The sequence below is a fragment of the Metopolophium dirhodum genome, chromosome 9, assembly GCF_019925205.1.
Source record: "Metopolophium dirhodum isolate CAU chromosome 9, ASM1992520v1, whole genome shotgun sequence".
NCBI lineage: Eukaryota > Metazoa > Arthropoda > Insecta > Hemiptera > Aphididae > Metopolophium > Metopolophium dirhodum.
The window spans coordinates 4,866,202-4,974,427 of NC_083568.1; the positions used below are offsets into that span (position 1 = coordinate 4,866,202).

The 108,226-nt window shown below is 29.3% G+C and overlaps 7 protein-coding genes, 1 long non-coding RNA gene and 1 other non-coding gene across 19 annotated transcripts; 6 read left to right on the plus strand and 3 right to left on the minus strand.

Moving 5' to 3' along the window:
* Positions 1-4,786: 4,786 nt before the first annotated feature.
* On the plus strand, positions 4,787-25,781 carry LOC132952186 (ero1-like protein). The gene is made up of 11 exons (XM_061024379.1): positions 4,787-5,275; positions 12,690-12,809; positions 12,874-12,957; positions 13,038-13,103; positions 13,419-13,495; positions 22,683-22,874; positions 22,938-22,984; positions 23,049-23,141; positions 23,282-23,543; positions 23,609-23,908; positions 24,491-25,781. Exons 1-11 carry the CDS (start codon positions 5,144-5,146, stop codon positions 24,540-24,542), a joined length of 1,425 nt encoding a protein of 474 aa, XP_060880362.1. The 5' UTR covers positions 4,787-5,143; the 3' UTR covers positions 24,543-25,781.
* A 3,754-nt stretch (positions 25,782-29,535) lies between these two features.
* Trnal-uag (transfer RNA leucine (anticodon UAG)) lies at positions 29,536-29,616 on the plus strand. Its single transcript has one exon. It is a non-coding gene; the product is annotated as a tRNA-Leu (tRNA).
* Positions 29,617-31,730: 2,114 nt separating this feature from the next.
* Positions 31,731-34,410, plus strand: LOC132952106 (uncharacterized). Its single transcript, XR_009665445.1, has 4 exons — positions 31,731-32,024; positions 32,093-32,245; positions 33,849-34,004; positions 34,174-34,410. It is a non-coding gene; the product is annotated as an uncharacterized LOC132952106 (long non-coding RNA).
* A 4,903-nt stretch (positions 34,411-39,313) lies between these two features.
* Positions 39,314-41,517, plus strand: LOC132951979 (rab GDP dissociation inhibitor alpha). The gene has a single exon (XM_061024070.1). It carries the CDS (start codon positions 39,704-39,706, stop codon positions 41,027-41,029), a length of 1,326 nt encoding a protein of 441 aa, XP_060880053.1. The 5' UTR covers positions 39,314-39,703; the 3' UTR covers positions 41,030-41,517.
* Positions 41,518-42,776: 1,259 nt separating this feature from the next.
* On the minus strand, positions 42,777-47,697 carry LOC132951978 (E3 UFM1-protein ligase 1 homolog). 2 transcript variants are annotated; one of them, XM_061024069.1, is made up of 14 exons: positions 47,579-47,680; positions 47,384-47,504; positions 47,139-47,284; positions 46,503-46,747; positions 46,240-46,432; positions 45,521-45,667; positions 45,098-45,273; positions 44,862-45,041; positions 44,623-44,763; positions 44,036-44,265; positions 43,691-43,964; positions 43,466-43,623; positions 43,130-43,344; positions 42,777-43,060 (listed from the first exon to the last, which is right to left on the minus strand). In XM_061024069.1, the coding sequence occupies exons 2-14, from the start codon at positions 47,461-47,463 to the stop codon at positions 42,942-42,944; spliced, it is 2,304 nt and encodes a 767-aa protein (XP_060880052.1). In that variant the 5' UTR covers positions 47,464-47,504; positions 47,579-47,680; the 3' UTR covers positions 42,777-42,941. The 2 variants fall into 2 exon arrangements, with proteins under 2 accessions (XP_060880052.1, XP_060880051.1); XM_061024068.1 differs by having other exon boundaries at positions 47,384-47,697.
* A 207-nt stretch (positions 47,698-47,904) lies between these two features.
* On the plus strand, positions 47,905-52,752 carry LOC132952273 (protein lifeguard 4-like). 9 transcript variants are annotated; one of them, XM_061024516.1, is made up of 9 exons: positions 47,905-48,124; positions 48,907-49,054; positions 49,122-49,216; positions 50,283-50,396; positions 50,465-50,573; positions 50,663-50,768; positions 51,576-51,730; positions 52,411-52,543; positions 52,614-52,752. In XM_061024516.1, the coding sequence occupies exons 3-9, from the start codon at positions 49,195-49,197 to the stop codon at positions 52,728-52,730; spliced, it is 756 nt and encodes a 251-aa protein (XP_060880499.1). In that variant the 5' UTR covers positions 47,905-48,124; positions 48,907-49,054; positions 49,122-49,194; the 3' UTR covers positions 52,731-52,752. The 9 variants fall into 9 exon arrangements, with proteins under 9 accessions (XP_060880499.1, XP_060880507.1, XP_060880501.1 ...); XM_061024524.1 differs by having other exon boundaries at positions 48,907-49,041; XM_061024518.1 differs by having other exon boundaries at positions 48,907-49,037.
* LOC132952272 (elongation factor G, mitochondrial) lies at positions 52,668-55,505 on the minus strand. Its single transcript, XM_061024515.1, has 2 exons — positions 55,306-55,505; positions 52,668-55,223 (listed from the first exon to the last, which is right to left on the minus strand). The coding sequence occupies exon 2, from the start codon at positions 55,200-55,202 to the stop codon at positions 52,965-52,967; it is 2,238 nt and encodes a 745-aa protein (XP_060880498.1). The 5' UTR covers positions 55,203-55,223; positions 55,306-55,505; the 3' UTR covers positions 52,668-52,964.
* Positions 55,506-61,085: 5,580 nt separating this feature from the next.
* On the plus strand, positions 61,086-65,454 carry LOC132952544 (ubiquitin-conjugating enzyme E2 G1). 2 transcript variants are annotated; one of them, XR_009665473.1, is made up of 5 exons: positions 61,086-61,390; positions 61,742-61,844; positions 62,407-62,504; positions 64,136-64,456; positions 65,241-65,454. XR_009665473.1 is itself a non-coding variant. In XM_061024868.1 (4 exons), exons 1-4 carry the CDS (start codon positions 61,345-61,347, stop codon positions 64,390-64,392), a joined length of 504 nt encoding a protein of 167 aa, XP_060880851.1. In that variant the 5' UTR covers positions 61,086-61,344; the 3' UTR covers positions 64,393-64,827. The 2 variants fall into 2 exon arrangements, 1 of the variants encoding a protein (XP_060880851.1); XM_061024868.1 differs by lacking the exon at positions 65,241-65,454 and having other exon boundaries at positions 64,136-64,827.
* Positions 65,455-69,685: 4,231 nt separating this feature from the next.
* Positions 69,686-90,388, minus strand: LOC132952237 (alpha-tocopherol transfer protein-like). The gene is made up of 7 exons (XM_061024465.1): positions 90,196-90,388; positions 89,368-89,511; positions 84,833-84,989; positions 80,622-80,874; positions 77,525-77,635; positions 74,744-74,852; positions 69,686-70,218 (listed from the first exon to the last, which is right to left on the minus strand). The coding sequence occupies exons 1-7, from the start codon at positions 90,233-90,235 to the stop codon at positions 70,082-70,084; spliced, it is 951 nt and encodes a 316-aa protein (XP_060880448.1). The 5' UTR covers positions 90,236-90,388; the 3' UTR covers positions 69,686-70,081.
* Positions 90,389-108,226: the final 17,838 nt, after the last annotated feature.

A 108,226-nucleotide genomic window follows, 5' to 3' on the forward strand; every position in this document is an offset into this window, starting at 1 on the left:
ACATGCAATACAAACTACTCCATTAAACATATCATCATCCACTGCCTAAATTTCAACGAAGCTAGAAAAGATTTCAACATCCCAGGCAACCTGTACGAAGCAATTGGTCCATTTTCAAACTTTCATAACATAATTTTATACTTAAAAAAAATTGAATTGTACAATAACATATAATTATTTAATGTAGAAATTAACACCTATAAGCTAATAACCTATGTAGTTTATGCTTTTGTAAATTAGCTACCATCAAAACCCATATACCAATTTTATTCACTGCATTGTTATCAATAGACAATATATTTTCATTTAAGTGCTAAATACTTGTGATATTAGTGTATTATCATTACAAAATAACCTTACAAAAATATTGAGTGAAAATAATTAATGCAACCACTACTAAAATGTGTCTCATAATTGGGCAGTTGGATACTTCGATCCATTATACCAAAATAGCAGTATAGAATTTCTTTAGAAAGATCAACCCATGACCTTGAATTGTCATTGACTTGTTTACAAAAATTACAATTAATTTAATTAGTACTTACGTTAACCCGTCCCTTGGTCGTAATAGTGTTGAAGTATTTGCTGACGCCGGTCAACTTTGCGATTTCAGCTGGGTCTCCTTCTTCATGTGCCATTCTGAAACACCCAAGTGCCCAATAATGAGTAATTAATACTAAAAGACATTGGAAGTTCATAGGTGGAAAATTAATCACGAGGGAGGATATAGTGGTCGTTTCCATGACGAGGCATGCAAATATGAAGAATTTGTTTTAATATTTGAGTGTACTTACTTTTCTTAGTGTAGTGAAAACCGTACAAACGAACAGGATTATAGAATTCGATTGACAAAAGTACAAACACGCACGAGAGCTGGGAGTACTTCTTGGGAGTTTAGCAGTCGATTTCCTTATCAATATAAAATATTGCGACGAGTAGAAAGACAGAGACACAGTGTGACAGAGTGCAAAGAGTAAAGTCGGCCGCTATAGTGATGGTGACTGTGGTGGGGACGACCGGGAACCGAAAAAAATGGTGGACCAACGAGATAACAGCAAATCATATGCGTACAGTGCTATCAACTTATTCTTTGTTTTTGTAGTGTTGTAAGTTGTTGTTCTGTTCAAATCATATACCAATAAAGATTTAGGTCTATGGTTATAATTTATATTTGAATTCAGATAATTCAATGAATCATTGCATACGAAAAACGATTTTTAGTGGAGACGTAGTTGTGTCATTATCCTACCATGCATCTTGTATAGACTATAGTTGTATAAATAATCCAATTTAATATTTAAAAAATAAATGCGGGTAAGTGGATGTCGCTCTGCTGTACAGTAGGTTACAAGTGGGTCATTGTATAATGGATTGTATTAAACTCGAATTCAATGATATAATATCATTGTATAAGAAATACGATTCTGAGCGGAGACGGTTTGTCAGTTTGGATATTTTATATTGTTATTATTTATTACCTATATCATGTAAGTTGAATTAATATTATAATATTATTATTTTTTATTCGTTGCTAATTGCTATGCAATTAATAAACAAAGCGTTAACCAAAAGCGAAGCAAAAATATTTACCCAAAGAAAATACATAAATCCGACCTTGATACAATTTAACAACCAGAAAATCCAATGGAACAACAAAGACGACTCAGTGAAATATCTGAGACTACCTACACCTTGAAGAAAAATTAAGCATATAAATAAAATTTAAACCAAGGGTACACGCTGTAATTTTGATAACTACCCTTCCGATTTACTTGAAATTCAACGTAGTTACTTAGCCGTATGTTTCCCATTAGATGCAAGATATTCTATATATTTTAATATTTTTTATATATTCTTAATAAATATCTTAATATCTCCCATAAAATACATGACATTTGATATTAGAATCAATATATCGCTCATTATGGGATTGATATTTCCTCAAAAATCTAATTTTCCTATACAATTCTAGACAATTTTCATAAATTCCGTGACATTTCAAATAGAATCCTTTACACATATTATCAAAAGTTTCATGACATTTTCCTTTGAAGAATCGATATATCCTAGAACAGAGTACATTTTATATTCTAGAAAAGTATAATCTCTAATATATGACTAGACAATTCTTAATAAATCTACGATATTTTCCATTATAAGATTAATATTTCACAAAAAAGCATAAAAATCCAATGAAATTCTGCGATGTCCACAACACATACCATTGGGCTAATCTTTGAATTGTAATGCATATGAATATAAGCAATGAATACACGAGACAAATCGGAATCAGATAGTCATTATCATAATTCATAAATAATAGTAGGATTATATAATGAAATGCTTGATTTTTTTTTTTTTAGATTTTTTTAGATCAGTGTTCTGTACGATTATTATTTACTATTTATGTATTATCTACTCGTATTTTTGCAGTGGCAGATTCAGGGGGAGGGCAAAGGGGGCATTTGCCCCCCCCCCAAGACCCTCCCAAATTAAGCCCGGGATCCGCCACTGTATTTCTGTCTTAAATCTTTTTACTAAAAGAATCTCCTTCAATATTGTTTTATTTTAACTGTTGATTTGTGTCATAGTTCAACCTTAAAACGCATATACAATTTCATTTCAAGACTTAATTTCTGTCTTATAACTTCAGCTGGGTCAACAAAATAATAATAGAATATATTATACTTAACAACTTCCAGTCAATAAATTAAACTATAAACTCCTATCCATAGGTAATTGAGTGATGACTCGGGCGAAGACCCGGGTAACTAACCTCAGCTAGTATATTAATATAATATAATTATAAAACAAATAATATTATAATATAAAATATTTTGTGCTATACTCGTTTAATGGAACCAGTTATAAAGATATTTTATTTTTATTGATAATATAATATATTACCTAATATAACATTTTAATGAGTCTTACCATGTTTTTTATCATGGTTCTTGGCATGATATCGCAGCGTTTTTGGTATTTTCTCAATGCACCCTGTTGTTAACATTTTTTGTTCTTTTGTCAAAAAGCTTGAGAATTCAATACGAATGTTCATAGTGAGATTTTTACACCGCGACCGGTTGAAAAAAAACCGAAAGTATATTATACCAGAACAATATACACATAATTTCTACAAGCTACATAAATTAATTTTATACAAACGTGTCGACACATTTATTAATAATATTATCAAATACAAATCAAATATATAACATGGGTGTTATAACAAAAACGTTTATTCATGTAAATTACAGCAGCATAGCATTATTTATTATTATTTATTGGTAGGTATATAATACAATTTATAGATATTTTTTCGTAAAATTATTAGGTAGGTACATTGTTATTACATATTTACATTATTAAATTATTAGCACAAAAAAATAGGCTAGATGGTAGGGGGAGGGGAGGGGACGTTTAAAACTCTATAATATACATTATTTCTGGTATATGTGGTCAATAGAACCACAACAACAAAATAATTGCCTGACGAATTTCTTCGTCCGGTTCCATAACGGACGTCTGTGTTTGACCGCGGTTACAGGCTGTCCGTCCGTGTCTTGCGTTGCATTCGAAACCGGCAACTCTGTCTTGCAGGACGTGACAGACGGCAATTCTAAATCGGGAGCATCACCAGCTAAACTTGGACGCACGGCGATATCCGACATTTCGACATAGATACACATGGCCTGCCCTCCAGCGAACCCTCGGAATCCCGATGTTCAGACGGTTCCGGTATCCTGATATCGCTGGAGACCTCTAGAAACTTTAAATTTGGCGTGGATCGCCATCCGATAACTACAGGTGTCTCGTCAGCTAAATTTGGTCGCACAGCGATATTCTAAATAGATACACATGGCCTGTCTTCCAGTGAACCCTTGGAATCTCGATGTCCTGCAGACGGTTCCGGTCTCTGGATATCGCTGGTGACCTGCAGTAACTTAAGATTTGGCGTGGATCGCCACCCTACAATCTCTGGAGCTGAAGAATTTGTACCCATCGCGGCCAAACTAACCAGCCTAACCAAAAAATATAAGTTAGTTCTGATTCCACCAAAAATGTATTTATGTTATTACTCATCAAATGAAAAAAAAAAAAATTTTGAGTTTCTAAAATATGCAAATGTTTGAAATATCTTTATAATTCAGTTTTATGTGGTTTATTAACAATAACATAAAAAGTAAGTACGATAGGCAAATTCTGATTCCATCAAAATGTTAAGAATATAAATACAAACATTTCTAAAAAAAAAAATTCTAAAAACTTAAATGTTTTGTATTTTAAATTCAAAATCACGATTTTTGAAAAAATTGAGCAGTTTGAAGTTTTTTGACCACAACTTCCAAAATAAGTTCGACCTGCTTTTTTAGAAAATACCACCAAATTAAGCATGCAAAAACACACATTTTGAAAAAAAAAATTCTAAAAAATCGCTTGGGAGCTAAACTGCATTAATGCCTTTTTTTGTTTTAAAATTCATTATACATAAATATTTTTATATGATTTAAAAAGAAGGTATGGGGGTGGGGGACATAGCCACTTAGCTCAATAATAACGTTTATATTGAACAAGTGATTTGGACTCTTTTTTTTTAAAGTATTAAAGTATTAATTAAACAATAAGAGTCCCCCTACTTTAATTTTGCAAATTCAAGCACTGTATCAGCTGCAGGCTCTGGTACAACAATATTTGATAATAATATACTGCCTGCGACCAACACTGGTTACTGGTAAGTCGTAATTCACTGACGTGTTTCCGTTGCCCGACAACGACTGTAAAGGTCCGTGTGCCCCATAGATTATAAACATAAATGATAACCGTTCTCAGTCCGCGTTGATAACGCCGATCGTGGCTGTCGTTGTTCTGTTTGAGTACGATCCCGGTGTTCGAAATTATCGACGACAAGACTTAACGACAACACGATTATCTGGTGCTGAGAAACTGAGAACAACAAACGATCGCTGAAAACAAAGACAAGACGCTCCGGACAATGATCGACGACGGACGTGCTACGACGTCTCGCCGGTTGCCGAACAATAAAAGCTCATCAATCACCGAAAGTTCGCTGACGCACCAGTGAGCAGTAGAGGTCAGCGGTGGTGTGTCTTTCTGACCAATAACCGACAGCTCAGAGGAGAAGATGTCGTTCCGCAGTGCCAACTGTTTATTCATGCTGGTGGTCAACGTTTGTCTGTACATGAGCGTCGTGTGTTTCTTCTCGTCTTCCAGTTCAATCGTCAATAGTCACATCGACAACAGTTGGCTAAACGAGGTGAGTTGTACCATGCACACTGGCCAAGTATTATTTAAACCAATCTACTCCCATCAGAGGGTACCTACATGTCGAAAATTAAACATTCTCAATAAGTTCCACTCTCCCTAACATGTTTTATACGACGTGTAAAACAATGAGGACTTAAGTTACTTAAGTAAATTGTATTTAAAGTTTTAATTATTAGCCATAAGTTAAAATGTTCACTTCTTAGATATCTATTACCTATTCTTGGTTCATTGGGCTTCGTTCTGTATTAATACAAAATAAAATAAGTAGGTCATGTTTTATATTCAGTTTTTGTTACATTGTATTCCGATATCACATTTCATTGAATTTGAACAGAGAACAATATCTGTGTTCTCTTTTCAAATGATAATTCAGTATTTGATAGTTTTGTGTCATCAAAAACTATGAACTCATTTAAATTTTAAAATGCTTGGAATGTGCCCTAGTTAAAACATGCATACATACTGGAGAAAGTTATTAATACCTATGTAAAGTCAAAATTAATCACATTTAATGACTCATTTATTAGCCATCATTACAATATTTATAGATACGTTTCATGAAATATATTCAAGCAATAGTTGGCATATTTGATAATTTATATATGTACGATAAGACATAATAATATTTATTTATATTATTGAAATACATTTTTGTGAGATATTTGTCCTATGTTTTAAATAGCACAAACAAAGTATGAAGTTACTACATTAAAATAAGCTAGCATGGTGTAATTACTGAAGCATACAATCATATTCTGCATATTAAAGTTAAAGTTGCTCATAAGTTGGGTTATTAAATATGAATTATTAATAAATTTGTTCTTGATATTCGTTTTTATAAATTGTTTGATATCTTGTTATTTTAGACTTAATAAATTGATTTTCCAAAGTGTCAACAATTCTAAAAAAAAAAAAATAGGAATTTTATAAGTTTTAAACGAGGTTTTGAAATATTACAGAAAATAAAATATCTTATTATATTTTTTATACTTAGCCACTTAGGTATTACTGGGTATTACATAGGCTAATAACCCTTCCAATAACCTTTAGCATTATTGAACTTTTCCATTAGCACATGTGTTTACTGTATAGCGTATGTAAGAACTATAAAAGATGAAGTTAAATTAGAAAAATAAATTGGTGCATAGGTACTTATGGGTACTTTAATGGTTTGCTCAAATTATTGATAACCAGAAGTGTGTATTTACTGATTTTTATATTTTTATTTGTCCATAATTATCATATTTATGTTATTTTTACAAAATATATGGTAGAGTTCTATAATATGCATACACATGCAAGTTTTGAAAGTTCATAATGATTGTGTTTTATATTTTTTTATTATTATATTAACCCACATTAATCGCACCATGGTCAAAACAACCCAACTTTTTTAGATCTTTAGTAAAACATGTACATTTGAAAAGTGGTTAACACCCATATTTGTTACCAAGTCCTTAGAGAGGTAACTCCCTAAAAAAATGTTGGCCATGAGACAGCTTCTCTCAAGAGACACTGATAACTGCACTGTCTGCACCATTAGTTAATAGTGACAGCAGAGAACTGTTATGTTTTTATGTGTAATAAATAATAATAAAATAAGTTAGTAGTAATGATGTTTAGCATAGTTTCAAAACTTATTTTATTATGACAAAAATGTATATTTACAATCTGTATTTACATGTAGTACAATAAGTAAATGGGATGTGGGTTGATTAGCGGGAGGGGGAAGTCGCCCAATGATGGCACCCCGTATGATTACAGTCTACAGATTACATATAACATTATTTTATACGCCACTGTATATTTAGCACTTGAAAATACTGTTTTTACATTTTAATCAAACCAACTTTCTAAAAATATGTAATAATATTATCAGTGTATGCATAAGTAATAGTCATTACTCATTAGTCATTAGATAAAAATAAATTGTCCTGGTGCATTTGAGCCGAAATGAACAATAATGAAGAAATTTACCATACAATGTTATAACTTGTAAGATAATTTTAAAAACATTAAATTTAATTACCAGCTATCTATAATATCTACAGTAATACACAGATAAGCAATAAAATGAAATTTTCGTTCTCATAAAATATGAATTCGCTACCTAGATCTTTCCACATATTATAAAAAATTTAATTAAAAGTACTGATAAGCAAATACAGTGTAATATTCGCATTGTTGTACAATTTTTTTTGTTCTGTCTTTTGTGTGACTGTGTCTGTGTCTGTGTCAACTGCCAGTAAAATAATTATACAATTTAATAGTTAATAAAATTGATTTGTAAATACTAAAGTATCATGTACCTATCTTGTATCTAGATACACTAAATGCAGGTGTCATGATACTTATTGTGTATATCTTCTTAAAGTGTATGCATAGCTGGGCCAATGTATATAGTATAATTATTATCCGAGTCGCTAACCTCTTTTTGAGTTAGTACCTGAAAAAATGACTCTACAATAGTAACATAATTTTAGCACCACCTATTTTAAAAATCTCTATATTTGAGCGGAATGTTACATTTTATAGCCAGTAACCTAAAAAAATAATATAATTTGTTAGATTGAATCACATATACGTTTATCTGTGAATTAAATTCCTTCAAATCTTTCATATTATTATTTACTTAACGTTTGTTTATCATGATATATATTATTATATATTATAGGTACATCTTGTAATTATATTATTATTATGCACTGACACAAATACAATATTTGGAAGTAACATTTTAACTTTCAAGAACAAATATTCAACTTTACGTAAAGCCACACAAACAACATTACTTTTAGTTTAAAGATGTTTAGAATTTTGAAGGGGGTACAGTGTACACCTTATATTAAAGATTATACCAAACTGAAAATGGAGTTTTAAATAAAAGTTAGGTTTGGTAAATATTGATTTTATATTTATATTTACATGTATAATGTAAAACAACAAATATCGTTGATAAATGATAATTATGATTTATGATGTTTAATTTGTTCTTTTCTAATTTTCAAACTCTGAATTCCACTACATTACTTGTAAACGTAGTTGGTATCATGTAACATATTTTTAGCTAGGTTATTAGTGTACATATTATATCGTATATACATAATTATGTTTAAACAAAAAAAAAATTATAATTATGTTTGTATTGTAATTTGTACAAAATGTCAATATTTCCCACTTAAATCGTGTATTTTAAATGATTGTACACATACAGCCATACAGGTACTACTAGTACTTGTTGTTTAATTAAAAACATAGCAATAATATAATTATTTACAATATTATTGTCTTTAAAAATACTATACGCATGTCAAATATCAATTAATAAAGAAAAAACCTAAGTAAAATGGGTTTAATATCATTCTTAATTGATATGAAATTGAACTTTTTTAGCAGTTGTATGTTTCTATATTATGATCTTTAAAACGATTATCTACGTATTCTGTAGGCCCTAAAAAGTAGGGAAAAAAATTTTCAAATAAACTTAGAGTCGTCAGGATGCACAACAATATAATATTTATAAGCACATGTGCTATTGCATAGCAATGCTATTTGCAAATTGCAATAAGGGCACTGCAGTTTTACTCGTAACATATTCAGTATAATATAATATTTTTATTGTACTCGACGCTTAATTTGTATGACCGTACAGTTAATTACAAATTACAACTATTGGTGTTTAATGTTTATGCATACGCGTCAGAGAAGTATGTTTCACGTTATTACCTATAGGTACATAATATTATAACAGAAGTATGCTATACCCGCATAGGAACAGGGGTCTCCAAACTTTCCACGCTGCTCACCTTACGAAGGTAAAAATATGAGAGTATGAGACTCGCGATTTTAAATGTTCATAGTTTATGAATTATGAAATGTAGGTACATTTTTTTAAATTTTGTTTTTATGATTCCAATTTGCAGTCTTTTATAGAAAAAAATAAAATACCTATTGCCGTATTGTCAATATACTTTTGCCACTGATTTTTTTTCGTTGAGATATTTGTTATATTATTATGTTATATGTTTAGTAGGTACCTATTAAATTTTAAATTTTTGATCACTTTATTAAACTAAGTCGTGGTCAATTTTTTGGAAACCCCTTTTAATACATAATAATATATATAGTACGACAAGTATCTATGTCGTCTATATACTAAATAGTGTAGAATTACGTGTATTTTATTTTCTAAATAATATAGGAATTTGGATGGATATTAGTTGATATACATATAGCTGGATAAGCACACAATATCTAATCAAGATTGATCTTTTTTTTCACATTTTTAATCGTCAACACATTAAAAATAATGTATATATGCTCTTAATATTAGAATGCCCATGTCACCCGATAGTGACATTCCAATATTAATCTATAGATCATTTTCGTCTTGTTACAAATTTACAAGCAAGTAAATGACAGGTGTCAATGTTAAATATTTTAAAATGTTCTCTGTATAATGTATATTATAAATACTGTATGGTAATATAAATTATAATATATATTATCTACTCATTACTCCTATAAAGATACTCTCGGGACGCGTATGCAGACATGCAGTAATTTAGGACCTATACATTGTAGGTACATCTATAATCACACGGCACTTCACCGACCAAGTACCAGGAACAGAGTTTACACGAACGGCTTCATCTAGTTTTTCTAACACTCATATCTATATAGTTCCTCTTAAGATGGACTTTTAAAATTATAGATTAAGCTTACATAGCTTAGGACATTGTACAAAATTGAGCTCTTAATATTAAGCCTTTTCAAAAGAGGAAAACTTCAAATTTTGAATTTTTGTTACTGCCTCACTGGTTGTCAAAATTATAAGGCTCTTCCCGTGAGGTAGAAATGTCAAATTTGGCACAAATGTAAACTTTACAGGCAAAAAGGAAAAATCTAAAAATTGCAACTTTTTCAAAATTAATGCTGCCTTAGCGACTGTAGTTCTAAATACATAAAGTTGCATGAAATTGACAACCGCGGTCCGTCGCGACGTATATCAAAATTTAGTTTTCGGCTAGGTACTGCATATTATTATGATTATTGTTTTTAAGTTCAAAGTTTCAAATGTTTAGATATAGTTCAATAGTTGTACAACTTGTACTTATATTGATTAACAATCGCGAAACGCCGCCAAAAGATCATATGTCCGTATTTGTATAATAATGTATAATAATTATACCATCTGAGCGCAGAGCGCACTGTGCGGTAGTGCGCCAGTTAATTTCCAGTATATTTTGTATTACAGCCTAACTATTCATAAGAAATTTGGTTAGAAACTCTAAATTTATTAATAAGAAATAATTACCTAAATGTACGTAATTCATAGAATAAGTGCCTAATATAAAAGTAATCCCTTAGTTCAACAAAGGTTCAAACGATCTAATAGAAGGAAATCTAAAACATGATTAATCCCTCCAGTGCCTTATAAAAACCCAAGAAGATGACTATTTTGCTAATTCCAGCAAAAAGGAATAATATCCAACAAAAACCTAACCTTGCCTACAAATACATTCATGTGCAACAAATCAATTTTAATTTTATTGCTTATCACTTGGCTAGTTTCAAAGAAAAATAACTAATGTGTGATTGATACTACAATTTCAGTCATCGACAACGCCAAAGAGCTGATCAAATTAGAAACTGGCCAAGTGATAATCAATAAAATTAAAATTAATTGTAATGTAATCACTACTTTGATAGGCAGAATTTTTTGGGGAAGGGGGAGTCTGGGACTTAGCACTTTTTTCGCGGCAAGTCTTTTGTTGGATATATTATATACAGTTTCCTCTTACAGTGGAAATATTATTCATTAAACGTTACTTTTATTTTTGTTCTAACTACTTGTTGATATTCATTGTTTGCATAATGTTTGTATAATATTTTATTAAATATTGACCACGGGGAGAAAAAAAACTTATTCTACGATTAAATATCAGATATAGATTAGTGGTTGACAATGATGTGTGTTATTTTTTATTTTTATTTTGTTTCTGTCATCTCCTTTTAGGACAGTAAAAATGCTTAGATTTTCTTCTAAAATAAAAAATTCCTAATAGTTTTCGAAAGCGCAGGAAAAAACAAAAGAAAAACGGGAATTTTTACGAAAAATCGGTTTTTAACAAAATCGATTTTGGTTTTTGGTGTAATTTTAAAACAAATTTTCACCGGTTGTTTATATTAGCATTTTTTCTACACTTTTTTCCACAATTTTAATTTGTTTTGAACTGTTTATGGACATTTTCAATTTCAAATTTTTTACTTTTTATTTCTATGAATGTCAATTAAATGACATTTTCATTTGTTGGGTAAAAAATCTTGAACATTTAATACAAGGCTCCTAACATATTGTTACGATAGTAGTTGAAAAATATTAAAATACATAGGCACCAAGAATAACGATTTTAGTTATTTTGTTGTAGGTAATTTTATAATATTAATTCAACTTACTGGCTACTGTATTAATAATATGTAATAACAATAAACATAATATAAAATATCCACACTGATAAATTGTCTCCTCTCAGAATCGTTTTTTGTTTACAATGATATTATATCATTGAATTCAAATTTAATTCCATCCATTATACAGTTACCCACTTGTAACCTACTGTACAGCTGAGAAATATCCACTTACCCCCCATTTTTTTTAAAATTAATATTTTACCTTTTTAATTATCGTAAAAATTCTTTGAATATGGTGGGCAACCTTTTTATTTATTGAATATCATGTGCAATGTGTATTGTGTATTGTATTTTTTATATTATGCGGTGCATAATAGTAGGCATGTTACTATGCACGGCGGAGTCACAAAAGTTGACAACTGTTTTCGCTGCAGTGACAATAGGGTAATGACACTTTCAACAATCGCCGCACACGCATATATTATATACGTGATTATTATGATTATTATTAATCCTTGTACCATTTTTTGAATGCGTATTGTATATAATATACTAAACAATATAGGAATATAATATTATAAATGTTTGTAAAATGTATTATACTACAATTTATTATATAACAATGCGCATAATATATTGTATAGATGTTTATTAATTTATTTAATGTACATCAAGATGGTCAAAATAATAATTAATTGGGGGGACGGAGTGGCCGACCCGAGTTCGATACCTTGGCCGCGGGCGGCATTTTTCTTCGGGCAAGTCACGGTGTCCGGAGAACAAGTGCCGCCATCCCCCCCCCCCACCCGGGGCACGGCAGAAGCCTACGGGTGTCCCATTAGAAATTCTGCCAAAAACACACACGTGTACCAACTTACCCAATTTAAAAATCTACAGTGCCCTCCCCCACACCCAATGGCCTATGTTGCCGCGGGTTACCCAATAAAAAAAAAAAAAATAATAATTAATTGTATTTGTTTGTTTTACAGTTAAAAGGGAATATCGACGAGACAAACAGCACAGTAGAAATCGTTGATAAATTTAATAACTATCAAATATACCCTCGTATTATCAGTATTGTTTCAAAAGATTATTTTAAATTTTTTAAGGTAAGAATTTTTTTATTTTTATTTATGGCCTTGACTTATGATATATACCTATTTACGCGATTAGGTAAATCTACGTAGAACTTGTCCATTTTGGTCGGACGACAGCAAATGTGCTATGAGATATTGCCAAGTGGAATCCTGCCAGTTGGTAATAAATAATAATCATTTAAACTATATGTGTTAAAAGATCAAATTTATTTATTTTGTATTTTATGGTTTTGTATGTAGGACGATTTACCCATAGGTTTGAAAGGTAGTCGTCATAGTTTAGTAGATGAAGATATGTCGATTAAGGTAAGTGTTTTGTAACGATGATGAATTATTAAACTTAAGGGCGTTTCGCCTAATAATTGCCTATGATATTGTGCCTAATAAAACAAAAGGTTAAAACGTATACATTAATATTTTTAAACGTGCTATATTGCTATTTTCCTAGTGTGGTTGCTGTTTCTGTTCTTCAACTTGGTCTCAATTCCACGATCATAATAAACGAATATACCGCGTAATCCATTCCATGTATTCCTTCAATTTAAAACACTCGATCCATAATTTTGTGTTTTTTATTTTTGTATTTAAAATATAATAATACAACTATGTTTGTCCGCACAGTATATGGAAGGACCACAACAACAAGAGTGTGAAGAAGCAATGCAAGACGAATTGGGTTACATTAACACAACTATAAGGTCAGTTTCACACAATATGCGAATCAAAAAATAAGTATTTCGGTATCTATACTTATATTTACATTATATAGATAATTTTAAAGAAGTAATGGTGTGTCTTAACTGGTGAGGAATTTGTAGCATTCTGTGATAATCGTTAATGCACTAACGACTAACTGAGTTTCTGAAATATACCGGTTGGATACCAACTCGTAAATTAAGAAAAGTGCAGGAGAACCAATTATACTTAATTCGATTAATCTTATAGTGTAATATATACAGTACCGGATCTACAAATTATGTAACCCGGGGCACAACATAATATTAGCGCCTCTAAAAGTTACCATTAAAAAATGCATGTGTCCTAAATTGTGTCAAAATACGGATTATTATAGGCAATATAATTTTAAATATTCACATCACCATTAAAGATATTATACATATATATTATAGAAATTGTTATTTTCAATAAAAAACAAATAATAATATAGAACTTAAACCTATATCATAATATTTATAATGAAGCATTAGAACCTATAAGAGTAAACTAAACTATTATTTTTCTTAATTTTTTTTGACGCGAATTCGTTAATGATATCTTCATAATTTATGGATTTCGCAACTTCGTGCTCAATGAATATGATTAACAGGTCATTTAATCTTCTTTGTTTTGTAGTTGATATTAAATATGATTTAATTAGTTTCAATTTACTAAAACTGCTTCGATTTTCTTCAACAGAAGAAATGTGGCTGATTTTTTACCATTTTTTTAAATATATATTAATGTTACAAAATGTTCATATAAAATAATTTCAAAATGATTTATATTTTTTGAAATTATAATGTTTCTAACATAAACTAGATCGTATATTACTTAATAAGAACATTGATATTTAAAAAAATGGTAAAAAATCAGCCACTTGGCTTAAATAAATGTTTTTACGATATAAATTTTTCTGAAAATCAGATTTACAAATTGGCTATTTTGGATATTTTGGAAATTTTTTTTATCAGTTTTTAAGTTTTTATTTTCAGTATTAAAAAAAAAAAAAATGAAAATAAAAAATGTATACTAAAAATGTAGCGCAGTAGTCTATGAATTATATTTAAAAGAATTTTTTTAAAAATATTAATTAAAACAAAAGTTATTTCATTTGTCAGATCTCAGTGGGACACCCTGTATACACGTAATTTTCACTGGTTGTTTAAATTCGCGATTTCTATACACGACAAAATGTTCAAAACATTTCGACTCGTTTTGAGCTGTTTACGGACAATATCAATTTTCAATTTTTAGTTTTTTTTTCTATACATGTCAATAAAATTTTATTCGTTGGGTCAAAAAGCTTGAATATTTAATACAAGGCTCCTAATATATTGTTACAATGACATTCGAAAAATATTAAAAATACATGGACACAATTTTTTTTATAAGCAGTTCGAATTTTATCGAATGTTCAACTTTTATAGCTAAGAATTAAACATTTAAAACAAGGTTTCACGTAAATAGGTATTATACCTATATAAATTACTAAAAATAAAATCATAAAATCGAAAGCATAATATATTATGATATAATATGACGAATGTCTTTTCTTAATCATTACAAGTGTGTCTATGTTGAATTAAAACTATTTAATTTGAAATACTTGTGTAATAATAATGTAACTACAAAAGATTCAATTTTTTTAAAAAAAATTATGAGTTTAAAATTTGAAATTTGGGTTCTCTTTAAATTGGCGCTCGGGGCATGGGCTCTGGATTGCCCTCCCCTAGATCTGGTACTAAATATATATTTAATAATAGACTTAGACAACTGAGAATTGGTATAATTATTTAGATTTTGGATATCCATAACCCCCCAATCAACATCGCGTTATAGATTCCTCAGGGGTCGCATTTACGTGTCGAGAAGATGTAGATTGTCTTACATAGTTACATCCTATTCCTATAAAGTATAATATAAAATATTAGGTATACAGTATGCTACAAAATATTTAATATATATATTATGTTGCTATAATAATATTTTAAACATTATTTATAACTGCATGCATGTGTGAAATAATAAGTTTAATATTGATTTTTGTTTACTCAGAGTGGAACGATGAATGCATTGATTTCACAATTATAGTGAATGATGTGTGTTGGTTTTTTATTTTGTATGTATACACGACTCAACAATTATAATTGAAAAAATAATTTAACTTTGAAGGGGTTTTCTGGTAGAAAATTGGATCTAGTTGGTACTTAAGTAAAAATAAAATTAAAAATTCCAAATACTTTTCAAAATAATCGGGTAAAACAAAATAAATTAAGAAAACCAGGAATTTTTACACAAAACCAAGTTCAAAAAAATATCGACTTTCTTATTTTGTTGTAGGTACTTCAAAAGCGAGTAACCATTTATACTTGTCATTTTCACCAAAAGTGTATATTACCATTTTCTATACATAATGGAATAGTTTTCTAAGACATTTAAAATGGACGATTTTTTTAAATTTTTTAACAGATTGTTTTTAGATTTAGGGCGGAGCGTAAAAATGTATTGTATTTACAAGATGTATGTTTTTTTCTGTCTGTCATCAACATTTGGAGTAGTAAGGATGCTCCAATTATCGAGATCAGCATATTTCCTGATAGAAAAGTAAATCTAGTTGGTACTTTTAAGAGGTCAAAATAATTCTAATCAAAGTAGTTTTAGATTGAATTAAGCTAAACAAAAATAATAATGAAAAAATGTGCTAATTTTTACGCAAAATCAATTTCTGAAAAGATCAATTTTAATTTTTAGGTGTAACTCTCAAAAACTAACAACCGATCTTCACCAAATATTTATATTAACATTTTCAATAAATTGTAATATTTCCGAAATATTTTGACTCTTTGAGCTTGTAAACTTGTTAATTATTTAATTATTTTTGATAAAAACTTTTTCACTTAGTAAATAATCTTGAAAATTTAACTCAAGGTTCTTTATAAGTTTCATTAATGTAAGTACAAAAATATTAAAGATACATAGGCACAATTATATTTTATATGCAATTAAAGTTCAAAAAAAAGTTTACTGGAAAGTAACATTAATTAATAACTTTTATGAGGTTTTGAATTTAAAATTTTTACGATATTGGTTTTTCATCATTAAATTAACTAATTTTCATATAATATTAATTTTTAATAAATTTTCGTTGTAATTCAAAAACGAATAACCCCATAGACACTTGAAATTTTCGCCAAATGTTAAAATAACCATTTTCCATACTATGTAAAATTTTAAAATAATTTTGGCCCTTATTGAGCTATTTTCAATTTTTTTAAATTATTTTTTAGTTCGAAATTCACCTTGCATTTAGCAACACATCTTAATAAAATAAAGTTTTCTATACATTTTGTTAAAAAAAAATTCGTTCGGGTCAAGAACCTTGATAATGTATACAGGGTCCGCATAAATTTTCATCATAGCTGTTTAAAAATATTAAAGATACATAGTCACGACTTTTTTAAATAAGCATTTGAAGTTCAATATTTTTATCGAAATTCGTCAATTTTGAAAATGTTATTGTTTTGTAATTAAATATACTTACATATTATATATATAATATTTAATTTTGATAGCTAAGCTTTACAAGTATAATATGGGGTTCCTCAAAAGTAGGACCAGGATTTAAAAAACTATCAAAAATGCTTTAGAAAATAACCAAAAATACCTTTTTAACACAATAATGTCCTTAAAAATAAACTAAATGCGATCGCAACGTATATTCAACCGACCAATTAGTTGTTAGTTGTTTTGAGTAACCGGTAAGCATAGATAATATAAGAATGGATAGGACATAAGAACTTATCACATGAAACTTAAGTGATACTATTTTTAAGGTTATATGGGGCAAATATTGATATGATAATTGATAAATAATAATTAATATTTTTAATATTTTAAATATTTAACAAAGCTTAGAGTAATTTTCCAGGCACAAGTGGTACAACAATCAAAATACAAACTGACAAATATCTAAATATAACTGACTATCATGTTATTCATTATTATTTAATAAAATAGTTTTGCACATAACCTTAAAAAGCCCCATATCGTCTTTCTCTCTTTACGTTCTCTCTCCCCCAAAAAAGCACACGGCCCCATATGGAACTGGTATAGGCATGTCCTATCCATTCTTATATTATCTATGCCGGTAAGACTACATTCGGTAATGTTTGGGGATATATAAAGACGTTATTGCTTTCATATATAGTCATACAGAATGATTGACATTTGATACTTATTAGTAATTAAAAATACTTAAAAACTGTCATGTAAAACAAATATGAAAACAATAGTTATTGATATAATAATTTATGATATTATATCTGAATTTTTCTTAGTTTTGCCAATTGTTTTTAGTAAATACAATGTATTTAATAACTTATTGGCTATTACGTACTTACCATATAAACTTACATAAGTATTTAATGTTTACCACCTTTTCAAACAGATTCAACCATAAAACTAAAAGGAGCAATTCCACTCATAAGTATGAAATAATAATATAATACCTATGTAAACTTAAAACAGTTAAAATGTAATATTATGGAATTAAAAGAAATATTTAACTAATTAAGCCTATATTTTAATATTTAAAATATATTATACATTTATTGTTCATTCAAATTCTTTCTTTTCTGTATCCATTATTCGCCGTAATTTTTAAGAGTTAGGTATATTTTTGTCTTTGTTAGTTCCAATTTTGAAATACTTTTTTTAACTTGCAAGCTTGTATTAAATTTAATTTCATAGATATACAATTAGTATACCTCTGTTTCTCAGAAGTGTTTATAATTTGTTTACAAATGTCAATTTTGATATGTTTATATTTAATTAGAATATTATTATACAAGCATTAAGCACCGAAGACGTATATATACTTATTAGTTGAAAAATGAATTTCTATAAATTTTTCATTTTTTTCTCATTCTTAAATATTATTTTTCGCCAGCGTTGCAAAATTTAAGGAAATAAAAAATTCAAAAGATACAGAAGGTTTGCAAATTGATTTGAATAATATCCAATATTAGCTAGCTAAATAATTTGTCTTTAAACCTAAATAAATATAAAAATATTTCGTTTTCATTAAAAACAATCCTATCGTAAACTATTATTTAAATGACCTATAGCTGTGTGAAGATTAAATACGGTTAAGGATCTTGGTATTCGTTTTGATTCAATAATATCTTTTAGTAACTATACTACCGACACACAAAAAAGACTTTTCAGAAATTAGGCTTATTTAAACGGACTTGTAGAAATTTTCATTATTATATACATATTTAGTAGGTATTTACAATATTATTAAAGTTAAAGAATAAATTCCAAACGATGGATACATTTTTAATTTTTATATCCCAAATATTTATTTTTATAACAAATTATTAAAAATAAGATTATATTATTGAAAAACCAATTCAATGTTTATTTCAAACATATTCAACTATTTATTTCGAGGGTATGTAAATTAAATTACATTTTTTGTAAAAATAAATTGTATACAGCAATTTTTTCAAGTTTTGAATATTATTACACCGGGTATTAAGTGACGAATTTAACATAAAGTTTAAATTATATAAGTGGTGGAATTTTTTACGGGCTACGAAATACACAGGGGACAGCTATCTTCTATGTATATAAAATGTACACTTGCGTGCGCATTTCGCGGGGTCTGCAAAATATAATAATAATATAACCTGACGGCTGACAATATACTACAATCACAAAACTAGTCTCTCGGGCAATGCCGGCCGGTATGGTTATGATCATTTATAATCAATGCTTTAATATAATTATATAAAATAACGTGTCCTGACTGACACACTGACTGATCAACGTAGTGCCTAAACAATGATAGCTTGAGGCTTGTAATTTTCACGGCATCTTCGTACCACAATGTAAGTGTGTACTAAGAAAGCATTTCCAAAATTCGCATTTTAAAGTTGTGCTTGCACAAGTATTTTGAGATTCAAGATGATTGGTGAAAATGTTTAAGTTTTGAATACTTTTAAACTGAATATTAAATAATGGATTGAACAAAGTGTAAATCTTATAGAGTTGGCATTTTTAACGGGCAACCAGTGGCGTACGCTGAACGAGCTGTATTTGCATACCAATTTTCCTAAAATTATCAGTAATTTTTTGATAAATGTATGAAATACTTAAATGAAAGACCTTGTATTAAATTGTCAAGCCTTAGCTATACAAATTTTATAATTTATAAGTTTTGAACTACAAATTAACTGTGGTATACATCTTATATTATGTATTACATTTTTAAGCTTTTTAACCTGACAAATAATTTTTTATTGACATTTTTAAATAAAAAACTTAAATTAATTTAATACAATCCAAGTGAAGACGGTCTAACCAAGGTTACCAAACAATTTTAACAAATTTTTATTTTATTTTTTTCAATTATTTAAAAAGTACTGAGAATTTTCAATTTTGACCTCCTAAAAGTACTAACTAGATCCAATTTGTTTCCAAAAGCATTCATCGAAGTTTATAATCAGTGCATTTTTTTTACCAGAAAAGTTGAAAAGTGTAAGTTGTTTAAATATTTTAAAATACCCAAACAAACGTCTGAAATTATTAGACTGGGCAGAATAAAAATTAAATTTTAAGTCCCCCCATTGAAAAATCCTGTGTACGCCATTGCGGGCAACAATAAGTGCACGGAGTCAGCTAGTATTGAAAATTGAAATAAAATATGAATAATATATTAACATATATTTTCCTTTACCGATTACCTGGTAGCAACACTCGGAGCAAGCGATGAAACCAGACTATTTTGACATACCACATTCGGTATACGTATATCTGTAGTAGGCTGCCGAACGATTTGTATTGTTGGATGTTAGTTTGTTTGACATTTGTTTTCTCACTCTAGGCCACGCGCAACATAGACAAAACGCATTTGCGCAAAATCATTTTTTCTATGTTTTTAAGTAATCTTAGAGGAAAATCAACCATTACAACAGAGACAAAGAATAAACTATATTTGGTGGGACTCCGTGATATTACAGAATGAATGAAAGATGACACACTCGCCTGGGATATATGTATTAATATATTATATAATATACGTAAAATGTATAGTATAATAATAAATTATAAATACTGTAAGGGTGTAATTAACAATACTAATTTCATATCATGTATTTATAAATCGTATCATAATAATATCCGAACATATTATTTGATTACCTAACATACATTACTAATATTACTATTACATGTTCAATTATTGTTCTAGTGTTGTTTGAACTACAAAAATTCCAGTTATACATAATATAAGATACCCATTTGTTTTTTGTTGAAATTTTAGATTCTTAGTGAAATATGAATGTATTGATGTAATGATGTGTGTTTTTTAAAATTTTTTTTTTTATTTTGGTGTCTGTGTACACGATACGTAGTCGAAATAATAATGCTTCGATTCACAACTTCAGTATCTTAATTGATGGGAAAAAGAATATTTTTGGTGCATCGGGGAGGTCAAAATTTAAAATTCCCAATAGTTTTCAAAAGCGCCAGGAAAAACAACATACAAATTAAGAAAAAACGGGAATTTTTACGCAAAATAGGTTTTCCCAAAATCGATTTTGCTTTTTGGTGTAACTTTAAAACAAATGAACGTATATACATTTTCACTGGTCGTTTATATTTGCATTTTCTATACACGATAACATTTTCAAATTATTTTGATTTGTTTTGAACTGTTTAGGAACATTTTCTGTTTCCAATTTAATACAAGGCTCCTACTATATTGTTACAAGGACATTTTAAAAAAAAATACTAAAAATCTTTAGTCAAAACATAAAAGTTATTTTTTTAAGGCTTCGACGACTGAGGTCATTAGCCTGTAAGGTTGGTAGGGTTGTTGCAGTAGGGTTGGGACTGTTGGTACGGTCGGTTAGGAACACGTGTATGTGTGACAAGGTTTTTGCGCACAACGAACCCAGATGGTCACCCATCCGAGAACTAGTGGCAGCGGCCGTTGCTTACTCCTAATCACGTCGGGTGATTGATTTCAGCCACTGCGCCGCGCCGAGTCACAGTTTTTATTTATACGCATTTAAAGTTCAAATCTTGACAAAATTCGGAAAAGCACGAACATTTGCAAATTATTTTGAGTTGAGAATTCGTAAAATTTTTTATTTTGAAATCTAAGATTTGAAAATATAATACAAGATTCCTCATAAGTTTGTCTTTATCAAAAAAAAATTTCTACAAGTAAATCAAATTAAATTTTTATGATTGTTTGAAATTCATATTTTTACAATATTGGATATTCACTCGATTTCTCATATAGTGGTTTTGTTATTTTATTGTTATCGAAAAACAAATAATTGTGTATACATGAACATTTTACTGAATGTTCATATTAGCATTTTCTATACACCTTAAAATTTTGAAAATATTTCGACTCGATTTGAGCTATCAGAACAAACATTGTCAGTTTTAAATTTTAGATTCTGAGCGAAGCGATGAATGTATTTTTAGTTTTTTTTCCCATAAATATCAATAAAATTTTATTTGTTGGGTAAAAAAGCGTAGGTGTGTTTGGTAAAAAGACTTCCAATATGTTGTTACAATAGCAGTTGAAAAATATTAAAAATACATATGCACAACTTTTTTTTGTAAGCATTTAAAGTTCGAATTTTGACAAAATTTATCAAATTTAAAATGTAATAATTATTTTGTAGTTAAAAATGTACAACTGTGTACAACAAGTGTACAACTTTTATAGTTAAGGGTTTAAAATTTAAAACAAAGTTCGACGCAAATAGGTAAATATATAAATTACTTTATTCGCAATAATATCATCAAATATATACTTAATAATATCATAAAAACATCAAACCTAACCGTTTTCGCTCAGAATCGTTTTCCTTATACAATGATATTATATCATTGAATTCAAATTTAACATCATCCATTACAGTAACCCACTTGTAACCTACTGAACAGCAGACCGCCATCCACTTACCCACTTTTTTTAATTTGTTAACAATGGCTGTTTAAGTGCCTATGTTGTTATGTTATACTTAAAAACGTATTTAATAGACAATGATACCTATAATGACCAATAGGTATGAACTATGATTACTATTTAAATCTATTTACATATTAATTTTAATTTAATTTACTTTCTCTGTACAGTGCTGCAGCTATGGAGGATTTTGCTCTCTGGCAGGCCCATGACGATATACAAGACATGTACTGTACACTACCGGATGATGATGGGGAAGCCGAGTACGTTGACCTATCTCTAAATCCTGAACGATATACCGGATATAAAGGACCTTCAGCTAATCGCGTTTGGAATACAATTTACATGGAAAACTGTTTCAGGTGAGTGTTAATGAGTTATTGATTAATTTTGGTGCAATTAAAACTTGATATTAATTTTTTTAGGCCAAAAAATTTATTTGAAGTCTACATTATATCAGCAAAGTTGACTGGTAAATACTAAATTATTTATAATCTGTTTTAATTAAAATTGTATTTAAGGAGGATTGATTACAGGAATGTGTTTGGAGAAACGAGCATTTTATCGAGCAATTTCGGGTCTTCATACAAGTATTAATATCCATCTTAGTGCTCAATATCTATTATCAGGTATGTGCATAAATAGAAATATGTATTTAGTTCTAAACAAATATATATATATATATATATATATTTTAAATATTATTATTTTGTGTTTTTTAGTATTTTTATATAAAATATATTTAATATACATTTATTACTCTTAATAGATAAAGGATCGACATTTTTGAACCCATGTGGCACCGGTTTTTGGGGTCCAAATGCTGAGGAATTTGAACGTAAGTTTGGTCCTAAGTACACAAAAGGTGAGGGCACACAGTGGCTCAGAAATTTATATTTCTTGTATCTCGTTGAACTGAGAGCATTACAAAAAGCTGCACCTTTACTCAAACAAGTAGAGTATTATACAGGAAATGATAAAGAGGATGAAGCCACTCGACTGGCTGTCCACAATTTCTTAGGAATTATTAAGTAAGATTTTTTCATTAGTTATTTTGGTTTTGTTTATTTTTATTTACGGTTGGTGTTTTTTCCAGAAAATTCCCACAACAATTTAATGAGCATACAATGTTTTTGGGTGGACAACAGGCTCAAAAGTTAAAAGAAGAGTTTCGTCTTCATTTCCGTAATGTATCAACCATTATGGATTGTGTGGGATGTGATAAATGCAGACTGTGGGGAAAACTTCAAGTACAAGGATTGGGAACAGCTCTGAAAATATTATTCTCAAACAAAGCACGGACGAATGGATATAATGAATTGTCTACCACTGTCAACAAGCACACATTACAATTGGAACGTAGTGAAATTGTTGCTCTATTTAATGCGTTTGGAAGGTGAGAAAAATTGTCTTAAATATTTGTAAATTTGTTATAATATTATATATTTATTTTAAGGTATAATGTTTAGGTCTAAAAGTTATATTTAGCGTTTGGATGTTGTTAGCATATTTTTTTTAATGATTTTATTGGTGTTTTTTACTGTTCAATTGTTTTTTTTGGAGTTTTGTCTTATAATATCTACATATTTAGAATATTTGAAACATTAAAATTTATTTGTATACTGTATGTCTGCGGAATTTTATACTGTTTAAAGTTATAATGTTTAATTTATTGATTTTAATTTTTAAGAAATTACATATCGTAGACCTGTAGTAGATACATAAATACATGATCTAAAAGTATTCATTAGTTTTACATTAACTTTTCCGTCGCGTAATGTGTATTTTTCCATACTTTTTACTTGCAGTAATAAAATGTATAACTTAAGTTCTATTAGTGCATTTTTGTGCTCTATTTGAACTTTGAAGTCCTTATTAAGTTTTTATACAGCTACAACATCTGAACTCTAGTTATAACATTTATTATGTATTAAATATGAAAATATCTTAATATTATGTAAATCTAATATTATTTTAGGTTATCTACAAGTATATACGAAATAGAAAAATTTCGGAAGCTCCTGAGGTAAAGAAGTTGATATTGTGTAAGAAAAACATCACAACTCATTTTGATTTACTAAAGATGTACAATACATTGTTATCACTACATTCCTTCCTCACTTTTCTTTTATAAGTTTTATATTACTGTAAGTACATGATCTGTTAATAGTTTTTTATTAAACCATCAAGTAGTCATACATTTAACTGAATTGACCGATAAAAAACCTCTTGGTGGTATTTAATTTATTTTAATTTTTTTTTTCTGATTGAATGATTTGAAATACTGACAGTCATAAAAAAATCTGTTTAAAAGCTCTCTATGTAAGAACGATAAAATGTACTATTAATTTATTGAAGAATACCAATATTTGTTTTACAAACATTGTTTGGTTAAACTTTTCTATAGTCTAGTCCTTTTAGTGTATTTTTCCAAATGTCTTTGTTTTTTGTTTTATGTCTAAAGTGGTAAATTTATGTGTGTACAATTGTTGTTATTTATATTTTTTACTTGGTTTTTGTGTTGTATTATTTGTTATGTTTATTTAATCTCAAACTTTAATTTACAAGTTAAATCAACTATAGTATACCCAATACACATGCACAAATTATTTTTATATTTATAATAATGGTGTGAGGTCGTGTGTAATTTTTAACAATACAATATAATTGTCTTTCTAAAAATAATTGTTAAAACTATGAGAGCTCAAAATGAGGTTTTATTACATAATAGATATACATTTGATATAAAATAGAATATGGTTTATGTATAAATAGTGGCTACTGTGATAAGGTATGAAAGGTCTGAACAAATTAATCATAATAATGTATTATGTTTAGTCTAGATTCATATAGAATTTGTGTATTGTTAATGTATGTATGTGTTATGTATCTATGTATTTATTTATTTATTTTATTTTATATTTTATATAATTATTAAGTTGATAATTCATGTAAAAATATCTCAGATGACTAATTCATACCTAATGTTATTAATCCTGTTAATTACTAAAATATTACTTATGTTTTAATTAAATACTCAAGTCTATAAGCAAAAAAACAACTTAACACTAAACAAAGTGTGAAATTATCTAATTAATATTATATATCATCGTTTATTGTTAATTATTGTGTTGGTTTATAAATTACATTTGAAACTTTGGAGTAAATGCATGCATATTACCATTGATTACAAATACTATGTACAATTCTTCAAATGTATATCGTATTTCTTAAATAAATGATAACAGAGAATTATTATGGGCATTTACAGCAATTTGAAGAACTATTCCTGGCCTTGTAAGAGATGGTTTGTTAATTCAAACCTCACTAAAAATATTGTTCTAAAAAATTGAATAAAATGTCACTGTGGCATTGACACATAAATTCATAATGTTTTTAGATTCAAGATTAGGTCTTAACATGGAACAACCCGGTTTTTTTATTAAAATCGTTTTTAAATGTCTTGTAAAATTGGAGAGGAAAAAATAATTTAAAAAGGTTTTCTTGATCTTTGCTGTACTTACTTTCTAGGTGCACTATCTTCATTGGCAAACGACTATGCATACGGTGACGGGTGTATATTGTATATAATGTTTTTAGATTCGTGATTAGGTTTTATCAACTTATGTTTTGAAGATTATGATCGTCTTAAAATGTCTACTGGCTTCTTTTATATAATCAACCAAATACAACAGGTTTTGTTGCATCCGCATTACACGACCAAGGGGTTTGATCCAAATTCTTTAAAACGTAAGCATTTTTATTTTTGTATAATATGCAAGCTAATGTATTTGTTAACAGTACATAATGCACGGAACTTCAGAACATAATAAACCTAGATATTTTGATTCTTTGGCATTATAGATTGCATTTGTATGCATATTTAAAATGTTAATGGGACATATTAATATAATTCTCTGATTTAATAATAATAATAAAAAAGTAGTTACCATTGGTAGATACTACCATTTGTACATGTGTTTACTATCACACCTCCTAGGGTATTTACAATACCTATGATAAATATTTTACGGTGTATACTTTTTTGGTTATTATTATTATTATTATTTACAATGTAACTACTAACTAATGGCCTGAGTTGCGGATGTTTTTTTTTTATCCATAAAAAAAAATTCACGCTGATAGTTTTGAAATTTCCAACTTCAAATCAAATCATACCTACATACAAAATAAAATCCCATACTTTGTTTATATTATCATATGCGTGCACAGACTTATGTGGCAGGGGAGGGCAAGCTAATGATCATTAATATAGATACTTGAAACAAAAAACAATGACATCCTCTTAAGTGTTCCATACCTTATTTTACTCACTGCCCACTGGTCACCAACTACCTACTACATAAAATAAAAATAAATAATTTTTTGTTCAAAATCTTATAAGAAATATTATAATAGTCAACATATAGTTTTGAATCTTCAATACATATATTTTCGCAATCTGTAATGTCAATATATTAATTTGTAATTACATACATATTTAAAATGTAATATGACTTTAACAGTTAATAATTCCATTTGTATTAAAAGAAGAATAAATATTGTATTAGCTTTAAAATAGTAAAATATTGGAGATATGTACCTAATATTTATTATTTGTGTGTGAGTATGTAACCAACTAGCTTATAGGTCTATGATAATTTACTTTAATTTCAATAGTTTTAGTAACAACAACTTTTAGATTCTGAGTGATGCAATGAATGTATTGTTTAATGATTTTACAATGTGTGTTTTTTTTAAATTTTAAAATTTTTGCGTCTGTAATTAGGTACACGATAGTTATGAAATAATGTTTCGATTTTTAACTCCGGTATCTTTATTCTTTTCCGATGGGAAAGTGAATCTATAATTGGTGCATTCGGCAGGATATTCAAAGTAGTGTTAAAAAGCGACGGGAAAAACAAAAAAAATACTAAGGAAAAACAGTAATTTTTACACAAAATTGATTTTGGTTTTTGGTGTAACCATTGAGACCTTCTTCTTATAGACCGGCCAAAAGCATTGATAGTTGTGAGTCAACATAGCGCAGTGATGCAGCCCGTTTAGTACAAATATATATATAGACGTATCAGAGTAACTCAGCAACCGAAAAGTGCCACCTATCGTGCGTAGGTGGATACATGAGGTGGGCCGGTCTATTAGTAAAAGGTCTATGGGTGTAACTCTAAATACACCTTACCATAAATACATGAAATTTTCCCTGAATGTTTATACACCATTACATTTTCAAACATTTTTTAATCATGTTGAGTGATTTTTAAGCATACGAAATGTTTGATTATTATTAGTTGTATTTAAACTAAGGCCGATAAAAAAATGTTCGCTCTGTCAAAAAACTTGAAAATTTAATACAAGGTTCCTCGTAAGTTGGCGTTAGTGAAAATTAAAAAAAAAAAACAATTTAGCGATTTAGCCTAAATCCCCAATTATGTTTCCATGATAATTTCAAAGTTAAGTCAATTTATTAAAAATGTATACACGGTGAAAATTATATTGTAATAATATGCCAAGTGCTCTATAATAATATTGAATATATATACTATTATATCGATATGCAAAACAAAATGTTATTAGGTATATGAAATCAGTTTGGTTTGAAACGCCTGCATTTCAAACCGTCATGTATTAATATAGTCATACGTCTCGTGCTCGTACACTGTGTAGTACAGCGATACTCAGCCTTTTTATATCCGCGTACCACCACACAGTTTACAAATTTTCATGTACCACTTGACCAACTAGCCTTTTTTTTCGCTTATCAAAAATGTAGGTATATGTTATTTTACATGTATGAAATTTGATTTTATTATTATAAACTACAAAATTGAAAATAAGCACTTAGGGGGGCTGCAGCCGATGTAAAAAAAGTGACTTTTAGACCAATAAGCTAGACAAAACTGGAAGAATTTGGCTCGACAGATTTTAATTTTGAAAACGGATTATGATTGATCAACAAGTTAACAATGGAATGATCGAGGCGATTTTGTATATTTTTTTTTTCAGCTGTGATATCCAAAAATAAAAATATCGAAAATAAAATATGATATTTTTGTATTTATATTATTCATTATAATGACACTAACAATAATTGGAATATTCAAAATCGCCTCGATCATTCTCTAGTAAACTTGTTGTTCAATCATAATCCGTTTTCAAAATTAAAATCCGTCAAATCAAATTTTTCCAGTTTTGTCTAGCTTATTGGTCTAAAAGTCACTTTTTTTTCATTGACTGGAGCCCCCTCCAGCCCCCTTAAGGTTTATTTTATGATACAGAATTTAAATATATTGGAAAACATTATAACAAACAAAATTAATGTTTAGATTGGTCAAATATACATTAGTTTTGACTTTTGCCAAAACCTGCTGCAGCCCCCTTAATGCACAAAAATTAATTGAAATAATATGTATAGGTTCAATAATAATATTATTATTATGAATATCAAATAAACTTATAAAGTTATAAAAGTTTCGTACAGTTTCGATGTGTAGTTAATGATGTAGTTACCTACCTACTATCATTGATTATATAATACAGTATTATATAATCAATGCTACTATGTATAAATTATTAACTAGCAATGTATAATAATTACGATACAGCTATCCGGATTCTCCCGCTTCCCCCCCCCCCCCCCCAATGTGCTCGCCGCAATGTTTAAACTCGAAAAAAGCTAATACAAATGTACCACTTCATAAGTTCGACCCGGGGAGCAATGAAATTTCCCATTTTGGCCACCCCTCAATACGGGCCTGACTGAACCCTATTAATTCAAAACAGTTTGGCGCCATTGTGCGATTTGATGATTTTATCTCCACTTTCGTCACTATAAACGATGTCGTTGAAGCCATAAAATACTAATCATCACTACTTAATATAGTTAATAGTTAGTCGTACACTCGTATTATTTAATTAGGTAGATATTACTATATTAGGTATTTAAAGTTACAATTTTTTGTGCTATAACGAAAGTACCTCTGTTTTTGCAGAAATTTTCACTGAGGTAGCGTGGCCGAGCGGTCTAAGGCGCTGGTTTTAGGCACCAGTCTCTATGAGGCGTGGGTTCGAATCCCACCGCTGCCAAAAGTGTCGTTTTTTTTTGTTGCAAATTTTATATTTTGCATACTGCTATTGACTATTATAATAATTGCACTTGTTAGCCTACCTCAATATATAACTAAAAACACGCAAAAATATAGAAATGCAAATATCTATAAAATAATAAACAATGTTGCATATTGTTACGGAGTACTCCGTGGCAAAGGCACCCGCAGGGGGGAAAGGTCATTGCCCCCCTTGGGAATTTAACTGTATGTACTTACTATAAACTTCAAAGCTTTATGCATCGAAATTAAAAAAACTGTACAATTTTCCTTTAAAAATATTGTTCAAAATGTCCATGGAAAAGTTTTAAACATAGAGAATATTTTTTTAGTAAAATTGGAAAATATTGCGACAGAAAAGGAAAACTCTTCATTTTCCACAACTGTTTACGTAAACAGCAGCCGCCAACCATTATTTCTAAAATTAATTATAAAAAAAACTGGAGAACTCGCTTATATTGTTGATTCTAATTTCTACCGCAATAGTATGTTCGATTTCAAAGAAAAATCATTATACACAAAAAACGATTCTGAGCTTAGAAGACGGACAGTATATATGATTATCAAAGTATTAATACTATATAGTTTATGATATATTTTTAAATTTCAAATATAACACTGTGCACATGTTATTTGATATTTTTTAATTCTTGTGAGAACAATAGGTACTTACGAAAAACTGACCTGGGGACATTGTATCACATTTTCACGCCCTAATAGCAAGAAAAACTGATGATGTATTTTGAAGATTTCATTGAATGTATAGAAAATGATGATATTATATCTATTATTGTGAACATAAAATTTGCCATGTTGTACTTTGTAAGGCGTGGACAACGAATGCCCGGTGTGGCGTCCTCTTAATTATTTGTTTTGTTTTCTAGGAGGGCGAAGTCAGCAGTGACCCCCTCTCATACCTTGTTGCTTTTAAAAATCTTCCTAATTTTTATAGTTTATTTTTCAGTTACTGATCTTTTTTTGATTACCTACATCAATATCAATACCTACAATTGTATACGAATGATTAATGTAAAATAAACATACTAATTACTTACAATAAGTTAATTGGTTACATTTTAATAAATATACCTGTATTAATATATTATTATTATACTTTTTTGTCTTAATAATATGTGGTTAAAAATTGTCTATCCATAGACTATAACCTATTGAGTTATGAGGACTTCTATCGTAGCCGTTTGTGTTGTCTCTGTACCTACAACAAAAACAATACGCCAAATGCCAATATATATTCATAAAAGTTAATATCACGTTATACGTTCAGAATAATTATTTTTACTTGGTTGTATTTTTATAGGTATTAGAGTAATTTGATTTATTAGGTATAACATTTAAAAGAAAGAATATTTAACTTTATTTCAGGGTCTGCACGCCTAGGCTTTTTTTGATATTTTAATTTTAAAACATAAGTATTTTAAAATTGTACCTAATTTTTTCAAAACTCCTCTAGCTGCAGCCCCGTCACAATGTACACCCATTTATAAGTGCGTATAATTGTAATGTGTAACATAATATATTACAGAATAATGAAATAATAAAGTAGGTAAATACGTAGGTATTATTACGTACCTACTGCAGTATTATGAATTATAAAATATGTACCTAATTGAAAATCAGACGTTTTTAGTGAGATGCTATTTTGTATTTTTGTGGTTCTTATTTTTTATTATACAGCTAGGATTATTGTTATTATTTATTATATATAATCGTTATAATATGTTTAGATAAATATGAACTTTGTGCACTTGCATGACGCAACAACGACGTTCGAACTTCGATTGGATAAAGCTATCACCTATCGGCTATATATACACTAACAATACACTATATCATAGCTGTATAATAATTTTAGTGATGATATATATTTATAATACACATAATATCATAATTGAATGTATATTGTATACAGTAGTGTGATTTAATCAATAGCTGCGAACACAAACATCACATTATCTACTATATATAAGTAATAAGTATACCTAAATTGACGTAATGAGTATATACTATATACCATATAGGCATATAGCTACGCCGTATTATATAAACTCGTAGGCACGTGTTTAGTACAAATAAAAATTAATAAAGTCATAACAAATTACAATAACATCACCGAGCTCCGTTGATTAATGTCTATATTTTATTCTAACGCCGCAGCCATGCAGTGTTCAAAAACGGTTAGGTGGTGTTTCGTGTTTATAGCTGTTCTGTTTGTACTGACGTTTGTGATTTGCTTAAAATATTCCGACCATTTTGAATTCACCATTTAACCAGTCTTATAATTGTAATGAATCAAAAACAAGCGTACGAATTCGACGAAAAATCTATAACATTCATAAATATTTTTCTCGGCTGAACCTATTCATTTGTGTAGGTACCTACCTACTATGTAGATATTATAACCACGTAAACTTATAACTTATAACTTTTGATTGCAGTTTTATTATAGTGCATTATATATTATATTACATTATATTATCATATTATATTACTGCACCGTGTATATACCCACCATATAAATCACACGCAAACGGATCATCGATGATGGAAATTCCATTTTTAGCGTATTATATGCGTAATCACGGAGAACGGTAAATTATATTTTATTATTTATTACAAAGTTTCAAGTCAATGGGAAGTGTCATTACTGGGTGGCTTCTTCCAACAACTCATTCATGTCACTGTAATTCAGCCCATATTCTTATCGTGCCTCAGGGTACAGATTGTATATTTCTTATAAAAATAAAAAAAAATTATTACAAAGTGACTAATAAGAATAGGTATTATATGTATTATTGTAATGGTTGTTCAGTTCAGGAAATAATAAATACATTTTTTAAACAAATATGAGTCAAACATTTGTCGCTCATTGAGTTAATACCTATTCTGATTTTTTTTTTTGATTTTTTCCATAATTATATATATGTTCTATAAGTATAATTAATGTACTATTACTATAAGTATAAAAATAATAGCTAATTAATATGACGTATTATTTAGGTTAAAATATAGTCCAAACATATTCAGACTATATGGAAATTCAAAATAATAATACCTACCTACTTAACAAAATCGTTGTGTAATTTATTTGCTGTTGCCTACAACTCCTTCCTTTACTAAAATGTTACCTGTACTGAATAGAACTTATCGGTCAGTGCACATCATGTGACCTTTTTTAGATAAGCATATAGGTAGTACTTTTATCTTCGATTGAATCAATTGAAATTCAAAATGAAAAAAAAAAACATCAGATGTCCGGAAACATTTCGTTTAGTATACAATATTACAACATGTACTAACAACCCACCTATAGTTACAATATACGAGCTTTATTGGCTGTAAAATAAAATTGTACAAATCAATACTGTATATACTTCATACTTACATAGTTACATTGAGTTGCACGGAATTAAATGTTGAGGCGTGTCCACACTACTTATTTACTCACGAACACATCGACTTCAAATATGATGTACCTACATCTAATAAATTTTTACTTACCTCACCGACTGAATGACTTGTATAATAACACCTACCTAACGACGTCTAACGTTTAAATGTTATATGATATACGCATATTGAGATGCCCAAACGCGTCCGAAGGATAAAATCCCACCTAGGGCAAGATAAAAATTACTTAAAATCTAATATTAGTTATATAGTGACATTGATATTAAAGTACATGCAGTTAAAAATCCCCGGGGGGGGGGGGGAGCAATGGCTCGCTTGACCCTCCCCGCAAGCACCCTTGGAGCCTGGAGGTACCTATATATTATATGAATATGACTATATATGAGGTAGTCATAACTCACGGGGAAGTGCTTTACGGACACATTATTACATGCAGTCATGTAGATGATGATGAGAATAATAACCCTGAACAGGCGATATTTCTTTAAAAAACTAAATTAATTTTGAAAATCGAAAACGTTAAGAATCTAAACTCGTCACGGGAATTTAACAAATTTGGCCGTTTAAATTGTACCGTAAAAAAATAATATGCCTATCAAACATTAATACGTATTTTATACTAAAATTTAAGGGTATAGTCCACCAGCTGGCTAACCATCACGACACCACAGATCTTTTATAAGTTCTATTATTTGAAAATGTATTTTCACATGATGTATGCGTTATACTCTGTGGTTATAATATATACTTATATAATGTAAATAATCTTATTTTTTTATGTAGAAAAAAACTGTGCTGTGCACTGTGCAGTTGATGACATATTATAATATACCTACACGCATCATCATCGTGATGGTCACCTGCCACCAGCTGCGATGTAATTGAAAATACGAAGGAACCTGCACTGTGTTTATAATATATATTATTTACATGGCTATAGTGAGTAGTGACTACTGACTCTAGCAGTAGAGCACTTTAATATATCTGTGATATAAACCATGAACAAAGATATAACTATCCTTACTTCATGGTACAAACAATAAATATAGTGCTTTAGTATAATTGTATGACATGTTACATGACGGTGATGACTGATATATTATATTAGGTGTATACTTGCGACGCAACGTGAATCGGTTGTATAGCCGTATAGGTATTAGATCCGCAAGTATCCAACATTCATAGCCAAATTTGATCACGATGACCACCAGTGACGAACCACCATTGAATGATAGTTCATGATGATTGATGAACAATCATAATTATAATCAGGAACGGATCTATATAGGAGGCCGGATTTACTGCTGTCAGTCTCTATTATAAAAATACATAATTATATTATTCATTTATGTTTTTCTTATTTGTACACTAAAATACAACCTATACCTACATCTGATTATATATAGGTAGTACAAATTATATTACATTTTATTAAAATAATAAATCAAAATCGAAGTTATTAAATCGCCGTGTTAAATTTTTAATATATTATGTACCTATGTATAATAATATGTAAACCAAACAATTTTAGATATTATAAGTTTTTGCCCTCTGCAGGCCTCTATATAACATATAATATTTTATATTTCGATGTTTGTAAATATATGCATATTATCTGTTATTTTTTGTATCTCCTTCAAAATATGTAATCATGCATAGATTATATTGATTTTGGTTAATGATTTTAATAAGAGATACACAATCATAACGTGTATAGTTTTCACTTGTCTCCGTCTTTCAAACGTACCTACAACTATAGAACACTATATACAACGCAATGCATTTAACGTGACGTTTGTTGAGCGAAGAGTATACAAAGCATATAATAGTAGGTTAGCCTATACAATGTACAAATAATACAAAAATATAAAACAATATTACAATTTACAATCAAATAAAATGGTTATTAAATATAGAAAGATAATATTAAGAAATAATAAAACATTTAACATAGTATAATAATTGCATTCAGTTATAAAAAAGAGCGTTTTTTTTATCGTGGCAACCGATAAAATAAAAACTAACCTTAATGCTTATTTCAATACTTTCCATTATCGGTTGGGTGAAGTGGAGAAAAAAATGTTAAAAACTATATCATAATTTTATTTAATAGGCAAGCATAAAATAATGATTTGGAAAGTAAGTTAATAGAGGAAAAATTACAAAGGATAATTTCTAAAACTTCCTGACAATCAATTTTGGTATTAACATATATTCCGATATCCGAGTATCATCCTACACTGTCCAACAAATGCCAAAAACTTGGCATCACACATAACTACATAATTACATACGCAGTAAATAGTAAGTAGGTATGTACATAATATCACTATATCAGTTATAAGTTATAGTTATACGTATAACCCATTGTATAGTGTATATACCTACACTGTACACCGTAAGCTGAGCTTGGTGAGTTATCGTTAATATTATTATATTATTAAAATTTAATGTATATCGTAATAAGTGTATAACTTATATAATAAGCACAATTAAAAAATTGTTGGACTGTTTTAAAATCAAAGCTTCTTAGCTCATAATTTAATAATATTGATATTCACAGACTGAATAAAAATAATGAATTTATATATCAATATCAAACAATTTTTTTTTCTTTATTTAAATTACATAATACATTCATAATAATTTAGCCTATGTGGCTATACAGGATGATTTTTTAAACACGCTCAGTACAGTTTTATGTTTAAATTAGACTATCTAGTCTATTCCACGAGAGAATAATCAGTCCACCGACCAATGTTCCCATTTCCATAAGAACTTGGAAAGAAAGGGAATCGGTTCGTCACGGGTCAGAAATGTTCGGTATCGGGTGAAGTCTATCGTTTAGGATGATTGGAGAGGAAAATAATGGGGTCCAGCACTCACGTAGTCCCGTCGCCGAAACCATCATTCGTGATGCGCAAAAACTGATTATTCCCTCGTGGAATAAATTGTATATTAAAATTTTGATTTTGGAATTTTTAAGTGTAATCAAAGTGTAATTAAATTAATATTTTGAAATATTTAGATTTTTCAAAACATATTTTAAAGAACAAAGAGTGTCCACTATCATGTGGCGATACCAACATTGATTTTTAAAATAAGGACCTACATGTTGTAATAAAAATTGTAAATCAGATGATTTTTCTGAAAATTAGCTAATAGTCTGTTAAATACTTTGGAAATGGAATATGGATACGAGCTCAGTTATTATAATTAAAAAGGTACCTAGGTACCTATGCAATATAAAATATAAATTAGTTAATAATTATTACTTATTATTATTACTTATTAGTTATTATTACTAATTATTATTATACTCCGAAATTTTTTTCATATTAAAAAAATGTTTATGTTTAAACTATTAAATGATTGATATTATTGATCATTTTCAAAACAAAAGTAAATAACATCCTTTTAATAGACTATTATTTTTATAGTATTTAAAATAGAATATCTAAGAAACATTTTGTTTAAATTTCGATTTCAATTTTCAAACATTTAAATTACAATTTTTATAAAAATCATTTGATTCATAATTTGCATTAAAACATGTAGGTTCTCATTTTAAAAACCAATATAGCCACAAGAATTGAATGATTGCTTCGTTGCATGTGTACCCGATAGGTCGGAAAATACATTATTGCAAATAATTTGTGAACGTATACGAGTTGGATCGACCATTGTATCTGATTCCTATAGCGAGCCTATAATAATATATTCAACAAATCGGCCTTTATACTCACTCAACAGTTAACCACAAGTATAACTTTATGGATCCTATAAGTGGAGCTCACACGCAGAATGCTGAGAGGATGTGGGGAAGTGCTAAATAGGGCACTAAGAAACGAAGCGGGACTAAGAAAAACTTCCTAGATTCTTAATTGTCTGAGTTTTTTTTTGGATAACCCGCGGCAACATAGGCTATTGGGTGTGGGAAGGGAACTGTAGGTTTTTAGATTGGGTAGGTTGGTACACGTGTGTGTTGTGTTTTGGCAGAATTTCTAATGGGGCACCTGTAGGGGGGATGGCCGCACTTGTTCTCCGGACACCGTGACTTGCCCGAAGAAAAATGCCGCCCGCGGCCGAGGTATTGAACCAGCGCCGACGTCTTAGTCCGCTCGGCCACTCCGTCCTCCTTGTCTGAGTTTATGTGGCGTAGTAAATTAAACGGCCACGATCCATTTAACAACATTTTGAAGGACATAGCAGAATTTTGGCCACCTGCATCATTTTTTATTATTTTCTGCATTATTATTTATATGTGAATGATATATATTTTTTTACGATTTATTTATTCATATATAATATATATCATGTATCTATAAATACCGAATGAATGTATGATATATTATTTAAATAATTTTCTTACTTTTTTATGAATTATTAAATTATAATATTCTATAATTATATATTAAATTATTGATTATTGACTATAGAATATCAAAAACACGAGAGATTTAAGTGGTGGGCGTCAACTAAACCTGACTGGCGGGGGTCAACTAGACCAGTACCTTTATTTATTTATTTTAACATATTTTTTTTATTTGGCAATCTGTTACAAAAGTTGAACAATAATCTTAAGGGACCTCACGCCTCGTAGATTGGTCCGATTTCCGTAATTTTTTTTTGTTAGATAGAGGAATACTTCTCTCAGGGCGCATTGGACTTGAATTTTCAAAATTATTTTTCTAAATCTTATGTTACAATTAGAAGTTTAAATTTAATCAATTATTTTTTGTTTTTAGCAACGTAATGGAAGTCCAATGCGCCCTGTAAAAAATCTTCCTCTATCTAACATAAAAAAATTACGGAAATCGGACCAATCTATGAGGTTTTTCCTGTAAAGTGTGTTTTGATCGATATAATACCACCCTATCAACCCCCCGCCCCACCTAAATAGCTATCGGGTAGTAAATTAGTGGAAAAGTATTATAATTGAGGTGAAAATATAAAATAAAATATAAAATATAAAATTTAATTTTAAAATTTTATAGAATTGCGGAAAATTTGAAAAACTGGCACCAGGTTCCTTAATTGAAATTGAAATTTTTGATTTACAAATTTCTAATAATAAATTAATCATTCCATCATAAGTTAATAGGTTCATAGCATTCACTAGTAGAAATTAACATGAGCTAATAATTATTGAGCTTTGAAGATAACATATTATATTTAGGTATTAAAATATGTTAATTGTATATTATAATATTACATTTCCATTATTTTGATTTGTATTTGTTTAAATTCAATTAAGTACCTATCTTATTTCTTGTAAATTTAGATTTGTCTGATGAGAGACTGCAGTTGAATGAAGCTTATAAGTTTCCTCAAAGTCGATTATAATATATTAATATACTAATCTCATAGGCGGATATTTGGTCACATCCGTGGGGGGCTTAACATTTTCGTCTTATCCATTAGCGTAAACATACATTTTTAAACGCTTCAACCTCTTAACTAGTGTCTAATCAGTACTCCTACTTTATTCTAGCAGAGGCACCAAGTATATATAGGTATATTAAAATACACAATTTATTTCGACATCTATAGTGCGGTTTGTTACATTCAGGGGGCTTAAGCCCCCCCCCCCCCAATATCCGCTTATGACTAATCTACTAAATATTGAGCATTAAGCATACAAAACTATGTAAACATGAAATTCCTATTTATTTATTTTGTTTAATCGGACATTCTCTTTGCCCTATGGGACAGTGATTGTTTAAGCATTTTAGTAAAGATAAGCTAAATTAGCCTAAATTTAGTTTGTATTTTTTTATGAGTATAATAACGATGGAAATAACAAATATTAAATATCATACCTAATGCTTACTGGCTAATAACAGTAAGAGGTATATTATTCATAATATATTTTTATATTTATAATAATAATATTATGGTGGTAATCACTATAATCAGTACTATAAATAATGTACAGCAGCTGAACTGCAGCAGCCTGCTGCTTGTAGTTGTTGAACTTTCAATTCAACCCATAGAGTAATATTACTCTATGATTCAACCACAGATAATATTATGTAAATATAATTATATGCCTATGAATAGTGTGAAATGTGAATTCAACTAAGTAACTACCGTAGTTGTGATTACTTGTGAATTGTGATTGTAGTATTGTACTCTTGGTGGAGAATCTGTTGTCCATAATAATATGTGTTTTCTTTGTGTACACTGTACCAAACAGTGTGACCTTGACTGGCTTCCCAGCGTTTTATCAATTTTTTTATTGATATTTCCGATTGACGAATTTTCGTCGACGTCATTTATATAGTATAGCAATATATTGTGTACTATTACTATAGTAGTGTACAGACGTACACCTTATTGTGTCTAACTCTCTACCACAACAATTCGACGTTTTGCCAAACTCTTTTTGTTCGCGTCTGAAATATAAAAGGACACAGGTTCGTGACACGGGGAACGATAATAATAACAATCAATAACACACTTGCGACTCCGTCTAATAGCGCAGTCACAATTTATCGTCAATCGTTTCTGATTTCGTGTTCCCGTTGTTTTGTCCTGGGCCTATCCGATCGGAGCTTCAACCGGGCCACGGCGTCCAGTCAGGACACGCAGCGTGTCGTTGGCGCATCATAATAGATCGTAATTAATAAACAACGATGGACGAAGAGTACGACTGCATCGTGCTGGGCACCGGTCTCAAGGAATGCATCCTGTCCGGTATGCTGTCGGTTTCGGGAAAGAAAGTGTTGCACGTCGATCGCAATAAGTACTACGGCGGTGAGTCCGCATCGATCACGCCGCTGCAGGAGCTGTTCCAAAAGTTCGGCGTGAAAGAGCCCGACGAGAAGGAGCACGGGCGCGGCCGCGACTGGAATGTCGACCTGGTGCCCAAGTTCCTCATGGCCAACGGTCTACTGGTCAAGCTGCTCATACACACGGGCGTGACGCGCTACTTGGAGTTCAAGTCGGTCGAGGGCAGCTATGTGTACAAGGGCGGCAAAATCTACAAGGTGCCGGTCGACCAGAAGGAAGCGCTGTCGTCTGATCTGATGGGAATATTTGAGAAGAGGCGGTTCAGAAATTTCCTGATATTCGTGCAAGACTTCCAGGAGAACGACCCCAAGACATGGAAGGATGTCGACCCGCAGCGCATGTCCGCCTATCAGCTGTACACCAAGTTCGGTTTGGACAAGAACACTCAGGACTTCACCGGCCACGCTCTGGCTCTCTATCTTAATGATGACTACGTCAACGAACCCGCTGCCAATTTGATCAGACGCATCAAATTGTACAGTGATTCTCTAGCTCGTTATGGAAAAAGTCCGTATCTGTATCCTTTGTACGGGCTCGGAGAACTACCTCAAGGTTTTGCTCGTCTCAGTGCTATTTATGGTGGTACTTACATGTTGAATACTCCCGTTGATGAAATCGTTTTTGAAGGATCGAGCGTTGTTGGCATTAAAAGTGGTGGTGTTGTCGCTAAGTGTAAACAAGTTTTCTGTGACCCGTCCTACATAAAAGAAAGAGTAAAAAAAACAGGTCAAGTAATCCGTTGCATATGCTTATTAAATCATCCTATACCAAACACCCGTGACGCTCTTTCTACTCAGATCATTATTCCACAGAACCAGGTCAACCGTAAGTCTGACATTTATGTTTCGTTAGTAAGCAACACCCATCAAGTGTCTGCACAAGGATGGTTTATTGCTATGGTTTCTTCCAAAGTTGAAACTAGTAACCCAGAATTGGAGATCAAGCCTGGTTTGGATTTGTTGGGATCTATCAAACAGAAATTTGTATCCATTTCTGATTATTATGAACCTATTGACGATGGAAAGGACAGCAAGTTATTTATTTCAAAGTCGTACGATGCTACATCACATTTCGAGACAACATGCTTGGACGTTTTGGATATTTACAAACGAGCCACTGGAGAAGAATTTGATTTTTCTAAAATTAAACTAGAAAGTGAAGATGTTTAATAATTTACAAAAATGCATTTTTATTATATATTATTATTATTCTATCTCAATGAGAAATTGTTTCTATTTCATATTATCTCTTAATCAGTTTATTGCCAAATATTGATCTAAATCATTTTTGAGAATTGAAAATATCATTGCTGTCAAATTATGAAAATTTTTCCAATGGATGATGTAGGTGCCTAAAGTTAAGAATATTATTGTAGAAATATCTTATTAATTTAAAACAACGTTCATCAACAACCCTTTAGATAATCATAAAAATATTTAACATATATGAATATTATACAACTTTTTGTAATTATTATTTTATTTCTATTATTTTATTCTTTTTGTAAAAAAATGTTTATTATAAGTTGTACCTGTTTTTTTTTTAAAAGTCATTTTTATTGGCATTATCACGTAATTATGTTAATGGGCGATTTTCTTTATGTATGAAAAATTTCGTGGTGTCAATATAAAATTTTAATAAACCTACAAAAATTATAGTTTTTGTACGCTTTTGAGTCACATTGGCCATTGTGCATAATATGTTCAGCTTTAATTGATAGTTTTAAATAATTGTTCTATAGTAGTTAACAAAAAAGTACAGTTTTGTTCTTTTATAATTATCCCCAGATATTTAATCAAATCATTAATTTTATCATTAGTATTATAGAACTGATGTCTACATGATATAAAATGTCATATCTTAACAACTTTAATGACACTATATTTGAGATTGATTCAAATTGGTTTGTGCATTGATACTGGTTTTATATTAATGTAATTGGTATATTTTCTCTTTATTTATCTAGTGAGGTAATGCTATGAAGTATAATTATCCAGTAAAATGAAAACTAAATACAATTTCTACTGAACTTTGTATATTAAGATTGTTTACAGTATTCGTGTCTCGTGAATAAATATTTCCAGTGATAATGTCTCCAGAGAGTATCGAGTTGTGCTAGCTGATTGCAATCGTATTCTCTGAACACATGATTTAGAATAAATTACTATGTTATGGCATTTTATACATTTGTCCTAATATTAAATTCAATGTCTATTTTATCTTGTAGAATAATTTTCCTTTGGGGGACGGAGTTCAATCCTCGGTCATGGGCGGCATTTTTCTTCGGACAAGACAGTCTTGTCACGGTGTCCGGAGAACAAGTGCTGCCATCCCCCACCCGGGCATGGCAGATACCTACAGGTTCCCAAATCAAAAATTCTGCCAAAACTAACACACACGTGTTCCTCCCCTTACCGACATAAAAACCTACAAAACAAAAATAGCTAATAGCCTTATAAGCCGGCCTCAAGATCAATTAAAAAAAAAAAAATTATCTTTTTTTTTCAAGAGTAATGTCAAATCCTGAGAATCGTACACAAATTGTCTGAATTACCATGTTAATAGATTAACAATATTCAAACATGTCGAGTTCAGGAAAGGTCGCAGCAACCATTCTATATTATTTTAAATGTCATCATAGCTCAAAAACTTATAAGTAAGCCAATTATAATTTTATAGATTATGATTATGCTGTGTCATGTACTAATGACTGTGAATGTGAAATACAAAAACAATATAAAACTGCACAAACATTGTGGCATTCTATATCATTCAAATGGTGAACAACATTTTGACCTGTACAAATTACACAAAATTATTGTAAATATGTACTTCTAAATTCTAACCCTAAACCAACACACTTAATGATAATATATTATTCTTATCACTATTAAATTACATTTAATATGACATATTGACATAATTATAATACAATTTATTATATAATATAATCTTATCAATTTTCAATAATAATTTTATTTAATAACAAGGCAAGTGCAACTACTAGGCCATGAAGTAAATATAATGTAATATCTCAGGGCTGGCTGTTATAAATAACATTCAAAAAACAATTTTAAGATCTTAAGACTTTTTAAAATTTATCACGAGGTTTTTCACATTGCACGTAGTTTCTTCTAGTTTTGATTTAATATTATTTTTTTCTTCAGGATCTTCTGCTTTCAAGAGTTGTACAACAAGATCTTAAAAATACAGAATGATATTCTTGTTTAGTAAACACCGTACAATAAAAAACACTTTAAGAATCATACCATGGTAATTTTGTAGAACAGAAAAGTCCTGATCACTTATGTGTTTTTGTAAAAATCCCAAGAGGACAGATACAAATTTCCCCGAGACTTTAATCATTGTCTGTGTAATAGATTGGAAAAGTATTTGTGTAGCAATTAAAAGTACTTGTGCACTGTCATCCTCAATGTCCGATAGCGATTTCAAAAGAAGTTGACGATTATTTTGTAAATGTTCCCTAACAAACAACAAGTGGTTAAAAACTTAAAAATGTGTACACGTGTATGTAAGTAGATCATAATTTTAAGAAAAAGGGTAATATAAATAATGTATTATGTATATATTTACTTTATAAGTACCTTTCTTTTTTACGATCGTGTTTTTTTTGTACAATATCTACAGAAGACAATAACTCATCGACAGCTTCATGGAAATCATCAATCAGTTTAGATGTCAATGATTTTTGAAGTTTTTCAATGGCATCTTCGACTTGTTTATCATACTGGTTAGATTTTGACTGACAAATAATAAAATTGCTTATCATAGAAATTAATGTAACTATTAGAGTTATTCATATATACTACCTCTGAGTTATGTTCTTTATTCTGTGCTACATAGCATTTAACTATTTCTACAATCTCTCCACCAATAGATTTTAACAAGAATGACATGAGCTGTCCTTGAGTTTCAGTACTATCAAATTTTTGAATACCTTTAATATATTGATGTAAATCAAGCAAAAGTAATAAAAGTTTGTCTCGAAAGTCCTGATGTACTTTACGACGATCACCCATCCGGTTTGCCATTACTTGATCATACATTTCTTGTGATCTCCTCAGAGCTTCTTTATTCAAAATTCTAAAACGAAGAGTTATATTCAATTTTTTTTTATGTATTTTTATTTAATTATATTGACATATATGTATTACGGGTAGAGATATGAAACAATTTTTTCTATTAAAGAATTCTTATCTTCGTCAACATCTTTAAATGTTTCATCGTTTTCTAAATTTTCTCTAATTTCATCTGCGTTAACAATTTCCATCATAAATTGTTCACTAGCAACTACTTTATTTTCCTGTTCGTCAGAATCAGAATCATGTTGTTTTGATTTTTGTCCATATTTTTTTTTAACAGCCTTTATCTTAGTTTCTCGTCCCTAAAATAAGATAGATTTGTTATTTAATTCTATTGTAGTGAGAATCAAATATAAATAATAACAGCAAAATAATGTAAGCAAATTTAACTATTAATTAAAACTGCTTAAAAATTATATTTTTAGTCTTAACACGTTGACTGCGTATGTCTTTTTGCAGTTTTCTCCCAGTGCGTATGATAAAAGTAAAAACAAGTCTAATAAAAAAATACAATAAAAAAAACTGCTCTTAACGACGTATGAATACATATTTAAAAACATCCAGCCACGCGTAAGGAATAATAAACCATTAACTTTAAATATATATTGGACGCCAAATGGCTCAGTACACATTCAACTTGTTAAATCAAAATTAATTACCTGTGTTCCACCACCGTGTTTTCCGCCAGATTTTTTTTTACGTTCTTCTTTTCGGCTGAGTTCTGGATTTTTATCCTCTGCAAGCTTTTGTTGGATTTTCCAATTTATCAAAGCATTTGCATATTCTCCAGACTCAATAATCTAAAATTAACATTAACATAATTTTTACAGTTAAGTATGATGTTTATAATTGATTATTATAAAAATATTATATAGACCACAGTAAAAGTTAACAATACCTTTTTTACTTTTGTATCTAATGTATTGATTATACGTTCAGATTGCACTTCTATAAATTTATCAGTTACCAATGCAGTATCATCAAAAATTTGAAAACCCTTTGATATTTTATTTTTTTTTAACAAATATTCCAAAACCAATACTCCGTCTTTTGTGTCAAAAATTACTGGGACAAAATCCTAAACATCAATCATATACATTTATATTTAAAAAAAATAGAGGAGATAAAACAAACCATGATATCAATCCAAGTTCCCGCTGAAATACATTCCTCTATAGCAGCAGAAATATCATCTAATATTTTGGGACCAACAGAACATGTGGTCAATGCAATTAATTCTTTCCCAAGTTGCATACGTGAAACATAAGAAATAGGATCAGTTATACCAACGCTATTCATTGCTTCATAATCTGCAAATATTTTTAAGTAACATTAGTATTCGGTCAATTGCCATCAAGTGGAAGAATTTATTTAACACTTGAAGGGATTTTAAATAGACCTAAAAAGACATATTTTCATTCTGTACTGAATATAATATTTTTGTACTGAAATTTTAAATAAAACCATAATGGGTGGCAATTGTTTGCCATTCCTAAAGAATGGTTACAAATTACATAGATTTACAAACATCATTATAATACTTAGATAATTATATACCTAAATAGTTATTGTTGGTGTAGAAATTCATAACCCAATTATTTAGAGTTTTAGTATGTATGTTTGGAACATATGTACATGAATTTCCAATTCGGTCTGTTAACATCCCAGGTACTTGTTTTTCTGCTAACAAACTCTCAAATACAGCTGAAATATACAAATTAAAAAAAATTATTACATACATTTTTTTCTTCTAAAATTGTTTATCATATTAATTAGGTTACCATATGCAGTAGAAATGACCATCTGCGTTGTAAGTATTTAACAACTTAAAGAGAATAACAATGAAGATTTGTTTTACTAATTGTTAGTACATAATAACATGAGTTGGGTTAGCATAAGGCAGTGGTTCTCAATAATTAGTATGAAGCCACGGACCCCTATCTAAAACTTAATTGGTCTGGGGACCCCTCTATTGTAAGACTTACTTTTCAATTTGAATAAATTAATACCTTTTTCAGGGTAAATCGAGTTTCAATAGTCCAAAAATAACCGGAATTTGACGGCTATGCATTTAATGATTTCACTAAATTAAAATAAAAGTAAAAAATCACTACAGTACTACAAAACCGCAGACCCCCTAACGTCAACAGGCCCTTGGGGGTCCGAGGACAATCAGTTAGGAACCACTGGCATAAGGTATCTAAATATTAATGTGTTTTAAACATAACAAACAATATTGAATATGGCAAAAAAATATGATAAATAATTGTACTTACTAAAAAATTCTTTTTCATCAAGAGAACATTGATTTATAATAGCTGTACATAAGACTGGCCGAGTAGTAGCTAGAAGAGCTCCTCTAACAATTCTTTTAATAGAATTAAAGTAAGAATCGGTGTAATATAAGTATGGATTGTTTTTATTTTTGTGTAGATTAAAAGCCAAATTTTTATTGCGTTTTTCAAGCATCTGAATTGTAAATTATTTATTATTATTATTATGACAATTAATTCAAGAAGATAAAAAAATTTTGTTTTACCGAATCAATTATATCCACAGGCAAATCAAATTGCTGAGATATTTTTAAAGAATTTATGTGTCCATTTTGTTCCAGTTTGTCAAGTACGTCCTCAGCAATCTGATCCAAATAAGTCAATCCAATCAATTGACCATGAACAATACAATAATCATCAGGTTCATCCTTTGCTAATTTTTCACACAAGTTTGAAGCAACGTCTGGATCAACTTTTAAAGCTCTAGCAGCATCTAGTATGTTTATACGACCTAGAAAATGTATTCTCATCACTCTGATTACTAAATATATATGTACTTAATATTTTTTTTTTATTGTAGTTTTACAGGCAATACATATCAATTTTAAAGGCCAAAATCAAAGGATTAAAATAAAACTTGGATGATAACTGACAAGTGACTTAAATAAAAGTGTACATACATCTTTTTGTTAATACTTAATTATATCAATATTGAATACCTACATATTTATTAATATAGTCTTATATATTTTGTTAGGTTGTTCTTCTTTGTTAAATAATCAACTATGTCAACAAACACATAAGCAGACTATCAAGGCAGACATCTCGCACAAATATACATAAAATGTATTGTAACTTAGAATATTTGTTAAAAATATTTAGATATATATTATAATACACACCTCCTTGGACATAGGCTTCATCTTTTAATTCCTTGGTCAAATGTACTGGTGTTACATATTCTTTACCATCAGTTGTGAACACTACATCCAATAATTTGGTACTGATCAATTTCGCAACTATTTCTACACAATTTCTTTCCCCTAGTCTTAGAAGACAAAAAAATAACAAAATAAAATGAGATTGTGTGCATGTTATATTATGTTGTATATGCACCTAAGAAAGAGTACACGGTAACAAAAATTACCTCTGGGACGAAGTGGTCAACTGAATACGTTGGAAGTCAGCAGCCAACAATTTTACTTCGTTCCAATCACTCGACGACATGATGAATTAGTTAAGTTTTCAGATACTTATTAAAGTACCTACTAAATAAGAATAAGACGATATCGATCAGTCGTACGAAGTTTACGTTCAACGTCTACTGTTATAATCATATAACCATATAAGATATTAAGATGTCTCCACTCTTCAGTACTCAGTTGTAGTTCTGTCGTAAGTTCTCACTAGTTACTAGTTCTTACTTCTTCCTCCTAAATTCTCATTTCTCTTAAGTTGACTAGTTGAGTGATAATATTGCCACGATAACGGATAAACCGACAACGTTTAGTGGCACGAATTGATAAAAAGCACGGATATCTATATCCGTGATAAAAAGTGCCACGACATTGATAACAATATTTTCAACCACGGGTAGCCTCAGGGCCAGCTGTAATGCTGTATAGCCAGAGTGACGATACCTTATCAATACACCTTGGGATTGAGTGATTGACGTTTTGACGGTCTATACAGTATACTCGTAGAATATTATAATATCCAATGGTATACTTGTCTGTGGACCATAGAACAATATGCTGTGGACTATATGGTCCTAAACTCCTAAGCCTATGCCTAACTACTCTAGAGGCCTACCTGTTGGCTGTGTGCGCGTATGTCTAGACGAGCGGTTCAAAGTGTTTACAGTAAGCATATGCACTGAGTACTGACGGTAAATAAGCTCCCATGTCGAACATATATTGTTCTGTCGTTCTGTGATTTAATATAATATACCTTAACAGTTAAAACCACGAATTGACCTAATCTAACCACTATATCTTAATTTTTTACGAAATTGCGAGTCCCGCTGATATTGTGTTACTTAATAGTTATTACTTATTAGTAAATTTAATTGTAATTGGTTTGGACAATCTGGACTAATAAATAAATAAAATCTGTATTGCTGCCAATTTGCCATTAGTTTTACATAGAAAAGAATATAATAATTTTTATAGTTTTCTACTTTTCTAGCTATATTGTAAATATGTTATAATATAAACCTTTGTTTTTACAGTTTAGTACGAATAAGATAGTATAAAATTCGGGCTATCTATTTAGTAAGTGGTAATTATTAATTAATACCAAGGTAGTCCATCATAATATCATATTTTAGTCTAGTCTTCTATCTTAGTCCGTGAGTCACTTTGCTGTGATTTATACTAACCATCAGAAATTCTGAATAATTTCAGTAAGTTGGGTGATTTGTTATTTGAATTTTAAACTATTCTGTCGTTATTAAAACCTTTTTCAGTAGCTACTTCAAGTTTTTAAAATGTTATTAGGTACAATGTTTGCTTAATTGTACAATACGATAATACGATTATAATTATATGTCATCAGTTAACTATCTTGGCTATCCTGATCCTCGTTGAAACATTGTTATTTGCTACTTTAAATACAAGATTTAATGCTATAATGTTCTTAGCAGTTTAATGTTTATTGTATATTTTATAGGTACTACAATGTATTCTAAGTATTTATGACTGAAGATCTACAAGATAATCATGTATACACATAATTTTGTCAATTTGATAACGAGCAATTATAAAATATAATATCATTATCTAATTATTGCTGTAGGTAAAGTAGGTAGTAGACAGTAGTAAGTACTTGTACTGATAATTAATATAATATGTATAATAAATTGTATTTTTTTTCTTTTTTTCAAGATCAATATTTGACAAAAGAATTTTCATCACATTGCTTGTGTAAATTTAGGCGATACATTGATCAACTGTGATTATGGATGATGTAAATTATTTGGGTAATTATAATTGATAACCAAGTTACATCTTCAAATTTAGTAAAATTATTTAATTTCCAATATAATTTAATGTTTATCTAGGTAGTGCTAGTTTCAACTTGGAAAGTTAACATAATATATATCCTTTAGTCTCAATAATGTAATAATATCCCTATATTTATTGTTGAGTAAAATGTAATAGGTACCTACCTCCTTTAAGATAACTACTGTGTTTTACATTTTAGTTGAATAATTTAACTAAGATGAATTATATATAATAGTATGTCAATATTGTCATATTCAGTAATAAATATGTAATTTTGATACAAAAAAAAAAATAATGATATTATGATATTTATGTTAAATACCTATTTATTTTTTTCTCATTATTATTATACATCAATTTTATAAAATGCATTAAAATAAAACTAATTTAATTAGTTTGAAAGGTTTTTTATATTGGTAAACCATATAAACGATAAGCATAATATTTTTTTACAGACATATTCCCCCTTAATATGCTGGTTTTGTAGAATTATGACAAACCCGTATAGAAAATTAATTTCTATGTTATCTGTAATTACTTACTAATTACATCTTGTAATGTTGTCTTTTATTTTTAAAAATAAATCATTTAATTATTTTGATTAAATATGGCAAAAGCATAATTTCTGCAGTGTTTTTTCACAAAATTGCATCTACATCAGTAAAATATATGATATTATAATTTATATTATAATAGTAAACATTTTATTTTTAAATTTACTGATATGACTATAATATACCATGTAATTAATGATTTCTTAATTTTAAATCACTTTTAAAAATGAACACATAATAATATGACTATTGACTTCGTATGATGAAGGCAACACCTAACACTTATTAATTAATATAGTTACTGCCTTTAACTAAAGTCAATTTATATGTAATCCAAATATGTATCGAATTCATATTTTATGACCGTGAAAATAATTTTATAATTTACTACATAATATAAGATAGGTTAGGGTAGTACATATGATGGTATGTATGTGATTTCTTTATTAATTTTTTTTAAATTATTTATTTCAATGATTTTTTATAGGTAAAGAATTTGACAACTATTATGGTGTTGTTTTTACAAACAACAAAGAAGACAAAATAAATAGCTCATATCATTTATTAAATACAGAGAAGCAACATGTAAAAGTATGCCAGGGTAATTCAAGGTTCACATTTTCAATGTATTTTAATATAATTCTATTGATCTTGTTATTTTTCTTTTAGTGTTTTTAAGAAAAGTGTTTTCATTATTGATACTTCAATTGTTTGCATTCAACTTTATGGGATTTTTTTGTTTATTTACACCAAAAATACGTTTTTTTATTTATAACTTGTAAGAAAAGAAATATTTAAATGTAATTTAATGTGTCTCAATCCTTGCTTTAATCCCTTAATCAATAATTTAAAATTTTTATGTTTCAGTGAATATATGTTATCAATTACATTAATATTAAATGTGGTTGTACTTATTTTTTTACACATGAACCGCAAGCATTATCCTGCTAACCTTATAATCTTAATAATTTTTGTAAGTATGCAAGATTTTTAAATTTCATTCGCAGACCTAACCTTTTAATACTATTACTGAGCGTGGTATACAGTGTGAGGCTAAGAGGTACCACTAAATATTTCAGTTCGATGACCTTGTATTGAAATGGGGTTTTCGGTGGATGACGGATAGTACTTAAATACACATTTTTAGATAAATTTCAAACTTTTAACACTTTGGTTATGCGCATGCGCGATACACCTTACTTTTTTTTATAGTAACATCAATTTTATTTTACATACTAGGATAGAGTATTTCTTTTAACAATTTATGTATAAATGTTTTTTTCTAAATTTAATATTTACGAAGAATAAATGTATAACGAACAGGAATTAAAGGGTGCAAACAGGTATTTAACAATATTAGATATTAATAAGTAACAATAAGTTGAATTTAGTTTAAATTTCGTCAAAAACAAATTACTCGTAAATATTAAATTTCATATGCCAATTTTGTAATTAGTAAAAAACTTTTTATCCATAAATTATTTAGAAAAAAATACTCTATCCTAGTATGTAAAATAAAATTGATGTTGCTATAAAAAAAAGTAAGGTGTATCGCGCATGCGCGTAACAAAAGTGTTAAAAGTTTGAAATTTATCTGAAAATGTATATTTAAGTACTATCTGTCATTCAGTAAAAACCCCATTTCAATACAAGGTCATTAAACTGAAATATTTAGTGGTTCCTCTTAGCGTGAACACACTGTAGATATAATTATGCTGTATAACATAACATAAACTGTAATAATTTTAGAATTTAATTAATTTTAAAACCTTAAATGTAGACTGTTATAGAAGCTTGTACTGTAGGAATTGTAGTCACATCATTTGATTTATTTATACTGCTGCAAACATTATTACTCACCTTAGTTTCAATGATAGCAACAACATTATATTTGAGTAAAACAAAGAGAGTGGGTTTATCATTGACTGAATATTGGTGAGTGTTTTAAGTTTGGTAGCTATTACCATACGTAATGGTGTTTTAATATTACATCTGGTCCAGTAGCGTCATTTCAGTTTTCAATTGAAGGGGACAAAAGTTTTGACTAGCCTTAATGGGTAACTTAAAAAAAAAAAACGCTCTCAGATACATGATAATGTTTCTTTTCCTTCTTAAAACACACACTACACACACATACCAACTTTCATGCTTTTTCTTCAAAATATAAATATATTCCAACTATTAATTATTAATTGCCAATTTACCATCATGACAATAATTTCTTAGTAGGTATACAATATACTTAATATTTTCTCATAATACTGGGAGTTCCGCTTAATGTGATCTCTGGTTTATAGAATCAACCGTTTATTGGAATAAAAAATGAAAATGAAAATCCCAAACCAAATATTATACTGAAAAAAGATGTCTCATGGAATCAACTGCTTAATAGAATCAAAAAGGCCTGCTGAACCAATGTGTTCATATTAAGCGGTACTCACTGTATTGTAAAAATAGGCTTTTCAATATAAAGATAGTAATGATTAAACGGAAACAACCAAGCACCGGACTACTTTTAAAATCAGACAAGGAAAAATGCCCTCTCCAAATGACGTCACTGATCCGGTCCTTTATATGCATTTACTTAATAAATAAGTTGTATTGTTCATTTTTAGCACTCTGCTGATTTTTACTATATTTTCGTCCGGTGTACTAGTACAAATTATACTGGGCAGTACTACGTATGAACTTGTATTCTCGGGTATCAGTTCATTATTATTTTCTATGTTCCTTGTACATGATGCTCAGGTAAAAAATTATAAAAAAATACTATATTTTTATTATAAAATAATAATGTATAAATTCTTGTCGTTCACAGAAATTGATGTGGAAATTACATCCTGAAGATTATGTTTACGGTACCATCAGTATATATTTTGATATAATCAATTTAATTCCTTATTTACTTCATAAAGTTTACAGCTTTAGGGTATAAAATATAATTTTAAAATCAAAAGACGTATAAGTTATATACATTTTTGTATTATTCTATAATTATTTTTAACAAAATAATACATATTTTTGGTTTATAATGCACATAAAAAAAAAATAATAATAATTTATAAATAAAATAATTATTTTATAACAGTTATTATCTTACAAATGTTTACAAGATGTACTAGAAAAAACAAAAAACAATTCAGTCAATGTAGCTAAAAATATTTTTATCTCATGACTTATTATTCTTTTTTGCATTAAGGAAAGCTTGTAGTTGACCTGTACTTTCTAAATAATTCATAACCACTTTTTCCTGAGTTTCTGGTGTTGTTGGCGAGTATCTAACATATTCCATGCTGAATTCTCCTTTACCTTGGGTTAATGATCTTAACTCTCCTGCAAATCCAAACATGCAGTTCAATGGCACCTCAGCATAAATTGTTACCCAATCAGAAGTTCCTTCACTTCCACTAATGATACCATTGCGTTTATTAAATTGGCCCATTACAGATCCTTGGAATTCTATGGGTACAACTGCTTCAACTTCCATGATTGGTTCTAATACTTGCCAAGCGGCTTCCTCATATGCTTGTTTAATAGCACCTTGGGTAGCTAGTATGAATGCCAACTCACTAGAATCCACAATGTGATGAGCTCCGTCTAATAACCTCAGACGTACACCCGATATTCTGTGGCCGGAATATAATCCTTTTTCCGCCATCATTTTGAAACCTTTTATTATTCCAGGAATGAACTGCTTAGGTACATTGGGTCCAGATGTTTCATCGACAAAATCTAAATTTGTATTTTCATTTGGTGGCAATGGCTCTAAAATGCCTATAACTCTGGCGTATTGCCCTTGACCACCGTGTTGCTTTTTATGGAAATAATCAAATTCAAAAGGAGACACCAACGTCTCTCGGAACGCAACTTTCGGTTTTCCTAATGTAACTGGACAATTGTATTCTTTTTGCATTCTCTGGCCATAAATTTCCAAATGCAATTCACCCATACCAGAAACTATAGTTTCTTTGTTGTCTGCATCGTATTGGAATTTGAAAGTTGGATCTTCTTTAGTAAATCGAGCTACTGCTTTACTGAAATTGTCCCTATCTTTTGTGTTGACTGGTGAAATAGCCATGGACACAACTGGATCTGGTACAAAAATAGATTCTAACGAAATGTTGAGTTTTTTATCAACAATAAAAGTATCACCACTAGCACAATCCACACCAAAAAGTGCAAATATGTCACCAGCGTATACTTCATTGACTTCTTCCATTTGATCTGCGTGTAAACGTACCAACCTTGATAAACGTACCTTTTTAGACGTTCTAAAATTGTATATGGTGTCGCCTTTGGATAATTTACCCTGGTAACATCTCATATACGTCAACTGACCAAACCTCCCAGCTTCCAATTTAAAAGCTAAGGCAATGAATGGATGAGTTCCATCCCTTCTAGGATCTAATACTACTTTTGCAGGGTTATTAATATCATCAGTTGGCTGTAATGCCACATTTTCTACTTCTCCAGGATTTGGTAGATATGATAAAACGGCATCCAACAAGGGTTGAACACCTTTGTTTTTCAACGCTGTTCCAAGGAGAACTGGTGTAAATGTTCTTTTAATACAGCAACGCCGTATTGCGTCAATTAATTCTTGTTCAGTAGGAGTTTTTTCTTCAAGAAACATTTCTCCCAATTTTTCATCCACATTGGACACATGCTCAATTAATTCTTGACGTTTTTGTTCAGCTACTTTTTTCATATTTTCTGGAATATCGCCATATTCTATGTCATCCCCAAAATCACCATTAAAATAAATTGACCTCAAATGAATCAAGTCGACAATTCCTTTAACATTGCCTTCATTTTCAATTGGTAGCTGTAAAAATGCAGCGTTATGTCCAAGTTTACTTCTCAAATTAGCCAAAACTTTGTGTGGATTTGCCCCAAGTCTATCTAATTTATTAATAAAAGCTATACAAGGGACATTATAACGTTTCATTTGTCTATTAACTGTTAATGTTTGACTTTGTACACCCCCTACTGCACATAACACTAAAACTGCACCATCTAGAACTCTTAGTGCTCTTTCTACTTCAACTGTAAAATCAACATGACCTGGTGTATCGATAATGTTAATATTGTAATTTTTCCAAATTGTATAAGTAGCTGCAGATTGAATAGTTATGCCCCTCTGTCTTTCCAATTCCATTGAATCCATAGTCGCTCCCACATTGTCTTTACCTTTCACTTCATGCATTTTGGATATTTTACCTGTATAATACAAAATTCTTTCCGTCAATGTAGTTTTACCAGAATCTATATGTGCTGAAATTCCAATGTTTCGGATGTATTCCAATTGTTTGGTGTCATTGTTCTTTGAAACATTGCACATGCATCGTATCCACACATTGGCCTTTTTCAAAATGGCTTGTCTACCAAAATTAAGTCCAAAATACATTTTATTTTTACAGTATACAACCTGTAAACGATAATACCTATTATATACATCTCATCTAAGACAATAATCAGATATTATTAGCGTAATTAAACATAATACTCACTTAACCGTACTATTCGCCAATAAAAGGCAGGATCCAGGGTTTTAAAATAATAAAATTATTATGGCAAAGTTTTGAATGGTTCCGTTCTTGCTTATCTTTCGGCTTTGTGTTATCCATGAAGCACGATGAATTCTTTGATATTATCTATGACCATTATCACAGAATAATTATTATAATATTATTCTGTGACCACACTATGACCAAACCACGGATATCTTGGACCACGGACTAAGATATAATGGACTGGGAACGAGCAGCTTATCAGTGGCCTCGAAAGAATGTACAAGAGGCAAATGCGGGGGGTCGCAATCATAATTTAGAGTTTACAGCGCCATCTGTATAAAACACGGACTGAGGTACAAAATGTGACGCTAAATAAAACCACTGGTAGCGCTGAAAACATTCAATTCTGGGTGATTGATGATAACAGAGGAACCTTTTACTTGCTGTCCCCCGTTACCCGCCCACCATTTCGTTTCAAGTCCATTATAATATGCTGCGTACGCTAGGGTTGCTACTTTAACGCGCGTGGTATAGGGGTTATTCATGTTTGTTGCGTTTTTTGTAAAATATATAAACTATTTTAAACCACGACCCTCTTTAGATTTTATAGCTTGTATGATTACGCATTTATACATGTGCATAAGTGTATATTTCATAAACATGTTGTTCTTCGGAAACAAATTTGAGTGTAACGATGCAATATATATTATATATCGGTATAAAACTATAAAACGATCGTTCAAGAAAACACCTGTGGCCTGTGGGCCGTGAGTCGTATTTTAAATAGTGCCGGGCTCAGAATTGCTGTGAACAAACATAATATATAGGTATAAAATAACTAGATATATTATATAGGGTGCGTTCGACATGAGCGCTTATTTACTTTCAGTGCTTACGCTTATCGTATACGCTTTGAAAGTTTGAACCGTTCGTTTAGACATGAACGCTCACAGGCAGGCTTCTAGACGAACGAGAATATTGAATTTTATTGATGGCGCGAGCGTTACAACGTTATCAGTTAACATTACGCGTGTTATTTATCGTGTTATCTCTTATCATTTCACATTTGAGTGTACGCCTTGGGAATTAATTATAGCGGTCACGCTTTCACTGCTGCACTACCTCGCTGGAATAAGCGACCGTGAACGAAAAGTCATGACGTAACACCTGTTTTCAGTGACGTCACGGTTGTAATCTGATCGTTTCAATTCCCCAAGACGAACGGAAGCGTTCTAAGCGCCCATGTCGAACGCACCCATAGTGTAAACGGATTGTATAATTTAATTATCTAAACAAAAATAATATTTATGAAATATACATATATGGCATATGCACACGTATAAATCATACAAGCTATAAAATCTAAAAAAAAAGGTCATGGTTAAAAATAATGCATATATTTTCCAAAAAACGCAAAAAAAACATGAATAATTCTTATACTACTCGGGTTAATGTAGCAACCCTAGTTACGTACCTACGCAGCCTGTGCCTGTTTAATCGTCCGACTCATTTCGGTACGTTTTTTCCCCAAGAAAAAAAAAATCCCTGGAAAAGAAATCCCCAGACTACAATATTACTCACAACCACATGCAAAGGGTTGAACAAATATTTTTTTGAAACGTTAATATAAGTATCCATAATTACCACATTATTAATATTTAATTACAAATACGTATATTTTATATTATATTATACTATATTATATCATTCAAAAAAATTATAATATATAGTGGTTAGGCTAGTGGTTATATAGTGGTTAGAATATTAATGATAATATAAAAAATATTTTATTTTAAATTACTATAATATATTATATGTAATTCAATTTAACTACAAAAATTTGCAAATTATAATATTGTAGTTTAAAATTTTAGAAAATACTTATAATATTATATATATTAATTTTTTGAATGATATAATATAGTAATAATAAGTAATATAAAATATTCTTGTTAATTATTCGAAAATTAATTATAGTATAATATATATTAATTTTTTGAATGATATAATGTAGTATAGTATAATATAATATGAATCGCGGAAATTTTCACCCGACTGTTTTCGGTCTCGTAGGACATTTTTCCCCCGTTTATTTTTTAAAGTTTACTATTTATTATTTAATAATATTATTTTATTAATTAATATGATATTAATTTTTTGCCTATTATCTAATATCATCATAAATATAATAAATTATAGAGGTATATTTTTGATTAACTGAACTACTTGAATCAAATTCAAAAGCAATTATTAAGCCTAGAAAATATGTGTTTAGAAATAACAAAAGAATCAGTAATCAAATGTTTTTTTACAAATGTATAATTGTTATGTCGGATTTTTTACTAATTATTAATTATATTTTATTTTGTACTTATTTTTTTAAAAATTTTTATTGTTTCAAGTAATTGAGTGGATCAACCATAATATACATTTATAATATATTATATTTATAAAAATAAAGAAAAAATGTTTACCTATACTTAAAAAAAAATAATTTCATATTAAATAATAAATAATATTGTATTATTAAATTCAATATTATTAGTCAGCAATAAATCTAAAAAAAAAAAATTAGGGGGAAAATGTCCGGGGGTAAGTAAGCCCATTTACCATATAATATACGTATTTGTATTTAAATATTTATTATGTGGTAATTATAGATACTAATTAACGTTTAAAAAATATTTGTTCAACAATTTGCATGTGATGGTTGTGAGTAATATTCTATACCTAGTGACATTTTTTTTCCCTGGGTTTTTTATTTCACAATTCGTTTTTTATGCGGGCGGCCGAACGAGTTTGGTGTTGGCCTCCTTTTATTCTAGTCTTCAATCTTCATGGTAGTTTTCAGTAATTAGCAGTAGCTTAGTATAAAGTCTATGGATTTTATAATAATTATAAGATTTTTTCCGTTATACGTATACCCAAGGTGGATATATATCCACGTCACGTATACCATATCCAACTTTACGGGACACCCGCGTGGGACTTTATAGTGGGAGCTTTGTATTAAATTTTCAAGCTTTTTTTACCTAACAAATAGAATTTTATTGACATTCAGAGAAAAAAAAGTGGGTAAGTGGATGTCGCACTGCTATACAGTAGGTCACAAGTGGGTCACTGTAATGGATGGTGTTAAATTTGAATTCAATGATATAATATTGTACCTATAAGAAAAACGATTCTGAGCGAAAACGGTCAGTCAGTCTATGGTATTACCAAGTATATTTGATGATATTATTGTGAATAAAGTAATTTATATATAACCTATTTACGTGGAGCCTTGTTTTAAATTTTCAATCCTTAGCCATAAAAGTAGAACATTTTATACATTTTTAACTACAAAATAATTAATAAATTATAAATTTGATAAATGTTGTCAAAATTTGAACTTTAAATGCTTACAAAAAAAAATTGTGCCTATGTATTTTTAATAATTTTCAACTGCTATTGTAACAATATATCAGGAGCCTTGCATTAAATTTTCACGCTTTTTTACCCAACAAATAAAATTTTATTGATATTTATAGAAAAAAAAACTAAAAAAATTGAAAACTGACAATGTTCGTAAACAGCTCAAAAAGAGTCAAAATATTTTCAAAATTGTATGGTGTATAGAAAATGCTAATACAAACATTCAGTGAAATTTTCAAGTATCTACAGTCATTTGTTTTTTAATTACAATAAAATAAGAAAATTGTTACATGAGAAATCGAGTGAATATCAAATGTTGTAAAAATATAAATTTCAGACGCTCATAAAAATTTAATTTAAGTTTCTTGTAGACATTTTTTTTTTGATAAAGGTAGACAAACTTATGAGTAATATTATATTACATTATCAAATCTTAGATTTAAAAAGAAAAATTTTTATGAATTCTCAAAATAATTTGCTAATTTTCGTGATTTTTCCGTATTTTGTCAAAATTTGAACTTTAAATGCTTATAAATAAAAACTGTGACTAAGAATTTTTAATTTTTTTCATCTGCCTTTGAAACAATAACCTAGGAGCCTTCTATTAAATTGTCAAGCTTTTTTACTCAACAGATAAAATTTAATTGATATTTATAGAAAAAAAAACTAAAAAAATTGAAAACTGAAAATGTCCGGAAACAGCACAAAATAAGTCAACATATTTGGAAAATGTTCTGGTGTATTGAAAATGCTAATATATACATTCAGTCAAAATTTCATTTGTCATTTGTTTTTATGTTACACCAAAAACCAAAATCGATTTTCTCGAAAACAGATTTTGCGTAAAAATTCCCGTTTTTCCTTAATTTTTCTTTTGTTTTTCACGTCGCTTTTGAAAACTACTGGGAAATTTTTACTTTTGACACCCCAAAGTACCAACTATATTCACTTTCCTATCAGAAAAGTTACTGTTGAAGAAAATCCAAGCACTTTTACTGTCCTAAAAGGTGATGACAGACACAAAAAAAAATTTTAAAAAAAACACACCATTGTAAAATCAATACATTCATCGTTCCACTCGGAATCTAAAAAACTTATAAAATTGGAAACTGAAAATGTCTTAAACAGTTTAAAACAAATCAAAATATTTTGAAAATTGTATCGTGTATAGAAAATGCGAAACACGTATACCTACCTACACTACGAGTGTATAATATTGTCTAGTGTCAGAGCGGCGCAAAGTGAAATGCAGTCTCGTCTTCATCTCCGATCCATTATTTAATCTGCAGATGGAAGTATTGAGATTAATAAGTAATGCCATCTGTGAAAATAATATTATCTATAAACCTTGCTTCAATATTACAACAGAAAGCCGCCTTTACATTACTCACGGACTTATCTTAGTATCAGGTATGCCACTTTCAGTTTATATTAATGCTATATATATAATTTTCAATCCTAGCGATAAAAGTTGAACATATTTTTTATAAATTGTTAACTACAAAATAAGGCATTCGTGTAGCAGGTGATCTACTACCTGATACCTCTTTTTAGGTGATCTATCGTATTATACTAGCACCATATAGTTGGTGATCTATACAATATTATTAATATATGATTATCAAACGTAACGCAGTGGATTCATTATGTTACGACAATATAAATACGTATTATTTGTTGTGAAGTCAAATATCAAATAACACAAATATCAGTATTGAATATTGTATTGCATTTAGCAAATTAAAGTGTTCAAATTGACGAGTCATTATTACGAGGAAAAAGGAAATATAATAGAGGCAGGATTCTACCGGCTGATCATAGAGGTGCAAGTTTAACGAACGACAATATGTTCAAACTCAGATACTGATTCTGAAAATATTCCTCCTAATAACAGGAATAGAAATTACCACAAGCAAATAGAAGGACATTGGGTTTTTGGAATGTGTTGGCGCATGAAGGTATTCTTGAAAAACGTTTTTTTTTGCTATTGAACGACGAACGTCGACATACAGCTGCTGCACTTATTCCAATAATTTAAAAAGTAATACTTCCAGGAACAACAATCGTGCAGATGAATTTGAAACCCTATAAAGTCTTACGAAATAAAGGTATGGGCTGGGGCCAGAGTGACGACACCTTATCAATACACCTTGATTGTGGTGAAGCCGACGTCCTGTTCTCCTATCTTAAATCGCGTTCCCGACTTTCCGCGGCCGGCTGGCGGGACGGCGCCGCAGAGTGTACCATTCGTGGCTACGGCACCGGTGGTCGAGAGAACGCGTCCGTCTAGTTCCGTAATCCGCGGTCACACTGTCACGCCGACAGTGGCGCAGACGCACGACGACCGCCGACCCGTTCCGATAATTTATTTCCAATAAGCCGCACTGCCGTGCGCCCGTGCTGCTGTTTGATACACATTACACAATACAGTTTCTATTATTATTATTATTATTATTATTCTTTCTTCTGTGTTCCTTTATTTTCCATTCGCTGGAAAACGGGTACGGGTATCTCGCACAAATACTACGCTTAGCACTCAGTACTCACTACTCAGCATCTGTCCCCGCAAGAGTGTAACATTTTTTTAATCTAAACCACTTTTGGGTGACGAAATCAATTTTAATGTCAGAACTACAGTCGGCGCTATTATTAAAGAAACAACTGACTGGTAAGTATCTCGGCGGTTTGTCCGTTCTTGTTCTCCGGTGTCGGGATCGAAGCTGCGGTATTTTGATGTCCATGGCCGGTGGTTTTTAGTGTTGGACATCTGATCTCCCGACGGACATCCGAGAATACTTTCACGTGTCTCCAGGACTCCGTGTGTGTCCTAATTATTACTTTGTCTCTGTTTTTCCCCGTTAATTGTTTTCAAACTCGCCCTACCCGGTGGTAATTTCTCGGGGGTTGAGGAAAAAAATGGAACAACTAGACTTATTTACTTAGCACTTGCGAATCGACCGGGATTTGGAGTTTGATAAATCAGTTGACTGTGTATATTAATGATATTTTGTTTTTTTAGAATTGCACAAGAACCCAGTAGAAGGGTTCTCTGCTGGTCTCATAGACGATAATGATATTTACAAATGGGAAGTGCTCATTATTGGACCTCCAGACACCTTGTAGTAAGTACCTATTGAATTGTAGCCATCTATCTTTTTACTATGTATTTTACTTAACTGTTGTTCAATAACAATCAATGGTCTATTACAATATTGACTGGCCTAATTACTACACTTTGCCTAATCATTGAGTATTTGTTATATCTATTGTTTTTATATATTTTGTTTTTAGACAGCTAGGTAAATTTCCGATGGAAACAAAGACTAAAATAATTGCTTTTTCTTAGATAAGATAAATTGTCCAATCTATAATTTTAGAATGCTGATAGCAAAAATATGTAATTTTACAACTGGGTTTAGATGCTCTGAATTGTGAGAAGGCTCAAGATTATACTTTTTTGTAAACTTTATTCAGGACATGTCCTCTTTTTTTGTATCAGTAGATATAAAAGTTCTTTTAATATGATTATTTGGGTTTATTTTACGTAATGTAAAGTAATGGATTTTTAAACCATTTGAACTTGACCTTGGTAAGGATTTAATAGCCTTATCAATTATTATACATACTATAGAATAATCCACCTAAAATATGTTATAATATCTATAATAACTATTATTTTTACAGTGAAGGAGGATTTTTCAAGGCTCATGTTAATTTTCCAAAGGAGTATCCATTAAGGCCACCAAAAATGAAATTTGTTACTGAAATTTGGCACCCTAATAGTAAGTATATTAATCATTAAGAAATTAGATTTTTATTATATATCTACCACTTACAACCTAACTATTAGTTTAAAATATTAAATATGTTGTTACGGTGCCCTATTAAAACATATAACATATAAGATTTTTTTTTTTTTTAAACTGACCTCTTCTAATTCTTTTTACTTTGGCGCTGAAGAGAAAAATATCTTTATTGAGATTTCTTAATATTTTCAAACAGTTGCTCAGTGGTCTTGCACTTGTTCTTAAACCTTAATGTTGATGACAATTAACATTTTTTGATTTAAAAAAACTACATTCTTATAATTATTGAGAACATTTTAATTGACCTTTTGTTAGTATCAATAATTACCGGTACTTTTTATTATTACTACACTATACAAAATATATCACCTTGTCACTGGTTGATAGTAAACTATGAACTGTTCAAAAAATGAATAATAATAAAATATTAACAATTAATAGTAGCATAAAAGAAAAATAAGACAATTTTCTAAATATCCTTAAATGTCTCACATTTTATCTGTTATAACAATATATTTTTGTTGTAAAAATTGAATAAAATATGGAATACTAGTATTATGGAATACTTAATTATAAGGCGATAATATACTTGCATGATTAATAGTTGAAATATAATTAAATACAATTTAAAATATTGTAAGAAGTAATTACCCTTTTCCCTTAAATATGTAGATCACATACTAGACTAACCTGGATGTTCTGATATCAACATTTCAAATTAAAGACTGATGGTGTAAGGTCAACTAACAAGTACTTGATTAGATTTTCACATTGATAGATATAGACAATAGACCATACTTACTTGAAAATTGAACCATTTAAACTAATAAACAGAAAAATATAATATCACCAACATACAAGCCTTGCTCAGAATCTACACCAAAGATTATAATTTCATAAATGATAGATTAGAATTAATGGATGGATTCTGAAGCATTAAAAGAGTTAAATGCAGGATTCATGGAACTAAATCATCTAGCCATGTACTAAAAAACTATTGTTATTTAAATAGTTGCATTCTTAAATAAAATGAATAACTACACTTTTTTTATGTATACACTATTTTTGTACTCTAGAACAGTGAAATATTTTATGTAATATAGTTAACTGAATGATTTAAGTTTAAAATTAGTAAAACTTATTTGTAAAATCCTCTAAAGCAGAATTATCTTAATAGTATATAATATAATATATATAATTTATTCAAGGTTTTAGAATAAGTAAATGCAAATTAAATAAAGTTGCAACAGAATTATTTATTTTCTATAATTTATTGGTTGTAATAGGTATTTATTTGGGAATTATTGATAATATACCTAGTGATATACTATATTAATTATTCATTCATGATTGCATTACCTATTGTTGATGTTGTAGTATTTTACTGAATCTGATAATGAATAAAGTTCTTAAAACCACTCGTGTAACGAGCTGTGTTTATCTCTATTTTCTTATTTTTAAATTATTTTATTAATTTTGTCACTTAGTTATTACTTATATAAATATTTGTTATCTGAGCTAACTGTTAAACCGAAAAAAGATTGTTTTCATATTATTGTATTTAAAAAATACATTAATTTATATCATTAATATTCATATATTTTTAGTTGATAAAAGTGGTGATGTTTGTATATCAATACTTCATGAACCCGGTGATGATAAGTGGGGTTATGAAAAAGCAAGTGAACGTTGGTTACCAGTGCATACTGTTGAAACTATATTGATATCAGTTATTTCAATGTTGGCCGATCCAAATGATGAAAGTCCAGCTAATGTAGATGCAGCTAAAGATTGGCGTGATAATTATCCAGAATTCAAACGCAAGGTTGCACGTTGTGTGCGTAAGAGTCAAGAGGATATCTAATAACAAATTTGCCAGTTGCTCTACATACATGTTACCAACGTATAAATCAATTATTGATGCCAGGGTAAACAATATAGTTCATTTTACCTTATAATGTGTATATTTATTTATATTTATCTACATTGTGTTTGTCATCAATATATTAAAATCATTTGAACTTAAAAAAAAAACATAAAAGATTTCTTATTAGCTATTATGTTATTAGACAATAGTACAACTGCATTATTTGTATTTCCTGTAAATATCCATGGATAAAGTGAAATCTAACATCCAATTATTCGTACAAATTTACAATATTTTTTATTACTATGTATTTAAATTCCCGACTTCATTTTCTGTATTTAATACTAAACTATATTATGTAGTAATAAATTGTTTTTAATACACACATTTATACATTATTTTTCTAATAAAAGTAAATTTGAAGTTAGCTTATTACTGTTATTTTATGAATCTTAATGAATAGACAATAACTTGTGGTTATAATTAATTTTAATATACCTAAAAACATTTCAGTTGTAAGCATTTGATTATGCACTACTTATAATTATTGCAGAATTAGTTGAAAAATCAAATTCAACAAATGTAATTGTTTAAATTATTTGGTAATTATTATTTATTTATGCTCATGATTACATGACCACCAAGAACTAAACAAAAAAATAGTTTGACAATTTGTGAGCAATAAGAACTAATAAAAATGTTACTAAAATTAAACATATTGAGTAAGTACTGTTATTTAAATTAAAACAGCATTTTCTGACCGTCAGGGTTTTAACATTTTTATCATGTTTGTATTACAAATCATGGGTTATTGTAAGATTAACAATAATTAATCTATGTTTCAGGTAGCAAAATGTAGAGCAACCAACAACATTTTATATAATGTGATTTATAAATGTAAGTTTTTTTTTCTTTCAAAACATCTAAAAGATAAGATATTATACTATCTTTTAAATATTTGTATCTTAAAAATATCCTATAAACCGTACTTAGTACAATAAAATATTATATTAGGTTATTATCTTGAACAAATAGATAATATGTTATGGAATTCTTAAATTTGATCATGTGTTTAAAAAATAAAGTGTACTTTTTTAAAAAAAAATGGGCTCTGATCTACAAATTTGTGTTTACTTTTTATTCCTAGAATGTAATCTTTAAAAAATTTTAAGTACAATTTAATGTAGTTGCATTTATCAATGGTTTAAGCATTGCTTATCCTAATTTAATGTTTGTATTTTACCAGTGTAAATAAAAACTTAATTAAAATGTTATTTTATAAAATAATAAATATACATATGTCTAGTTATATTTTTAAAAAACAAAAAATGTAACATGTAAATGTACAGTCACATACCTACTGAAATTAATTAACATAGTGATCATGTCTTATTATGACACTTATTATATTATTATCCAAAGTTACATCGTCATTTTATAAATTTGTACTATGTATATAGTACTAACTTATGTTCCAATGTTCATCAATTATAAGAATTTATAAATACGAATTTCATGTTGTTTTTTTTTTTTACATGTAGCGTCCTCTTGGACAATTTTTTTAACAAATTTTTATTTTTATTAATATTATTATTTGTAATAACTACTTTTTAGGATATTATAGATCAATTATTTTAACTAATTCTATATAATATTATTAGTATAATTATCCTATCTTTATTTTTGTTCCTTTAAAAATAACAACAATTAACTTTAATCCTTATGATAATAGTTAATCATCATATTTTAATTTTTCATCATTTATAATGAAAATGTTTGATGAATCATGAATATAGAATGATCCCATTTTAATGATGTCCAATTGAATTCGGTTGACTTGGTTAATGTAGTCCAACGATGTGCATAGATATCTCAAAACTAGTTAGGTACTTATATCTTCTTAAACGTAATGAATAACTTACCAAAAAATAAATTATAATTAGAGTTTGAATACTTGCCAAGTAACTTTTGAGTAATATATCTCACTATTTCAGATTCTTTTCATCTGATAAGTTTAAAAACTTAATTTATAGCTAAAATTTGTTGGGGGGCTATTCTAGCAACTTGGGAGGGCTTAGACCGCCTTGTCCCTTTTAATTCGCCCCTGATTGTAACAAAGTAAATAATCTCGTATTAACTCCTCAATTTTTGTAGTTTTGTACTCGTTGGTAACTTACTTTGAATTATTAAAATATTACATTACAAAATTTAATACAAATTACCGATACCCAACCCCTTAAAAATGGGTGTGTGACGTTCTTCAGGGTTTACAGTTCATACTATACCGTGCTGCACTTTCTAATAGTATTGATGTTAACAGTTTACGGTAGACTAATAACCTATCAAGAACGCAGTGTAATCAGTTTTAAGATTGAAAATTAACATAATAATATCAAGAGTACTAACCCAACTAAGGTAAGTACTAATTCCGAAATAAAGTTAACTTGATTTTAAAATGTTACTATTTCTTGTCAGTCGTACATTTTTAAATTTAAGCAAATAAATAATTGCAAATTGGGTTTCGCAATTTCCAAATTGATACGAACGTTGCCAAAAGAAATTTTTGTTTGGTGGGGCTAAATTCATTCAGCCCCAGCAACTCGTACGGTGGACTCCAAAGACCAAACCGTTGTCAATATTTTACATTATTAATTGTAAATTGATTTTTAGGATTTGCAAATCAAAATTATAATTTTTGCCAAATTTTGTCAGCCCCACCAACTCGTCCGATCGACAACAAACCGGTGTCAATATTTTTGAATTGATTTACACTAGTTTAGAACACCACTCATTCTTTGGAAAATATGATTTCCCGTTGTGGGCGACAACTTCACACAGCATCCCTCTTTTTTCAGCTATTGAATTAACCAATGCCAATATTTTGTAACAAATTGCAATACCATATATTGAAATTTTCTTCTCAACCTCTATCAAGTGAAACTAATTTTCCCTTATTGATATCAAATTAAGACTGCACCCATACCTAGACGTCCATGATGTTTGGTCTCCGAATTATTTAATCTAAATCAAACAAGTACCAAGGTTTTTAAAAATATTTGCAACAATTTGCAGTACAAAAATAAATTTTACCTACATTTTTACTGTTTAAAAAATCTTAAACATTATACGAAACATTTTTTTTTTACAAATATTATTGTGATTAAATGTTGCCAACTTTGAATATTACCTATTTAAACAAAAAATTACAACTATCATTTGTAATTCAAAATGTATTATTCTTATGCATAAGTCCATGGACAGGATTAAAATGCATAGAGGACAGCCTGTATTCCTGGAACAACCTATCTTGAAACAGCCTGTCTCTCCTCTTGGACTTCAAATTCCTAGAGGACTTCTAATTCATAGAGTACATCCCTTTTTCATTAATTTTTTTTCCCCACGCTTTCTAAAACTATTAGGAATTTATTTTAATTAATTATTACTTTTGACCTCCCCTCCCCCCCCCCCCCAAAGTACCAACTAGATTCTCTTTGCTATCAGAAAAGATACTGTTAAAAAAAATCTAAGCATTTTTACTGGCCCAAACTGTGATGACACACGCAAAAAAAAACAAAAAAAGGTGGGCAAATGGGTGTTAAATTTGAATTCAAAGATATAATACAATTGTATAAGAAGAACGATTCTGAGCGAAGACGTTACCGAACGGTAGTACGGAGTTAACTCTGCGTTCCCGAACGAATTTGGGTAACTATTTTTTTATAGAGTTATGTTTTCGAACGAGTGTCCGGCCGTGGCGCCGTCGTGTCTAACGAGATACGAACGGTTGGCGGCTTTGTTACGCAATCCGCGTTATCCTACTACGGTCGCAGTATGTGGCGTCCTCTTAAGTTTGGAAGTTTTGACCGTACGGTAGGTCAGGCGTAGGTTGCTTGGCATGTCCGATTTCGAGTTTGTCGTACGCTCTCCGGACGGGCGGCTGTCTGGGTTAGACGGTTTAACACGGCGCCCGTAACCCGACTTTTTTTGCATTTTTTTTTCACGTTTTTTTCACACTACAGGTACATGTTTCTATGTATTGTATTGGCTAATATATTATGTGTCTATACGTTATTTATTTTATTAGGAATTATAATTGCACATTTCTCAAAATGTCGGATTGCCTATACCTATAGGTGGCTAACTTGAAAGTTAATCGATTTTGACTTGAGATGACTGACTTGCTAGACACTCCAACACGGTTTTCGACTTTACACATTTTACATAAGAAAAAAAACCGGACATGCGACGTCACATGCCACTCTATCCGCCGCAGTCGGATTGCTCATTTTGATTCCGTCTTAGACGGGTGATGACTGACTTGCTAGACACTCTAACGTCCAGGTTTTCGAATTTACATTTTTTTACACGCACAAAATAGCACCGGACATATACGCTGGGGGATAGTATCATTGAATTGCCGATTTTCTTGGAAGATATCTAGATACTGAAACTCGACTTTCAAACTTTCCCGCCTTCGAAACGAGACCGCCAAAGAGCCATATCGGAAATTCTTATCGCGAAATCACCCCCGAACACCAAATGTAATAATTGTAATATAATCATACACATGTATTTAAAGAGCCACGGGGGCGGATATTTTGTCCTCATACCCGTCCCCGTAAAAACTAAAAAGGCCCTTGGTGTAAACCGTTCGCCCCACTGAAGGCGATTTCGGCACTGGTCATAAGCACTCATAATAATACTTATCAATGATAAAGACCAGTAGCTACAAGTAATAAATTCGATATCGTTCGACCCGAAGGTCGATGATAAATTGTCAATTGATAACCATTGTGGCATACTAGCTGCCGTACTGGCATATTGTACCGGTAGTAACTGTCTACTTATTTCCTAAAACAATAGCAACAAAATTACAAAGGGAGGGATTGATCCCCCAACCCCTCCCCCCTCCGTAAATTCGCCGCTGGTGTCGCGCGCGCGTGTGTGCGCGAGTAGCCGTCGTCGAATGCCTGTGCCGCACGCGTTTTGATGTATGTCGTGTGCAATCCGTTCCGGATGGACCACCGTGTTGATGTGGATGTAATATTATAACATTATGTTACAGTCATTGGATAATGTATAATGAATAATAATATATTAATGTATAGTGTTATATTATGCCATTATGTAGAGCGATAGGAACCTGCACGAACGGATAAATGATAAATCTATACGATAATAATCTATAGACGTGTACCTCTAACCGGACGTTGGCGACCGACGGATGACGATTGCATTGGCGCAAACAACGGACATTTTCAGCATTAACGTAGGTTGTTCATCAATATTGTTTTTTTTCATAATAAACATATTTATTTTATACATATTATATTATATACACATATCGCCATAATTTATAGCTACTATAGCGTGTTACCTAAATACCTATATATATATATTTAAATATACTCGTGCAGTTTGTGTACAGTGTTGCGAACATATAATAAAGTTTTACGTCATTTCCTAGGTTTATAAAAATATAATAATAAAAAAAAAAAAAATATTACATTTTACCACAACATCATAGTTATAAGTTTTTTTCTAACAAAATAAGTTAAATAAATACTCATAAATAAGTACCTAATCTTATTTTAACCCGACCCGTGAATATATCGTTATAAATTGTGGTTCTTTTTGTCTTTCGATTGTTGTTAAAAGTTGCAGTTTGTAGTCAAGATTTATTACATCAGTCGATTTCCAACGATTTAAACGAAGTTGATATTGACTTCTTACTCTTTTTCGGCCTCTTTGATTCGTCGCATTTGTATTGATAGTCGTTTTCAAACAACGGCTTCATTAATTTCATCCATTCGATAAAGTGAACTGTAAAATCAAAATTAATTATAATAAAATTACCTATTAGTAGTTTTTTTTTTATTCCTTTATTTGCTATTCCATAAATCGAAAATTAAAAAACAAACCGAATTAATCGTATAGGTACACTATACATTTTATCTTTGGTTACTTATTTATTATAGGTAGGAGTGTGAATTCTCTTCTTATTGTAAACTATAGGTCTTTAAAAGCCAACATAGGTATCTCGAAAAATATTCATAACTTATAGTTGGTTTCTTTGGAAATTATATTAAGAGGACGTCACACACTCACGCCCATTATAGACGTCCTATAAACTATATGGAGTACATATATGTAGTAGTATATCTGTCATTTTTTTTGGTAGCATTAACCGATAATTTTCAACAATTAAATGACCTGCGAGCATGTGACGTCCTCTTAACAACACTTTAATTGCATATATGTAATGATTTTGTGAAAACCAATATCCGGTAGGTATTTCATCACTTTTGATTAACAAATGCAGAAACGTATAACTCTTAAGATTAGTTTTAAACTCTCAAAGAGAAAATTATAAGTTTTAAACAAAATAGCAGTGTATAGTTACAATAACAATCTACCTACGTACACCGCGTGTCCTCGAAAACAGGGTACATTGTATAATTTATTAAATTACCCATATTACTCAATACTCTAAACATATTTTTGAATTCTGTTTTCGTGACACACTCAACTAGACTGTTAGATCATCAATCTCCTGCAGACAGAATTCTAAAACATGTACCTACATAGAGTACTGAGTGATGTATAGGTCACTCGAGTTATAGAGTGTACCCAGTTTTCGCGGACACACGGTATACTATAATAGTGTGCTAAATAGCTAATGATTAATAATAAATAATGAGATAACAGAAAATAATAATCTATTAACATGCGTTATGTCCGTGTGCATAGTCAATATGTGTGTCGCATATAAGACATATAGTTTGACATACAATTTTATGTTCAATAAAAAAAAAATTATATCCGTTATAATAGCCGAATACGTCTAGGGTGTTAATACATACTTACACTCTCAGTAAAGTTAGATAATAACAACGACTTATGTATGTATTGCCGTATTGGAAATACTAATTTCAGTAAGTATGTGGTATTGGCGTAGAAATTATGTGTAATTTTAACGTATGTCCGTATAAGCAGCGTACCAAATAGACCCACAGACTCTCTCGTCGGGCAATTTTAATATTTTTTTGTAATGGGATTTTGATAAATTACTACATACACAAACTCAAGGCAAAAATACTTATAAGTTGTAATATAATTTTCTCTTCTGGGATTATAAATTTATAGAGCTCAAGTAATTATATATATCGTGCGTGTGTGTAATAACAATTTAAAAATGAATTACTATCATTTATGCGTGCTATTCAATTAACTAGGTATGTTTAAATTTTAAAGTCGGTACAATGGTATTTGTTAGTTGTTGTTAATCTCCAACTAATTATCATGACCCAAAAACAACATGTTGTTGATCTCTGGCTACCGATAACCTATATGCGCGAGTATTTATCGGTTAACTATCGATTGCATGGATCATATAGCAAATTAAGGGATGTTATGAATTTTATCTGCCCGACCGAGTGACCCCACCACAACTCTCTAGGTACTAATAAAAAAAAAAAAAATGATTTTTACCCAGTGACCTACCCGAAGTGGTTTTTCATATAAAATCGAGAGATGTTTACGTCATATATTTTATTTTGAATATATAGGTATTAAATTAAATTAATGCGTATAATATACTATATTTCATATTTGGGTTTAATACACTGCAGAGATGGTATAATATTATTATAGACGTGCATTAAATAGCCTTCGAAATAAAAATGTATAATCGAGATAATGAAGGTAATCGAGGTAGCCAACAAGTATACTTCGAAGTGTATTAAGGAGGAGCCTGCAGGAAGTGGTGGTATAATGTAAAATAATACCTAGTGGCTAGTGGATACCCATGTGGACTGGTGGATAAGGGGCATGTACTGCAGGGAGGGAAGACAGACACCCTGGGGGACATTCGTGATTTTCTGTGTTTTTGGACGATTTGTAGCACTTGAACTCACAAAGTGTACGAGGTAATACACCGCACGGGATGTCCGACCGTGAGTTAATATAAAAAAATCTCGTCGCAGTCGTCCGCATGACCCAATTACAGACGCGCGGAGGTGTACAATTCGCACGATAATATATACGTGTTGTATTTAGGCGTTTATAGCGATACTTATATAGACGATATTATAATATATATATATATACTACCCATCTATAATATAGATTCTATATATATATATATGGATATATATATATATATATATATAATAATCCCCCGCACGCTTAAAAGGTGGCAAAACGGCGGTGAAAATCAAAATCGGACGCGTTCGCTGCCCGGGTCAAAACTCGCGATTTAACCCCTGCGCGCGCCGTGCAGCGATGGTTAATGATAACATGGTATTATAATATTGTAATCGCGATGACACCGACCTACCTACATACGTACACACGTATGTGATAATAATATTATGCACGCGCGTGAATACATGTTTTTGATGTGCCATTATATTCGAATATAGTATACCAATACGTATGTGGAAAGCACGGCGCGATACTCTCCCGCATCGCTCCCACCACGAAAAAAATTCCCGTACGCCGATATTACGCAACGGCGACGGACCTTGAGAACAGAGCGTACAAGTGTACAAGACGTACGCGACCTAACCTATATATTATACAAAAGTTGCGTTCGCACTAGTAATAATAATAATAATAATAAGGATAGTATACCTATACGTCCGGACGACTGCGTAAAAAATTATATATTATATTATTTTTGCATAAACATTATCACAATAAGTATAGGTAGGTAGGTATACGCCCGCTACGTTTGTGTCGTGCGTGTCGTGCACGTAACTAGCTAACCATAAACACATAATATTATTGCAGTATATGGGTAATATGTATGATGATATATATCATCCGTACTGTGTGTACAGCAGTAGGTATAGACGAGTCGGAACCTATGTATAACCCGGCGACTGACTCTATGAGCACACGGTGATTCACCACCAAGCGTGCTCACCCCCCCTTTATTTCTTTCAATAATTCGTTTATTCTCTTTGGAATTTTCCAATACACTAATTAAAGACCGTATCTTCAAATTATTGATATTTTTTGTGCTACTTAACGAGTGTCCTGTGGAGATACAAACTTCTGTTTTTCAAATGAGAACCAATAATAAGGGCCCCGCAATTAGGTTGAAAAACAGAAGTTTGTATATCCACAGGACGCTCCCTGAGTATAGTACAACAATTCTCTGGTATTTAAAAAAAACTGTCTACTGTGTATACCTACCTATATTTGAAAATTCCAAAAATCAGATTTTGAATAATTACATTATTGAAGAAAAACAGGGGATGAGGTCGCTTATGGTTATTCGCCCTGTAGAAAATTACAAATTACCTATATCATCTATACATGTCATATAAATGAATATTATAAATTTATATTTGATAGGTATACTGTATAGGTACTATTTTTTTTCCGTTAAAAGTCAGCTAACACGGAAATAAATAAAAAACCTCGTACGGATGACAATACAATGTAATATATTACATATATATATATTTTTATATACTAGGTTTAAGGCTTCGACGACCGAGGTCATTAGCCTGTAGGTCGGTGGAGTCGGTACAGTATTATATAGGGTTGGAACCGTTGGTGCGGTCGGTTAGGAGGAACACGTGTATGTGTATCCGAACACTATACACACTGGCGTATATTATATTATTATACCGGCTACCGTCATATTATATCGCAGCTGGCTTTCGCAAAATCGCACGCGATTCGCGAGTTCGCCGACGATACAGGAAAAAGAACACGAAATCGCCCTGCACGATTTTATACTCGGCCGCGTACGCGTGGGTCGTGCACTTCTCTATATACCCGTACGATTGCAGCTTCCCTGCACCATGGGGTGCGTTCGAATGTGAATAGTTAGAGTAGAGTGCGTTTAGAGCAGGTTAGAATTAGAGTAGAGTAGAGTAGAGTTGATTTTGTTATATTTTCGGAGATAAGCGTTATAATCAGTGGAGTTAAAACAACCAGCTATACCTATTTTTTAGGGGGTTAAAGAGTTAACCCGGAGCATAACAACTCTGCGTTACCGAACGATAGTACAGAGTTAACTCTGCGTTCCCGAACGAAGTCGGGGGGTAACTATTTTTTTATAGAGTTAACTAGAGTTGAGTTTTGGAACGCACCCCAAGGGATGGCGATACGACGCATATATACAGCTTGCACGCATATAGGTAATATTGTGTGTGCGATGGACACGCGCGGCCGCGTAACATTTACAACGTCGTGACTGTATTATAATATATACGGGAATGACACATTGTCCATTATATATCACGTTATTGTGCATGCATTTAATACTATATTATATTGTAATATTGTTATGCGTTAATACTATATTATATTGTAATATTGTTATGCGTACCGTGCGTTTTCTCAATGGACTGCGCCAGGCCTCCGTAGTCTTCGAGCAGACACTCTTTCGGCACCGCTCCGTAAATTTTCTCCACGTCTCTTTCCGTGTAGAAGTGCACCTGAAACGAAGCCGCCCGGCGGCGATGACTTATTAATCGCGTTTCGCCGTCAGTAAACAACGTTATAATATATTAATATGTGTGTATACATATTACAGGCATAAATATAACAATAATATATATACATATATATACGGATAATAGATCTGCCTCGATCCGCGAATAACTTAACATAATTATTTCGTTTTGCATAACGTTATTATACTGGTGCCTACATTAAAATGATGTCATCGCATCAGAATATGCACTGCACAAATCGATTATCTCTTTATAGATCGATAACTCGACACACACCATAATATTATATAACATAAGAACACATAACACCCTAAACATTTTTATACGTACATTTTATATGAAAAATGTCCAAACTATATTATCTCCTATAGGTATAATGCAATACAATATATAAACGAATAATTTTAACGTCTTTTTTTTTTTTCTAAAATTTAACAGAGTTAAATAATAATATACATACAGCTGCTTTTTAACGACACGCCATAGTCTCATATTTATATATAAATATATACACGCACAACCGTATTATACAATAATGTGTATACGGACGCGGCGACGTCATTGTAATTTCAAATGGGCTAATCATATTTGGTTGTCATATCATTAAGGCCGTCAATATTTCTGCCAGTGCCTATATAATATCAAGTATATATCAATATGTGCGGTGTCGTCGTACCCGGTATTTCACTCACTGGCTCGATATAAAAATATAATATGTTGACCGGTTCGGCTCATATCGATGGCGACAATGCAAAAGGGCATAAGCGACATTTTCAAAATTATTCAGGAGAGCCAAAAAAACCTTTTTTTGAACAATAATTACATTTTGTAGATTATATTTTTAATTTAAAAAAATATGATAAGAATAAAAAAGACGAGTTATACTATATTCAAGACAATTGTTCTTCGATTTTTTTTAGTTAAACGTTAGTATTAGTTAGAATTGGCTATTATTATATAATTTGGTGCTTATGCCCCATTCATTTCCTTACCTATAATTTTCGTCGATCACGATTTCTGTGATTTTATAAAAAGCGTATGGTAAATATTATATAGTCCGATAAATTATAAATTATAGAGTTTGGGTATACCGTTTGCCTAATGTCCTAATATTATATTTTCGCCGCCAGCCGACTATATATATATATTATGTATTCGAGAAGTGGGCTCAAGTGGCCGTCGGCAGACACGCTGTTAGATTATGACATATCAGAAATTTAGGAGCCGATCTGCAGCGATTACACTGGAAATCGTAATAATGTATACGATCGAATAATAACCTAACCCAGACACCTCTGTATGATATGATATTACTAGGGCAGAGGACTTGTAGCATTTGCATATTTTTTTTGCACAGTCACAAAACAGCAGAGTGCGAAACAAATGCGTTTCATGCTACCACAAAGCTAGTTTTGAAATTTTATTGTGCATTAAATAATGCATATTTTGCGTTTTTTTGGTTTTTAGAGCATATTTTGCGTTTTTATGGTTTTTAGGGCATATTTTGCTTTTTTTTGGTTTTTAGTGCAAATTTTTTCCATTTTATACTTTTAGATGCATATTTTAAATAATTTATAGGTTTACCAATATTTTTTCTTCAACGTTTTTATTTATTTATTTATACATCCAAAATAACGTTGATATTATCGACGATATTTCTCGAGATTTGCTGATCTAATGCCGCAATTTGTCGGGTTATTAATTAATTATATTATCAAATAATTAATTGTAAGTTGTTAAATAAAGTTGTAAATAACATTTTTTCATCAAAATAATAAGTACCAACAGAAAAATTCTTATTTTTTATTCAAAAATATCCACATTAAAATGCATATTTTTTTATACTTAAGTGCATATTTTTAATGCATATTTTGTATATTTAAATGCATATTTGGTGACTTTTTAGAGCTGCAAGTCCTCTGCCCTAGATATTACGAATGTATCGCAGATGTAACTTTATCGAATGCGCGCACGCGCGGTCGGACTTTAGATTCAATTTTAAAACTATAAAACAACTAAAACCGCGATGTACCATTTTCGTTCGACTGATGCACTATTGGTATGGGTATTTAAACGTTATAACGACCGGCGCGAACGACCCGTGTGGTACAATGTTTACCATAGTGATTATTAGCATTGGAAAGTTGGGCCCAAAGTCACGTTACGACGCGTCAGGTGAAATTTCGAAGGAGCGTACGCGACCGATAACTGTTAAAAGTACAAGTGTTTGTTTTAAATATTAAACACGGCGACAGAAGTAAAATTACAAACACGTAACGGAATAGGCAATAATAGTAAAAGGAAAAAATAATAATCGTTCTCGCGCTGTACAGTATTTAAAGAGTATATAGATCTAGTAGACGGTACGCGGACCGTGAACTAGTTAAGACTATGCTTAAGAAATGCCGTGAAGTGAATAAGTATAATAAACCGAGAATTGAACCGTTGTAGGTAGCCAACCAAATGCAGCGAAAAAATTCCAACAAAAAATGATTATTCGAAATAAAACGTCCGTATGAAAACTACATATTTTACAGCGTTTTGTTCAGAAATATAAACTGAAACGTTAGCCCGAAAAAATGCAATTGATATTTATTTTACCTGCATACGTATTCAACGCAGTTATTTTTTTGAATTAATTAGTTCATATTTACCATACTCAGCAGCTCTTTTTTCATGAAAGGTTTCAACAACATCATAATTTTGTCAACAATTGATTGTGTGTTTAGGACATGAATACCCTTCAGACGAACAGGCAATCCTTCCTGGAAAAACAGTAATATTCTCAATTATCAACGAAACGTGGTAACAAAAAAAAAAAATTAATTTACTCCTAAAACAATTTAAAAAATATATTGAAATGGATATGAGTATACTGCACGACACTTAAACAACTAAACAAATCGGTACCTAACTTGCATCTGGATTTTATTTGAAATATATTATTTATTAGAATACAAGTATTTGCCTAAATTGAAGCAACACATATTGATATTTTACAAGAAGACGAGTATATTATACAAATCAAGTGTTTGTAGTAAAAGTAATTTACTGCTTATTGCCAAATATTTTCATTAGACTAAGCACAATCGTTATATAATGATAGGTACTTATCTCCTATTAAATACTTAATATCATACACAGTTCGTTAAACTACGATATTAAAAAAAATTACTAGGTATATACCGCGTCGGCCTATAGGCCAAGGCCGTGCAACAAACGTTTACGTATTAGTAATGGAATTATTAATATATTACATTATTAAAATCAATAGTAAAAGTTACAAAAATCGCATTTCTCCAGAATACAGTTGAGTATTGTTATATGGAGAGCGTATAAGGTATAGGTATTCTATACATGTGCACGAAATGCAATTCTTGCACTCTACGACGGTTACGCATACCAGCAAAGTAACTGTTAAATAAATAAAACGATTGGTTTTTAATCAGAAATGTATTTTATTCGTAGCTGTGTACTGGACGGAAAAACAAATCAGAAAATGTACACTATTGATAAGAGACATACTCGCCGTTCCCTTTTGCCCAATGTTAAGCACCCGGGATTCAACACGCATTTGATTTTCTATGGATAGCGGGTCAGTAATTAACAGGTGCTATTAATATACCGGTCATTGCACATTATATTGTATAAGAATTTATTATTTTACCATCATAGATATAAAAACAAATTGCGATTTTGTATTGCAATAAGGTGCACAAAATAATATGCATAGGATATGTGTTTATGAAATATTTTACTTCACATGAGTAGGTATGTTCGTAACATATACTTTAACGCTGCGTTTTATCGAGAATACTGATATTCAAGCTTTCGGTATAGCTATAATAATGCACGCTATTGCTATATCTATATACATCGGCCCATCAAGTAAGGAAAAGCATGTTCGCTATACGAGCGTGTTGCTAAACTTCCTGGTCGATGGGTACAAATAAAATATAACCAATAATTAATTTGTAATTAAATTCTATGAACATGTATACAAATTGACATTTCTGTAACAGCTAATAAACACGTACTTATAATAAACAACAACACGTTGTTAATTTGCCTTCAATAAACGAAATAATGTAAAAAAAAAACAATACATTTTAGAAAAGCAAAAGATTTAGTTGATTGTATATGTTTATGTCAATAATTAGGCACTCAAAATGAAACAATGGTTAAGTACGTACCTAATAGCGTGCGGGTAAAAAAATAGGTATCGTCAATAGTATTTTTGTAAAATTAACAGTGTTAATACTTATTAGTTATTAGATATCACGGTCGTTATAATGGATGGTTATTGGTTAGACAGTTATTATAGATTCATATAGAATATCATCGAAGTATAAAAAATTAAATAATTAATATTAGGCAAGTACTATATTTAGAAAAACATTTTTTTTTTGTTACTAAATTATAAGTTTAGAATCCTGTTGAGCCGATCCGAGATTTTTAATGTTGTGGTGATCGAAAATAATTTTTACTAAATTTACTCCAGTCTTGATTTTAATCTATAGAATGTATTTTATAGGATATGTCGCAGCGTTCCTACTATATTATGTTTTCCTACATCCGACCTAAGTGCAACAAAGCAAATTTGCTTTTAAAAGAACCGATTCTGAGGTTTCATCTTTAATATTTAAGTGAAGTGGTGACTGGTGATCAAACTTAAAGGTTAGAATATCATCAATGGCACCTCATTATTATTGGATTTTAATTTAAGATAGAGTTATAACTAAATATTGTATACAGATGTTCATAATTACTTTTAGTTTTAAAATAAAAATAACAATAAAAGCCCCAAATAATATATTTTTATTTTCTCATCTCTAAGTTAGGTTTAGGTAATTGGCCAATTAACTCTTATATTAAAGCTAATAATACAAAATGTATTTTGCTGAACTCAAATTTGCCGGAATCGGAGAGAGAAAACAAATCTAGTTTGCTGACATCCTCTTAAGATGCGAATTGCGATATAACATTAAATATTGGTTTATTGCATTTTATAGAGTCGTTGCAACTCGCCATCGTGTGTGAAAGACAGTGAAACATTCGGATACGACATTACTTGTTTCAAATAAAAGAGTTGTATTTATAGTATTGTATCCAACATACTAGGTGGGTATATAAGTGCATCTTTACGTTTCTGTGTTCTCGTCAACCTTGATCTAATTATTTGACCCATTCGCAAGACCAGAAAAAAAAAAGTAAACAACAACTACTGCAATCTGCAGTATGACAATCGGACTATAGTAGAAAATAGTATACATTTATTTGAAATGTTTATAGTCTGTTTGACTTATACATACCGTAACTCGTTAAGTCAATTGCCAAAACACTAAAACAACTATACCTACCTAATTTTAATATTTAAACCTGTGTTTTGTATTGAAATAATATTATACACAAACGCATGACGTATTATTATTTTATAATGTGAAAAACCTAATAAAAATATATAGGCGTCGTGTATTTTTCCCCCGACTACCGGCCAATTACATTTTTTTTTCAGAACAGGTGGACTTTATAATTCAATTAAACATTTCTCAGCCGGAGAAGTGTTGACGGTATACCTAGTAACTGCGTGTTATGTTATAAATTGGGCATTTAACGCGGAAAACATATTATTTTTCAACGGTAGGTATACAATCTATAGGGATAAATGTGCAACACGTGATAAAAAAAATCAAGGTTTACACGATATGACTATGATTTAGGTGACCGTAATATATTTTATTGTGTACATACTTGTATGAACGTGAAGAATTTTCGGAGTGAAGATATGCTCAGTCTGGTGAGATGGCCCAATCGGACACCGCGCATGTCAAATAAGAATATATAGCCAGGACAAGTACCGTCCACCTTGAAGCATGCATCCATTGCCATAATCAACAACTTTACACCGTCGTTAAACACATATTTATTGGCCTCGAAAATTCGTAATTTGTGGTAGATGATTTGGTAGTCATTTGGGCTGCGAATTGGCAAACAACCGTAATCTCTGCAAACACAAGTTTTTATGAATTCATATTGAGACAGTGTACAAATAAAATCATTTTATTTCAAAAATTGTAATGTTGTTGTAGCCCCATTGACAGTTTTCCAAATGTCTTACCAAGGTTAGGTTTCTTAGTAGAACTGGATAGCTATTGGTTCTACTGTAATTCAGATTTTGTGGGTGGTAAAATTATAATACAAGTACCCAGTAGGTACCTACTAATGAGTACCAAAACACTTTCATCAGACATTTTTAGTTTTCAACAGAATTCATTTGATAAGAATTGTAATTTTACGTGTAAGTACCTATAGAAACTTAAAATCATCTTACAATTATAATGTACTGTGTTATTTTTAAGATAACGCTTTTAGAATTATTTCAAAATTACAGAAATGCGTTGATATGGCAAGCATATTTTTATAAGCTGAAAAAATTAATCAAAAGTATAAGCAGGAATAATATGGCAAATTGAGTTCCACTTGGAAATTACATACGCTTTTAAATGTAATTGTAATTCCTACTTAAATATCACGAGACAGTATAGGTAACTTACCCAAGGATTATAATACATTGTGAAGGATGACTACTTTTTACTTTAAATATATAAATAAATAAATACATTGTATGATAATGACCATCGAATCAAAATATCTATAACAATATACGAATGCGTTTTTATTTGGACTTTAAGAGTTGAGTTATATAAAATTCACTCACTCGGAGATTTTTTCAGTTACCTATATCTAAATATACCGGCACACCGTGATTGTGTATTGTGCCAGTATATTATACATCCTCCATATTATCTATATTTATAGCTACCTATATAATATAATACCTTATAATAATTAGTAATTACTAGTAATCCATTATTTTAGTATAGTATTATATATTATATTAGTGTATTACATAGATTAAGCAAATACAGTAAAATACCAGATTCCTAATTATGTATACTGTTTAATTTTATATATCCTAATTATTCCTATGACATAATAATATGGTCATGTGGTAATTGTTTTTCAAAACGTTTTAAATTTAAATAAATCATATAATCAAAAATTTAAGATAAAATAAAACCAAACAAAGTAAGTTAATTTTAGGTCGGGTAAATTGTACGCATCGATGCGAATAACATCAATTAAACAAATATATTATATTATATTATATTATATTATTATATACCTATAATTGTTAAAAAATGTTTAGTTTTAAATATTATGTAATTTAAAACGTGTTCGTATAGTCCAATTATAGTCCAAACCCATACCATACCTACATAAGTTAATATTATATTTTTAAAACATAACACAAAATACAGTAAATCGTTAAAACTCCGTTTAATCGTTTTATATATTATATATTTTTTAATTTGTTGAAATCATATTTAAATTAATTTGTGCACCCCGGGGGTAGGTAGCTAATAAGTATTAACTAAGTTATTTAAAAATAAACATCGTGAGGCGTGTTTATCAAAACATGTTTAAAATATAATTCTAATTTTTACACGTACCTATTAAAATGTTGTTACTTATTACCAATAACACAAATTAAAACGACCTTCAATAATCAGGTAGAGATAAAAACTGCATGGCTTATTGTATATGTACATGTAATATTAAACGTAATCATTTACTACTATAGATGCTACGAAATACTGATTTTCGAAAATTTTTAATGGTGTAGATATATAATCCACAGGTTATAAAATATTAAAATTACTATCGGCGAAGTGATCCGTTGATCTTTAACTACCTATATACCGGTCTAATATAAATTCGTATTTGTACGATTTACCTACTAAAGAATTTTACGGTAAGTTGATAAAAAAGCGATAATCTGGGAAAAGGGTGTGTAGGTATATGTTTTTTTTTTGTGAATGCGTTTTACGAGTAAGTATAGTTAGGTTATGTATAGTTATAAATATTATCAGTAGAAATGAGTTTCAATTCTTGATTTTCTGATTCAAAGTTGTTACAATTTATTTCGATTTTTGAGTTGTGGATTTGAAAATTATTAAATTTTTTCTATCTCTTGAGGTCAAACTGAATACAAATTATTTCCAGACTACCTATTTCATATTAATCAAGCATAATATGCTTTCGAACTGGTTTTAAATTCGTTTGTATCAATGATGACAGTTGTTGATAGGACGCCACATAATCCACATGACGTGCTGTCTCCGTCTTACGAACATATAAAAGATTTGTGTTCATCAGTTCCAAATGTTCCAATGATGTGTAGACGTATAGTAATAACTTTAACAATATAATGAATTCACCTATTATCAAACTTAAATCTAAAGAGATTATATGTGTAACAACGTGAGTTTTTTACAATATTTCAATGTATACTTTTAATAGACAACTTTAAAAGCATTTTAATTTTAAACTATAAATTTAAGAATTTAATCAAAACCGATGCTGAACTATCAGTTTTTAATGTCATTTGTAACTCTGTTGTTGTCATATACTTTTGTTTTTTACGGTGGACAATACAAGTATATGATGGATTTTGACCTCTCATGAAATAAAACCTGTAATTTACATTTGTGTGACGAGAACAAAATATAACCTACAGTTCAATCGGTGGTTTCCTGTCGAAAACTAGGTACATAATCACTTATACAGGGTGATTATTTCAAAAACTATATTAACGTTTTTGAAAAATATTTTTTTAATTATATATTATTTAAACATTACAAAAGTACACTTTTTATTGTTACTATTTCTTAAGTTATGATTTTTTTTCATGTCCTATTCTGCAGCAAAATTTTATCTGCTGCCCTACTGTGCTCTGCCTAAGTCCGATTTAAATGACTTAAAATTAAGTAAAAAAATATTTTAAAATAAATACTTTAATAATTTTCAACATAAAGATTGTTTACTGTTAGAAGAATCACCCTGCAGAATTAGTTTTAAAACAAATTTAATAAAAAATTATTTGTTACATTTTATTATTTTAATCGTATATTATTTTAGGTGCATAAAACTTAAAATTTAGATAAAAATCAAAAATAAATAACAGACAAAAGTTAAACAATAACTATTTCAAAGAACTAAATATAACTCAATATTTTTACTTAGCTTATTATGCTAAAATTACATGTAAGTCTACATATTATGTAGATATTATAATATTCCTTTTGTATTTATACTAGTAAGTACCTACTAAGTACCTAGTAAGTTGGTATATATATGTGTAAACTGTACATGTTAACGTTAATCTAAACATTTCCTATTTAACCAATGCGTTGCCAATATTGAAATGCCCAACTTGGACCACTTTATTGTCAGTTATTCATTATTATGCATTATACAATATACATACTATACATTTGGTATTCCATATTATTATACATATTTACGATCTACCGACTGTAACAAAACGCCCACCATTTCTAACATACAGACTTTAGTACAATGTTTGAAGACTGCAGAAGTAATAAATTATTAGTTATTAATTATTAATAATAACTATAGATATAGTGAATACTAAATACTACATATGTATATTATTTTTATTTCGGTTTTTTTTAAATTTCAAATTGTTTAGGCATTACTAGCAACATCTATAGGTTTGTGTTCATGTGCAATAAATAAATTATCAAAAATAAAATTTAAAGTCGAAACTAAAATTAAAAACAAAAACTAGCACATACACATTTTTAAATTATAAACCAATAAGTCACGGTTTACGTTATATGTACGATGAATTCAAATAAACCAGTTTTCAGTACACTAAATAAAATAATTTTTATCTCGGTACCTAGTTATTAAAACTCACTGTACATGTAGGTACTGTAATGCAACTCTGTATTATACAAGTTCTTACAACAAGTATAAAAACACAGTAGGTATACTGAACAGTGAACACTGAATAGCCTTCAGAAACTATCAGACATATTGGACAATTGTAGAAATAACACCATAAAAACAAAAAATTGAATAACTTTACTTACAAAACATTGAGGGCATTGACGAGTTCTGGCCTAAAAACGTCACGATTCGCAAAAAATTCTGGAGTTTCTGTTTTGAGTGTGTAGTAAATTTCTATGCAAGTTTTGGTTTGTTCCATATCAAAAAAGCAGCTATGGTAAAAAAGTATCAGCATTTCCTCTGAAAAATATTACAGTGATGAATTTCAATTTATAATAATATATTAGGTATTATAACATTATTTATAATATTTATATTCTATATATACAGGGTGATTCACCAAGCCTATAAAAACTCCCATTTGTTGCTTAAATAATGAAATTATTGAAACTCTGATTTTTTAAATTTTAAATATACCTACTCAAAGACCACTTTTTAAAATTCTTGCATTTTTTTTTGCACTTCCTAAAGTGTCCTGTGGCAACATTGCGATACATTCTGTTTTGCTAATGAGACCCTCACCCCCCTTTTCGACTTTACATTATTTACCAGATCGTTTTTCTGGGAATGTTGACGTATCAGAATCAAAATTCGAACGAGTATTTTTTGATTTATTTAACTTTGTGTACTAATAGGGTACCATATATGATAATGGGTTTAGAAGATATAAGGATATTGTGATTTAAAAATTTAGGTGTTTAATATTAATCTATCATTATTAATAATTTGTGAATATGGACCAAGTATAATAAATATTTGATCCAATATTACATCTGTTTTATATTTTTGTAAAACAAATTTTAAGGATTATTATCCTTGAAATCAACATTTTAACAACTGAGTAACTATTATACTAGTTCTAATTTTTAAATTATGTACATCAACATTTTCAAAAAAACTATCCACTAAATAATGTACAGTAAAAAAGAGTGTTTTTCATTTGAAAAACGAAAGTTTGTAAAATAAAAATGTATTTAAAATGCTCATTTGATAATTCAAGTAGGAAGATGTTTTCAAAGTAAAATTTGTGTTTATACTAGGTAATAGGTATATTGTTTTCTTATAACACACAACCATTGTCTGTATCTTTGTACAATATTAATTGTTTGAAGTATCTATTAAATTTGCCTAAAAAATAGAAACTATAAATGTAATTATTACTCCAATTATGTTTATGAATTGTAGAAATAAAAAAAAATAAACAAAATAATTGCATATTTCCGTATTATATACTTTGCAATATGCTTGTTATACACAATAACAATGTCACAATATGTATAGCAATTTATATTTTGAAACATTTTCGTTTTAGCTTGTTGATAAATATTAAAAGGTGAATAAACCTAATACACTAGGTACTTATAATTTATAATTCATGTAGATACATGAATTTCTTATTCGTATGATCAACTGTGACACTATATAAAATATATTGTCAAATATACTAATAAAATTATAAATAATAACATATGTTTCAGGACTTAGCCGTACTCCGTGGTATAGATGTTTTAAATTTCTAAATAGATGGTGTACCTATCACAATTATTCATAGTAAAACTTTAGAAATAATAACTTATGTAATTTGGTATATATAGGTAAAATGTATAATTTCATTTACAAAAAAAATCAAATTTATAAGATTTATAATAAAATTCCACACCATCTACAATCTACGCGTATCAAATGTTAGGTACCTAATACAATTTTTAAAACAACCGACTGACGACTACTAATCGTAATAAAAAAAACATTTAAAATAAGTTATGCCCGTTTTTAGTTAATCGAAAATTGAAGTCGTGAATTAAAAGAATCTAGAAAATTAAAAACTATTCTCACTAAAATTCAACTTATTTTCAAGGTAGGCATCACATTTGATTATTTTGCCGGTCACCGTTTTAATGACATACATATTTTTCGGAAGCATTGTCAAACGAATAAACTACGCAAATATACGTATACGAACTGTTATGCATAATGTTATAATGTACTTACATCCTATAAAAAGGTTTTTTTTCAGCATAGATACACCTGATATGTACGATGTGCTGGAGTAATGGAGTAGTTTTTATACATGCGGTGCGCGGTGGTAGTGTGTGGTACAATAAATGTAATATGGTAATTAGGTATATTTATTGTTTGTACACTTTGAAATATAAAACAGGCTTAATTTTATCTTTTCGTTAATATTATTTGCGCTGTATGTCAAAACATCAATATTTAAATATATGTATTTATCAGTAATATATAAGATTGTAGGTACCAATATGATGTAATAACAATATTGTTCAACTTCAGACGAGACATATTTTTACTTTCTGATTTCAATCACCTACAGATAATATAAAAAGTGCATAGTATAGCCTATATAGGTTGACGTGGGCCGATTTAATCTACAAAATAATTCCAAACATCCAAAATGTCGACTTAAACGAATTATCCAAATCACAACTAAAAATTAATGATCATTGTTTAAAATATTCTTATAATTTTTGATACTGTCTTGTTTGTAATACATTTATGTTGCCAAATCATACATAGTTACAATATCGCTTATAGGCCTTTTTTTTATTGGTAGTGACTAAGAAAGGTACGTTGTAACCTGTATAGATACCTACCGATACGGCGTTTCCTACAGATGGGGAATTGCTTGCGCATTATATAGGTACTTATATTAGGTATCTACCCTAAGCCTATTTTCCTAACCAAAATTGATTAACCCAATTTGCTTTGGTCGATAGATCATACAGTAATATCTAACTTGTTATATTATATAACTACTTAGATATTTGTTATTTTTTTATACTATTTTAACATATTCTAACGTAAATGAAATGGTTTATAGTATTATACTATAAATAAAATGCACAAGACATAACTGATAATAAAAATAAATATAAATAATGCTTACTAATTAAAAACATGTCTCTATAACTAACTTGCTCATTCGTATGTACACATAACAAAAACTATAAATTGTAATACTAAAAGATCATTAATTCAGCAAAATCTAAAAAAAAAACCTTGATAGTAACATAAAGACCTATAAATATGTATATTTTTAACGAAAATCTGAAGGCAAACGACATTATATAAACCATGTTGATTTAAATACACTAAATGTTATAGTTATTTTCCTGTTCAAGTACAATAGTTCATTTAAATATAAATACTAGGTACTTTATTTATGATTGACATTAATAAATTGAAAATATTATGAACACATTGAACACAAAACTGTTTACAAATATATTTTATTGTTTTCCTTATAATGTCGGTTAAAGTTTATTTTAAATTATAACTATATATGCGTATTGTGTAAAAAAATTATGAAATATTAAATCATTAAACTATATTTTAACTACAAATGATAAATTTTTTTTAAAAATCCTAATCACTAAAAAATGTTAAAACAAAAGATTTTAACAAAAGTCAAGTTTTTATTTAATAAAATAAATGTTGTGTAGGTACTTAAAATTGTATTTCATATTTAATGTTATTTTAATTAATTTTATAGCTTGTTGACAGAATTAGGTGCCTCCTATTCAATAAATAAGATCCCAAATGTATTATAATAATTCATAATGGCATAATTCATCAACGCCATAATTATAATAGTGTCCACAAGTTACCAACCTATATAGATATTCTAATAAGTAATATGCTGTATAAATGAATCCAATCATAATGGTATTTAAATATATTAAACCTAGTGATAATATATTAAAAAGTTAACAAAGACAATATTACTAACCATTATATTAGAAGAATATTGTGGTTTCTTAAAATAATCTAAACAAAATGCAAATATCAATTAAGCGTAAACGAATTTAAGTTATATCCTTTAAATAAAAGAAAATACTTTCTTGAGAATTAAACTATATATTTCATTCAATAAAAGGTAATAAAACAACACTATACGTTAATGCTATAATATTAAATATATTAGGTATATAAAACAAATAAAATATCAACGTGCATTTATTTTATATAAAAGTAAGTACCTACCTATACCTAATACAGTAATACATATGACCTATATATGTATAATATATACCTACACACCTGCGTATTACAAAGGTGCTATAATTATGACTTCTCTACTATAATTATTACCTATGTGTATTGTTTATAATAAGACTATAGGTGACTTTAAAGTTACATCGAGAAATCCGAGTAAACTAATGAAAACATTTACAAAATCTTCATGTGTGTTCAAAATTCAAATGCATTAACATTTAACTTCAAAAAATACCTATGATGTTCACATTGAATATTAATACCTATATGTATTATCAAGTTGAATTTTATTTAATATACATTTAAGAATGTAATTAATTAAAAAGTTGATTTCATGACGATCATGCGGCATTATGCTTTGTATATTATTATAATTTTGTACTTGTGTGTACGTGATACATAATTTGCTTGTTATTGTAAGTATATAATTAGAGTAAAGATTTAGATTAAATAAATTACATATGTAAAAAAACTAATTATAACTTAATAATAGATTTACACATATTTAGATCTTTAACAAATAATAACAACACTTTTAAATAAACCATATATTTAAAACATAGTTGCCAGTTGGTATTTTAATTTCAAAAAAATGACTTACCTGGGATGTTTTGTGGTAAATGTGGTTGTGTAACTAACCATTTTCTTAAATCTTCTATATTTTCTTTAGATATTTCTGGATTTTTTGCATATTCTTCATCTGCTGTAATCGGCACAATTGATTTTTCTTTAATTTTTGAAGATTCTGAAAAAATAAAAATAAACTATCAGTTACAAATTATCAATTTTAAAAAACAGACTCAATATAATATGACTTTATAATAATAATAATTAAAAAATAAAATAACATTTAAAATAGTCTAACTTAAAGAAGTTGAAAACACTAACAATATTATGCAGCTTAAATGATTTTAGAAAAACGCGAAGAATACTCTGCGGAGAATATTAGGAGAATTAATAAAAAAAAAACAAAGAACGCAAGTTACAGGGGACATCAAAATATATTATTTTATATAATATTATCAACCGTGATGCCCATGGGGCTGTCGGGGTGGTCTGTAATATATGACTTATAAATATATCGTATAAAATCAAAATGACGAACACAATGATTTGATTTAGTCTATATATATAGTATCAACCAGCAGACTTATAACTTTGAACGAATGCTCTTTTTTTTTCCCCCGTCAATTCTCACATAACTCGAAGAAGTTATAACTCATCATTAGTTTACCATGAACCGTGATTTTTTTCAAATAATATTAATTAAAAGTCATCAGTCTAGAGATTGAAAAAAAAAATCCACGAAAGCCGGTGGCAAAGTTGTTGGTTACCAAGGGCCTTAGGTCTTCGGAAGAAACTAAAAAATGCCATGTTTTTTTTGAATTGTTATTGTTTTAAAACGTAATGCGTATAATAAGCTTCTTACCCTTGAGAACGATCCCAGATCCATCGTTTATTAAAGGCATGATTAAAATGTATCGGCGAAAAACGAGCGCGTATTAGTTTTCTGTTCGAGCACAATACAGGTATTGGCATAGACCATAGACGACCGTCGGCGATCGAATCGTTACGTCTATTCGAATGATGATATAGTCCTATAGGTCCTATACGAGGTGCACGATTCCTTCACAAGCTGCCGTGGCAATAATGACTTGTCATTGGAGGGGAACGGATAAACATTTAAATAAACACAGCGAAAAGTGGTGGCAAGGTCGTCGAGTATAATATAATAATATTATACGCATACCAGTTTTACGTTACGATTCGCGTACGCGTGTGTACATAATAATATGATGTTCGTGAAGAAAACAATCGGTTTTAATATTATTATTGTCGATCTCGTAATTATGTTATAATATCGCAAAACGTCTCTTGTATAGCCGGTTGCACTGATTGTATACGGAAGGAAATACAATGGTATTAAAATATGATCCGACAAAACAAAAAATAAATATTAATAATAATAAAATTATATCAGCTCAACAATTATAGGTACCCATAACGGTTGCCATATTATTTTACCTTTATTGTTATCATAAAATACAATACATAATACATCGTGTACTTTTCGTATGTTTCGAGATTACGAAGAGATGGACGTGTATATCTATATTAACATGGCACATAATTCCATCTAAACTCTATGGATTGAAATCATTGATTATAAATAACCTAACGAAGGCCGAAGGGAATAATTCAAATTGTTACACGAGAGTAACAAGTAAAAAAAATTACATTTCTTACAAATTATATGTGTAGATTTCTGCACGGCGAAAAAAATTGTACCGATACATGTAAGTTCCTAAACATAGTAAAATGACTTTTGTTACCTTCTACACCTATAATACAATACATTTTTATCACCAGCGTCCACATATTTATTAAATTATTGAAATTCTCAAACTTTTTCAAGGTACCTATACTTTGGTACATATCATACATATTATATGATACTAATATATAGTACTTATGCACCTACATCAAAATAAGAACCACAAATATTAACATGAAAACAAACATCAGCAAATTATACACTGAAAAAACAAATTAATAAATGAAAAGATTGTGCAACAAACAAAATTAATCTAATATTTAAATACCTATCCATAATAAACCACATAAAATAGAAATATTTTTTTTTACATTTATTTGTTTTAAATGAATTATATTTTTTTAAGACATTAGGTACTGCTTTTAATATATAAAATATAAAATATTTTTTTAACATAAATATGTTTTTGGGCTAGATTTATTGTTTCCGACCGATTTTTCGCAAGGTTTTCCTATTGTCATGGTTACTTATTAGTTATTAACAAAAACATGTTTATGATATATGATTCATTGATTTTCCTTGTAGAGCAAAAATATTGAGTAAGGCGCTACGTTTTTTTGTACAAATATTTTTTTACGATATGAATGATATTTTTTGAAGACATTGACATAAGTTTGATTACATTTTAATGTTATTACACTCAGAGTTGGAAAAAACTCAGGGTCAAAAAAAACGAAAAAATGTTTGAGACGTTAAAACAACATATTAAACGTTTTTTAAAGATGCATGGATTTTTACATGTTTCGTATTACTTGTTTTTTTTATTTTAAATGGCTTTTTAAACAAAACGAAATGTTTTAAACATAACAATCCTGATTATACTATACATTACAAAATTATAATTTTGTATTTCATTATAAAAATAATAATTTAAATAATTTATAATACCCGTATATGTATTATTCCAAAAAACAAAGAAAACGATAAATAACTTTTTTAGTAGGAACCAACATAAGTAGCTACGTGACTTTTTTACCACGTTGGAATTCGCATTTATCATTTTTTCCACAATATAGGAACTAACCTAGTAATGTAATTGTTCACATATCATTAAGGTAGGTCTCGTGTAGGAACTACACATGTACCACACTCTCATCCAAACAAGTGCATGATAAAAATCTTAAAACCTATTATTTATTAACCTTAAATTCGAATTATTTATCATAATTTTTGTATTATAAGTACCTAATTAAAAAAAACAATTGAGCAATGCAATATGTTCATGATATATTTAGTGTTTACAATGTATATTCGTTTAAGAGACAAGATTAATTAATAATTATAAATCACAATCAATTAACAATAATGATTGTATAATGGATTTGTACGATTTGTTTCTATAAAGTGCCTATGGACCATAATAGAGTAGGTATAGTCGTATAGACAGGGCCGTCCCTACAATTTGCGAGGCCCACAAAAAAAAATTGATGCATTCCACAGAAAGGCAATTATTACACTCCCGTAACTTCTCAAATTTCAAAACCAAGGGCCCCCTGCCTATTTTATTTAATAATAATTGTCATAATATTACTTGAGATCAGCAAATGTGTCAATAACATCATCGAAGTCCAATCCGTCTACTATTTCATGTTCAGATGTTCTATAGATATTATTGCTAAATTTGTAGTTTTCTCTTGACTTAATGTTGTTCCTAAGTAATTTTTTACCATCTTTAATTTTGAAAATGATCTTTCTGCTGTCGCTGTTGTAACTGGTGATGTTAGCATAATCCTTAATGCTATAGCAACATTTGGATAAATATCACGAACACTGTTGCAAAGGATTTTTTGTAAGACTCTTAAAGGTGATGTACCTTTATCAATTATTTCTGAAAGAAGGCAAAGTTTATGTGCGTGAGCGCGGGGCCCAAACGAGAAGTCCAAGGGGCGGGGCCCGGGGCGTGGGCCCCGCTCGCCCCGGCCTAGGGACGGCCCTGGGTATAGACAATAGACACCTTGCACTTTCTCCTTTGGCACCCTTGCGGACTTAAACCTTAGAAAAGTGTGCCTAACTAATATGTGTAATAAATTGTACACGTTGATACTCGACATAGTATAAAATTTAAAAATAATAAAAAGTTTCCTTATACCTACTGTATACGTTAGAGTAGTAAAATAGAGAGAAATAGAGAGAATAAAATAGTGTATGATATTATCGGTTCAGTAATCAGTAGTGAATTCATTGATCAGTGATCATCAAAGTATTCAAAGATCCAACATTACATGTTGATACTTAAAAGTTATAAGTTAAATCTTTTATCATATATGTGTATCGTGTATGATACCTAAATGCACATTAAAATATTATAATAATTGTTAACTTCAAATACTCACAGTTTAAAAATTATAATTGGCAAATTGTCGCGAATAATGATAAGAATCTCATAAGATTTCTACTTAAAAGCTAGTTTAACAAATTCAATAAACTATAATCAGGTATTAAAAATAAACGAGATAAAATTATAATATGCAATGCATATATATTTGTTATAAATAAATTATAAAGAGACAAAGTCACAAAAGTTGAACAAAGAAATCTTAGTTTTTAAGACTTAGGTAGGTACCTAAGATCTGTTATCGTATGTTGGCTTTATTTCCTTAACAGTAAGTTATGAACGTAAATAGAATTAATTGACCAAATAGCAAAGAGTATACCTAGGTATTCAAAATGTACCTATAACCACCTAGGTAATCGGTACCTACGTCATTAATTGTTACCTACTGACCTTACAACTATAAAAGACTGCAATAACTGGTTTTGATTCTACTTCTTCACTGTGGCAACTTACAGAAATATGTATAATTATATAGGTATAGTATGGCAATTTATTAGTTATTTAATTCTGTATTATGAGTTAATTATTAACAGGTAAAAATATGATAAGCATTTTAAATATGGCATGAACTATAACATTGTTGTGTTTATTTATATTTTTGTATATTTACCTAATTTTAAGTATATTTTGTATTAAGTACATAAATGTACTTAATTGATCCCACCCATAATCTACAGACTATATATTATAATAATAATAGGGGTCCATGCATTGGGTATTCTGGTAATTATCTGGTTTGGTATAATTGTGTAAATATAATAATATAATAGCTATACATATATTTAGTAGTACGTGACATAATATATAATAGGTATACTATATAGAATATTGTAATAATTACAAAAATTGACTATATTATAATATATTATATAGAACTATATAACTTACTAGCAACAACTGAAATCTAGTTGGTACATACGATAATAAAGTGTCAAAAAAGCGTCATAATAAGATGTTGGTAAAAATTAGTTTTTACTAATTACAACTATATAGTACCTAGGTATTTTATTAACGTTTGGTAAAAACCCAAATTAACTGTTCAGTATAAATTCACCTAGTTATACTTACCTAGATTAATAAAAACTAATTGGTATTTCGAAAATACCAATTAGGTGGGCAAGTGGGCAAGTGGGTGTCGCTCTACTCTACAGTAAGTTACAAGTGGGTCACTGAAATGGATGGTGTTAAATTTGAATTCAATGATATAATATCATTGTATAAGAAAAACGATTGAACGAAAACGGTCAGTCAGCCTATGATATTACCAAGTATATTTGATGATATTATTGTGAATAAAGTAATTTATATATAACCTATTTACATGGAGCCTTGTTTTCAATTTTCAATCCTTAGCTATAAAAGTTGAACATTTTATAAATTTTTAACTACAAAATAATTATTAAATTATAAATTTGATACATTTTGTCAAAATTTTAACTTTAATGGTTATAAAAAAAATTGTGGCTATGTATTTTTATATTTTTCAACTCCTATTGGAAAGATATATCAGGAGCCTTGTATTAAATTTTCACGTTTTTTACCCAACAAATAAAATTGTATTGATATTTATAGAAAAAAAAACTAAAAAAATTGAAAACTGACAATGTTCGTAAACAGCTCAAAAAGAGTCAAATTATTTTGAAAATTTTATCGTGTATAGAAAATGCTAAAATAAACATTCAGTGACATTTTCAAGTATCTACAGTCATACATTTTTTAATTACAAGAAAATAAGAAAATCGTTTAAATGCTTATAAATAAAAAATGTTAAAGGATTTTTAATATTTTTCAAATATCATTGTAACAATATAGTAGGAGGCTTCTATTAAATTTTCAAGCTTTTTTACCCAACAGATAAAATTTTATTGATATTTATAGAAAAAAAAACTAAAAAACATGGAAACTGAAAATGTCCGTAAACAGCTCAAAATAAGTCAAAATATTTGGAAAATTTTATCGTGTATAGAAACTGCAAATATAAACAACCAGTGAAAATTTCATGTATATACATTCATTTTTTTTAGAGTTACACCAAAAACCAAAATCGATTTTCTCAAAAACAGATTTTGCTTAAAAATTCCCGTTTTTCCTTAATTTTTCTTTTGTTTTTCACGTCGCGTTTGAAAATACTGTGAAATTTTTACTTTTGATCCCCCAAAGTACAAACTAGATTCACTTTCCTATCAGAAAAGATACTGTTGAAGAAAATCCAAGCACTTTTATTATCCTAAAAGGTTAGGTTATCGAATTATCGTAAATCTTCTATTATCTTATCTTGGTCAGATGACCGATTCAAGATACCTTTCAAGATACCACAAGAACGATAAAACACATATCAATATACAAGCTTGGCAAAATACACGGGCAAAACAAAAAACGAAACTTAACGAAATTAAATCAATTATTCTTTACTGGCCTAATTATCATCCTGATAGGAAAAAGGAAACCACCATCAACAGGCTGAGAATAGGTCACACCAGAATAACCCATGGCTACTTAATGTCCCTCATATGAGCCTCCCTCGTGTATGACGTGCGGGGTCGCACTAACAGTAAAACACATTCTGACGGAATGTTTTGCTTACCTCGATGCAAGGAACCGCAACCATCTTCCCAGCGATTTATACGAAATACTTGGAAAAGTCTTGCTATCACCTGACATATTCGTGTTCCTCCAGGAGACAGGATTGGAAAAACTTATTTAACCAGCTGAATACACAACCTTATAATTATGCCCATATAACCTACCTAGTCTAGACATTTGTTGTTATAAAACCTTTATATTTACTGTAACACCTATTTTTAAAAAAAATGTATCTTATCCCAATGACCAAGTTGCCGAGGGTTATTTCTGTAATAATAATAAAAAACAAAAATTAGCTGTTTCTGTTTCAATCAGTTTCTAATTTTTACGAAAAAATATTAACTTTTGTTTTAGAAATAATAATAATTGTTTTTGCATATTTTTGTATATTTTTGTAAATAAAATGCATATTTCCAATTTTTCATTGCATTTAAATCCCAGCCATACGAGTATACGACACTAATATAAATTATAATATATATAGGTATCTACCTAAATATATATCATTAAAATATTATAATAGTTATGTTAATAACTTAATTTAGTTATAATAATTATGTAGTAGAGAAAGCAATAATATTATATCAAACCAGGAAAAACAAACTTCGTTTTGACAGATATGAAAACGAATAGACAAACAAACGAATTGAAATATTTATAGAAAGTATAAACCCATAGGTAAGCTTGAAATATTCGTTTTTTCTGACTTGTGTTTGTATACAATGAAAAGAGCAAAACGTAGACAAACAGGTTATCTTCAAATGAGAGTTGTACCTAAGTACCTATACCAATAAAAATGGATAATAACTTAATCAACACCTGAACTCATATATCTATTGCATTTATTATCACAACAAAAAGTGTCACTTACTTCGATCATGACCTGTACGGCTGTACTAACATAGTATAATATAAAAGGTGATCCATTGTTTCATTATTTCGAACATTTTTCTATTCAAGTTGTTATAAAACAGCATTTTTGAAGAAAATTATATTATTTTTATCGTTATCGTTTTTTAATTTTTACTAATTTGAATGACAACATACCTTTTTAATTTCATATTCCAAAGCAAAATATATATCGGAGTACTTCAGTTTTCGATACATAAAAATCAAATTTTAACGAATTAGTTAATTCTTAGTTATAATTTATAAACTTATAAGTATTTTCAATATAGACTAGTGACGAGTGGTGAACTAATATTTTGCGGTTACCACTGTGTCACTGTACTTTAATCATCAAAACTTTTAATACTATTGAGTTATAATTACCTAATGAACTATATGTTAGAAATTCAATTTTTATGTGTCAAAATAGTCCAAAAAGTATCTTGAATAGGAATATGAGATTAAAAATATGTGTCGACACATTGTCATTCAAAATAATAAACAAACTTAAGATTTATAACGATAAAAAATTTTAAAAATATTGTTTTGCAATTACATCCAATTATGCGAAAATAATATTTTCAAAAAAGTTTAAAATTTTCGAAATAATAATGAATGTATACACTTAAATGGACAACCTTGTACATAAACATAATATAATATAGGTACCTATATTCTTGAAAACACAATATAATCGTAACCGAGTTACCTATAAGATATTTTATTTATGACCTGTTTTACCCTCTCGAATTGTTAATAACTATATTAAGTTTATTATATTATATTATATGCGATTGTTACCAACTCCTACAATGCAGATTCAACGACATGGGCTCAATTGAAAAATTATTCTATCGTTATTACGTCCTATACTATTTTGATAGTTTAACTATTATTATTTATTATATTATATAATATATAATATATTATTATATTTATTATTTCGGTTTGCGATCCCTCCACCCAAATTAAATTTCAACGTTAAAATATTATGTACCTACTCATATCATTAAAATATAGTCTAATAAAAAAACCATATATTTATACTAACCTACATTAAATAATATAGTATTATAATTTAAATATACAATTATTTGAGGTCTCTAATATTAACTGATATTATTACTCTAATATTACAAATAACTGTGTAATTATCTGAAAGTAATATTTACTTTTGTACCTATGCGTAAGAGTGTAAGACAACACATAACAACACATAACGTCCTCTTAACAAATTAGCATAGTTAAAATTATTAATAACTACGGGCATTATACCTATCTAATAGGTCCTAGTAACCTATACCAGTCATCTGCAGTGTTGTAATTTATACTTGAGTAAGTAAGTGTATATGTAGTATAATATATTGTATAGATAAAGGTATCTACATATTCAATAATTTAACTTAACCGTGACCGTAAATATATTATGCAGCATAAATTTTACAGTTATTTAATAAAAATCTATAATAATTTATTAATTCGTTATTATAGGTACACTATAATATCCAATTTTTATTTTATAAACTAATTATAATCTAATTTAATAAGACTTAAGTTATAGTACTTGTCAGTTGTCTATATACATATTAACTACTAGCTATAAATACTAAACAATATTGTAGGTACTGCAACAATATATATTTATTTTCCTGCTTTAAATTATTAATTATGATAATTTTTTAGATTATACATATTATATGATCATATAAATAACACGACGGTAAACATATTTAAATAATATTCTATAGATACACAACTTTATTTCTGTAGAAGTATACCTAATACCTATACCGCCTATATGACTATATAAATTATTAATCATTACGTAAAACTAAATAGCGAAAAATATTACACAAGACACGCACAGCGAATATTTAATTTAAAAAGAAATTCAGCAACATTGTTATTTATTTAAAATTTAACTTAATCAATGTATTAATAAAATGCAAAAATTTATGTTAATTTTCAATTACTTTTAGCTTGGTTTTAAATTATTTCTCAAACATTTAAGTAGGTTTAGGTATATAGGTTGCGCCATCCACATAAACATGCAACATTTTACTATCAGAGTAAATTAACTTATTATTATTATTTAAAACTTAAAGATATGAATACGAGTTGAACATTATCTGTCGTTGTACTTCGGTTTTTTACTATATTTTAATTTTTCATTGAGTTACCTGTAAGCATTTTTAAATTGAAATATTTTGAATATGGTAACTCGTTATAAAATTTAAATGTCGTACAAAACCATCTAATGTTTTACCTTTTAAGTGTGATAATAAGACGTCAATTCACTCTATTATTAAGAGGAAATTTCGAGTCCTGCACCATGCAATTTTAAAAAGCTCATAAATTGCTTCAAAATTAAAATATCAATAGATATACTTACGTGAGATGATACTCTTTTTTATTTTTTATTTTTACAAACAATATACAAACTGTGTTATTTGATACAACAAGAATATAGGCTTAAAGTAACAAATATGACATGTTAACATTATTTTGGTGAAAGGAGCCACCCATTGATGAATGATGATTGATGACCCTAGATAATACTCTTAATTTTACATTTTATAATATGTCAACCCACTCTAATATTAAAAATAACAGAGTAAAATGGATTCTTCTTAACGTAAAATTTGCTATGTTGTGTATGCGTTAGTAAGATGGAGTCAACACACACGTGCGGGTGTGACGTAATATTAAAATTTTAATTGTTAAAAATAAAAAGCAAAAAATTTTCAAGCCAATCTTCAAGTACTATATAATAGTACTATATAATACTAATACATAAGTATATTACCTTACTAATATAAATTCAGTTTAATGTATGTTTTAGGAGGTAGAATTGAATAAGGCAAATTATGTTTGCAGTGTTAACTATACGTCTATACTCTACAGTCTATACCTACCATTGATTATACAACTTAGTAATTAATAATAACCAACAAATGATTATTGATAATTATATAGGTAACCTACATTATTATGAGTTATACACAACTTGGTGCAAATATAGCAATACTGCAATAGTACCTACTATGTATTAAAATAAATAGATAATTATACCTTATCAAATAGGTAGGTACCTTATATATTAGGTATAGGTACTCATACGAGCATGATATTATAATATTATATCATGCTATATATTAAACGTATTATAAATTATAACTAACAGTTATTTATAGGTTTAAAGAATATCAAATGTTGACGAAATTTGAAACACATATCAAACGATTGTTAAAAAGATGTGCCGATACATTATGGATATTTTAAAACAACTTATGTGGAACTTTAATTTAATAGCCAAGCTTTTTGACCAAGCAAAAAAGTGTTTTCAAAATGTATCGAAAAAGAATTATAACGTGTGAAGCCTCAACACCCCACCCCCTATCCAAACCATCAATCCTCAAACAAATGTATGTAGGTAATTAAAAACCTAATATACGAGCACCTAGAATATGCACGTAACAATTATATTAATTATTAGGTACTTGTGAGTTGTAGGGATGTCCTTCGGGGGGGGGGGGGGGGGCAGGCGCCCTGGGCCTTGCACTTTTTGCTTACAGTTGGAAGCCTCGCGTTTGAAAAAAGTGGTAAAATTAGTTTTCGCCCTGGTGAATTATCAACTAACTATTAGGCACATCCTAACCGAATGCAGAAATCATCAAAAATATCGAGAGGAAACCCTCTGCTCAACACATCTTCACGAAATTCTCAGTCCGGATCTTACTAAAATTGTAAATTTATTTATGTTTTTGAAAAAATGTAATTTGCACAATGAAATTTAAACCTTTCTAATTTTAAGTCTAAGTCTATATGTATGTATTTAAAATACTCAAATATTATGTTATAACACGTTACTGTCAGACCAATGGCCAGAGCTGCCGCGGTCTTTATGTTTAATAAAAAAAAAAAAATGTTTTATTATTTATTTCTTATAAAGCGGCAGGCACCTAGGTATAGCCTCTATGGCTATATTTACATATAATTATAAACAGGTAAACAGTTGTCAGTTACATAATTTTCGTAATGAACATATACTGATAGGTACCTAACTTAACTAAAAATAATATACAAAATTATACTAATATGCGTTAAATGTTAATTACGACGATATTATATAATAGATTTACTTGGCATCTTCACTCTTCAGATACCTATTTTAGTAATCAATCGTGAAGGGGGAAAATTTTAGATTATTATATCATAAATTATAATATATATAGCTATATAAGAACCAACCTATTCATTGCCATTGCCATTGGGTACCTACACATAATTAAAATTTATTGCCAGTTCGTGTACGATGTACATATAGGTATATTTTCAAATAATTTGAGATTACATATCATTATAATTGATCATACATTTTAGATACCTATCTATAGATACTATCTGATAGGTACTATACCTATACGCAATGATATTATTGTAGAATATAGGAATATGTAATAATTTAAGGCTGTTGAAAGCGAATCATTTAAAAATATATTTTAAGGGGTCGGATTTAGGCAATATTCTATAACATTGTACCTACGTGAGTAATGTGTGACTGCTATCATTAGTAAATTTAAATAACCTTAAATCTAATTATTGACAAGTTAACACAAGATCCTTTAACTCTTAAATTGTCTTACATTTAAAAAAAAAAAACAGTTTACCGGAAAGTCAAATTAATTTTTTACGATCGTTTGAAGTTAGACATTGGATATTCACGTTCGTGAAGTTGGCCCAACAATTTTGGCGTAGTGACTCAAAATCTTCACCAATAATTTGCGAGTTAATTGCGAGAATTTGCGAGTTCACTTTCAAAATTTGCGAGTTAACCCTTTACCCACATACGGTCAGCCCCCCTCCCCCAAAGGAAAATCTATAAACAAAGTATACAGATATTTAGCATGTAATTCGCACGAATTCGCACGCCTAGTTTGAAAATTCGCACAAAATTTTTTGTGTCTGTCATCACCTTTTAGTACAATAAAAGTGCTTGGATTTTCTTCAACAGTAACTTTTCTGATAGGAAAGGGAATCTAGTTGATACTTTGGGGGGTCAAAAAAAATTTCCCAGTAGTTTTCAAAAGTGACAAGAAAAACAAAAGAAAAATCAGGAAGAAACGGGAATTTTTACGCAAAATCTGTTTTTGAGAAAATCGATTTTGGTTTTTGGTGTAACTTTAAAACAATTGACAAATGAAATTTTGACTGAATGTTTATATTAGCATTTTCTATACACCATAACATTTACCAAATATGTTGACTTATTTTGAGCTGTTTCCGGACATTTTCAGTTTTCAATTTTTTTAGTTTTTTTTTCTACAAATATCAGTAAAATTTTATTTGTTGGGTAAAAAAGCTTGAAAATTTAATACAAGGCTCCTACTATATTGTTACAATTACATTTGAAAAATATTAAAAATCCTTAGTCACAGTTTTTATTTATAAGCATTTAAGTTCAAATATTGACAAAGTACGAAAAAATCACGAAAATTAGCAAATTATTTTGAGCTGAGAATTCATAAAAATTTTTTTTTTTCAATCTAAGATTTGAAAATGTAATACAAAATTATCCATAAGTTTATCTACCTTAATAAAAAAAAATATTTCTACAAGAAAGTCATATTAAATTTTTATGAGCGTTTGAAATATTCATATTTTTACAACATGTGATATTCACTCTATTTTTCGTGTAACGATTTTCTTATTTTGTTAATGTTTACATTAGCATTTTCTATACACCATCCAATTTTGAAAATAATTTGACTCTTTTTGAGCTGTTTACGGACATTGTCAGTTCTCAATTTTTTTAGTTTTTTTTTTCTATAAATATCAATAAAATTGTATTTGTAAGGTAGAAACGCGTGAAAATTTTATGCAAGGCTTCTGATAAATTGTTACAATAGCAGTTGAAAAAATATTGAAAATATTATATTGGCACAATTTTTTTTATAAGCATTTAAAGTTCAAATTTTGACAAAATTTATCAAATTTAAAACGTAATAATTATTTTGTAGTTAAAAATGTATAAAATGTTCAACTTTTGTAGCTAAGGATTGAAAATTTAAAACAAGGTTCCACGTATATAAGTAAATATATAAATTACTTTATTCACAATAATATCATCAAATATACTTAGTAATATCATAGGCTGACAGACCGGTTTCGCTCAGAATCGTTTTTCTTATACAATGATATTATATCATTGAATTCAGATTTAACACCATCCGTTACAGTGACCCACTTGTAACCTACTGTACAGCAGAGCGACATCCACTTTCCCACCTTTTTTCCATTGTACTTAGATTATTTTTTTTTATTAAATACAGTTGTTAATTAAGTTTTTTATTTAATATTGTTTTTTTTTATAAAATATAGATTGTTTATTAAAAATAGATTATTTTTTATTAACTACAGTTTTTCAAGGGTTTTTATAGATTTTTTAATCAACTAGAATTTATTTTAGGTTATACATAATCATAATCTTGCAGAATGAATAAAAAAGCCTAGTTGAAAAAAAAAATCTATAAAAAAAGCCTGAATAAAACATATAGTTAATATGAAATAATCAATATTTATTAAACAATCTATAATAAATAAAAATCTGTTTTATAAAAAAAATCAATATTAAATAAAAAACTTAATTGTTAACTGTATTAAAAAAAAAATAATGTAAGTTGAATATAAAAATCTTGATTTAATAAAAAAACTTTCTTGACAAAAAACCTTTATAACAAATCTTTATTGAATAAAAAATCTATAAAAAAAAGCCTTAGTAGAATGCCTGTAGTTAATAAAAAATAATCTATTTTTAATAAACAAATGTATATTAAATAAAATCTATATTTTATAAGAAAAACAATATTAAATAAAATACTTAATTGACAACTGAATTTAATAAAAAAAATAATCTAAGGACAATGGAAAAAATCTTGATTGAATAAAAAATCTATTATGAATAAAAATTATTTTTTTGTTTTTGGAGGGGAAGGAAGGTCGTGCGAATTTTCAAACTAGGCGTGCGAATTTGTGCGAATTACGTGCTAAATATCTGTATACTTTGTTTATAGATTTTCCTCTGGGGGGGGGGGGGGAGGGGGCTTGTCAAACGTACGTGGGTAAAGGGTCTACTCGCAAATTTTGAAAGTGAACTCCCAAATTCTCGCAATTAACTCGCAAATTATTGGTGAAGATTTTGAGTCACTACGCCAAAATGGGGGGGGGGGGGGGGGGTGCCAACTTCACGAACGTGAATATCCAATGTCTAACTTCAAACGATCGTAAAGAATTAATTTGATTTAACCTATGTAGGTACCCAATGGCAATGGCAATGAATAGGTTGGTTCTTATATAGTTATAAATATTATAATTTATGATATAATAATCTAACATTTTCCCCCTTCACGATTGATTACTAAAATAGGTATCTGAAGAGTGAAGTAAATGTATTATATAATATCGTCGTAATTAATATTTAACGCTTATTAGTAATTTTGTATATTATTTTTAGTTAAGTTAGGTACCTATCAGTATATGTTCATTACGAAAATTATGTAACTGTTTTACCTGTTTATAATAATATGTAAATATAGCCATAGAGGCTATACATAGGTGCCTGCCGCTTTATAAGAAATAAATAATAAAACATTTTTTTTTTTATTAAACATAAAGACCGCGGCAGCTATGGCCATTGGTCTGACAGTAACGTGTTATAACATAATATTAGAGTATTTTAAATACATACATATAGACTTAGACTTAAAATTAGAAAGGTTTAAATTTCAATGTGCAAATTACATTTTTCAAAAACAAATTAATACAAATAAATTTACAATTTTAGTAAGATCCGGACTGAGAATTTCGTGAAGATGTGTGGAGCAGAGGGTTTCCTCTCGATATTTTTGATGATTTCTGTTAGGATGTCCCTAATAGTTAGTTGGACACCACATTTGGGGGGGGGGGGGGGGGGTTGTCTCTTGTCATTAGATGGCGATGGGTTAGTGAGGTGTGGCCTATTATAAGACGATTTATAATTGTTTCTTCTGGAGAAATCTGACAGCGCAGGCCATGAGAGTATTGACATTTTAATTTCGTTAAGTTAAGTCTTTTATTTCGACCAATAATGTTGCAGACACACTTTGGTAATGTGATTTTTTTACATTTTTTGCGTCAGTGTAAGAGAAACCATAAGACATGTAATTATTCTATTTTCTGCTTATCTGAAATGAAAACTATTAAATAGTTACTAGAAAAATGGTAGGTAGGTATAGATATTTAATATAATAATGATTTTACATCAGCTATGCTTTCAATCGGATAACTGATAAATTTAATCTTAATTTTTACTTTAAAGGACTCAATATTATACTTATTTTTTACCTTTTAATTCCATCTAACCTAAGTATTTAGTGTAAGCTTTATCCGGGATCACACATGTACTTATACGTCCAATACTCTATAGTAATATTATATTATTGTTGGTGTGACAACTGATAAATAATAAATATTGTTCTTGTTCATAATAGTTTATATAAAAAAATATAGCTACTACCTACTTTTTGTGTTTTGAGTTGAGCCTTGAATGTATTCACTATTCAGTATTAGTTTTACTTGCCTATCACAAAGATACGTGTTTTTTTGTGTATGGCAGATCTTGGGGCAGACGCATCTTTTGGTATAAGTTTCGAATACATAAAAAAAATCTAAATAGAATAAAAAAATTATTGTATAAAAAAGGCCAAATTAAATACAATAATAAATTCTACATGGAATAAAAAAATGTTGTTATTCAATGAAAAAATCTAATTTGAATTAAAATTATATTTTGAAGTCTTAAAAAATACAAAAAATATAAATAGAATAAAATATTAGTTGTATAAAAAAGGACAAGTTAAATATGTACTTGTCCAAATAATGTCCAACACATTTTAAGAGTGGTCTAACAGTGTCCAACAAATCAAGATGAACATTTTTTATCAGGGTGAAATTTTGCTAACGTAAAGTTGTGCTGTTTGTAGTATAGTTTGCAGCACAAAAGTGTCTAAAGCCCTAACGGCAAAACTTAAGTCTAACAAATAACAATGTCCAACAAGTTTGTTGAATATATTTCCTGTCTTAGTTGTGCTGCTAACTTGATGAGGTTCAAGCATTGTACAGCATGTATAACAATATTTTTTTTTTTGTATTACAAAAAACATTATATAAAATACTAATTAATAGTAATAATAATATTATTTACTAGCCATTTTAGTGTGTTGAACTGTTATGACAAAATAATATTATGGTTGTTCGTAGGTAGTGTTTGTGAATTTAATTATAATTATATTAAGAATATTTTTTTCAAACACGGTATTACCAAATTTCAATTCTTATAAAGAATTGTGGAAAAGAGTTTGGTGATAAAAAGGGTGACTCGCAAATTCTCGCAAATAACACGCTATCGTTTGATATAAATTTCGAAGTTATAGGACAACATGGGTGGGCCAACTTCACGATCAAAAATTAGGATTTGTGGGTAAAGGGTCAACTCACAAATTTTGAAAGTGAACTCGCAAACTATTGGTAAAGATTTTGAGTCGCTACGCCAAAATGGGTGGGCCAACTTCACGGACGTTGGATATTCACCGGTAAATTAACAAATTCTCATAGGTACAACGATTTTCCTATTTTGTTGTTATTTAAAAACTAATAACCGTGGGTACCTACTTGGAATTTTCATCAAATGTTTATTTCATCATTTTCTACTACAAAGAGCAATTGTAATAATACTTAGTGTATTGAAATAGTAAACAGATTAAGTAAAAAAAACACCCAAATCCCCCCCTGGCTATGCCAGTGGTGCTTATATTTAAAATATACTAGAGTTTCAACTACTTTCAGGGAATCATTAGTAGAAATGTGAAAAAAAAAGTATTTGTAGAAAGTTAGGACACTAGATTCGACCTTTTTATATTAGTACCATTATTATGTTTAATGAAGGAAATAAAACTCCGGTTTTAGTCTTCTATTTTCATTATAAATTATAAAGTATTTAGAATTAATTCTGGAAATGTATAGGGAGCCTAAAATATTATATAATGTACTATACGAAAAATGTATTAGTTCATTCGAATTTCAGCCGGAGCTAAGTTAACTTCAATAACATTAAATAATTTATAGTTTTCCCAGAGCAACTCGGGTTACTAATCATTGGCTTGACATTAGCAGTGTTCCTCATAGTCAAATTGGACCGGGTTTAGCAATGGTTCAATAGAAGTTTAACAATAGTTTATTTTTTGATGAAGACTGAAGAGTTAGCTACTAAAAAGGCAGATTTTCGTAGAAAATAAGAATAGTATTAATTATTAAAAGTTAAATGTTAAAAAAAAGAAGAAAATTAAAAATGTCTATAAATAACTCAGAAAAAGACAAAAAATCATAATTACAATTATAAAAATTATAAATACTATACCTTTTTAGTTGATCCATCATTGTCACAGTCAAAATCGTTTGTATCTTTAATACAATTCATTGGCATTAAAGACTGCAATGTCATGTCCAAATGATTTATTGATTCTGATGGTGGACCTCATCCAGCTTGTTTTAAGTTTAGTTTATATGACGAAACATTTTTTGGTATAAATGCAGTTTAGTTCCCACGCGATTTTTTCACCCCAAAAGTGTGTGTTTTAAAGCACTAAATACAAAAGTTTAATTCAAAAATTCTGGCAAATTATTATTTTGGAAGTTCCAAGTTTACGATTTTACGTATTTACGCATGCACTTTGCTTTCCTACGTTTTCGTATTGGATTGTCGCCTCTTATTAATTATGTTATTTTATCTTGTTATAATATTATCTAAAGTAGTTTTGATGAAAAATGTAGATTAGTATATATATGGCCAGTGTGACCTACATGAGGTGGTTTTGCCTAACAAGTCGATGGATATTTTCGATTTGCGGAGCGACGAGTGCCGATACAGGCGTAGTCACTGCCGAGGGTATTGTGATATCGTGTACATTTTGGTTTCAATTTACGAGTTTTTTAACAGCAAATCCTATAATTAAAATCTATTTGTATATTTCCATCCATCATAAAAAACATACAATTTAAAAATAAATCAAAAAGTTTTTTCGACGTTTTTTATCGAGGATATCACGTATTTTTGAAAAGCTGTTTTAGTTTTTTTGGTATAACTTTCTAATTAACAAATTCTCGAATTTTTTAATTAGAATTTTGTATTCTGTGCTTTTAAACACAGATTTTTGAAGTATTCTAAAAAAAAAAAATTGAAAAAATCGCGTGGGAACTAAACTGCGTTTGTTCCATTTCATTCAA

Bases quoted from the DNA above. Each gene is read 5' to 3' on its own strand.
- LOC132952186 (XM_061024379.1), top strand. From the start codon at position 5,144: ATGTCGTTCCGCAGTGCCAACTGTTTATTCATGCTGGTGGTCAACGTT. The intron at 13,496-22,682 runs GTCAGTTTCACA...TTCTCTGTACAG, and splicing joins TACATTAACACAACTATAAG to TGCTGCAGCTATGGAGGATT. The intron at 23,909-24,490 runs GTGAGAAAAATT...ATATTATTTTAG, and splicing joins CTATTTAATGCGTTTGGAAG to GTTATCTACAAGTATATACG.
- LOC132951979 (XM_061024070.1), top strand. From the start codon at position 39,704: ATGGACGAAGAGTACGACTGCATCGTGCTGGGCACCGGTCTCAAGGAA.
- LOC132951978 (XM_061024068.1), bottom strand. From the start codon at position 47,463: ATGTCGTCGAGTGATTGGAACGAAGTAAAATTGTTGGCTGCTGACTTC. The intron at 43,624-43,690 runs GTAGTATATATG...ATTATTTGTCAG, and splicing joins ATAAAGAACATAACTCAGAG to TCAAAATCTAACCAGTATGA. The intron at 43,061-43,129 runs GTATGATTCTTA...TGTATTTTTAAG, and splicing joins TGTTCTACAAAATTACCATG to ATCTTGTTGTACAACTCTTG.
- LOC132952273 (XM_061024516.1), top strand. From the start codon at position 49,195: ATGGATGATGTAAATTATTTGG. The intron at 50,769-51,575 runs GTAAGTATGCAA...CCTTAAATGTAG, and splicing joins TTATAATCTTAATAATTTTT to ACTGTTATAGAAGCTTGTAC. The intron at 52,544-52,613 runs GTAAAAAATTAT...TGTCGTTCACAG, and splicing joins TCCTTGTACATGATGCTCAG to AAATTGATGTGGAAATTACA.
- LOC132952272 (XM_061024515.1), bottom strand. From the start codon at position 55,202: ATGTATTTTGGACTTAATTTTGGTAGACAAGCCATTTTGAAAAAGGCC.
- LOC132952544 (XM_061024868.1), top strand. From the start codon at position 61,345: ATGTCAGAACTACAGTCGGCGCTATTATTAAAGAAACAACTGACTG. The intron at 61,845-62,406 runs GTAAGTACCTAT...TTATTTTTACAG, and splicing joins GGACCTCCAGACACCTTGTA to TGAAGGAGGATTTTTCAAGG. The intron at 62,505-64,135 runs GTAAGTATATTA...ATATATTTTTAG, and splicing joins TGAAATTTGGCACCCTAATA to TTGATAAAAGTGGTGATGTT.
- LOC132952237 (XM_061024465.1), bottom strand. From the start codon at position 90,235: ATGCCTTTAATAAACGATGGATCTGGGATCGTTCTCAAGG. The intron at 89,512-90,195 runs GTAAGAAGCTTA...TTATTTTTTCAG, and splicing joins ATCTGGGATCGTTCTCAAGG to AATCTTCAAAAATTAAAGAA. The intron at 70,219-74,743 runs GTACGCATAACA...TTGATTTTACAG, and splicing joins GTCCATTGAGAAAACGCACG to TTCACTTTATCGAATGGATG.